Source organism: Eucalyptus grandis, chromosome 10 (assembly GCF_016545825.1).
Source record: "Eucalyptus grandis isolate ANBG69807.140 chromosome 10, ASM1654582v1, whole genome shotgun sequence".
Taxonomy (NCBI): Eukaryota; Viridiplantae; Streptophyta; class Magnoliopsida; order Myrtales; family Myrtaceae; genus Eucalyptus; species Eucalyptus grandis.
This window is the reverse complement of record NC_052621.1, coordinates 7,950,081-8,064,657: the sequence shown is the minus strand read 5'-3', so window position 1 is coordinate 8,064,657 and position 114,577 is coordinate 7,950,081. Positions and strand designations below refer to the sequence as shown.

Here is a 114,577-nt window from a genome sequence, read left to right as displayed (position 1 = left end):
AGATGGCGGGAAAAGTTCCCTCGCAAAGCGAGGACCTTTTAAACGTCATTTGACCGTTGCCCAAATCGTGACGTTTTGTGCTTTTTGACTACTCGTGAGTTTATTATGCTTGCTGCTGCTGCTGCTGTTGTGGCTTCTGCATTGAAATTTAAAAAATGATTATCGAATTTACGAACAAAAACAAATTGATTGATGAAGGACACAATTGCGCACTCTGGCACATGCATGAATGCTAATTGGGAAATGATATAAATAGTTCTTGAACTTTAGTTAATTGTATAATGTTATTCATGAACTTTTAAATGGTTCAATACGATCTCTGAACGTTAACTCATTTTGCAATATCGTCCCTGAATTTTTGGATTATTTGATATAGTTCATGTGCTTTTGGTATATGCCAAATTTAGTTTTTGCATTACATGAAAATGCTCAATGTTGTTTATGAACTTTGATCATTTTCATAAAATTCATGAGCTAAATTGAATGCATCAAAAGTTCAGCAACCACATTGAATAAATTAAAAGTTTGAGACTGCAACGCATATTGGACTAAAGTTCATGAACTATTAATATCATTATCCTAAATTAATTTAAAAGACAAATTCTACATCGTCCTTTTCTTCTCTTGGTTTTTCATTTATTTAATATGAAACGATTACCAACATTCTCTTCTAGTAAAGAGTGAGCAAAAAGGAACTACTTGAATCGAGAACTTCCTGGTCAAATCAAACGAATCGGTTTTGGGCAATTTCCGGGGGCACCGATCCAATTCCCAATTCCAAATAATTAGAAGTGATGATTTTCAATCTGGTTTATGATTCTATATGTAGAACCACCCACTATAACTGTCCAAATCAAATTGACTATTTTTTTAATATATATTTTGAAAATCTAACAAAGTTTAAAAAAAAAAAAAACTAAAAACCATCAAGACTCTGAGACGGTAGCTATATCTTTGAATGTTTACTAGTTAGTTATATTTTTAACCTTTTACTCTATCTTGCTAATATGCATACATGCATGAACTCCTTTTCAAAATATTTATTAAATGAATATTAGTTTAGTAATTTAGCATTGGATCAGTCAACAGAAACAAGGCTCCTTTGGACTTTATATTAAGAGGATAAATTGAAAACTACATGGTTTGCCCAATTGCAATGACCACCAAACCAAAACACGGGACCTCTTGTGCAGAGAAAATTACTCAATTGAATCCCATACGGTCCAGTAAAAAAAACACACGGGATCGGTTTCATTGGCCCATCAGGGAATCGATCCTAGTGATCCAATTCCCTATTTTTGGGTGAAAACCAAACTGTTCAGGAACCGATTACCTCTATTCTTGGTCCTACTATTAGCAAATTTCTCGATTTCCTTCATGTCTTGAACGCCATTTGCTAGCGTTCCCGACATAGGACCAGTTTAAAGACTAACCAAGAATATGATTGGCTATTTGATCAACCAGCCAATATTTTTTTAGGCCGAAACCCGATTCGATCCACGAGTTGCGGTAGCTGCTGTACTATCAATCGGATTTTTGTACTTAATATAATCTTGTTAACCCGACACTGCTCCTTGAGTGAACGGCGTTCGTGCCAAATTGCCTCCACCGCTCCCCCGGCTCTCGAGTTTTGATCTATCGGGGAAGCCTTAGTTTCGAGTTTCCTTTTCTTTTCTCCTTCACTGTTTTCGTTATAGTCACCTTATGAGATATCTATAAGATATTTCAGCAGTTTTGAAATATTATAAACTATTACTTTTATAATGATTTTTTATTGTTATCAATTTATAACGGTTTTTGTCTGCTATTAATATAAAACGGTTTTGTAATATTTTATAACAATTATGTAACGATTGCATAACGATTTTCTAATGGTCATATAACGGCTTTATAACGTTTCATTTATTTTTACATAAACTCGTTATTATCTTATAACGGCTATAAAATGGTTATTTTCTTCTTCAATTACCAATTTATTTATAACCATTTCTTAACGGCTCTTTTTTTTCACTTACTTATATATTTTTATTTATTTATTGGGTTATACACATAACGTTGTTCTGTTCCTTCTATTATTTAATGTGGAGTATAGAAAAAAGGTCTGTTGCATCTTAGGAGGAAAGTCGCCGAAGCTATGCACCAAGTTTCATACTTTAATGAGGTGAAATTATCTCTAAGAACAGTACTTATATGCCTTAGACATTTGTTTTGTCTTCTAATATTTTTTAATGTATTTTCATCAAATATTATTTTTGTCATGTCGTCTATTAATTTTCCAACAATCTTAAGAATAATTACCTTATAGATTCCAAAATTGGAATTGCGGCTGCCATCATTGATGTTGGGATTGAACAAGAACTTGAAAATGGTTTTGAACAAGTATCACATATTCGTAGACGATTTGTCGTGGGACATGGTTGAGCATCAGTACAAAGGATTTTTGGTTGTTTCAGTAAGGTTATTGACTGTCACAGTAAGGTTATTGACCGTCAGGAAAATCCTAATTATTTTATTCTATTGAGGTGGCCCCAACTGTTGTATACCTTGGGAAGAGGCCACTAGCCACTAGGAAGAGGCTCTACGAGGTGGCTAGCCTATTGAAATCGATCATGAGGGGCTAGGCTTACTTGCTGGTCACCGTGTGGATTGACATCATATCTACGATCAATGCCAACGGTGTTCTGCCATCTGATCAAGGTTAGTGATGACTGTTGAGGCCATTTTGATTGTTGCTGAAGAGGATGTGAATTCGGGGGAAAAAGATTTGTGCATTTGAGTTTGATTTGGCCTGACCGTTGGTCTTGTTAGAAGTGGTCATCATGGCTTCGATGTTTGAAATTTGTAGTCCTAGAGTGTGGTTTAGGTCTTGGATAGTGAATTTTGCGAAAGAACACCATGGAAGTACTATCACTTGGAGATCCTCACGAAGCGTATTTTTTTATTAAGTGGCAATGTTATGAGATATATTTAATCTGTGGGTTAGGACAATTGGCTAGTTGCAGTGGTCTTGTCCTGCTCTGTGGTCAGTTATAAAGGCCTCCTTATGCTTTCTTCATGTGTGCTTTTCCAAGAGAATTTAAGGCCAAAAAACTTGACGTTGTACTATACTTAGGTTATTCGAAGCATGCTCGGGCAACCTGTTTTTTATGTAATTTAACCTGGATAATTTGATTTCTGTATATCTAGTGCCTTGGTGTTAGCGTCCATGATATACCGATGTTTTTGGTCATGGTGGGTAAATTGACTGCCCTCCTTGGTTACTAGAAAAGTAAGCATTCTTACAAGCCTATTATGCACGATGATATTTACTGCAGAGATCATTAAGTGCTTTTTATCAGATATTTATCAAGGACAAAAATATTCAGCCTATTATTTATTTTATTGGCATTGTTTCATTTTTTAACATGAACATATTTTATGTTTGATAGTCAATACATTTAATATCACTTGTTATGACATGATGAATGTTTGTATATGATGCAGGCTCTAGCCATGAGCTATTCTGCATTTCGGATAGATATTCCCATTGTTAGGGATGACTCATTCATTGAGATTAATTTGTAATATGACGATAAGGCATGGAAGCCTGGTTAAAGCCTATATGTTTCCCACTCTTTGGGATGCCTCGCTATAAAATAATTATGGCATTTTACATGGTGGATTTTCCATTGTATTAGAAGAATACGGCGATGTTTAGTGGATCTCGAATTAATATGAGACAAAATCCACAAATGAATAGATGTCCTCCTTGTGGAGGTGTTGTAACATAAAAAGCAGTTGAATGAAATTGTGGGGGAAATGACAGTCCTGCTAGACCAAAAATTGACTTGGTCGAAGCAGATGATTTTGATGATATAATTATTGTATCCATTTCCCAAGCCAAAAGAAGTGAAAGTAGACTCAAGTGTTACAAAGCATTTATGTTAAAAACACAATGCTTTATCCTCCTACTCTCTAGTAAGGAAGGAGAAGAAAATATTTATCTTGGTAATTGAAGAACTACTCAAGTTCTTGAGAAGAATAAAATTTTCTCTAACTTATATTAAAATGGAGGTTGAGTAGTTGAGAAATTCCTTGGGGTATGTTCCTATGGAAATAAAATGACACGTGTGTCGATATTGTGATTGCCAAAAGGCAATAGCCATTGCAAAGAATAAGATTTTCAATGGTAAAAAGAGACACGTTCGGTTGAGACGTGATGTGATAAAATAATTCCTTAAAAAAAGGAATTATATCGATCGATTATGTTAAGTAAGAAGTGATTTTGACCGATTCTCTAACTATGCATCGAGAGGAATTGGACAAGCCAATTGAAGAAAATCAACAGTGATGGCAACCCAACTTATGTGATTGGTAATCCCATAAATTAGGTTCATATGGATAATAACAAAATATTTGTTGATCTAGTGCACCATTAAAAGAAAAAAAAAAGGTTGTGTCCCTACTAAGGTGACAATAGTGCAAAATTGCAAGGAAAAAGCGGTTAAGCTAGGCTCTTAATGAAATTCTAGAGCCATTATTAGTGATGTATTAAATTGTAGGATACACTTGATGGAATCACCAATATAAGTGTGGAGCCTATGAGAATTATTGACGATAGTCTCTAGAGCATAAACCAAGCACGCGCATGGCCTATTAGCGCAAAACCGCATTGAATAGCAAAGTTTGTGGGAGTGTAATGTAATTTGTTAAAATTATAATTCACAAAAATAAATTATTGAAATTATTAGTTCGTAGAAGTTTCAAAGTTCACCAATAATTTCATGAATTATATTTCATTCTTTTTAAGGTTGCTTCATAACCTAACAAGCACCAATTCCGATGCATTACTCTCCAATAACCCACCATTATTCTATTTTTGTTTTTCAAAATTTTTTGAAATATGTGGGGGATTGTTGAATATTTTGGTATTTTAAAAAAATTGTAAGCTACTAATTTTTGTAATAATTTTTTACCGTTATCAAATTACAACAATTTTTGTCTGCCGTCTCAAGGCTCTCAACAAAGAATCCTATTCCAATATATCCGTCAGGACTTCTGAAGCAAGGGCTGCGTTGTGGACTACTCAACTTGGCCTTCAGCAAGACCCGAATTATGTTTCCCTTGCAGATTTGGAGAGGTGTTAGCAGCAAACCTTCTTGGACCTGCGCTCTAAAGAAGAATCATTTTTCAAGCAAAAGTCCAGAATTAAGTGGCTTAAGGAGGGCGACAGCAACTCTAGATTCTTCCACCATTATGTCAATAAGAGACAACTAACAAATAGAATCCTCTCTGTCATGGATACTTCGGGCATCCAAATCATTGAGCGTGAGCTTGTTCACCAACATTTTGTAAGGCACTTCCAACATCTCCTCCCCGCAAGTAGTGCACCGACGACCCTTGGTTCGGGCGATCCAGGAGATTATCCGGTTTCCCCTCAGTGCTAACCAGGTTAGCTTTTTTGATCATTTTGTTTCTGACTTAAAGATTCGGGACACCCTCTTTTCCTTGCCTAGAGGCAAAGCGCCTGGACCTGATGGTTTCACAGTGGAATTCTTTAAGCATAACTGGGAGACAGTTGGTCGGTTGGTTACAACGGCAGTGAAAGACTTCTTCGTCTCGTGTAGGCTCTTAAGGGAGATTAACAACACTATTTTGGTCATAGTACCAAAAAGCCCGAATGCGACTTCTGTGGATGACTACAGGCCAATCATCTATTGCAATACCATCTACAAGTACATCACCAAAGCTATGGCCAATCGGATTACATCAGTTCTTCAGGATATCATTGGGCATTTCCAAAGTGCTTTTGTTAAAGGCCGACGAATGAGGGATAATATCCTTCTAGCACAGGAACTCTTCTCAGGCTTTCACCTCCACCCCTACTCTCCTAAGTGCGCAATCAAAGTAGACTTCAAGAAAGCTTATGATACAGTCGACTGGAATTTCCTTAAGACCGCCCTTCTCGCCTTTGGATTTCCTTATCATTTGACTCGGCTCATCATGACTTGTGTGAGAATTCCTAAATTTTCCATTGCCTTGAATGGGGAATTACATGACTTCTTTGCTATTGGGCATGGACTCCGTCAGGGGGACCCCTTATCCCCATATTTGTTTACTCTGGTCATGGAGGTTTTATCCGATATTCTCACTACTCGCTCTTCCAAGCCAGAGTTCAGATATTTTTGGAGATGCAGAGCAACAAGAGTCTCACACTTATTCTTTGCGAATGATGTCTTCCTTTTCTGTGAAGCCGATTTGCCTTCGATAAAGCTCTTTAAGGATGGCCTCCAAACTTTCTCAGAGTGGACTGTCCTATGCCCAAACACAAACAAAAGTTAGATTTACCTTGCAAGAGGATCTTCTTCCTTGAGCAACCAAATTCTCATTGCCCTTTGTTTTTATGAAGGGAGCCTACCGGTTCGCTACCTCAAGGTCCCCATCATCACTTCCAAGATCACCAAGGCGGATTGCTGCATTCTAGTCAACTGCATCATAGCGAGAATACAATCTTGGACTCATCAATTCCTATCCTTTGCCGGCCGACTGTAATTGATCAGGTCAGTCCTTCATGCCATCCAAGCATACTGGGCTAGTGTGTTCATGTTACCTATGGTTGTTTTGGATCAAATTGAACAAATCCTCAGGTAATTTATCTAGAAAGGCCTAGAGTTGGGAAGAGAGGGTGCAAAGGTGTCTTGGGAGGATGTCTGTTGCCCAAAAGAGGAGGGGGGCCTTGGTATCCGTAGACTTCATGAATACAACAAGGCCGCCATGCTAAAACATATTAGGCTTCTGTTTTCAAACAAGAAATTATTATGGTGCAAGTGGGTTCACTCGACTTTTTTAAAAGGGTCGAATTTCTGGGTGGCCAAAAAGCCGACATTGTGTTCATGGGCTTGGAAGAAGATCCTCCAACTCAGGACTGACTTTCAAAGCTCCTTCTACTGGAGGATTGGGGATGGTCGATCAGTGTCTCTATGGTTCAATAATTGGCACCCCAGGGGTCCCTTGAACTTCTATTTTTTGGATGTAGCCATTTATGCATTTGGTCTTACTAGGCAGGTGACAGTGGCAGACCTGTCCACCATCCATGGCGACAAAATCAAGATGATCTTGGATTCTTGGGAGGATCCCCTATCGATCCTTACCCAAAACTCAAATCATTTTAGCTGGAAGGGGAACTCATCTCACCTCTTCACGGTAGCTTCAGCTTGGGAGATTACTAGAAGGAAGAAGAGTCGGGTCTTCTGGCATGTATTCATCTGGAGCAACTCGATTGTTCCAAGGTACCAACTAAACCTTTGGCTTATCGCCAAACGCAGGCTTCCTACCCAAGCTCTATTATTATCTTATGGTAGGATAGATAGTGCCTTATGTAAGAATTATTGTGGCCCATATTATGTGATTTATTATATGGTTTAATAATGATTGAAATGCTATAAATAATATTGGTTATGAAAAGGTACGACTCTAATAAAACGAAAGGGTATATCGCTTTGATGGAAGGCACCTTTTCAACGAACGTATAAAAGAGTCCGGTCCTCTCTCCACCCACATATGAACAACAACAACAGAAAGAACTATTCTCTCCTCCATCAATTGAATACATTAAGGTTTAGTGGGTTAAGGGAGAGAAATCGGATTTCTTCATTTGGTTCAAGATCATTGGGTTTTCTACAACGATCATCATCAAGCATAGCGCTATGGATAAAGGTTTGTCTAAATCTATTTGTGAAAATCATGAAGATCAAAGATCATTGATTTGTTATGAATTTCCACATCAAGTTTTATATGATTTGTGTCTAACACCTTATGCCCCTTTTGCAATGAGGTACCCGATTCTATAAACCACTTATTTTTTTAATGTCGCATCACTACTGGCATCGCCTTCTTTTGGGCCGTGAGATGCAACCTCCCATGGCGGAATAGATCATGGGCCGAGAATCTCAATTGGGTCTTCTCCTTTCTTACCGACAAAGACTTCTATAAGTGCATTGCCCGGTTCTCTTTCGGTGCACTTTGCTATTTTATTGGAAAGCATAGGAACAATATCCTCTTTAGAGGAGAGACCTTGGCCATTCCAGCAGTGAAGAATCAGCTCTTCAAAATTGTCAGAGACAATGCCATCACTTTCAGGTGTGTGGACGATACATTTAGAAATAGGAGGCTGCAACGTAGCTGGGGCATTGATCTGATTATCTTCTCTACTGGGGACTTTTCTGATCCTGTAGGGCCCTAGCTTGTTTGGGTGTTACTTTGATGCTATCCCTGCACCCGGCTTGCTCCTTGGAGTTTTCTTCACTTTTGTCATTGGTGGATTCGGTCTGAGGTTTGGGGGTCTTTCCGGCCCTACGTGGCCTTCTCCTGCCTCTTGTTAGTTCTCCTTTTGCCTATTGGTTTAGGCTGTTCTCTGCTTGTTGCTCCGCTCTTTGCAAACTTCTTTTGCATCCGGCTCCCTTCCACTCACTCTGACTTATTGTCTTGTTTAGTGTAAGTTTTGTGGCACCGAATCTTGTGTATTCATTGGTTAAAGTTCAATATATTCTTACCCTTAACAAAAAAAAAAACAAAAAAAACAATTTTTGTCTACCATTAATATAAAACGATTTTGTAACGTTTTATATTGTTATTTAGCGGTCATGTAATGACTATATAATAGTCATATAATTGCTTTCTAATGTTTTATTTATTTCTACATAAACTCTTCATTATTTTATAATGGCTATACAATGGTTATTTTCTTCTTCAATTACCAATTTATTCATAATTGTTTCTTAACGGCTCTTTTTTTTTTTTTACCTATATTTTGTTACTACAAACATAATTGAAAAGTGATATTAATATATCAAAACCAAAATATTCATATTTCTCTTTTCCTATCCCGTTACGTATTTATCATTTCTTTGTTTGGTTACACATATAACATTATTCTATTGCTTCTAATATATATTATGATATACAGAAGATTGTCTCTTGTATCTTGAAAGGATAACTGCTAAAGCCTTATGCATCGAGTTTCATACTCCGAGGCGCGAATTTATCTTAAGAACAATGCTTGCACACTTGTATTTATTTTTATCTTCTAATCTTTTTAAATGTATTTTCAATAAATATTATTATTTTCTTGTCATCTAATATTTTCCACAACATTACTGGTTCCTGATTTTCCTGATGACGGTTCCTAGGCTCAGGTTCAAAAGAATGCCTCCGTTTCCGACTGAGACTTACTAGGTAGAGTAAGATCGAAGTCCGAGCGCAAGGAATGACATGGAGACTTACGATTCCTGCATTGAACCAGATCAGAGGTGGCGATCTATTGCTAAACTCGATGAACACGTGCTTTCGCAATGTGGAATAGTACATGAACTCGGAACTAGAGGATCTGGTTCGTGATCTTTGAGACAGCAGGAGTTTGGTACGTGAAACGATCTTCTAAACAAAGCTCGAATCTATGACAAAGCAACCCTCTTCCTCGCGCATGTATAAAGCAATCTCTTCATAATTCTCAAGTGGTAGAAGGTCGCACCATACATATTCAGTGAAAGATACGGGACGCCGGAAGCCTTGCAAACGCAGCCAGTTGATGCCATATATGGAATTATCTTCTTTAGATTAACGAGGATGCTTCATTGGACATGGCAGGCATGCTCGGTTAGACGTCTAGATGCCTTTCGAGGCTCTGTTCGTCCTCTTCAGGCCCAGCACGGTCAAAACGATCCCGAGGTAGTCATAGTGATATGACGACCGGAAGAGCTGCAGCTTGTGATCGTTCCAAGGCGGGAATCTGAACCAGAAGTCGACGAGGAAGCTTCTTCTCACCACTGCTTTTTGGTGGCTGAAGGTGTCGAAGGAGAACTTCCCGTGATATCTGCCCATCCCGCTCTCACCAATTCCACCGAATGGGAGAGTATCGGCTAGATACTGACATATACGCAAATTGAACGAAAAAGTCTCTTCGTTAACATTTCTAAGACCTTACTGAGAAACATTAACGTAGACAACTACAAGCCCCAGCAAAAGATGCTTGATTTTCTCTTTAAAGACCGACAAAAATGCACCAGTAGCTTAGCTATTTGTAGACGTCATATAGGATTTGGAGGTAAACCTGAATGATTGCATCGTTGAATACGATGCTCCCAGACGATGTCTTCGATACCATGCTCCTCCTCAGCGGCTCGTCTTTAGTGAAGACATAGATGGCTAACGGCTTAGGCCTTGAGTTTATGAACTCGATGCTGTCTTCTATCTTGTTCAGCTGTCAAAACAAAAATAACGTCATACCAGATTGCACCAGCGTTGGTATTCAGCTGGCCACTGATTGCTCGACGACCACTTGATTTTTGAAGAAATGGCATAAAACAAATTGATGAATTTCTTTTTGGGTTTTACGCATCTTACGGTTACAATGGGAAGTAATGGGCCGAAGATTTCATCCATCATGATTGCCGCTTGAAGTGGAGGATCCATCAAGATCGTTGGCTCAATGAACCTGCATATGTACTTAGATAATCACTGCACTTGAAATTGATCATCTGTAGGCAAATTTTTCCCCTTTTTTTTTTTTTTGGGGGGTCGAATTTTCCCTGTACTTATATAGCATCATTAATACACAGTTTCTTCATTCAAAGCCTAACTGAGAGTTCGAGTTGGAGCAGAAAAGGCGATGTGGAAGAGACGGCTTACAGGCTCTCTTCATCCATTGATCCCCCGTAGACGATAGAAGATTTGACCAGAGGATCGAGTAAAAGGCTCCGCAATCTTAAGAAATGATGCTTATTCACGATTCTCGCAACACTTTGCGACTCCCTTGGACTTTCCCCAAACATCTTCTTCATCACCACCTTCATCAATTCAACCTGAATAGAACAGGAAAGAATGCAAGGGAGATAACATCAGTATCGCCAAGCAAATAAAACATCGAACACCTAAGAAGGAAATAACAGATCATCATCAGCATCATACCAAAGCGGAACTGAATTTCTTCTCCACTAGGACATAGTCCACTCCAATGCATGCTTGTCCCGCTGAGAAACTAAATTTCGCCCCAAGAACTCTTTGCACAGCCACCTGATAATTAATAGGACAAAAGGAACTGAAAGAGATAACTTGCAAGGTCATTCTGGAATCAAGAAAAAGCAAAGTCACCTTTCTGTCGAAAGAGCTGGAGAGAGTGTCTATCACGGCAGGGCATTTTCCACCAAGCTCCAGAGTAACGGGCGTTAGATGCTCCGCTGCTGCCGCTATGACTTTCCGTCCTATCCGGGCACTCCCTACGAATTTCAGAAGCCAGAAAATGCTAAACCATCCATAGGAAGGCTTTGAGTCAAACATGAATATTGGAGGAGAGATTCTTCAAACAAGGGTGTTTTGAACCTGTGAAGAATATTTTGTCCCATTTTTTATGCAGAAGTCGTTCTCCGATGCCAGGACCACCTTGAATGACTTTCACAGCTTTGTCGTCTAAATAATAAGGAATAGCATTGGCTAGAAGAGAAGAGCATTCCGGAGCCAACTCTGAAGGTTTCAAAACCACGGCATTGCCTGCAGCTAGCGCTCCTATCAGCGGTTCCAAGGATAGTCCTACAAGCATTAACATATGGCCAAATATCATCAGGAACCGAGACTGATTGATAACCGCGACATATCACCCAGCCGAAAATTAATCAGCCTTCATAAGTTAACCTTCCAAAAACTACAATCCTCACCGATTGGAAAGTTCCAGGATGAGATTACCAGCACTAGACCAAGAGGCTCGGGAAGAATCTTCGCAGTAGTGAGTAATGCGATTCTTGGCAGTTTAGCCTATCAATAATATACAAAATCTTAAGAGAATGTTATCATGTTGTATGATCTGCAGTATAATAATAAGCATATTGGTTTGATTATGTCGATGTAATTCAAGAGGAACCTCAGAGCCCGTCGGAATGCTAGGATTAGCTGTTCGAGACTATCATTTATCACCATATATAACTAGCGACATGTTCCGTTCTGTGAATGTTACAAGGAACGCTCTCCAAGTGCACACTCAGCATTCCTCGTGAGCAAAAAGTGCAAGCCCTCACCTTATTGCCGGACATCCATCTTTTCAAGCCGTCCAATGCATAGTTCACAGACTTTATCAAGCTTCCTATCTGCAGATATAACCGTAAATGGATGGTCATTCCTCAAAATGTCGGTGAACATAACGACGCCTCTAAGGACGAACTCCACAAATGCAAAGCCACGAAGAGAAACCCTAACAAATGTCGAGGGGGCGTAAGCAATTGTTTGCAAACGATACACATAATCTCCACCAAAAAACTCAAGCTGTTAGATGCAGCGACACTACATTAGGCCCGCTAAGGGTCCCGTTTCCAAGTTTTGTTCCATAAACCCAGATGATACACTAAAAGAACCTGTCACCGTTCTCGTTCGGTAATTTGTCTTGATTATAGTTGAGAATATTTCAGTTTAGGCTACTTTAAGTATCCACTTTGTCACGTATTTAAGTGAACACCATGTGATTACCGACAAATTTATCCCAAATTTTTACGTTGATCGAATGCTAACGTGTTCGTCGTCTTCACTCAAATCTTGGGTGCAAATTATCTACTGAATTTGCACTTCTCTCAGTGCCTAAGCTTCGATGATTATCCTATATGTTTGGGACAAGGAGACCGTCCCATTCAACTGGCCAACTAGCACCGAACACACGCAGCGACATACGAAAAAGAGATGATCGTATTCATGCGGGTTATTTCAGGTTTATATCACCTCAGGCACTACATATTTTTCGGAGATTCAGTGCATAAATGAATCCCTCATTAAGAAGGAAGTGCCGCCAATGTAATCCGGGTTCACCTCATCCCTGTAGGCCTCCGCAGGATGCTTGCCCAGGTCCTGATGGAGGGCCCTGAAGATCTCCTCCTCTCTTTCCCTGAGGAGTCGAAGCAACCCTTTGAGCTGTGACTTCCTCCAAGAGGCCTCCATCGTCCTCCCGCTCCTGTAACACTCCCTCATCTCCTCGAGCTCTCTCTCCATCTCCTCCAGGGCCTCAGTTTCCTCTTCCATGTCTCTCTCGATGAACTGAGGCCTGTGTGCTGTTCTTCTTGGCTTCTTGGAGGGTCTGTTTATAAATGGAAATGCTACTTACCCCTACTGACCGTCTTCAATTTCTCCATCCCAAAAGGGCACGGAAAGGACGAGACGAGAAAAGAAAAAGAAAGCAAGAAAATCCGGGTCGCATCCTGCACCATCTCCGTTCTTCACATGCATGATGTACGTCTGGGCGAAAGAAACGCGAGGAAGGGCGCTGAAGGCGGTCAGAGTAAATTCATGACAAGGACGGCTCGACCCGGTGTGGCACTGTACTTTGCCCGGCCTTGGTGTTCGTGTAGCTTCGTCCATTTCGCGTTGGCCTGTCCGTCCGTCGCTGTCGTCTGATCTTGATGATGGTAGATGTAGGTGCGTATTTAAGGTGGCTCGACTTCCAATCAGATCTTAGTTCGAGAGAGACGAGACCGAGACGTGAAAGCGAGCTGCGCTGTGAAGAACCAGTGATTTGCACTAAGTAAAAAGGTTACCAGGCATCATTCGGTCATCCTCGGAGCTTCTAACTCGGCCAAACGGGAGGGGTGGCAATCAGAGAAAATGTTAACGAAGCAATTCGACAATGCCACATCAAAGATGTTTAAACAAAAGGAACCTATACACGAGGTGATTGGAACAATCGGGATAGATTCTTTGTATACACAAGTAATCTTAACCTCGATATGTCAATTCATAATTCTGATCTTCAAAATAATGTTTTCTTACCGGTGTTTTAAACAGGGACTGTTGTCCTAATCTTAATAGTAAAAGTAGTGTTTTCCTACTGTCATTTTGAACAGGAACCATCGTACTAACATTGAATGAGGGACTCCATCCAATTCAAGTTTTCCCAAAGGGTCCTAGACAAGCTCTTCACTCTACCGATGCAGCACGCCAACAACTCATAATTCCCATCAGGTGTAAACGAAGACAGGATAGAATTGGACCCCCCCCTTCTCTCTTCCCTAAACAAGCATGGATGGCTGTCCATTGTCCACTGGGATTAAATGGCCGTTGTTGCCCGTACTATGTATTCGCTAACTATGAGGTCCACATCAGAGTTACGAATTACCTAATTTTTTTTGGACCATATCATGTATTTAATGCGGCCGGGTACGAAAATTAAATCCCAAGGGACCGATGTGAATTCGACCCATGAAGTATTTTACGTAACGGTAATACACTCTGAGTGAAGATGCGTTGTCGTTGATTAATGCTTAAGTCGGAAGTACAAGGCGAGAGGTATAAATGAACTCAGGATTGAGTCATGGTTTCAATTGGACAATTGCCTGAAGATCAGATCATCGCATACATGGGAAGAAGTTGTCTTCTTCTTCTTCTTCTTCTTCTTCTCTCTCTTTATTGGAGATAATCTCTGCGGCTGCTCCTGTGCACACGCACCCTGCACTATTTCCACACTCGATATGGCCAATAATAACTTACCAAGAAAATTTCGATTTTCAAAACACCGATTATGGAACTTACAAGACGCATTAATATGATGTACTGAAAACTATGATTTTTCTTTGATTACAGGCTCTCACAATGTTTTTGGACATACATTAACTATAATTACTAGTGATCTTATGTGAACGTAGTCAAAATGTTTTGAAAAGCAAAGCTAGTTCATGAGATGTGATTGTTAGAATTGGTGGCGCAGCGGAAGCGGATCGAAATTTTGCAATTATATCGGGAGCTATAGAAATCGAAATAAATAAAACGATGAACAATAAAAAGACACCAGAAATTTACGTGATTCGGTTTGAATATTGGAATCTACGTCCATAGGGAGAGTCAGCAAAATAACTTACTATAAATTAGAGAATTGTAAAATTACAATAACTCATGCACTCATATGTTTCTCAGCTCTATTTTATACCCAATACCCACCGTATATAACAACTCAATCAAATGGACTCAACTCCACACAAACCTCTATGAGCTCACGCCTCTCACTCTCTCTCGAGCTCTTTCCTCTCATTGCTGCCTCGTCCTCAGAAGCTCTCTCCTTTTATCGGTGGAAGGGAAGGAAACAAATCAAAATTGTACTCCAGAAATGTCAACACCGTGCTGATCTTCAAAGCATATGCCTCCATGCAGTTAATGTTGGCCTGTGAGCGTATGACCATCATGCACTGGCACGAGGAGAATAGCTTCTGCTTCCCTCTTCTTTCTTTGTCTATCCACAAAAAGACAAAAGAAGTCCACAAAAGTTGACCAAGAAGAGAGAGAGAGGATTCGGCGCCTACAAGATAGGCTTCTGAAGCAGCAAATGCTCGCCAGTTTCTATGGGAATGCACGCACATGGCCATGTGCGTGCATTTAATGACGTAGAAAAATTCGGACGGTCAACTCTTCAGAATGTTTGTTAAAAAAAAAACTCTTCAGAATGATTTCATGCTGTCAAATGAGAAGGGTCACAAAAGTCAACCCATGGATCGTGGCCATCATTTCCAACGTGAAGCTGATATCTAGGGCTGGATTCTTTCGGCTCCTATCACGCGCCACTTCTCATTAAATGCTCCGCGGACATGCTTTCTTGTTACAATATGTAAATGTTTTGTGTGTATAAATCCAAACTCGAAACATAATTTAACAATAATGATTACATAAATAGTAAAGACATATGACATAACGAATTAATAAGGAAATGTAACACGCTTGATTGATTAATCATGTCAATCATAATGCAATTGATATTTTTTATCATCGCCATCCTTACTCTACCAAGAGAGAGTGTATGAGACAACTCTATTTTTCCATGGGCAAAACATTGGAACATTAGTCCGTGTTGATGAAACATGAAGAGTGCCGGTAACTATCAAAATCCATTGGTAACAAATTTTCAATTGATAACTTATTTAGCCTGTAATGCACTAGTAAATTACCACCATTCTATGCAAGTATCAGCAGTTGTTTGGTTGTTTTAAATTGTCGTCTATTTTAATAATTTACCAATATTTATTTGTGCAACTCATCAACTTGTTTAAGTCACTGATTCTCACAAAAAAAATTACAGACTCTTATTTGAGTATACTTACCAATGTTAATTTGATTGTTTGAAAGACTCAACGCGCCCAATTATTTACTAACTTTTATCTATTAAATTTAACAAAGTGTTATAGTTATTAACTTTTATTAAAAAAAAATTACTAACTTTTATATGAGTCCACTTACAAATAATTATTTAATTGTTTGAAATTACCAACCATTGCAATAATCTATCAACAATTTTTATTTGTTAAATATACCAACTTGTTAAAGTTATAACAAACTCTTACGGGAAATTTGCAACTCTTATTTGAGTCATTACCCTATTTGTTTGATTTTTGAAATAATCGATGTTCGTAGTTTACTAATAAATTATCAGTACAACTTATCAACGTGTTAAAGTTAAGGATTTGTCAATATAGCTCTTTTGTCCAATTTTGGTATGAATCGCTGACATGGACGCTAGTTGTATTACATAAAAAAGTCGACACTTACATGAATATTTTTTGTAATTTTTAGAAGAATTTTTCATTCTTTTCTTTTCTTTTTCTTCTTTCCTTAGTTGGATTTGTGGTTAGCAGGGCCCTAATAATGCCCTTGCCAACCACGAGCGAAGGTTGAAGAGGTCGGTTGGCAACCTCATTGGCCTAGAGTTTAAAAAAAAAAAAAAAAAAACAATAAAACAACAAAATATATTAAAAAATTGCTCATGTTAGTGCCAATCATGCCACACAAAATCACCAGCGTCCATGTCAATGATTCTCAGTCAAAAATGATTGACATAACATCATTTGAATATTGTCAAACGATTTAGAATTAAATTGACTAAATTAAAATATTTAGGTCTGAATTGGCTGTCGTATAATAGATTTAAAACTTTTCCGGTAATTTTTTCTCTTATTTGAGTCCACATATTGACATTTGTTTCAATTATGTTGAAAATTACCAAAGCTCGTAGAATTTACAAATTTGTGTTCGTTGAAATTACCATTGTGTTAAAGTACTATTATACAAAATTACCAACCGCCTTCAAAATCATCAACAACTTCAACCGTTTACCAACATTTAATTTCGAAACTTAATTTACTAACTTTTACACAAAATCACGAACTATTGTTTAAGTTAGTTACCAACTTTCACATCAATTTTCTTTTTTGTCTGAAATTACATCAACGTTTCAAAAGTGCCAATTGTTTCAATTATCTACTAACATTTATTTGGGAATTTACCATTGTATTAAAGTCACTAACTCTCATGTGAAATTACCAACTTTCTTTGTATTACCAACTACTCCAATGTACCAAGATTTATTTGCAAGCTTAAGATGCCAACATTTATTTTAAATTATCAACTCTTATTTAAATTGGTTACTAACATTTATTTGATAGCTTTGAAATTACCACCTGCTCGATAATTTACTAATTTATATTGACACAACTTAACCGATAGTCATTGATTGTCAAACGATAAAATCTGCATTGGGTTAATGACTCAGATAGTAGTTAATAATCTATAAAAAGAGTTAGTAACTTAAGTTTAGCAAATAAATGTAAGAAATTATTGGAACGGTTGGTAATTTCAAGCAATCAATTAAACGAGGGTAAGTGAACTCAAAAGTTGGTAGTTCCATCAGTAATTTTAATATATTGGTAAGCTTCGCAGACGAATGTTGGTAAATTATTGAAAATTGGTATCTTCAAAACAATCTTTGCAACTCACTATTTGGTAACAACCAAAAAAAAAAAAAACTCACTATTTGGTAACTTAGTCTATGAAAAGTTGCTACACCCTCAATTTAACGTCGGTAATTTTCCCATGAGAACTAACAACACATTGATAAGTCTAACAAGTAAATGTCCATAAATTATTGAAAGAGTTTATAATTTCAAAACAAGGAGGCAAATATTGGTAAGTGAAATGATCAATTCAATCATACACATTTCAACTATTTAATATAATTTGAAAAATTTTAACTTCAATTTAGTTCTAAATATTTTAACAATTTATCAATATAGTCTAGAATATTTTAATGAGTTGCCAATTCAGTCCTCCCGACCAATTTTGGTCGAAAATTACTGACATGGCTGTTTAGTTAGTGGTATCTTAGGGGGCACAACTAGTGTTGACTTGAATAATTTTTTTTCTTTTCTTTTTTTTGAACTCTGACCTAGTTTTGATGAGGGTGTCATCGCCCTTGCCAACCACAGACAATGGCATTGGTCCCTCGCCTAGATTGGGGTGAGGGCAAGGGTCAATTGACAACTTTGCGAGCCTAGAGTTAGCCAAAAAAGAAGAAGAAAAGAACAAAATTTAAACAAAAAAATTACAAAAATTGTTTACATTAATACTAACTCGTCACATGTCGGTGTTGACTAGACCTCAAGGTAGTGATTTCCTAATAAAATTGGTTGAAATGACTAAATTGGTAAGTCTAAACAAATTTATGACTAAATTAGCAAATTGTCAAAAAATTTATCGCTAAATCAATACAATTAAAGGTTTATATTAAATTGATAAATCATCAAAAGATTTATGATAAAATTGATACAATTTGAAGGTTTGTGACCTAATTGACCATCACGCAATAGATTTAACACTTTTGGACAATTTTCTCATTTCTAAAGAAAAGTTCAGTAACCTTAACATGAGCTACGTCGGCAATTATTTGGTAATTTAAAAATGAAATAAAATAAATATTAGTGCTTTTATAAAGAGTATCAATAATTTATCAACAAATTATAGACTAAGGCTCCGTTTGTTTCTTAGAAAATGAATGAATTGAAAAACTTTATCCTAAAAGTGACGGTCTATATTAGTCACGGAAATGAATGAATGAGAAATATTTTCATCGTCCATGAAAATTATTAGGTTAATGAAAATATTTTTCATGGGCTCATTTTTTCAAACAATACAAAAGATCATATTTAGAATAATATTTTCCGAATCAATTATTTTCGTGAAATAAACACATCCTAAATAAATTGCCGGTTAATACTTAACTATCAAAATTTACCAATGCTTTTCTTATTTTACTTGCACCAAGCAAGATTTTATGATTTTGACACCAGAATTTTTGTAATAGTTTGAGGACGTGACATAGAATGGAAAACTTAGAATTTCCCATCTCTCTCTCTCTCTCTCTCTCTCTCTCTCTCTCTCTTTGAAACGGACATGAGCAACGAACTTGTCGCCTAACGAACTCGCTCTGGCATCTCTGCATCGAAAGATGGTATGCATCGTTGCTCCCTTCGTCTTCCTGCATTCCACTTGCAGTTTTGCAGCTCGGATCAGAGCTGTCCATGTCTTGCTTCTGCGACTTTCTAGCTTTTCCATTCGCGGGGAAGCTTCGTAAATCTCGCATTGCATTCTGCTCTTGATGGACTTTTAAGTTTTGGGTTGAATTCCGTTGGCTGTCGCAAGAAATTGAGCCGAGTGACTGCGGAAATGTGAGATCTCGAGCGAACCTGGACGGAGGAATGAATGTTGATTCGATAATAACAAAATATTTGTTGATCTAGTGCACCATTAAAAAAAAAAAATCGTGTCCCTATTAAGGTGATAATAGTGCAAAATTGCAAGAAAAAAACGGTTAAGCTAGGCTCTTAATGAAATTCCATAACCATTATTAGTGGTGTATTAAATTGTAGGATATATACACTTGATGGAATCACCAATATAAGTGTGGAGCCTATGAGAATTATTGGCAATAGTCTCTAGAGCATAAACCAAGCACGCGCATGGCCTATTAGCGCAAAATTGGATTGAATAGTAAAATTTGTGGGAGTGTAATGTAATTAGTGAAAATTATAATTCACAAAAAGAAATTATTAAAATTATTAGTTCATAGAAGTTTCAAACTTCACCAATAATTTCATGAATTATATTTCATTCATTTTAGGGTTGCTTCATAAGCTAACAAGCACAAATTTTGATACATTACTCTCCAATAACCCACAATTATTATATTTTTTATTTTCAAAACTTTTTCAAATATGTGGGGATTGTTGGATATTTTGGTATTTTTGAAAAATTGTAAGCTACTAATTTTTGTAACAATTTTTTACCATTATCAAATTACAACAATTTTTGTGCCATTTAATATAAAACAATTTTGTTACATTTTATAACTGTTATTTAGCGGTCATGTAACAACCGTGTAACAACTATATAACAGTGATATGATGGCTTTCTAACGTTTCATTTATTTCTACATAAACTCTTCATTATTTTATAATAGCTATAGAAGGGTTATTTTCTTATTCAATTACCAATTTATTCATAACTGTTTCTTAACGGCTCTCTTTTTCTTTTACCTATATTTTATTACTATGAACATAATTGAAAAGTGATATCAATAATTTAAAACCAGAATATTCTTATTTCTCTTTTCCTGTCCGGTTACGTATCTATCATTTCCTTGTTTGGTTATACACATAACATCATTTTGTTGCTTCTAATATTCAGCACAAAATAATATAGAAGAAGGTTTGAGAGGATATACAAATCGAGTTTCATACTCCAAAGGGCAAATTTATCTTAAGAACATTGCTTGCACGCCTCTTAACATTTATTTTTATCTTCTAATCTTTTTCAATAAATATATCATTATTTTCATGTCATCTAATATTTTTCAACATCACTGGTTACTGATTTTCCTGATGAGGGTTCCTAGGCTCAGGTTCAAACGGATGTCTCCGTTTCCGACTGAGACTTACTAGGTACAGTAAGATCGAAGTCCGAGCGCAAGGAACGACATGGAGACTTACGATTCCTGCATTGAACCAGATCAGAGGTGTCAATCTATTGCTAAACTCGATGAACACGTGCTTTCGCAATGTGGAATAGTACATGAACTCGGAACTAGAGGATCTGGTTTGTGATCTTTGAGACAGCAGGAGTTTGGTACGTGAAATGATCTTCTAAAGAAAGCTGAATCTATCGCAAAGCAACCCTCTTCCTCGCGCATGTATAAAGCAATCTCTTCATAATTCTCAAGTGGTAGAAGGTTGCACCATACATATTCAGTGAAAGATACGGGAGTGACGGACGCTGGAAGCTTTGCAAACGCAGCCAGTTGATGCCATATATGGAATTATCTTCTTTAGATTAACGAGGATGCTTCATAGGACATGGCAGGCATGCTCGGTTAGATGTCTAGATGCCTTTCGAGGCTCTGTTCGTCCTCTTCAGGCCCAGCACGGTCAAAACGATCCCGAGGTAGTCATAGTGATATGACGACCGGAAGAGCTGCAGCTTGTGATCGTTCCAAGGCGGGAATCTGAACCAGACGTCGACGAGGAAGCTTCTTCTCATTACTGCTTTTTGGTGGCTGAAGGTGTCGAAGGAGAACTTCCCGTGATATCTGCCCATCCCGCTCTCACCAATTCCACCGAATGGGAGAGTATCGACTAGACACTGACATATACGCAAATCGAACGAAAAAGTCTCTTCGTTAACATTTCTAAGACCTTACTGAGAAACATTAACGTAGACAACTACAAGCCCCAGCAAAAGATGCTTAATTTGCTCTTTAAAGACCGACAAAAATGCACCGGTAGCTTAGGTATTTGTAGATGTTATATAGGATTGAGGTAAACCTGAACGATTGCATCGTTGAATACGATGCTCCCAGACGATGTCTTCGATACCATGCTCCTCCTCAGCGGCTCGTCTTTAGTGAAGACATAGATGGCTAACGGCTTAGGCCTCGAGTTTATGAACTCGATGCTGTCTTCTATCTTGTTCAGCTGTCAAAACAAAATAACGTCATACCAGATTGCACCAGCATTGGTATTCAGCTGGCCACTGATTGCTCGACGACCACTTGATTTTTGAAGAAATGGCATAAAACAAATTGATGAATTGCTTTTTCGGGTTTAACGCATCTTACGGTTACAATGGGAAGTAATGGGCCGAAGATTTCATCCATCATGATTGCCGCTTGAAGTGGAGGATCCATCAAGATCGTCGGCTCAATGAACCTGCATATGTACTTAGATAATCACTGCACTTGAAATTGATCATCTGTAGGCAAATTTTTCCCCTCTTTTTTTTTTGGGGTCGAATTTTCCCTGTACTTAGATAGCATCATTAATCACAAAGTTTCTTCATTCAAGAGTTCGAGTTGGAGCAGAAAAGACGACGTGGAAGAGACGGCTTACAGGCTCTCTTCATCCATTGATCCCCCGTAGACGATAGAAGATTTGACCAGAGGATCGAGTAAAAGGCTCCGCAATCTTAAGAAATGATGCTTATTCACGATTCTCGCAACACTTTGTGACTCCCTTGGATTTTCTCCAAACATCTTCTTCATCATCATCTTCATCAATTCGACCTGAATAGAATAGGAAAGAATGCAAGGAAGATAACATCAGTATCGCCAAGCAAATAAAACATCGAACACCTAAGAAGGAAATAACAGATCATCATCATTATCATACCAAAGAGGAACTGAATTTCTTCTCCACTAGGACATAGTCCACTCCAATGCATATTTGTCCTGCTGAGGAACTAAATTTCGCCCCAAGAACTCGTTGCACAGCCACCTGATAATTAATAGGACAAAAGGAACTGAAAGAGATAACTTGCAAGGTCATTCTGGAATCAAGAAAAGCAAAATCACCTTTCTGTCGAAAGAGCTGGAGAGAGTGTCTATCACGGCAGGGCATTTTCCACCAAGCTCCAGAGTAACGGGCGTTAGATGCTCCGCTGCTGCCGCTATGACTTTCCGTCCTATCCGGGCACTCCCTACGAATTTCAGAAACCGAAAATGCTAAACCATCCATGGGACGGGTTTGAGTCAAACATGAATATTGGAGGAGAGATTCTTCAAACAAGGGTGTTTTGAACCTGTGAAGAATATTTTGTCCCATTTTTGAAGCAGAAGTCGTTCTCCGGTGCCAGGACCACCTTGAATGACTTTCACAGCTTTGTCGTCTAAATAATGAGGAATAGCATTGGCTAGAAGAGAAGAGCATTCCGGAGCCAACTCTGAAGGTTTCAAAACCACGGCATTGCCTGCAGCTAGCGCTCCTATCAGCGGTTCCAAGGACAGTCCTATAAACATAAACATATGGCCAAATATTATCAGGCACAGAGACTGATTGATAACCAAGACATATCACCCAGCCAAAAATTAATCAGCCTTCATAAGTTAACCTTCCAAAAACTACTATCCTCACCGATTGGAAAGTTCCAGGATGAGATTACCAGCACTAGACCAAGAGGCTCGGGAAGAATCTTCGCAGTAGTGAGTAATGCGAGTCTTGGCAGTTTAGCCTATCAATCATATACAAAATCTTAAGAGAATGTTATCATGTTGTATGATCTGCAGTATAATAATAGGCATATTGGTTTGATTTTGTGGATGTAATTCAGGAGGAACCCCAGAGCCTGTCGGAATGCTAGGATTAGCTGTTCGAACTATCATTTATCACCATATATAACTAGCGACATGTTCCGTTCTGTGAATGTTACAAGGAACGCTCTCCAAGTGCACACTCAGCATTCATCTTGAGCAAAAAAGTGCAAGCCCTCACCTTATTGCCGGACATCCATCGTTTCAAGCCGTCCAATGCATAGTTCACAGACTTTATCAAGCTTCCTATCTGCAGATGTAACCGTAAATGAATGGTCATTCCTCAAAATGTCGGTGAACATAACGACGCCTCTAAGGACGAACTCCACAAATGCAAAGCCACGAAGAGAAACCCTAAAAAATGTCGAGGGGACGTAAACAATTGTTGGCAAACGATACACATAATCTCCACCAAAAAACTCAAGCTGTTAGATGCAGTGACACTACATTAGTCCCGTTAAGGGTCCCGTTTCCAAGTTTTGTTCCATAAACCCAGATGATATACTAAAAGAACCTGTCACCGTTCTCGTTCGGTAATTTGTCTTGATTATAGTTGAGAATATTTCAGTTTAGGCTACTTTAAGTATCCACTTTGTCACATCTTTAAGTGAACACTATGTGATTACTGATAAATTTATCCCAAATTTTTACGTTGATCGAATGCTAGCGTGTTCGTCATCTTCACTCAAATCTTGGGTGCAAATTATCTGCTGAATTTGCACTTCTCTCAGTATCTAAGGACCCATTTGGTTCAGCTTTGGGCAAATGACATTGGGAAAATGCAAATACCTTCAAGCTAAAGAGGTTTGTGAAAATGCAAATAGTGTTTGGTAAATTGTAGTTTTGAAGTGCATTGTGAAATGACTTTGGGCAAAATATATTGTTTGGTAAAAATTGCGTTCGGAATTGACTTTTTTTTTTGGATTCCCAGGGAACCCGTACAACCAGTAGCTAGTGGGTAAACCTTGGGGCGACGCTAGCAGAGGACCTTGACGCTAGAGGACCTTGACGCTAGCAGATGACCCACCACCCTAACGTCACGCTTAAGATCCCGTGCATCCTGCGGGATTTGAACCCCTCCGTCCTGGGTAGACATCATGAGAGCTCTTATCCAGCTAGGCCACCGCAGGCGGTAGTTCGGAATTGACTTTTGTTAAATTAAAAAAACAAAACCGGATGGCCAAATCGCCCCCAGTTGCTATTGCCTGAGGTTGCCCACCTCAAGCGCATGACCCAAGCATCGGTCGTGCAACCTCAGGCGGCTGACAACTGGGGCCGATAGTCTGTGGTTGCACGACCTCAGGCAGCCACTTGGGTCGCGCAATTCAAGCCATCAGTCGCTTGGGTCGCGCGATCCGTACATCACCTAAGGTTCGGCGACGGTCGCTGGGGTCAGGCAACCCTCAAGCGACGATCGCCGGCACGCACCACCCCTTGGCTGGTGGTCGTCGACCTCCAATCAGCAGCGGTCCATTGGAGAAGTCGAAGAAGATGAATAATAGCTGAGCTATTTGCATTCTCAAAATACAACTTCCCAAGGTACCTCAAACCTTACATTGAGCTAAAGGCCCTTAGAGCTATTTGGAGATGCAATTGCAATTTGCCAAAGTCGCCCAAAAAACCGAACCAAACACGTTTGCATTTGGCCAAGAGACTTTAGAGTCCCAAAGTCTCTTCTGAAAGCCAAACCAAACAAGGCCTAAGCTTCGATGATTATCTTATATGTTTGGGACAAGGAGACCGTCCCACTCAACCGGCCAACTAGCACCAAACACACGTAGCAACATACGAAAAAAAGATGATCGTATTCATGTAGGTTATTTCAAGTTTAAGTCACCTCAGGCCCTACATATTTCGGAGATTCATTGCATAAAGGAATCCCTCATTAAGAAGGAAGTGCTGCCAATGTAATCCAGGTTCACCTCATCTAGACCCGTTAAATGGGTGGGTCAAGTCGGGTTTGGGTCGGGTCATAAATGGTCCGATCCAAATCAACCCATTTAATCCGTTTATGACCCATTTATTGCAATGCAAAAATTTTTACCCATACCCGACATATTTAACTAAACTTAAGAAAGCTTATTTTTTATATATATTTAAAAAAATTGTATGGCTAAAATATTTTTATACAACACAAATTTAATGGACAATTTTTATAATTTTTAAATTAATTATTTAAAAATTTGAATTTAAATATTTTTATTTTTAAATCAATTTTTAATTATTTTTTTATTTTTTAAATATAATTTTCTTTTTTCTTCTTCTTCTTCTTTGGCCGGCCATCGGCCATGACGACAGCCGACAGTCGCCAAGGCGAGCCTCAAGCTCACCCGACACCGGTGAGCTCGAGTCTCGCTAGATCGGCGAGGCTCGAGCCTCGCCAAACGTCGGCAAGGCATCCGCCTCTCTAGATATGGTAAGCTCGAGACTCGCCGGTGTCGGGCAAGCTCGAGCTCGCCCCTCGCCCTCGCCCGACACCGGCGAGTTCGAGTCTTGCCAGATTCGACGAGTTCGAGGCTCACCTGTGCCGGCGAATGGAGAAAGAAAAAAAAAAAAAAATATAAAAAAAATTATAATTTCAGTTTTTATAAAAAAAAAAAAAGTATTTTTATAAAGCTAAAGAGAGAAGTGAGAGATTGTGAGGTTTTGAGTGAAAATGGATTCTAAATCCAACTCATTTAAAACCCATTTAAGACCCACCTACTTATCAAAAATTTTAATTGTTAAACCCATTTAACTACTTTTTGTCAAAAAATAAGTGACCCGTATATAATCCATTTATGATTTAAATGGGTCATATATTGGTTTAAGACCCATTTTGCCACCTCTAACCTCATCCCTGTAGGCCTCCGCAGGATGTTTGCCCAGGTCCTGATGGAGGGCCCTGAAGATCTCCTCCTCTCTTTCCCTGAGGAGTCGAAGCAAACCTTTGAGCTGGGACTTCCTCCAAGAGGCCTCCATCGTCCTTCCGCTCCTGTAACACTCCCTCATCTCCTCGAGCTCTCTCTCCATCTCCTCCGGGGCCTTAGTTTCGTCTTCCATGTCTCTCTCGATGAACTGAGGCATGTGTGCTGTTCTTCTTGGCTTCTTGGAGGGTCCGTTCATATATGGAAATGCTACTTACCCCTACTGACCGTCTTCAATTTATCCATCCCAAAAAGGCACGGAAAGGACAAGACGATAAAAGTAAAAGAAAGCAAGAAAATCCGGGTCGCATCCTGCACCATCTTCGTTCTTCACATGTATGATGTACGTATGGGCGAAAGCAACGCGAGGAAGGGCGCCGAATGCATTCAAGAGTAAATTCGTGAAAAGGACGGCTCGCCCCGGTGTGGCACTGTACCCTCCCCGGCCTTGGCATTCGTGTAGCTTCGTCCATCGCGCGTTGGCCCTTCCGCCCGTCGCTGTCGTTTGATCTTGATGATGGTAGATGTAGGCGCGAATTTAAGCTGGCTCGACTTTTAATCAGATCATAGTTCGAGAGAGAGAGGAGACCGAGACGTGAAAGCGAGCTGCGCTGTGAAGAACCGGTGATTTGCACCAGGTAGAAAGGTTACCAGGCATCATTTGGTCATCCTCGGAGCTTCTAACTCGGCCCACGGGAGGGGTGGTGATCAGAGAAAATGTTAACTAAGCAATTCGACAATGCTACATCAAGATGTTTAAACGAACGGAACATGTACACATGGTGATTGGAACAATCAGAATGGATTCTTTGTATACACAAGCAAATCTTAACATCGATATGTCAGTCCATAATTCTAAAATAAAAATTAATATTTTCCTACTAGTGTTTGGAACAGGAATTGTGGTCCTAATCCTAATAGTAGAAGTAGTCTTTTCCTACTGTCATTTTGAACAGGAACTATCGTACTAACATTGAATGAGGACTCCGTCTAATTCAAGTTTTCCAAAGAATCCTAGACAAGCTCTTCACTCTACCGATGCAACACGCCAACGACTCATAATTATCATCAGGTGTGAACGAAGACGATATGGAATTGGAACACCCCGCCCCCCTCCCTCTTCTCTCTTCCCTAAACAAGCATGTATGGCTGTCCATTGTCCACTGGAATTAAATGGTAGTCGTTGCCCGTCCTATGCATTCGCTAACTATGAGGCCCACATCATGAGTCATGAATTACCTAATTTTTTGGGACCATATCATGTATTTAATGCGGCCGGGTTCAAAAATTGGATCCCAAGGGATCAATGTGAATTCGACCCATGAAGTATTTTACGTAACAGCAATACACTCTAACTGAAGATGTAGGATCATCGTCATTGATTAATGCTTAAGTCCGAAGCACAAGGGCAGAGGTAAATATGAACTCAGGATTGAGTCTGTTGAGAAAACTCCTATCGGGTTTTGAAGTTAACAAAATTTCCATTCTCTTATTCTTACTCTTACTCTGAAGGATACTAGAGTTATATCGTGAAATGTTGTTAAAGTTTATTTTACTTCAAAAGTCTTTTCTACTATGACGAAGATCTAAACTGAACCCAATTCAAGAACGGACATATAATCAAACTCGGGATTATTGATCTTTCAATAAGGATTCAATACGTGCAAGATTTATCCTTAATATCAGGCTTTATGGTAGAGATTCTCACTTACATTTTCTAAATATATTGATGAAATCAATCACGGATTGATAAAATCAATTTCGAGGATAAGTTTATTTTTGGAAAGTATCTACTTATGAAAACTTAGATTCTGATACCACCCATTCGGGTGGCGCTGCTGGCGGCGAACTTCTCCCCCTAACGCAAGGGGAGGAGTTCGATTCTCGGGCGTTGCAGGGTGACTTACCCAGTGGCACGTGTGTGGTGGTTAGCACGTGTTGCCCCCAGGGTTTACCCCCTGTTACCCCCGCCCTTTCGGGCTGTCCGTGTTGGTACAGTAGGCGGATTCCCTAGGTCAAAAAAAAAAAAAAAAAAAAAAACTTTGATTCTGATTGTAAGGGCAACCAGAATCATTGGATTTTCACCTCAATTTTCAAACGGCTATAAGATTTCCTTAATCAATTATGTCTGATGGGTTGATTGGAAGAAATTTCTCTGGAAAATGCCAACGGATAGAAATGCGTAGAGGAGTATTTAAGGAGGTCATTTGGTCCATTTAAAAGAGTGCGTGAAAATTAAAATTCCAAAGTTTGAAGGCTTTCCAATCGCTTGTTCTTCATCAATAGTGAGAGAAAAACACAAAATGAATGACTTAGTGAAAGAAAGAGAAACTCTTCACTAAGTGATTTTTACCCAAAAAAAAAAAAGTGATCGTACTCAAATCGTTGTAAGTCTCTTTTGATTCCTTAGTGAAATTCAGCCAGAAGGCTGTCAGTATGGAAGAGTGGATATAGGCTTAACTTAAGCCGAACCACTATAATTTTTGTGTCCAATTTTCTCTTCCCTTAGTTTCCTTGATTTAATTGTTGCAATATTTTTTCTGAGTTCTGCTAATTTTCAAAACATCTTATTTGAGTCTAAATTTATATCAGAAGTCTGGTGTCAGTTAGACTTTGTTTGAAAAAAATAACTTTTACTGCTTTTATTAGCTTAATTTATTTTTACACCTATTCACCCCCTCTAGGTGGTAATACTAGCGCTTTCAGAGTCATGGTTTCAATGGGACAATGGCTTGAAGATCTAATCATCACATACATGGGAAGAAGTTAAGTTGTCTTCTTCTTGTTCTCTCTTTTTATTGGAGATACTCCCTGCAGCCGCTCGCAGAGGCGCACCCTGCACTATTTCCACGCTCTATATGGCCAATAATAACTTATCAAGAAAATTTCAACTATCAAAACACCGATTATGGAACTTACAAGACACATTAATATGATGTACTGAAAACTATGATTTTTCTTTGAGTACAGGCTCTCGCAATGTTTTTGGACATATATTAACTATAATTACTAGTGATCGTTATGTGAACATAATCAAAATGTTTTGAAAAGCAAAGTTAGTTCATCTGATATGATGATTGCATAAATAGTAACGTAAAAAATCGATTAGCAAATGCAACACGCTTGATTGATTAATCATGTCAATCATAATGCACGTGATATATTTTATCCTCGCCATTCATACTCTATCAAGAGAGAGTGTATGAGACAATTCTATTTTTCCCTAGGCAAAGCATTGGAACATTAGTCCATGTTGATAAAATATGAAGAGTGCTGGTAACTATCAAAACCCATCGGTAACAAATTTTTGACTGGTAACTTAGGCCCTGTTTGTTAACGTTCTTTTTTTCTGTTTATGAACAAAAAAATTCCTTTTTTTGTTCCAGGGAAAAAAAAAAGAACAGAAACGCATTTGTTTGCGTTTTTGTTCCAAATCTATTTTTTTGTTCCTAGGAACACATTTGAAACAGAAATGAGAAATCTGGAACAATTTTTAAGAATAAATTTTCTCTCTCCTCTCTTTTTCTTCTCTTTTTTTTTTCTTTTTTTCTTTTTCTTCTTTTCTTTTTCTTTTTTCTTTGGCCGGTCGCCGGCCATGGCCGAGGCTGGCGACCGACCATCGAGGTCCGGCGACCTCGCCTTGGCTGGGCGAGCTCGAGCTCTCCGAGTGAGCCCAAGCTCGCCTAGCCAAGGCGAGGCCGAGTCTCGCCAACGCAAGGCAAGGTTGGGCGAGCCCAAGCCTCGCCGGCGCGGGGCAAGGTTGGGCGAGCCCAAGCCTCGCCGTGGCTAGGCGAGGTCGCCAGCCCTCGTCGGCCGGCCCAAGGCCGGCGACTAGCCAAAAGAAGAAAAATAGAAAAAAAGAAAAAGAAAGAAAATTAAGAAAAATAAAATTAAAAGAAACAAAAAAGTACACAAATTTAGGAAACGTGTTTCTGTTCATTTTTTATTTCCGGAACAAGTTTACAAAATGCCTTCTTCTGTTCAAAAATTGTTCCCCGGAGCAGAAATAGTTTTTTCTATTTATGTCCCTTAGAACAATTTTTGAACAAAAACGTTACCAAACGCGCCCTTATTTAGCCTGTAATGCACTTGTAAATTACCACCATTCTATGAAAGTATCAGCAGTTGTTTGGTTGTTTTAAATTGTCATCTATTTTAATAATTTACCAATATTTATTTGTGTAGCTTATCAACTTGTTTAAGTTACTGATTCTTACGAAAAAAATTACAAACTCTCATTTGAGTATACTTACTAATGTTAATTTGATTGTTTGAAAGACTTAACGCGTCCAATTATTTACTAACTTTTATTTGTTGAATTTAACAAAGTGTTATAGTTGTTAACTTTTATTTATTTTTTTAAAATACTAACTTTTATATGAGTCCACTTACGAATAATTATTTAATTGTTTGAAATTACCAACCGTTTTGTTAAATAAACCAACTTGTTAAAGTTATAGCAAACTCTTACAGGAAATTTGCAACTCTTATTTGAGTCATTACCCTATTTGTTTGATTTTTGAAATAACCAAATGTTCAATAGTTTACTAATAAATTGTCAGTACAACTTGAAGTTAAGGATTTGTCAATACAACTCTTCTGACCAATTTTGGCATGAAATCACTAATGTGGACGGCTAGTTGTACAACATTAGAAAGTTGACGCTATTGTAGATAATTTTTGTAATTTTTAAAAGAATTTTTAATTTATTTTCTTTTCTTTTTCTTTTTTCCTTAGTTGGATTTCTAGCCGACAAGGCCCCAGGAATGCCCTTGGGGCCACGGGTGAAGGCCGAAGAGGTCGGTTGGCAACCTCATTGGCCTAGAGTTTAAAATAATAATAATAAAATAATAATAAAACAAAACAAAAAATTGTCCATGCTAGTGTCGGTCATGCCACACAAGACCGTCGGCATCTACGTTAGTGAGCTAAAAATGGTTGACATGATGTCATTGAAAAATCATCAAACAATTTAGAATTAAATTAACTAAATTAAACGGTTTGGATTTGAATTGGTCGCATACAATAGATTGAAAATTTTTCTGGTAATTTTCTCCTTATATGAGTCCACCTATTGACATTTGTTTCAATGTTGAAAATTACCAAAAGCTCGTAGAATTTACTAACTTTTGTTCGTTGAAGTTACCATCATGTTAAAGTGATATTATACGAAATTACCAACCGCCTTCAAAATCATCAACAACTTCAACCATTTACCAATATTTAATTTGAAAACTTAATTTACTGACTCTTATATGAAATTACCAATTATCTTCGTATTACCAACTACTCCAATATACCAAGATTTATTTGCAAAGCTTAAGACGCCAACATTTATTTTAAATTATCAACTCTTATTTAAATTGATTACTAACGTTTATTTGATAGTTTTGGAATTACCACCTACTCGATAATTTACTAATTTATATTGGTGCAGCTCAACAAATAGCCATTGATTGTCAAAAGATAAAATCTGCATGGGGAATGACTTAGATAGTAGTTGATAATTTATAATAAGAGTTAGTAACTTAAGTTTAGCAAATAAATGTAAGAAATTATTGGAACGGTTGGTAATTTTAAGCAATCAATTAAACGAGGTTAAGTGAACTTAAAAGTTGGTAGTTTCGTTAGTAATTTCAATACACTGGTAAGCTTCGCAAACAAATGTTGGTAAATTATTGAAAACAGTTGGTATCGTTAAAACAATCTTAGCAACTCATTATTTGGTAACTTAATCTATGAAAAGTTGCTACACCCTCAATTTAAGGTCGGTAATTTTCCTATGAGAACTAACAACACATTGATAAGTTTAACAAGTAAATGTCGATAAATTATTGAAAGAGTTTATTATTTCAAAACAATGAGGCAAATATTGGTAAGTGAAACAATCAACTCAATCCTAAATATTTCAACTGTTTAATATAATTTGAAACCTTTTGACTTCAATTTAGTTCTAAACATTTGGAAAATTTGTCAATATAGTCTAGAATATTTTAATATTTGTTAATTCAATCCTCTTAATCAATTTTGGTCGAAAATTACTGACATAGCTATTTAATTAGTGTTATCTTGAGGGTACAATCGATGTTGACTTATACAATTCTTTTCTTAGGGGCCCTCGCCTAGATTTGGGTGAGGGCAAGGGTCGACTAACAACCTCGTGAGCCTAGAGTTAGGAAAAAAACAGAAAGAATAGAACAAAATCTAAAAAAAAAAAAATTACAAAAATTGTTTACATTAACACTAGCTTTCGGTGTTCACTATTGAAATAACTAAATTGGCAAATCTCAAAAAAATTGGGACTAAATTAGCAAATTTTCAAAAAAATTATCACTAAATCTGTACAATTAAAAGGTTTATATTAAATTAACAAATCATCAAAAGATTTATGATAAAAGTGACACAATTAGAAGGTTTGTGACTTAATTGACTATCATGCAATAAGTTTAGTACTTTTTGGACAATTTTCTCATTTCTAACGAAAAAGGTCAGTAACCTTAACACAAGCTATTATTCATAAATTATTAAAATGATTGGTAATTTAAAAATGAAATAAAATAAGTATTAGCACTTTTGTAAAGAGTATCGGTAATTTATCAACAATTTATAGACTAAGACTCCATTTGTTTTTTAGAAAATGAATGAATTGGAAATTTTTTTCCTAAAAACAATAGATCGCAGAAATAAATAAATGAGAAATATTTTCATCATCCATGAAAATGATTAAGATAATGAAAACATTTTTCATTGGCTCATTATTTCAAATAATACGAAAGATCATATTTAGAATAATATTTTCCGAATCAATATTTTTTGTGAAATAAGTACACCCTAAATAAATTCCCAGTTAAATTTAATTATCAAAATTTACCAATGCTTTTCTTAATTTGGTTGCTCTAAGCAAGATTTTATGATTCTAACAACAGAATTTTTGTAATACTTTGAGGACGTCACTTAGGGTGCGCATGGATTTGTTTCTGTTCTTTTTTTTTCAGGAGCTAGAAACAAAAAAAAAAAGTGTTTGTTCCTGGTAACGTTTTGAACAAAAGAACACGTTTGGTAACGTTTGATCGGGAATAAAAAATGAACGAAACACGTTTGGTAAATTTTATTATTTTTTTGTTTCTTTTAATTTTTTAAACATTTTTTTTATTTTTAATTTTTCCTTTCTTTTTATTTTTCTTTTCTTGGTGGTCACCGCCTCCGGCGACGCCGACATTGTGGTCGGGGCAGCCTCGCCCGGCCACGACGAGGCTCGCCGGCCTGGCGAGGCCGAGCCCGGCCGTGGTTGGGCGAGGCTCGCCCAGATCCGGCGAGCTCCGGCGAGCCCGAGCTCGCTGACCATGGCGAGGCTCGGCCTCGCCCCGTGCGGCGACGCCGAGCCTCGACAATGGGTCGCCGGCCATGGCCGAGGCCGGCGACCAGGCCAAAATGAAAAGAAGAAAAAAAAAGAAAAAAAAGAAGAGAGAGAAGAGTGATTTTTGTTCTTTTGTTCCTTCCGGAAGTGTTTTAACTTTAAGGAGAAACAACTTTTTTTTTTTTTTTTTTTTTTTATTTCGTTTGAAACAAAAAAAAAAAAAAAGAACAGAAACGCAACCAAACGCGTTTCTGTTCCTTTTTTGTTAGGGAACACTTTCTGTACAGAAGTGTGCCGGAAACACTTTTTTTTGGAGTGTTTCCATGCACGCCCTTAGAATTTTCCCTCTCTCTGTTTCTGAAACGGACATGAGCAACGAACGCGTCGCCTAACGAACTCGCTTTGGCATCTCTGCATTGAAAGATGGTATGCATCGTTGCTCCCTTCGTCTTCCTGCATTCTACTTGCAGTTTTGCAGCTCGGATCTGAGCTGTCCATGTCTTGCTTCTGCGACTTTCTAGCTTTTCCATTCGCGGGGAAGCTTCGTAAATCTCGCATTGCATTCTGCTCTTAATGGACTTTTAAGTTTTGAGTTGAATTCCGTTGGCTGTCGCAAGAGATTGAGCCGAGTGACCGCGGAAATGTGAGATCTCGAGCGAGCCTGGAAGGAGGAATGAATGTTGCTTCGATTGTCGTTGTGTGATCTTGTGGAACTATTGATTCTTTTGGTGAGATCTTGTCATCCTCCGGCGAGCCCCGATAGCTTAAGTCCAATTCCTTGTCGAATTGCATTAGATCTGGTGCAGATTGGGGCATTTGTGTTAATGGGTTGGTCGTGATTTTGCGTAGGACCCTTAAAAATCGCATCTTTGAGGACGTTGCTCGTTGATATCTGTTTTCATGTGGAATGGATTTGTTGTTGAATGATTATGGGAGATATAAGCATTTGTATTGCACGTCGTGCTTTGAGTGTAATTGCTTTGCTTCGTCCTCGATTTTCAGATTCACTTCGTGCTTCTCATAAGTAGGCAGGGTAAAGTGAGGCTGACAAAGTGGTATTCAGCTTATCCTCAGAAGGAAAGGACTAAGGTATTTTCATTTCTTACGGTCCTGAGAAAATTGTGATCTGTGCGGATGGCTTTAAATGTAGATCATGTTCCCTGTTGACTTTAATCTGGACAATATGACCTCAAAAGAAATACTCAAACTACGTTAAGAACAGTATGTGGAAAATAATCTGTGCGAGGGAGGTGGTCCAGTAAAACCCTTTGCTTGTACCAGCTTCTGAGTATGTGGCGTGCATTCTCTCATCACCTCATGCGTTTGCTTTTCCTTTTCACATGAAGTGCTGGACTCAAACAAGAATTACAACAGTTGCATCACGGATATGGATAGTAAAAGTTATTCTCTTGAAGGAGCGCATGAATTTTCTTAACTGGCTGATGTATGGAGAGATGGAAAGAAAGAACACTCATAGTAGCACCAGTGATAAGTTTATCAATCTTGCATTTTAGCAATGTCTAAAATGCCTATAAAACTAGCAATTTTGTCCCATGAGATATTTGTTTTCAGTTTTTCTTCCCTCTTAGAAGCGTTTGAGGTAATACTGGTCAAGTTTCATCCTGTCAAAGGGGTTTTTAAGAAAGCTCGCGAAAGTTTAAGCGTGCGATTGTTTGTTTTTTTTAGCTTAGGGTGTTATGTAGTAGAAACAGGACTAGGATTTCGCTTAAAAGGAGGCTAAGCAACCATGTCCAGAGGGATACTTCCGCAGCTGAGCGAAAAAGGCACCATAAGAACTCGGAAATTTTATGTCTACGGCCTTAAATACAGAATTAAGAAAACTTGCTCTCTTGATGCTTCTTGGTGCGATAATTGAAAATGAGAGTCTGCTTCACTATCTTACTCTATTTTCTCTTCTAGTGCTTCCTCTAAGATTGGTCATTCATGTTGATCTAGTTATTTGAGAGTTATCAGTAGGGACTCTAGACTTGTCGATTAAAAAAAAAAGTAAGGAAACCACCAAGCTTGTCTCCCTCATTGGATAATTTGTGGACAGTCCCTTTAGTGAATAGTCATAGATATTTCCTTCACTGGATGACCTTTGACAGTTGCACCATCGATTACTAGTGGAACCTTGAGCCATGCTATATCAATGCCACTTCCATTAGCTTTTTATTTGCTGTTCAGTGAGGATTTCTAGTTGCTAATGTTAGTCTCCACCGGGAGAGAATTTGTTGATATGTAATATGGGCTATTTCTCGTGCATATGGTAATTCAAATCCTCAATAGACCTATAAAATGTTACTGGAACTTCTGAACTGTGCTTAGTTTGTAACAAATCCTGCTTCATCTGATTATTGAATGTCTCCATCATGCTGTGAGTAACATATTCCCATTCTAATATACTATTATTTCATGTACGCTTATGCTGTTAGGTTATTCGAGAGATTAGTGGTGAAGTACTTGCAAGAGGACCCAAACTTTGCAACTTTGTCGAGTGGAGAGGATTGAAAGTTGTTTATAGAAGGTATGCCTACAGTTTTTGCAAAGTCTTTTAGCTGTCTGTACATTCTGTAATTCAGTAGTTGGCAATGAGTCATGCAATGGAGTTTGCTTAAGAACTGAAATATGCAGTTTGTTATGTCATTTGTTGATGTGGTCAGGTATGCCAGCCTTTACTTCTGTATGTGCATCAACCAGGGCGACAATGAACTGGAGGTGCTTGAAATAATCCACCACTATGTGGAAACTTTAGATCGCTACTTTGGAAGTGTAAGCTTTTTCATCTTGAAGAATGAAGAGCAAGATTCCGAGTTTTATTATGAGTTGAAGTTGGTTTGACAGATTTTTACCTTTTTTGGTGCCTTCTTTCGTTTCCTTATTAGGTGTGCGAGCTGGACTTGATCTTCAACTTCCACAAGGTACGGACTCTAAACCTCCCTTGCTGGGATCCTCTTTTCGACCACACAAAAGACGGATAGATTCTTCTCTCACTGGCCTTGCTCTTAGTGCATGCTTTAACTCCCCTACAGCCAATTTAGCTACCTTGCCTTCTCTGTAATGTGAATGTGATTCTGACAATGAACCTCAAACTACTAGGCTTATTACATTCTGGATGAGCTACTGCTGGCTGGCGAACTTCAGGAGTCGAGCAAGAAAACTGTTGCTCGACTTATAGCTGGGCAGGTGCGTTCCTGTCCTTTTACTCGGAGTTGGAGGTTCTGTTCGCCCCTGACTGATTCTTAATCGCAGGATGCTTTGGTGGAGACTGCCAAAGAGGAGGCTAATTCCATCAGCAACATAATTGCTCAGGCCAGCAAATGAGGGTACTGCTTCCTCTCTCAATCGACTTCCGAATCTCCAACTGATCTGGCAACCGAGAGAATGAGCTGGAGGAAAATTGGTCACCCAGCATCAATTGCATATACGTCATTCGTCTTCCACATATTTTGTCACCATTCAGTGTTTTTAAATTTCATTTTTTCATGTAGTGCTGCTACATGTATTGAGACTCTTTTTACATAATTAGTTTACAGAATGATGCCACTCTTATTGTGTGTTCAACATGAAGCAAGAAATTCCCGCTGGCAGCTTGCCGTGGTGTCGTAAATTACTTTTGTAAACCTGCCTTAAGATAACGTAGCATTACTACTGATTTAACCCATTGCTGATTTAGCTCATTGTCTTTAACAAGCAGTAGTAACATATTGTGTATTGAGGAAGAGTGAGATTAATCACACTCGCAAAAAATCAAGGTCATGTCGTCGGACCTCTCTGGTCTTATCACATGAACAACACTCCTTCAAAGCTTAACTTCATCTACTTCCTCGAGCCTGATCTTGAGTTCAAATTCATCGACTCTGAGAACCCTGGGAATCAAAATCAGATGGACATCCTTCTTTTCCTCTCGAACCGCACAACACTCAAAACAATTCAATTTTTCTTTCAGAAAAAGGGGCTGTAAATTTCTTGCCCAAAATAAAACAACCTTTTTTCCGCCAACAATCATCTAGATTGTTGAAAAGAGTAATCGTCAATTCACACGATGTATCCTAAATTAGACAAGACCTTGCTGGGCGAAGAACACTTCCGGATCTCGTCTGCAATAGATATTCAACGACCATCAAAAGGTCCCATCCGCTCAGAGAACCAAAATGAACATAGAAGTTTTACAAAATTGACATTTGGAGATTAATAATCAAAGAAGTTTCCAAAAAGCAGCATTTCAAAATGCTTCTTCCTTTTGAATGAAAAAAAAAAATTGCTTCTTCCTAAAAGCGTTCCGTGTTTATAGATAGTATTGGTCCAGAACACACACAACCAATTTAAAACTTCTCAACCACCACATATTAACACTTCCAGTATGCGTGTGTACGCCCCATCTATATGGCTGCCTTGTTCTAATCATTTCTGGGCATAACCTTCACTGCCATAAAGAGAACAACCCCAACTACGAATCTGTCCGCGAGGCAGGATAAACAATGTCGTCAACAGCTGTGACTTAGTATGTAGCTTCTCTGGGTTCGACAATGCAGTTAGCTGTTGATTAAGCCTCTGAAGGAAAGCTTCCAAAGATGAATCTGTTCATGTAGCAATGACCAATTTTCTATCTGGAGCAATGCTGGCACCCTGTGCATTTGTTGAAGCCCTCCCTAAAAAGTCAATCAGCACCCATCCAGATCAATTCATGCTTCAAGTTTTCCTTAGAAAGAGCACTTGGTCCTCAAGTATCATCAAATATTCCTCTACATATACTAACCTTTTTCCGTTTTCTTTCTGCTGCGCCATAGAAGCCGAATAGGGGTACCTGCAAACCCTGCATCTGATCGCAGTTGCTTCTCCATATACCTCCGATACGTCTCGGGGAAAAGTTTGGCATCATTTACAAAGAAAACAAATGTGGGCGGCCTGATAGCAGCCTGCCAACACAAAAATTCATCCCATCAAGATGTATTGAAAGTGAAACAACCTTGGTTCTAAGATGATACTAAAATTCTGTTAATGAGCTTCAGCATTTATTACTATGTACCCCATGATTTGCTTAAGTAGCAGCATCAGTTTGATGACCATTAGCTAAAACATTAGAAGAGGCATGAAAAATTGCTAGTTGTTACAGTAATGAACACGCTGACGGCACTAAAAAGTATATCGAGGTTGTCTAGATGATAAACACAAGATAATTCAGCTTGGCTGCCATAGCACAAACCTGAGTGCAGTAATAAACCCGCCCCCTCTTTCCTCCACGTGTCCGTGGAGGTGCTTTAAAAGCCGCTGCCTCGTGCACCACTTGATTTAGTATAGCAGTGCTAAGCCTTCTTGACCTCTCCTTTTCCACCGTGCCTGCAGCAACAATGATCCTACAACAGAAATTTGGTTTTTAATCATTCAATGAGCAGGATTAATTTTTTGCCAGCAAAATTGAGCAGGATAAACTCCAAATTTTGCTTTATTACCAATTGTTTGTTTTGCCTAACGATGACACTTTCTAATTCTACAAAGCTTCATATCGCATACTTAAGAATAAAATTGCAAACAGACAAAGAACATCTGATTAGATCAAAATGACATGGGATCGAACCTACTTTTCAACACTGTGACCAGCTATTGCAGTTGAATAAACAATCGGTGCCCAATCAAGACTGCGGAGCTTCTCCCTGACATCTTGTTCATAGTATGTTGCACTTTGCTGGTTTTTATTGGGTATCGTATCCCACTTATTTACAACAATAAGGCAACCTTTTCCTTCCTTTTCTATCCTCTCAGCAATCCGGTAATCCTACAATAGTCAACAAAAAAACCACAAAATGGTCATTCTGATGAATTCAACTGACTGTTAAAACAACAACTAAAAACTGATGCAGATTAACAAACCAAAGTCAATGCACATACTGAAATTAATCAGCCAAACAATTCATAATCACAACAGAACTTCCCAAAAACCGCACACTGCAATAGAAACTACACTGATGTTAAGAACTCAACCTTTCCTATACCTATTGCAAGTCAAGTTTAGCAGATTATTTGGTGAGGACATGCCCATGTTGGTCCACATTATGCTATGTATCCATGAAGTGCTTTCTGGACACAGCAAAGCCTAGTCATAGGCAGACATGTCGAATAAAGATTAGACTGAAAAATTTCTCAGCTAGCCAGGTGGACAGTTGATGAACCAATTAACTTATCAACCAAACTAATTCTTACAATTATCCTCATCAAGAAATCTCATCATTCTCGACAGTCACGTTATAGAAGATTTCAGCTCCTTTATTCCATGAATTTAAATATGAAATTAAGATAATAGAATGAACAAATTTTAAATCATTAAGATTCTGGATTCCAAAAAGAAGCCACAGAAGACTAGTGAGTTTTGATTAGCCAAGAATCTGTTGCACCACATTGCCTTACATAAATCAAGCTAGAAATTTGCAGATCATGAACAAATTAACGAAGTTAATAGTTCATATAGATCTTAATGTAAGTACCTGCTCTGTGATGCAAGCCATTGCCTCAATGACAAGTGCGACTACATCAGAACGTCGGATGGCGCGAATTGCTCGGTTGACAGATAATGCCTCTGTTGTACTGCCTGATGAAGCAACAGCTGCTCTTCTTCTGATTCCAGCTGTATCAATAAGCCGGAACTTCTGAAAATGATAGTAAATTGTTGGGAGGCTGCAAATGCTGTTACATCAACCAATTTTCTCAATTGGTATACTAAAGTAGGGAGAGTTTCATGATTTCACCCCTGTATTTATTAACGTTGCCATTGCCTAGCAACTCTTTGGCTCTAGTAATGAATGGAGGGGTAAAAATTCTTTCCTGTAACTCTCTATTCTTAACTTAAAAATGGATAAGAATTTGGGATTCGTTCAGCTCTGGGAAGGGCCTTGGCAGCTGGCATGTGGACTAATGTGATCTATAGATAATACAGATGATCTGAAAGGAAGGCCTCTCTTGATTATCTCATGGAGGCTTGCATCAAAGACCTAAATACAGCAGTCATCTATGAAAGGCACAAAACAGAAAATTCATGACCCATGTTTCTTCATCAAGACAGTATAAAGCTGTGACAAGTAACATCATATGTCCTCCAAGTTATATGAGTGAGAGCTAGTGACTATAAGCATTGTGTAATTAGATTATTAGATTGCTTTGTTAGGAAAATGTTGTAGTAGTAGCAGGAATTAGTCACTTGGAATTTCAATCGATGAATTGCTCGGCTATCTTGAAAAGGTAGAGGAAAATAAATGAACAATTTGAAAGCATGTGAAGCCGTGGAAGTAGCTAAACTCTTTTGAGTCAAATAGTTGGGGAATAGAAATATCTCAATGTGATTCTCAGGGAAAAATCCGACATTCAAAATGAGCAGATGCAAAGAACCAAGAAACAAACTCACACTCTGGTTGGAAAGAAAAACCTTAATAAATTATAACCAGACTTCTACTCAAGGTAAACTTCCCCATCATATATGTTTGCGAGGAGGGGAGGAGAAAATTAGGGTAGAATATACAATAATTTGAAACGTCCCCTCTTCTCCTCAAAAAAATTTCCAAATCTTCCCCATTTTCCACCTAAACTTTCATTCCACCCCTTTCCCCCCATGAATGCTCTGTCGGACATCCATTCAAATGATCAAGGAACTAAATGTTTGGTAATTGCTGAAGCAACTTATTTAATTTTATTGCCCATGAGGATGCACAAAGTTACTCAACCAATAGACTAAAATTATCAAGCAATCACAATGCTTGACATACAGATGTGCAATATACAGAGATCATACCTGGCCATCTGCTCCCACAAATTCAGTATCAATAGCATCGCGGGTGGTTCCACTGATTGGACTAACAATTGTTCTGTCCTCTCCAACCAATGCATTCAAAATGCTACTTTTACCCACATTAGGGCGGCCAACAATAGCAATTGCCGGAACATAACTTTCTTCTTCTTCAAAATTCACGTGGGCCTATTTATTTAGACATAAATTCCATAATGATGTCAGAACAAATTATATCTGACTGCACAGATCTTTAGTCTCTGTAGAACTGCAGACATTGATCACCTGATGAACTCATAAGTCAATTAGGAATATGAAACGGCACAGTTTTGAAAGCCTATAGTAGCATGAGCATAGCATTCCATAAACTCCTTTCATCCAAGTGTAAGATATTGATGAAGACCTAAGGTATCGCTCTCAATTTTTCAATCATTGACAAAGTATATAGATTTACAAGAAATAAATCTGGCCTCAGCAAAGCTCCATCGATTGTTCTAAAGAAAGGAGTTCATTATCAAAGTTTGACAGATCTGAAATGCCGATCACAAGACTTTATGGAACAAAACAGCACGAATGGACCACCTATAGGATACAAACCTCAATCTTTTTCAGTCCTGAGCAAACAAGATCAAGAAGATCCCCTGTTCCACTCCCAGATATAGCAGAAATAGGAAGCGGCGAAAACCTGAGAGAGGAAACAAAAGTTCATTGTTAAACTGCCCAGAGAAAATGAGGACATTATTATCATACCAATAATAGGATTCAACGTCGTAGAGAAAGACAAATGGAAGATAGTGGAAAAGCTTCTAGTTTTGGCAGGAATATATGCAGAGCACCCTCTAGTGCACAACTCATATCACCAATCACCAACCTAAATGTAATGTGTTGATCTTGTTGCTGTCTAGAAGAAAGGACTTCTTATAACATGCACATACAACTTCAGGAGAAAGAGACAATGATAATGATAAAGAGAGATAATTATACAAACTTAAGCAAAAGGAATTTTGGTACTCGCTGATCCGTCCAACATCTATTTGTTGACTTAATTCCAGACAATTCACCTGCTACTTAAATGAAGAAGCTTTGCTACAAACTGAAGACTACAGCTGACAGTGACAACAGTCTATTGCAAATGGCATTTGTTTGGTTTCCTCAACGACTAGGTTGTTGCCTCCACCAGGATGCATCTACTAGAGCTTTGCATCATTTGCATGCTTTTCAAGCATTACACCTAGCAATTCAGTGATTATCAGTGAACAAAGATTCTGGTGCAACTTCATGGGTGCTCTTACAGTTATTAGCTTTTCGGCAGCTTGAATTTTTATCTGTGGTCTCCAATTAAAGTTTAATTTCTCTAAAAATGAAACTCCTGCACCCCCTCCTACCCTCTGCAGGAGTTTGTACACAACCACAATTATATCTACTCTTGATATATTGTGAGTCAACATCTTAAATAGAGTCAACGTATGAGGCATCAAGAAAGTTCTTCCCCTGAACAAAAACATTTTCATGAAAAACGACAGAGTTAACCAAACCTAGCAAGGACCTTGAAACTGAACATTGGTTTCTGTGCAACCAAACTCAATACCTTAACCACTTTATTCTGGTAAGATGTTTGTATTGTGCAGGAACAGGAAAAGACGTCAGTGAATGAAAATTGAGAAAGATGATAAGATAGACAGGATTGGCCAAAATATAACATTTTTCTTTACTGAACAATGCAAAATCCATATACTAAATACAAACATTTGCTACATGGCCGAGAATTTTAGTTTGAGTAAAAATGAACTTACCCCAATGACCAAAATTCAGATGCCTGCAATATTCCTCTACGAGGCGATTCACATTTGTTTACTGCAAGTATGATGTACTTATCAGAGTAGTTCTTTCTCAGCCAGTCAGCTATCTCCACATCGGCTGCTGTTAGACCTGCCTGTCCAGCTTTTAAGATATCAGAATTGCATCCACAGCATTTTACCTCACATGTGGAACAAGGTGGGTAAAATATCAAAAATTAGGAATTCTCTTGCTAATTATTTGTAGAGAAGAAACTTACTAAATTTGATGAAAATAACTGAGTTTATGAGCTAGGACATTGAACCTCATGTTGATGATATAGTCATTAGTCGGATCTTGAGAAATCACAAGCCAACTGATTGGACATCAAAGGACACTTCTGCATCTATTCTTACTACACTGTGATCTCCCTAATAGGAATGCCAAAAGGCTAAATTAACTCTTCATTTATTACTTTTTTCACCGCATAGCTTCTTACTGATCTCAATTAAAAAAGTTTCTCTGGTTTTTATAACGATGGGTGTATACATTTGCTTTGACTGGCTTCAGACCAAGGACTGCATGATCAAGTAAGGTGCTGTAATATCACAACAACCAACAGAGCTGCATGCATTTATTAAAAAACTTGAATGGATGTAAGGGCACCAAGTAATCTTACAATATTATGTTTCACACAAGTATCACATTTAATCTTGAGAGCAAAGAGGTTCTGCATGAAACAAAGCTAGAAAAGTGACTTTGAATTTTGAACTTTTTATTTCTATTTGTCATTTGCTGAAGATGAGGATATAGCGGATCTTGGGTATGTTTGGAACACCAATAGTCATAAAACGAAAGAAAAAAAAAACTTGAAGTACCATATTACACTTTGATGTGGAAGTGTAACAATGCCTATCATCTTAGTAATATTGTCTTTTCCCCTATTTATAATTATGGCAAAAAAAAATTAAGAATAGGTCAGTTGACTGCTTAGACTATGTATTCATATGATATATAATGAGATTAAGGAATCTGTTAGTATATTTTAGATAGAGTTCGTTGGAGAATTAACAAAAGGAAGAAAGAGAAGAAAGTAGCGTAATAAAGAGCATACCATAAGCAGTTCAAATAAAGCAAGTTCATGTCCAATATTTAAAGGAAAATTTCCTTGATTATCTCCTCTTACAATACTACAACCCTATTCAGATTGGGTTCTCAAATTTTCTGAACAAATCAGCCTGTGTTGGAAATTCAGTTTGGAATTTGAATTATGATTATATTGGAGTGAACTAAGTCTACTTTTACTTATTCACGGTTGGCTGCATGTATTGGCTTTCATTCTAAAATACACTGCCCTTGACCAGACCAACAAAGTCATAATATACATAGAGTTCTATTCTCATGATCGGTTCAAACTTCAACAAATGATAATATATTCATGAACACAGGAACTAGCTAGCTTCCACTGGGGCACAAGTTTAGAGAAAGACAACTTGGTGACTGGAAGAAGGTTGTCAAATTTGCAAATTTTAGAGCAAATTTAATAAAATTTGTTCCAGATGGCCCTCTCAGGTAATAAAATTCCCCCCAAATAAGCTATCCACATATGATATTTTGCATGGAGAGGGCAAAAATAGGTTTTTTAGCTGAAAGAACATAAGCTGAAAAGATCAGCATGATAGGTGATAGATTATATTAGAAAAGGGCCTTCCAAAAAGTGCCCTCAAATTAGAGGAGACAAGAAACAAATAGCATCTAAAGCAGCTGAAAAACTCAAGCAGCACCTGGCCATCAACAAGGAATATGATGACATTTGACTCCTCCACAGCGGCAATAGCTTGTTTCTCAATCATGGTAGGCATCCTGGCAACAGCAGCCTCCCTTGAGGCAAGTGGTATCCCATCCATGCCTATGGTGGTGGTAATTGCTAAGTCTTCCATAACATCAGCCTGTGATTTTGATATTGTGAGAACTCCGCCAGTATCCACAACCATAAATTCAAAGTGTCCCCAAAAGGATCTTCCATACAATCGATCTCTAGTGACCCCAGGTTCATCCACGACAATTGCCTTATTCCCCTGTCACATAAATAATCAACAACTATACTAGTCAAAGCACAAAAAATAAAGAAATGTAATCAGAAAGTCAAAAGCTTAAAGCAATCCTAACTTACCCCAACAAGGCGATTGAAGAGTGCTGATTTACCCACATTAGGCCTTCCAACAATTGCCACCCTTGGAAGAAGATGATCAGGGATCTGCAGTTTGAACTTGCAAATTATAATTTCAACTGCATGTAAACTCACAAATGAACATACTAAAACAGGTCTGTAAAAGGTCTGTAAAACTGAATAAGAATCGACCTCAAGCCTAACGATATGGGCATGGCTGATTGATATATGAAAACATGTCTCACGAGCCTCAAACAATAGAACCAGCACAGACATATTACAATTGATTGTTATTCTTCCTACAATGACCAACATTTCCTCCTCTTATAAAGAACACACGAGAAAGAGTTTAATGCTTATCAGCACTATGCAGCATTTTCTCATCATAAATTATATTTCTTTGTTCGACCACAAGATCATATGATCGGCACATTAATAAAGGAATAAAGCATATTTCAGGCAATTCAGAAAAGGGATTCATTACGTAGTATGAAATTTTAACCCGCTGCTTTGTCACTTGGAGGACACAATTAGAAGGGGAATTGCAACATATATTAAGTCGGAAAATGCTAGATTTATTTAAGATTGGTTTAGAAAATTGGTTTACCAAGTATTGTGTCAAGCAATTGCTGGTTCTTCAATATACCCTATTTGTTTAAAGGGCCACTCACAGTCTCCCACATCACATAGTAAACCAATTTTGTAAGACAATCATAGGAAGTCTATCATTGCTCAATGAAGTTTTATCACTCTTAACTCCAGGATCGTTCTTCACAAATAAAAAGGTTTGCACTAAATGTTCTTATCTATTTCTGCAATGCACAAATGTCGGTATCTCCGAACTCCTGCTTCATCATCCACAATTAGCATAAGTAACTTTGCTGATATATTACCAAAAAAAAATAAAAAAAATAAATCACGTTTCATACCAATGTGACAACTTATCAACTACAGAGGAAATAACTCCCACCAATTTTCAAAGGTATGTGCTCAGTGTTGGGATTCGATTGAATAGTAGATTACTCGGAGACAGAGAGAGAGACAGAGAGAGTCTTACAACATTTTTTATAGCCCGTTTACCCCTTTTCTGCTTTCCAGTAGCTTCCTTTTGCTCATTCCCCTCGTCTTCTGCTAATGAGAAATAATTTTTCAAAATCAGACGACGTCGCAAGGCACTCGTTAAGCACAATAAACAACTTCATCTCAAGTTGCAGAGAACTCCAGCCATCCTCCCCTCGTCCGTCGGAGTTCTCAATGCCACCCCGACACAGGCATTGAGCAAGTCATAGTCTCGACATTTCCAAGCTCAGCACAAACTCAAAGGAAACCAGAGCCTCACCACAAGACCTCTCGCACGGAGCCTGAAGACATCTACGAACGAACTAGAGCCAAAAAAAAACGAAGGAAATAACCGAAACGAAAAGCAAGCAAAGACGCACCGCTTCGCAGCTCGCGCGACAGAGAACGCGAGTACTCCACGACCGCCTCCCTGGCTTCCCGCTCGAGAGCCTCGACGTCGATCGAACCAGCCTCTTCGCCGCCGTCGTCGTCCTCCTCCTCCTCTTCGTCTCCTCCGCCTCCAATCTCGACGCCGGAGAACTCGTCGCCGACGCAGCGGCGGCGCGAGCTCGGCGGAGCGGAGCGGATCAAAGCGCTTCCCCGCCGATTGGCGACGGCGGCGGCGGCGAGACGCGAGGGAGAAGCAGCGTGGAGGAGGGGAGAGCGAGGAGGCCGGGAGATGGAGGCCTTGGGGAGAGAGCAGGCGCTGAAGAGGAAGAGCTCGAGAGGTGCTGACATCGCTGAACGAGCGCGGGGAGGAGGGGGAAGGGGGTTTTGGCCGTTGCTTCGCGAGACGAGATGAGACCCGGGGGTTTATCCGCTTTTTTTTTCTTCTTCTTTTTTTTTTCCTTTTTGTTGGTCGCTCTTTTTGGTTTTTCTGATAAACTTGTGTTTTTTCACCTTTTTTTTTTTCTCTTCCAGTTTGCTCCTTATTGTTTTGAGAAGGAAAATTGAGGTGTTTCTGAAGTTGGTTTTACTTTTTATTTTTTATAATTTTAATAGAATTCCTTTAAAGTTTAATAAAAAGTCATCAAAAACAATAAATTATATTCACTATAATACAATTATACGAACTTTTTTTCTAACATGAAAAATTCCAAATCATTCATATTGCAACGCATTTATTTTAAACTTTTTTTATGACATAAAAAATTTCAAATTTTGTGTCTATCACACATTCATTATTCATTAATGTTTCATTTGATGATTTTTCAGCCAAATTGACTTGTTTTTATTTAACTTAAGTCACGTGGACACCATATCAATTATCAACATCGATTGCCATCTATCGTCCATCTTGTTAGAGTTTTAACAAATCGTCCATCTTGTTAGAGTTTTAACAATGCTCATTGACGAAATATTAACAAAGGGAAAATGTGTTATACAAGTATAAATTTAAAAAATTTGGCATCACAAAGAAATGTGTTTACGTTTCGGCTACCGACTGAAGCGGTTTCTCCAACACAAAAAAAAAAAATGTATAGGATAAATGTGTCATGATGGCTATATTTTGAAAATTTTAGTGATTTTTTTCTCTCTAAATTTTGATGTTTTAAATTTTTACGAAAAAATAAAACATACCATTTACTTTTGGAAAATCTGGGACCAACATTTCCACTCTTATTTAAATTATAAAAATGGGGGAAAATTGTCTACTCCAAACCCTTTTTTAAAAGTACGTAGATTATTCCTACTCTACACTCACTCTAAGACTTTTGTCCTGTCTCTGAGCGTGGGAGTCAAAACCCACTCTTGAAACTTACGCGTCCCCATCCCATCCCCGATAAAGTGGGGATTTGAATCCTTCACCTCCCCCTTCAATGTTGAAAATGTGGCCACTGGGATGTGGTTGATTTGGTCTAACTTAAGGAGTGAACGTGATGGGCAAAAAATTACAGAAAAGGGAGTGACTCGTGGAGTATAGCGGACACGACGCTGACAAAGGCTTTATTCGCATTCCGGCCTCAACCCGCCCCTCGATGCGCAACATAACGCCAGATTCCTCAAATCAGCACATGCCCGGGGAGGGCCGAGCCCGAGCCCACGACGGAAGTCCATGAAACGGCGTCGGGTCAAGAAATCACCTCGAAGGCCCGCCTGGCCTTCCTGGGCCACATCGCCCGCGGACGAGGGAGAGACGGAGGAGCAGAGTCTTGCACGAAGATGTCCGAGACCAGGCCTTGAGGGGCGTCGCTGGGAAGAGGTGCAGTGATCGCGAGAAGATGCGCGGTGGCGGAGCATCATCCGGTTGCCGAAGTGCGTTCAGGAGGTGGGGTTGGATGAAGCGGGCGTGGGTTTGGTTTTGGTCGAGTCGACTCCGAGTTAAGCCCGTCGGAGGAGGCAAGGACGAAGTGATGAGTTAGAAGGTACATAGAAGCAGCAGCAAAAAGGTAATTAAAAAAGAAGGAGAGCGTCGCCTGAGAGATTCGAACTCTCGCGGGGAAACCCCATGTACTTAGCAGGCACACGCCTTAACCACTCGGCCAAAGCGACACTTTTGATAGCGAGATCATTTTTTTTATCTAATTCTAAAATTCCTTTCATTACGTGCCAACATAGGTACAGGAAATTCTGAATGTAATTGTTCATGACTTCTCGAAACCTGAATGATATTTTTAGATTTTTTTAAAAAAATCGAAAACATTAGCTTTTGCAAGTGAGAAGGTACGCTAATGCAGTTGTTTTGACCCCAGAGGTAAAGCAAGGTTGGTATGCAATTAATAAAGGTTTGGGTCCCTATTCCTATTCAATTAAAAAACACATGAGAACCATCTAGTCAATTTGATCCCTGTGGGCATGCTCTATTCCTAACAACCAATGAGTAGCCTTTAGTTCCCATCCAATTTTACTTAAAAAAAAAATCAAACCAACCGAATCGATTCAATGCGAAACTAGCTTTTAGAACAAGTTTAAGTAAGGGCCCTTTGAGAACCTTTTTTTCTTTTCCCACGTAACATGACCTTTAATCAATGCATGAAGTAAATTGACCAAAAAAATACATAAAGAAATCCTAAATTACTAGTCAAATGGATTTCAAAATACCGTGCCATGTCATATTTCGATTTCTACACAGAGTTCTTCTACCCTCATTCATTGCTAGACTTTAGTCAACTCTACCGAGCGGGCTTTGCAAGGTGTGCGCATCATGATCTATTACTGTACTAGAATATCAATTTGCTTGCTTTTCAATTAATGGTTCGTGGCAAATGACTTGGTTCCAATTCATTCCCTTTCACTCAATTTACATGTAACCCCACTTTTTATTTGGGAAAAAAGTCACAAAAAACTCCTAATCATACCCATTATTACACGTTTATCTTGAACTTCTAAAATTATGCTCATTATAGCATATTTACTGTAAACTTACTCCAAACTTATATATATGATTAGTTGACTTTTAAACCAAACACAATGTTGTTTTTATTTTACATAAGTCACGTGAGCGTGATGTCTATGACATTTGTTTTTTGACATTTACGAAAGTAGATTTTTAATGGTGCTCATTAATAAAATATTGACGAGGGTAAATATATTGTACACTGGGATTTTTCGAATTATTAGATAGAAGTTCAATGTAAATAGAGTATGGCAAGTACAATTTGGTTTTTTTTTTTTTTTATTGTCACTTTTGCCCTCGAAATTAGTGCACCTCTGGCTGCTTACAAAGGTTGTTGGGACCTATGAGACACGTCGCTCCACACAACTAACCAATCCGACTCTTCATCTTAAACCCCCAGCCAGGAAGAGTCGCAGTTCTGCACGGAATCTCCGTGGGCCCACGCCGGCCCAACGATATTTCAACTTCCAGCGGCTCACACCAACCCCATGCCCATTCTCGTCATTTCCCCTCCAGCCCCAGGCAACATTTGGTCCTGAAACTCCCGGCGCTCTGACGCTCGATGCCACGTCAGCACTCACGGGGAGCCCCACGTCGGCAAGTCGCAGCTCTCTGATTGGTCCTCCCAATCGCCCTCTTTTTTATCCGACGTCAGCCGCTCTCTGATTGGCCCTCCAGTCCAGTCCCGCGCCTCTCCCCACTAGGAAATCGCCACGTGGACCGGCCGGTCTTCTTTTCCCCGCGGGCGCATGAAACAAAAAATATTTTGAACGTCCGCCTTGGGTCTGCTGGACATGGTGTGCTCCGGTCTGAAATTTTGTCCGAATAATTAATTTCGCGTTTGAATTTGAAACCTCTTGCATGAAATCGCTTTATTTCTCCCTATTTCTTAAAAAGAAAAATTGAGAATATTTTCTAAATGCATCGTTTATGAAAAAGAGTTAACAAGAAAATATTATAAAATGAAAAATACATAAGTTGCATGTGTCAATAATGAAATTACTTTTGTTTGTTCACTTTTGCCAAAGGTAAAAGTGGTTACAAATTATGGTTATATCGAAAAGAACCTTTAATTGAATTTTGTGTCAAGATACGCATGTATCGCATTTAACTTTTGTTAGCTTCAGTCGAATTTTAGCATCAAATTACCAAGTTATAATAACGTGTGAGAATAAGTTGGATGACGTGAGAAGTCCACGTGAAAATTGATATTCCTCTCTTTTTTTAGTATTTTATTTTTATTATTTATTTTTTCATCCTTTTTAACATCACAATTCTTTTGTTCTTCTTTTACATTTAATTGGAACTCTCGAGTCTTAATACTCATTGGTCTTTTTCTTGTCCTCATCCAAACCAATCTTTGTTGTGTATTTGGTTATCTTGCTCAATTCCATTCATTCTTTCATTGAGTCACTCATGTGGACTCGTTACAACAATCATTTATATTCTTTGTTTAATTTCCGTATACATGCTGAGCACTCCCTTTTCCTTTTTGTTCATGGACTTCCCACCAAGAATTAACTTCTCGTTTCAGTTAGCCCTCATTTAAAAAATTAATGAAAAACAAAAATGTTCAATCAATGAACAAACTACTTGGGATTTTTTTGAATTTGACAAACGAGACAAAATAATGAACTCTCACGGAAAAACTGCTCGAGATCTTTTGAAACAAGTTGAATGAGTTCAACAGACAAACCAAGGAAAAAAAACCAAAGACGAGAAAATTACCATAGATAAACATGCATGCTCGACAAAAAAAAGTGTGCTTGAATGAGTCGCGAAGACTTAAGATAAAACAAAGTGCTCTAAGAAGAGCGAATGAGCCTCATTGTTTTTGAACGAGGGCTAGTCGAAGCAATAAAGAAGAAGGAGAGGAAATTGAGTATTGAGGCTGGAGTTTTTTTGAGTTAAAAAAATAAAAAGTAATTAAAAGAAACAGTAAAAAAAAGATGAAGAATTATGACTTGTCATCTAAACTAATCATATAATTTGAGTTATTGTCGCGTCCCATTCTAATTCGGTAACTTAATGGTAAAATTTGAAAAAAGCTAACAAAGAGTAAAAGTAACATGTAAGTATCAATTTTAGATTTTCGTGACATAAAAATTAGTATGGAATAAACGGGGAGTTTTCTTGTTATTACCCCTAAAATTTAAAATCGAAAGTCGTCGGGTCGTCACATGGCGCACGCGTCGCGCAAAAGACCTTTGTACCCCCGCGGAGTTTCCCTCCCCCCTTTTTTTTTTGGGTTCGGATTCCCCGCACAGAGTGTTCGAATAACGCCAATTCTGATCCCGTTCGCGGCTGCGGACATTTCAACGCCCCACCAGACGGCATTCCCGAAGCCACAATCCCCCTCCCACGCAACGCCAACGGATAAAAAAAAAAAAATCGAAAACCGGAAAAAGGTATCTTCGTCGCGCCACCTCCGCCGTCGGATCGAGAACGCAGGACCCGCGAATCGATCCTGCCCGTCCACCTCGCGCGATAAATTCAACTCCCCCAGCTCACCGGCCAACTCCTCGACAGCTTTCCATTTCTCCTCCGATGCTGTGAGCCACATAAAACGGTGCGCAGCGACTCCGCCACTGTTCTGCGACTGCGCGCGCTAGAGAGAAAGAAAGAGAGAGAGAGAGAGGCGGAGGAGGAGGAATGGCGTCCATGGCACTCGCGTCCTCCTGCTCGCTCGGGTTCGGCGCCCACCGCCCGTCGCTGAGATCGGGCGCCCTCAAGCCCGCCGCGCCGCCGCGCTCCTCCCTCCTCTCCAGATCCGTCGGCGACCACGCGCGCCGGCTCAATTCCGCCGCCGCCGTCGCCGGCGCCGGCGCCGCCCGCCTCCTTCCTCCTCTCCGGAGCTTGGCTCCCGAATCTGGAGCTCGCCGGAGCTCGGCCGTCAAGGCGACCGCGGCCACGCCGGCCCCCGGGGCGGCCGTCTCCCCGCCGGCGAAGCCGTGGCAGGGCGCGGCCATGGGGCCCCTCCTCGCTTCCATCGCCACCGGGGTCATCCTCTGGTTCGTCCCCGTCCCGGCCGGCGTCTCGAGGAACGCCTGGCAGCTGCTCGCGATATTCCTGGCGACGATCGTGGGAATCATCACCCAGCCGCTGCCGCTGGGGGCCGTGGCGCTGATGGGGCTCGGCGCGGCCGTCCTCACCAAGACCCTGACGTTCGCCGCTGCCTTCTCCGCCTTCGGCGATCCAATCCCGTGGCTGATCGCTCTCGCCTTCTTCTTCGCTCGTGGATTCATCAAGACCGGCCTGGGAAACAGAATCGCGTACCAGTTCGTTAAGCTCTTCGGTAGCTCTTCTCTCGGTTTGGGCTACAGCTTAGTCTTCAGTGAAGCGCTTCTGGCGCCCGCCATTCCCTCGGTCTCAGCCAGAGCGGGAGGGATATTCCTCCCTCTGGTCAAATCGCTTTGCGTCGCATGTGGCTCGAACGTCGGGGACGGGACTGAACACAAGCTCGGGTCGTGGTTGATGTTGACGTGCTTCCAGACTTCGGTGATTTCCTCGGCGATGTTTTTGACGGCAATGGCGGCGAATCCCCTGAGTGCAAACTTGACCTTCAACACCATTAAGCAGACACTTGGGTGGACTGACTGGGCGAAAGCTGCAATCGTTCCTGGTCTGCTGTCGTTGATTGTAGTGCCTCTGCTTCTATACGTGATTTACCCGCCCACAGTGAAGAGCAGTCCAGATGCGCCGAAACTTGCGAAGGAGAGGTTGGAGAAGATGGGGCCAATGAGTAATAATGAGAAGATCATGGCAGGGACTCTTCTTCTGACGGTATGATTGTGGGACTTTTACTGCGTATTCATTTATTTTTTCAGTTGGTCAGTTCGTTAGTTAATTATTGCTAAAGCAACCAAAAGTTTGATGAGCTCTCATGGGCTAGCTTTGAGGAATGGTTGCCTTTTTTGGCCAATAAATACTAGCCAATTGTTTGAATTTGATAACAATCGAGGACAAAAATTAGCATCACCTTTTTCCATATTGGATAAGCTGACAATAGCAAAAAATCTGATCAGACAATGGATTTTCTCTTTTACCGGAGATTGAGAATAATTTTTGAACATTTCATATTGCAGCTTTCAACAACCAATGAAATTCTTATTTATGCTCACACCATAGTAAGGTTAATCATTTGCGAACTATTACTGTTTGGAACTTTCATCAGGTCAAGTGTAGTTAAGTTTATCCGTTTGCTAAAATCAAACGGATGGAAAATGGCATTTTGCAGTCTTCCACAAATTGCGATTGTAGACATTCAGAGTATCTTTATCACCCAGTACTATAAAAGTTTTGCTTTAGCTTCAAAATTTGCTCTTTGGTATTGGATGCAAGAATTACAGTAATTACGGGTAAGCTGAATTAGTATATTTCTGTCAACTGCATTTATTTGAGAAGATTGACACCTCTAAACTATGATTTTGTGATTATCGTGATATCCACATTCGATGCTGCTGCTCACTGTTAAAGACTCGTATGAACTTGAGGAAGGGACTCTTTTATCATTGCAATAGTTATTCTCCAGATGAAGTACAATTTACCATTGTCTTGGCCCGCATAAGCTTCACAAATATTGCGGATTTCCTAATGCATGAAGGTTCAAATTCTCAGTTGTCTTTTGGCTGTGAATTTTCAAATTTTCACTTCCACCTAGTATTGCTAGAAGTGAAATTGTTGTCTTTATTGTTTCACAAGAAAAATATGAGATTCAAAGTTAATTGGGCCAATTATCCATCTGTCTAATCATAGTTTGAGCCCGTTTGTTACGTTGTACTATTGAGGTGCCGGATGGAAGCCTCACAGCAGACTCTGGCTATCACTTCAAACATGTTTTTTTTTTTTTGTCTCATCCTGTGGTGCTTCGCACTCGTGTGCTTTAAAGCTTGAAAAATCACAATTTTTCTGTGTGGCACGTAGGAGGTTTTTAACATGCCTGCTCTGGAGATTAATATGTGTGCATATTAATATTATTTTGGATTGTCAATCATAATACAACTGGGATCATCTATGTAATGATATGTTGAGCTTTTTCGTAATAGCATATGTCAAATGGTCATTTATATTCTTTCAGCAACAAGTCTACCCTAGGATACCTTTTCCATAATACAAGTTTTCTGGACGTGTACTTTCAGTGACTCATGTAATTGCTGCTACAGAATGCACCAGGGTCACTATTCAGTCTTTGACACTTTCGCTTTCCTGTCTACTTGTCTATTTGTCATAGGTTGGGCTTTGGATCTTTGGAGGGAAGCTGAATGTTGATGCGGTCACTGCTGCCATTCTTGGATTATCTGTTCTCCTGATTACTGGAGTTGTCACTTGGAAGGAATGTTTAGGTGAAGCAGTTGCCTGGGATACCCTCACGTGGTTTGCTGCACTAATAGCTATGGCTGGGTATCTCAACAAATATGGCCTCATTTCTTGGTTCAGCCAAACAGTAGTTAAGGTCTGTTCTTCCTTTCCCTTCAGAGCATCATAATTTTCCAATTGACCTTCAATATATCTATGTTATGCATATTGGTAATTTTAAGAAATCACTTTTCTTATTGTGTTATCATCAATGTAAAAAAGAAGAGATTAAAAAGAGTCAAATGTAGCACACCACAAATCCTATATTATTCTTGGAGTTCATTCCTGGCTGTTCTTATGGGCGTGAATGCGCATATGCATTTGCTAATCCATATGAATTCTTCTCTGGTCTCATCCTTATAGTTTTCTGTTTTACTTGTGTGGGATGCTTACTTACTACAATGGGTTTACATGTGATTTTGTCTGGCTGTGTAATAATCTGCATGCATCACTTTATTTGAGAGGTTAATGGTGCATTATTAATGACCCTAGCTATAGTGCTGACTTGCAAGTTATGTAAGGGATGTTGCCTAGAACTGACATTGTAAGCATTTTGTTCGAGTTGGTACCTCCTTGACTAGTTGCGCCAATATATTAATAGTTTTATTACGAGAGCATGCCCTTGGTAAATATCTGAGATGTTTTATTTAGTAGTGCATCATGGTGCACAAGCACTTGGTGAAAGAAAATGAAAAATTTAGCAAAAAGGATAATTCAAGATAAGGCTCAGAGCATTGCAATAAGTTTAGATTCTCTCTGGTTGGCGTCATCCTGGTTAATCATAGCTTTGGTAATAAACTCCAAGTTTTTTCTTTGGAGAGAACTTATTGGCCTGAGAAGAAGGCCCAAGTAAAGTGGCCCAAGGCAGCATGAGCCAGTATTTTTCCTGTAATCATAATGGATGTCTTGACGAGTGTAGCCTATCCTCTGATTCTGAATGCGAGATGATAATATCTTTGAGCATATGGGGAGTAAGCTTTGCTAAGGGAGAGTTTCTGTGCTTTTGCAGTTTGTTGGTGGGCTGGGTCTTTCATGGCAGGCATCGTTTGGCATCTTGGTTCTTCTCTATTTCTACTCGCACTACTTCTTTGCCAGTGGAGCCGCTCACATTGGTGCCATGTTCACCGCCTTCTTGTCTGTTGCAAGCGCTCTGGGGACTCCACCCTACTTCGGAGCCATGGTGCTGGCCTTCCTCTCTAACCTCATGGGTGGCCTTACCCACTATGGCATTGGGTCGGCGCCCGTCTTCTATGGTGCTAACTACGTGCCCTTGGCCCAATGGTGGGGCTATGGATTCATTGTTTCAGTTGTCAACATTATTATTTGGCTCGGAGTTGGAGGCATTTGGTGGAAGGCCATTGGGTTGTGGTGAGGAAATAGCGATGAGAAGACACTCTGCTTCAAAAACGGTTAGAGATTCCTGATTCTGTTTCACCTCAAGCTGCGATTTTTCCTTTGCTGCCTCGGAGACAGGCTTGTTGAGTTTGCTTCACTTTTTCCATAAATTCTTATTAATCCCATCTTTTGATGGTCTTGGTAGACCCTTTGGCGGGTTAGGTCCTACTCGAAGGCAGAAACTAGAGTTTGTAAGTGAGAATTTTTGACATATTGAAAGGAGAAATTTTTTTCCCCATGGCATGATAACTGCCCATGATAATACTTGAATGACTCTCTTTGATTTCACTTTCTATTTATTTACACAATTCTCTCTTCCGCATCATTCTCGTGTCTCGCTTGATTGGATCTCCATATTTTATGGAAGTTTTTTAGTGTCGGATCCTCCTGATTCGAGACTTTAAGAGTGGACTGACATGAATTTGCCTCCTTGTTCCAGTGAAAAGGGTTGAGTCCCAGTTAGAAGCAGGGGCAACGGATTTCTTTAGATCCTTGTGTGGATGGGGTGGCGGATTGCGACTTGTTTGAATACGAACCGTAGTGACAAAGAGTTATGAATTGGACTTACATTAAAATAATTTGTCCTTGGCCAAAAAGTTGAGAAAAAAACAAACTGGGAGTGCGATTTGGGACCCTTTCCCATGTCCAGCGAGATTGGCTCGCGGGACAGTGGGACTCGAGCACTACTAGCCACACGTCACGAATCTGACATGGACCCAATGATCCCAAAGGAAAGAAATAAAAATACATGGACCCATGATGGCATGATCACTTTCCTTTTAATCCTAGCCTCAGCCATCGAGATAGAACCGCAGCACACTCTTATATGTGTGATGCGATGATGAGATGGTATAAGACGTGGAGTAATTGCGAAAGGGTTGGTGTAGCTTTTGATAGCCTGATCCGATATAGCCGTGGCCGAATGGTAATTGTGCCGTGTTGTATTTGTGTTGCGAAGTGCTGTAAGTTTTGTGGTTAGTGATACGTGTGTTTTGAGTTTTATAGTGGTAGCGCTCGTGCACTTGAGTATCCATAATGCTGGACAAGACCCTTTCTAAAAACCGCTGGAAGCTACTAAAAAGTTTTGAAGGTATTGCAGTTGTGACGTGATTGTTAAACACCTTTAATTTGTTTATCGAGTCATAGTATAACTACTACTAGGACAACCTTTTTTCTTCGGCCACCGCCACTACCATTTGTTTGATTGTTTATGGTTGAGAGAAATGACTCTTTAGCACGATTTCTCTTTTTTCTTGTGATTATGGGCGTTCGGGGCCTTTTAGCACCTGACTAATCTTATCGACTGTGCCAATCCCCTCATCTCACATGCATTGATAATGATTGGAGACACACAGTTTACGCTTCAAGATTATGCGCAAGTTCGATAATTTAAACCCAAGATCAAAAAAAAAAAGAGCAAACATGCTTACTAGTTAAGAAATTTTTTGAGGATCATTACAATATTTTCATCAAAATGGTGACAGGCCATGACAAAATATGGAATGGTCTATCAATCGTGACAATAAAACTCGTCTCAATCATTGATCATATGACGCTAAAGATAGAACCGATATAATTAATGGTCGAGATGGTATTGATCCACTGTTTTATTTATTTAATTATCCATTCCTTGCATTTATTATTTAATATATATATACTCACTTAGATATACTCAATATAATTATATACAAATTATAATTATTCTATAGACCATGCAGCACTTCTCTGGAGACTTGGGATCAAAGCGTGGGATAGATGAGTACCCAACCAAGAAAAGGCTTCCAATATAATATTGTGAACCGGCTAATAACACGGGTTGAGCTTTAGCAACTTTCTACCGGAATTTAACTTTCTATCGGAATGAAATTTTGGTAGGTAAGGACATTGACTTACGTGTAAGCATATTGGTATCTTTCTAAACGTATGGTCATGTCATCGATCACGATGGTTCATGGTACCGGTTTCCAATTCGATGCTTTAGCCACCACCACTTCGTTCGGGTTCTTCATTAGTCTTTGTCGTGGCCCTCGTCTTTCGGAAAAAAAGGAAGAGACAAAGCAGAAAAGCACATTCGTCCAACAACAACAATCCACCGAACGATTTGCTGATCGCACGGCGGAGCACCGGTCCTTATTCCTCAATTCGTCAAAGGCGAAATCGACCCACAATCTTGCACTGTCCAATGCCCTGCTTTGCTTTCTTTGATTGGCGAATAACTGGAAACATTGGCTTGTGGAAGCTCATTTGCGTGGCATCTCTTTTCGCCTCTCGCTTGAGTTTCCGTTTTCGACTAATTTTCGTGGTCACGGAGGCACGCGTAAGTATCCACCACAGGACCTTGGATGCATATCGTGACTCGATCCACGAGGGAAATCAAGTCGAGCTACCCTCGCAATTCACCGGGATGAAAGGATGGTCTCAACCTCGGTTTTGGTCAATTCTAGCTCAATTATTGTACCCATTCCTTCCTTTGTCCCAACGGAACCTGTAACCAATTGTACTTAGGGTGCGAATGGTAACGCGTTTCATTCTTCTTTTTTGTTAGGGGAATGAGAAACAAAAAAAGTGTTTTATTCCTAACGATTTTCAACAAAAGAATGCGTTTGGTAACGTTTGGTCAGGGAATAAAAAATGAACGAGAAACACGTTTGGTAAATTTTATTCTTTTTTTGTTTCTTTTAATTTTTTAAACATTTTTATTTTATTTTTCTTTTTTTTTTTTTTTCGGCCGGTAGCCTCGCCCAGCCATGGCGAGGCTTGCCGGCCCTCGGCGAGGCCGAGCCTCGCCGTGGTTGGGCGACGCTCGGCCTCACCATGGCCGGGTGAGCTCGAGCTCGCCCAGATCCGGCGAGGCCGAGCCTCGACAATGGCCTGGTCGCCGCCATGGCCGAGGCCGGCGGCCGCGAAAGAAAAAAGAAGAAAAAAAGAAGAAGAAAGAAGAAAAGAAGAAGAAAGAGAGAAGAAACGTTTCCTTCGTTTTTGTTTGGAGCAAGAAACAACAAATTGTTGTTTCTTTTTTTGTTTTTTTTTGTTAGGAACAAAATCCGTACAGAAGTAGGGACTTGGTAGGATACTCGTGTGCATGCTAATCTCTTGTCCCATTGTTTTAGTAGGGACTTGGTAGGATACTCGTGTTACCGAGCGATTAATGAGAGCTTAACTTGATGGCTATTCGAGATTGACTGTCTAAATATAAGTCAAGCTCCAGTTTGCACTAATTCGAGTACCCTATCAAGTTAAGTTTGAGTTTGTCAGTAGGCAGCTTAGTAGGCTTCAAAGCCTCGTCTAATCCAATCAAGCTTTTATTATTTTTCTTAAATATTTAATAATTATAAAAAATAGACTTAAAAAACTCAAAATTACAAATGTTCAAGTTTATAAATCTCGAGATCTAAGTTTTCTTGATAAATGGATTGTAATCAAGTCAAGTTCGAACATCTCGATTCTCGAATTGAGTTGAGCTCAAGCAACAAATTCATACTTAATTGAGTGTCGACTAATGAGTATGTGAGTGTAGTGGAACTTAGACTTTATAGTGCATCGGCTCGATTATACTCCTAATATGAACTATTGTTCCTCAGAAACTTGCTGGTTCGAACCCAACCATCACTCATGTTTTTCGTCATTGTCCTCTCTCTCTTTTCCTAGGAGATGTTGATCCATGCCTCACCAGGTCAATCACGAGGCAGAGCTCTTTCCTAGGAAAGGTTGACCGACACTCTTGTCTGTCCAATGCCCCGCTTTGCTTTCTTTGATTGGCGAGTAACCGGAAACATTGGCTTGAGGAAGCTCATTTGCAGATCCATGCCTCACCAGGTCAATCACGAGGCAGAGCTCTTTTCCTAGGAAAGGTTGACCGACACTCTTGTCTGTCCAATGTCCCGCTTTGCTTTCTTTGATTGTCGAGTAACCGGAAACATTGGCTTGAGGAACTGAATCTCTTTTCTCCTCTCGCTTGAGTTTTCGTTTTTGACTAATCTTCATGATCACGGATCAACACGTAAGTATCCACCACAGGACACTGGATAGACATCGTGACATGATTATCGAGTGAAATCGAGTCGAGCTTCTCTCACAATTGCATCTAGTTCATGACCTGACCATAACATTGCTCACCGGGATGAAAGGCCAGTCTTAATCCGTCTAGTGTTTGGCTTTAGTTAATTCTAGCCCAATTATTGTACCTGATCCTTCCTTTGTCCCAACAGAGCCCCATAGCCAAGTATATTTAGCCACCTTTGTCGCTATGCAAGCTTATCTCATGTCCCACAGCAGGGTTATGAAAATCCACGAGAAGCGACCGGACGTATTGTATGTGCCAATTGCCATTTAGCTAATAAGCCCGTGGATATTGAGGTTCTGCAAGCGGTACTTCCTGATACTGTATTTGAAGCAGTTGTTCGAATTCCTTATGATATGCAAGTTAAACAAGTTCTTGCTAATGGTAAAAGGGGAGGTTTGAATGTGGGGGCTGTTCTTATTTTACCTGAGAGATTTGAATTAGCTATTTTCGGTGGGGACTTGGTACGGTAGCAACTACCAGAGTTACCGAGCGACCAATGCGAGCTCAACTCAATAATTATTCGAGATTGACCGTCTAATTTCAAGTCAAGCTCAAGTTTGAATTGTTCAAATACCTCATCAAATTGAGCTTGAGTTTAAACTGTTCAAGTATCTTATCAAGTATGTCAATACTTAGCTTAATAGGCTCGAGAGATTAGTCAAGTCTAATAGAACTTTATTAAATAAATGTAAAAAACTTGAAATTACAAAAGTTCAGGGTTATAAAACTCGAGCTCGAGTTTTATTTATAAATTGATTATAATAGAGTAGAATTCAAGTATCTCAATTCTCTGACCGATTTGAGTTCAATCAAGAAAATTCATTCTTGGTCGAGTTTTGAACAAGTATGCAAGCCCAGTCGAAGTTAAACTTGACGGTTTATTGAGTCGTTTGTACTCCTAGTTTGAACTTATATCGGTCCTTAGGAATTTGCCGGTTTCAACCCAGCCCTTACGCTATGTTCTTTCGTCATTGTCCTCTTGCTCCCTTTTCCTAGGAGAGGTTGACCCATACCTCACCAGGTCAATCACGGAGCAGAGCTCTTTTCCAGGGACTGAATGTTCCCACCACCCAGGAACTCACACGTGTATGGCCCCGCAAGCACGCTGTTGACTGCCTCTTAGACCCGTGAGGTTGGTGGTGCATTCGCCATTACAGCTTCCTTTTTACCTGCTGCAAGCGACGTAGGCGAGCGACAGAGATTGTCCTGACACAGGCGTCTCTCCTTGGTTTACCGGAATTCTAATCTGCCCCATCTCTCGTTATGCTCGTGCGGATGCTCCAACGCCTCGAAAAACAAAACATTCTGCCGTAACCGAAAAGTGGGGTGCCCCAACTTCCTCTGGTTTTCTTGAAAAGATGTCAGATAGATGCTTTCTCCTTGATTCATCTTGTTCTTTCTTTTTTGATTACGTTGCTGGGTTTGTTCATCGAGTAGTTTCAGAGGAGATCACGTACAAAGCAGTAATCTTCAAGGAAACTTCCTCCCTGGGGCTTCCTGTAGCAGTGACAGAGGTGGTTTATATGTTTCCCATTTCCGTTTGATTCTCAAGCTTGTTTCTTTGCATTATCTTGTTGGAAGGCTGATGCATAACTTGGGAAATGTCAAGATGTTGAGCTGGCTCCTGTGATCATGTATATGTCCTTCTTTTGACGGTCGTGTTGGACCCTCTTGATTTGGCATCCTGTGCACTTGTTACTGCCCAAGGCAGATTGTTTGATAGTGGGGTTTGCTTTATTTGCCTATTTTTCCGGAGCCTGATTTTCTCCAGCTCTGGACGATTGACGTGAAGCGTGCGATCTTCTGCAGCTACAGTAATGGAGCCTCTGGAGGGTTCTTTCGTGGGAACTACCTCCTCTGAGGAAGATGATCCTTTTCCATCAGTAAAAGAGAGGAGAATCCCGATCTGCATTTTCTTTCGTAACGCGAGGTGATCGCTTAAGTCATTTGGATTCCATATTCTTTTTCGTTGCCCGGAAGAAAATGTTTGGTACTGGTTTAGTGTTCTTGTCTTAGTTCTTTGCATGAGCCTGCCGCTCATGAGTTCCTTCAATTATCAATTGTAGGGGAAACTGGTCATGATGTTTGTGCCCAATTTCTTGATTGTTTTTGTCTCGCACCATTACCATTCTCTCTCTCTCTCTCTCTCTCTGTGCCGGTTTCTTGATGACGAGCCTTACTAAGCCTATTTCCCTTTTCTACCCGAGCAGGCTCATTTTGAAATTTGATGAACTTGGTCGAGAGATAGCTCAAATAGCATTGCCTGCTGCCCTTGCTTTGACTGCCGACCCTATTGCGTCTCTTGTTGACACGGCTTTCATCGGTCGAATTGGTATGTTCTGCTTGCTTTGCGCATTTTAAGTTTGCTTATGGTACTCTCCTTAGTCTGACTTGGAAGGGCCATATTCTGAACTTGATTGTGTGTAAATTAGTATCTATATTTTAAAGCACATACGCACAGATATCAGACAATGTCGAAGTGAATTTCGAAGAGGCGGAAATGAAATTCCTGACACCCTTCCATTTTATATCCTAGTCTTTGAAGTGCTATTCTTTCTTAATTCAAATGCGGGTTAGTACAGATTGGTCTATTCTGTAAAATCTGGTGCTGCTCACGTTTCCTTGTCTCTACAGGTCCTGCGGAACTAGCAGCTGTGGGTGTATCAATTGCGCTGTTCAATCAAGTGTCGCGGATCGCTATATTCCCGCTCGTCAGTGTCACCACATCCTTTGTTGCCGAGGAAGATACTATTAGAAGTGTGAGCTCTGAAGCGCAGGAGAGCGAATGCTTGGAGGCGTGCTCTATTGAAAATGCCGAAAATATGGAGTTGATACCCCAAAATGGTATTGTATCAGTTGTCCCCATTTGTCAAAATTCACACTTTAAATCTGATCAATAGTAAATTCACAACTGTTAGATTCTGAACAAATGGTTTGCTATCTATATCCTACGGTAATATCATATACAGAATCCAGTGATCATCTGTCCGAGTTGATACAGATCAGTAGCTTCAAAGTATCGAAGTTTGACCAGATGCCCAGAAGAAGACACATCCCATCGGCTTCATCTGCGTTGGTAATTGGCAGTGTTCTCGGTCTTCTTCAAGCCATTTTTCTCATTTCCGCCGCAAAACCATTGCTGAATTTCATGGGAGTGGGATCAGTAAGTAATGTCCTAGCATTGTAAAAATCTTCGTCATCTCTTAATATTAATTTCTTGTTTCTTCGCCGCCTCTCTAAACAGCTGCTTGACACTTTCTTTTCGCCCCTCAACAGGATTCCCCTATGCTAACTCCTGCCCAACAGTACTTGACATTGAGGTCACTTGGTGCACCAGCAGTTCTTCTCTCGCTCGCCATGCAGGGGGTCTTCCGTGGATTTAAAGATACGACAACGCCTTTGATTGCAACTGGTAGTTCCCTCTTTAGCTTCCTCTGGTGGTATCATGCTTTCAAATTAACAAACATACTAAAATCCATTATCTCAATAATATCAGTACGAGCTAATTATCGTTTTCTCCTTTTACTTTTTCATCGTATCAGTGGCGGGAGATGTAACGAACATAATCTTAGACCCCCTATTCATATTTGTTTTCCATCTGGGCGTCAGTGGTGCGGCTATTGCCCATGTTATATCTCAGTAAGTTGTGGAGAGCCTATCGAGACTCTTCTGAAATTTGTTAGAAGTCTTACTAAGTCACTCTCGTATTGTAATATCCCGACAATGTCCTTGCAGGTACGTGATTTCACTTATTCTCCTGTGGAAACTGATGCAGCAAATTGATCTCTTACCTCCAAGTTTTAAACATTTGCAGTTTGGCCGTTTTCTAAAGAATGGTAAGCCTTTAATTCTGCTTCAGCAAATTTTCCACTCATATATTAATCTTCTTATTGAAATTTCACTGCTAACGGCCTCTATTTCTCGACAAGTCCTTACGTGCATATGTTATGTGTGACCTGTTGACAGTTGCCAGTTCACTCTTTGGCACTGAACACTTTGGTCTTCGAACTGTTCTATCTTGTCTGATAATTGGTACCTTATATTATATGGAGGATTACTCAATCTGGTAGAAGCATATTGCAGGAACACTGGGTAAATGTTGTTAAAAACTTGACCATATCAGATCCTTAGCTTGCTGAGTTGATGAACACAAACCGTTTGGATAGGGTGCTGTTTTCAGGTTATCAGTTTGAACGCTTAGCAATTGACCTCACTTCGTTCAGTCTTTTGTGGCTGCACCAGGTTTTCTGCTACTAATGAGAGTTGTCGCCGTGACGTTCTGTGTGACTCTTGCCGCATCCATGGCGGCTCGCTTGGGGCCGACATCGATGGCCGCATTTCAAGTCTGCTTGCAAGTGTGGTTGGCGACATCGCTCCTTGCAGATGGGCTTGCTGTCGCTGGACAGGTGAGAGATTTTCTGTTCCTCTTTTGAGTGCAAAAGCTACTGCCGCACTCAACTGTTCAACTTCTCTGGCTTAACCATGTAAGCATTCAATAGTCAATTTAGTTAATCTTTGTGGACGACATAGGCAATCCTGGCAAGCGCGTTTGCGAAGAAGGATTACAACAAGGCCAGAGAGACCACATCCCGAGTACTCCAGGTTCCTGATTTCTTCTAGAGCAATCGAGCATTCTATTACGGTTGTCGCATTGCGATAGTCTCACAGATTCATCCTGCAGTTGGGACTGCTTCTGGGACTGGCGCTAGCAGTCCTTCTCGGAGTAGGAATGCATTTTGGAGCAAGATTATTCACAACGGATGTTGGTGTCCTCCGTGTAATCAGTATCGGAATACCGGTATGTTGCTTGTTTTAAGAACTTGAATTGACCTTATAAATCTGAAGCTGTTTAACTGTTAGCTATCGCCAATGCTAATAGAAATATAGCCTCTGATCAACATCAGTTTATTGCTGCTACTCAACCCATAAATGCCTTGGCCTTCGTTTTTGACGGCGTCAACTTTGGAGCGTCTGATTTTGCATACTCTGCCTACTCCATGGTGAGATTATTTTTTCCCCTTAATTATCGAAGGAAGTATCATCCATTTGCTTAACCAGACATTGTCTCTAACTTTCTATATGATGAACAATTGCAAATGCAAAAGCAACCAAATTTACGTAGAAGCATATCATTAGTAACACTCGGGGCAGAATCTCATTTATCATTTTGAAGATTGCATTCATTTTGGAAAAGATTAGGAGTACAACAGTCCAGTTGAATGTTCACACCCGCTAGATGTACAAGTGAAATCGATGCTTGAATAGACTCGATTTATGTGAGTCAACCGAAGCAGTTCGCTAGAATGTGTATTTGCAGAAAGGGTTTCTCTTATTTGTATCATAAGTTACCTTTTCAACTGTAAAAATGAACCAATAACTTCACTCTTTCTAGATGAAACATGAACTTTGTTAAGTGCTGAGTTGTTCCGTTTTTCAGGTCGCTGTCGCCGTGGTCAGCATTCTCTGCTTGTTTATACTTTCGTCTAGTCATGGCTTCATTGGAATTTGGATTGCTCTAACCATTTATATGAGCCTCCGGGCATTTGCTGGATTTTGGAGGTAAGTCACCACAAGCCAACCCGAATGCTTCTTTTTATTCGAGTCCTGATGTTATAGTCCTCGACCAGTAATCGTTTCCAAGTTGGGGAATCGAGGCATAATTTCACTAGACAATGCTCTAAAGGCGCTTTCGTTTTGCTTATGCCTTCTCCAGGATCGGGACTGGGACGGGTCCTTGGAATTTTCTCTGGGGCTGAACAAGTAATCCACAGGCGGCTTTGCTGCAAATTCATATCGCCGCTATGTGATGGTCCCTATCTGTACACTATATAGGAATAGAAAGGAAACTGACGAAAAGGGCCGGCTTTATCTCACATTGGCTAGCAAGGAAGATGGAGAGCCTGTCGAAAACAATAATCTGGAAGCGTAGTTATGTATATAGATTATTATGCGCACAGCGCCAATAGTTTTCAGCCTTCTTTCTCGGTGGAGCATTATGTGTGTGTTAGATTTGCTAAAACCAAATGACTGCCCGTTCGATCTCTGCATCGGGCGTGAAAATAGCTCCAGCTTCGAAGGCTATGTTAGATTTTGCCCATGAATCTTCTGCTCAACCACCTTCTGTCAAATCTGTACATAACTTTCACAGGAAAAGAGAATCTTTAGAGAGATGATGTAAGTCTTGGTTTCTCTGTTGGGATGGTTGCTTCTTCCTCCCATGACTGTCTTCCACGTCAAGTTAAGACCCTGTTTCACTTCGCTTGCAAACCAGGAGTTTCAACCGCGGCAGCAGCAGGAGCAAGAACAGATACATAAATACTGCAAGTACAGCATTAGGTATGTGCAGTTCATATATGCATGTCTCGGGGCGATTTGGTATTGAGAGATGTCGGCTAACGGGTCCGATCACGAGCTTAAGGAACCTTGTGCTGTTCGATGAGAATAACGATTGCTTGGCAGTCTCTTGATCATCGATGAGAATAATGAGGCCACATTATTGTGTGATTATAGTGTTTTCAATCTTGTGTTAACAAATTTTTGCTGGTAGTTTTTTGTTATTGAGTTAGTAATAAAGTAGTATTTGTCACTTGATACGCTCGCGTAAAAGTTGAATTTATAGATACCGAGAGAGAGTATTGGATCGGGAAGTATGTCCATAAAGAAAGCAGGTGGTTGTTTAGGGAATGGAAATAATTTAGGGCATGTTATTTTCATGAAAAATTTCATAATAAAAGGAAAATGTTTTCCTCTACTTTGATTAGGGAATTCTTTTTTCCTAACTTTAACCATGTATATTTTCTTTCATCAGAAATGAATTTATGTTGATTGATCATTTTGAGTTAAGCAAACATGTGAAAGTTCAGAAAACTAATTTGTAGAAAATTTGTCCGCTCAAATAAACACACCCATAATGGTGGTGAGAACCATCGTCCTCTTCTTCAAGTATTGTAATTTAGTTAGGAAGGGGCAATGATAAGTTCACAAGTTCAAGCCAATTCTCATACAAAAGGGCATTCTAAAAATCAGAACTTCATCACATCCATCGTGAATTAACTGAATGTTCGAGGTATGTTATAACTAGGTAATAGATTGCGAAGCTTTAAGTCCTTTGCTAGAATTGTTACTTTTATTGCAAAGATCACCGATAAAGAGTCCAAATTTGAATCCATTAATATTTCTAATTGGGTCCTCTTTCATTCAAAACTTAAATTAACGAGTTAAGTACCTACTAAATATATCAATTGCTCAATGTCATATCAATGCTTCAAGTGCCATCTCTCAAACACATCTCAATGAGCCAGGTTCGGTCCCCCCACTTTACTTTTGCATCAACTTGTCTAGTATTTCATTTTTTTTTTTTTGGGGTCAAAAACTTGTCTAGTATCGATCGCGGTCGGATGTCGTACCGGTGTTCATACGGTGGGCCCGGCGCTGCGGGAATTTTCCCTTGCATTACCGTGGACGCATGGTCCAAGAAAACGCCGCCGTTCCCATGGGCCTCCCGTATATAATAATAATAAAGCTCTCTCTACTCGGCGGCCCCCTCCCCCGAAACCCCCTGGGCAATCAATCAATCATAAAAACGCCCAATCTCTCTCTCTCCTCTTCAGCTTTCAAATTTCACCGAGGCACGAATTTCCCCGCAAATCCCTCCCTCCCTCCCCCCTGGGGTCGCATGACATCTCGCCGGCGCCGGCAATGCCCTCCGCCTCCCCGTCCACCTCCTCCGGCCGCCCCGCCGACCTCGTCTCCCGCCTCGCCTCCCCCGACCGCGGCGCCCGCCTCCGCGCCCTGAGGGAGCTCAAGAACCAGATCATCGGCAACCGCACCAAGAAGCTCGCCTACCTCAAGCTCGGCGCCGTCCCCGCCGTCGCCGCCGTCCTCGCCGACGCCTCCGACGACGGCGACGGCGACGGCGACGGCGACGGCTCCTGCTGCTGCCGCCGCCACGACCTCCTCGTCCAGTCCGCCGCCGCCCTCGGCAGCTTCGCGTGCGGCGTCGACGTGGGGGTCCGAGCCGTGGTGGACGCCGGCGCATTGCCGTGGCTCCGCCGGCTCCTCGTCAGTCCGGATGAGAAGGTAGCTGCGGATCTCGCCTTCGTCTGATTCTAGTTGTTGGAATGAAACTTCGTTTTTTTGTTCATTGGAAATAGCTCGATTTAAATAATCCGTACTAACGATGTCTGCCTGAATGAGTTCTTGTTTGCTTTTTTTTTTTCTTTTTTTTGTGTGTGTGAATCTGTTCATTCATTCGATTGGAATTGGGAAATGTATGCTGGGGTCGCTTGATGTTCACATAGCTTCGAGTCTTTAGTAAATATTTTGTCATGTGTTTATTTGAAAAGTCGTCCTTTGTGGAAAATTGTTCATTTTCTAGAAGGTAAACGCGACCTTGTTGGATAATGATATGTCACTTTGGATTCCAAATGAAACGTTGTGCACTTCTACTTTAAGCGTTGTCTTATCAGAGGTCATTGCTGACTTCAGAAGCCTCAGTTCTTATACATTCTTGAGGTGGAAGTTGGTACCAACCTCTTGATTTTGATGTCACAAATTTTGTCCTTTCCACCAGTTAGCTTATATTCACTTGTTTCTTGGGGATACTGTATTACATCGATTGGTATGGATGTTAGATGGTCTGGTATAAGTTAGTTAGAGCTGCGTGTTATATATCTGACCTGATTTTCCAGCAAAACTTTTACCCAGGGATCAGGTAAATGCCCATTTGCAATACACTTAAATTCTCTTTCGTGTACCAGACATTTCTACCCTGAGGCTTCATATTCCATGTTTCACAGGGGGGGTCATGGCCATAGTTAAAATGATCTTTTTGGGTAATCGTATTTCTGTGTAGAAAATTGGAAATTTGTAATGTGTGAGAATTCTACATACAATGTGCAAGGCCAAGATTTTCTATTTCTGCATACATAGTAAAGGACAAACCACTAGTGTGTTCTATTGTCGGATAAGATATTGCCACCAGGCCTTTACCTTCCTTCGCCCCTGTATCTTGTTTGCTTGTATTGCTTCGGAAGGTCAATTGTTATTTGGGTGTATCAGAACTTATAGGATCTCCTCCAGACTTTAGATGTAGTTTCAAACTTTTGACCGGTTTTCATCCTTTTTGTGTGCTTAATTTAAGCAGTTCCTGGATCTTCTTTCCTCCATATATCAAAATATTTATCCAGTTGTTCTGAAGTACGTCATGTTTTTGGTTAGTGTGTATCTAACTGTTCTATGGTGCTCTAGGTTGTGGATTCTGGTGCTCGATCACTGAAAATGATTTACCAGTCAAAATTGGCTCCCAAATATGATTTCCTTGACCATCAAAATTTGGAATTTCTTCTTTCACTGCTGAATAGCAAGAATGACAACGTTACTGGACTTGGAGCCAGTATCATCACACATTCCTGTCAGACGAGCGCAGAACAGTGGGCACTTTATGAAGCCGGAGTTTTTCAGAAGCTTGTAGACTTAATAGGAGGTTCAGTAAGTCAAAGAGATGCTAGCTTGGAGTCTTTGACGGCAATAATCAAGAATAACCATGAAGTTACTCCTAAAATCTTGGAATTTGAAAATGGGAGAGCACTGAATCTCATAATTAAATTCACTATTGATAAGTCTCCACGCACAAGGTTACTTGCCTGTGCATGTTTGATTGCTGTAAGTAAGACCTCTTCTCGCTATGTGGAAGGCATAGAGCTTGAAAGTAAATTGATTTATCGTTTACTTGAGCTTCTGGAAGATCCTGGGCAAGTTGGAGATGAAGCTTCTTTTGCCTTGTCGAGTTTGATTGAGGAAAAGGAAGATCTGCAGAAGCTAGCATTCGAGGCTAATGCTATCAATAAACTTTGCTTCCATTTGCAAAATGGACTGTCATGTCCAAAGCGTCTCCAAGGAATATTGCAAGCATTGGCTAATATATGCTCGAAATTGGAGATCTGCCGGTCAAAATTACTGGATCTGCAGGTATATTATTTGGTGTTGGTGCACAACTTGCTCATCTGTCGATAAGTTGATGTTACATCTTGATTTCTTTCTTCCATTCATTTGGGTAGCTCGTGTGACCATTTTATTGATGAATCGTTTTTTTCCTAGACACTAGTTGCATGTCCTCCTTGAACTATTTGATCTGATGTAAGGGCATACTTTTAAACCATCATGGAAATTTACTGGCAAAGAAAAGCTGAAGACTTGATATCCACAAGGCTGGACTCAATGGGCACATGTGCAGTTTAGGCCATTTTTTGCATGCGCGGTATCGAGCAATCTTCGCCGCAGGGTAATGCAAGTAAAGAGATCTTGGGCATCATTATGATATTTGAGTTTAGAATTTAATTTGCTGGTGATATTTTGACATTCTATTGATTATTAATCAGGGAACAGGAAGTGATAAAGGCATAGCCTTGCAATAACGTGATAAAAATATGCCCATGCACTATTTTTGTACTTTGCATATCTTGTTGTTTCTACTTTATGATGGTGCCTAATGTAATGGATGGCCAGCATTTGCCGAAGGTTGAGTAAGTGTGGATGCGGCAACCAAACCCCATCTAATTTGTTTGTTACTAGAAGATGCTTTATTATTGAGTCGAATGCGACACTATTTGTCTATTGATTAGGGGCCAAGTGAGATCTGTTGCATAGATGTTACCTTTTCACTTTGAAGGTTATTGTGATATGTTAGTATATTACTATTTTTTAAGATTTACCGTTTCTCAATAGTGCAGGCATTTGACTTGGTAAGTGATGCGCTAAGACATGACTGCACTGATATAAGAGTTGCGGCTTGCATTTGTTTGAGAAGTCTCTCTCGGTCAGTCAAGGTTTGCATTTTGAGTACTAAACTTTGAATTTATACATTAGTTAGTAATGGTTATTATATTCTCATAAACATCTTTCAGAATCTGAGTGCAGGTTATTTTATGAACGAGACAGTTATAATTCCATTACTGCAGCTTTTGCACGATCCTTCCATTTCTGTTCAGGTATGAATTATCTAGCATTTCCAGATATTTTGTCACCTTACTGATTGTTTACTGGGGCTAATGTGCACTTTCAATTGGCTTTAAATGCTCCTCCATGTTCATGAACTGGTAGTCAACACCATGTTATAACACTACAAGGAAGGGGTTTGGTTTTAGTTTTGCTTGATTAGAAATTCAGCAGTCAGTTACAGGAAAATGCACTATCGACTCCCTTGACATCTGAAATCTCTTTAGATCTTAAGATTGCCAGCTTAAAGAATTGGCCTCAGAAGTTCATATTCTTGTCATCTTGATTAGTTTGTGGTTTAAGATCTTCATATTAATTTTCTGGAGTTAACAGTGTATTTGGGTGGAGGGTGTCGTATACCACAGAGGCTTGGGAAGTCAAAGTTCCCCCCTCTAGTTTATGTATTATTCTAGGATATCATTCACTTTTATTCTAACGGATAATGGCAAGACTTATCAGATTGTGTTTCCTAAAGGTTTTTTTTTTTTTTTTCATTTCTTTGTCTTGAAGAAATTTGGTGGCATTGTTTTTTGGACCTCGAACGATGCCTTTTCTCTATGCCCCTAAGCCTCTAAGCCAACATGCAGCAGTTTAATAATTTCCATTGTTGTTTTTCAATCAGTGTCCCGTTTTATTTCATTTGCCCGTTCTTGTCTATGTCCAATTAATTTGGTGTGGCTTGAATATTGAATATGCAATGGAATGTTGCCTTCTTCTTCGTCCTTTATTTTTTTTTTTCCTTTTAAATTGTGACTTTGCTGTGGTTACATTTTTGCATCGAAGTCTCTGGTATACTGGTACTTATCACGTTACCTTTTGGGTTTCAGCTGGCAGCACTTGGTGCAATTAGCAATATTGTCATTGACTTCACAAGACGTAAGTCCAATTTTATACATTGTGGAGGAGTTAAGCTGCTTGCTGAGTTGTCAATGGCAATGGATCCAGTTGTAAGGTCACACTCTTTAAGGGCTTTGAAGAACTTGACATTCCTTGCTGACAGAAAATGTAAGGAAGTAGTTCTGTCAGAAATCACAGCATCCGCATTAGCAAGCCTTATCCGTGGTATGGTGTGGAACCTGATTTAATAAATTCTAGCTCTAGCATGACAATATGTCATTGGCACAAGTGAAATTTTGCCTGCACTTATTTTGCAGATCCAGAATCAGCTGTCCAGGAGCAAGCTCTGGCTCTTGTTCGCAATCTTGTTGACGGATGTGTACAGTCTGTTGATTATGCATTTACTGAGAATGGTATTATATTGGATGCTATAGGAAGGCAGCTGCAATATGCTTCAAAAGCTGAAATAGGTATCCAGGTCAGAACTTTTTCTTTTTTTTTGGCATAATTCTTCATATTGTAGTAGCAAAATGATTCAAAAGTGTCAAAAGAATGTACTTGTCAAGCTACTGGTGGAGCCAACCACCTAAAGAGACCAGTGGAGAAGTATGTTGAGGCTGATGACCCTAGTTCCAGACAAGTTGACATACATTTTGTCTTAGACTTGAGACCAAGCGGATATACTGAAATCAAGTTCAGATTATTTGATATGTGTGTCTCGGGCATTTTTAGCCTTCTAGGTGAATGTTACTAGCATTTGAATGGTTGGCTTCAAAACTTATATTTTGGATTCGTCAAAAGACCGTGTTTTGAAGATAGACTGAAATATTTCCGTTGTCTTTTGGGAAGTAGAACGTTCTATTGGTTCTTTTGTTATCAGCATCCAAAGACAGTGTTTGGTAGGTTGGAACAACGTGCCTGGCATGGCACTAGCCAGCCCCTTCATTGTTGTCGGGCTGTGCACTGCAGTCCGTAGCTGTCATGTTGCACTGGTACGGCAACCACCTATGTAGTTGCTATCCTAAGCATAGCATTTATTTTCACTTTCATCAAGGAAACACTTGTCTGCCAAAAAAATATGCTTTAAGTGAGAGAACCATCGAAGTTCTTTTTCTTTCTTTGTTCTTTTATTTGAATCTCATTTCTGAGGGCTTCTTTCCTGTATTACTAGTCTTCTATATGAAAATAGTAGCTCGGTAGATTTTACATTGCATATTGGAACTGCTCTCCAATATGGGTTGTCTCAATGCCATGTTTATTTTCTTTCACCAAAATTGAAGATTCGGTATGAGAATTTCTAGGTGTACAAGTGACCATGAGGAGTTATATTGACACTACTTCTGCATGTGGTTGAATCCTAACATGCATCTTTTACAGGGAATGTATGCACTAAGCAACATTGCAAGTGGCAGCAAAGTTCAAAAGGATGCAGTCATGGATCAACTGTTTCAACATGGAGGAATGAACACACAACCATTTATCATGAGATTTTTGCACAGCAATGACAACCAGTTACGAACAGCATCTATCTGGGTCCTAATTAATCTCACTACATCATACTGTCCTGGTGCGGCTGGTCGGGTTCTAAAATTACGGAATGCTGGGATAATTTTGCAATTGAAAAGCATGGTCAACGACCCCTGCCTGGATGTAAAGGTCATACAAAAGATCTATCACCTTAATGTGCATTAAATGGGCACTTGCATTCGGTAGTTTGCTGACCATTCCTGTGTCCTCTACTTGGTGCAGCTTCGAGTAAGAGCAACACTAAGTCAATGCATGAAATATGGTGACAGCACAATGTAATTTCCATTGTTGGCCCATAAATTACTGAGAAAAAAGGTATTCTTTCATGTCCTTTTCATCTAGATCTTGCTTTAGATGTTCTGTTTGTTTCCCTTCTGGTTTTTTACCAGTCTAACATTGGTAAATTGAGCTGGAATATCACTTAGTTTTCATGTCCAAGAGTGGTCCTACACTTACGTTTGCATTTAAATCCAATGACACAACCTTATTTTCTCTTTGAACTAAATCCTGTGGTTTTGCTTTTGCTTGATGCTGTTGCTCTATTACAATTGTAAATCATGGTATGAATTGGCATTTCTCTGAAAAAAGTCTTAACAGAGCCATCATTAGTCGTCTGCTTAAAGCTATAGAGGGTACGCAGATGATCATGCTTCTGCCTGTTATCATGTTGATCATGCACAAACTTTCAACCTTTTTGCAGGTTTAGCAGATTGCAATTATAGTTTTACTTTGAAGCAGCACGGGGAGCTTTTATGGTACCCTGCCAATTACCTGGGATGCCTCTGGAAATTCACTGCTCCAAATCCAGTATTTGGAATCTTGATTTTCTACTGACCACGGTTGTAAACTGACGCTGTGGAGTGCGTCATGTCGTCCCTAGAGTGTCCGCAGGTGCTGCATTACATATATATATATGCGGATAACTTCTGTAAATTCAAAAATTTTGAGATGCAAAAGACCGTGCTTGGATATTGCTTTGCGCTGCTATTGTATTGCTAAGTTAGAAATGATCTTCTGGAGCTCAATGAGGGCAACAATCACTCGAGAATTGATTGAGGCCTTTTTCTCCTTTTTTCTGGAACCTTAAAATTCCACAGAAGCAGGAGTTCGCGAACGCATGGTGACTACTGAGCATCAAATGGACATGCCTGCTCAATTTCCAAGATCTGTCAAGACGCCTAATTTATTTTTCAAAAAACCAGAGTCTCCGATGTTTACCGGATCAGGGCGAAAATAGCCAGCGCCCTTTGTTGGTAATTGCCGGTATTGCTTCAGGATTGATTCAGAGTAAAAGAGAGTTTGTGAAGACAAGAAAACAATGAGGTTGCAAGGTATCCATCGCGTTATGTTAACTGATTAGGTTTAACAACACCCACAGCGCAGCTGAGGTATATAAAATGACTTCCAAAGTGAATGCCAACTGCCGGAAAAAGTCTGATTCTCCTAAATAACAATTTCTACAGGGCATAACATCATCGGGTAGCTAGCAATCCACCCCTTTAACAATTTAGGAGACCGTGCGCAGCAGCATAACTCATACACCTGAGCAGGCCTCGATATCCACCGGTCTATGTGAATACAGGAAAGAACAATTTAATTCTAGGCCGGCCACTGCACTGTCATTGTCAATTCTAACGAAAAAAAAATGATCGATGGACTGGATTCATTCGGCAAAACTAATAAAGAAGCCACGGTTCTTCACTAAGCTAGATCGTTGCTGGTGTTCCAATATATACAACTTTACAGGCAACAAATTGGATGTTCATAGATGGAGAACGAAATCAGGTTTGCCTGGTCTTGTGGGCATGGAGAAACTTGAATCGGGAAAGGTAGCGTTGAAACAGGGATCAAAAGGTTGCGGATTTATTAGCCAAATGGGGCAACTGATCATCCGATCTTCTCGGTATTGGTATCATCTCCAGGCCATATCACGGTCTCGATGAGCCGTTCGCGCATCAGCTCCAAGTTCTCGTCGGAGATTTCTTTGTATATTTTGGCATGATCACATTTCTGCGCAGACAAGTAACTGTGAACGTGAGCACTAATTTCAACCCTAATTGGATCCTTATGAACTAGTCGATGCAAATCTTCGGTACCTTGATCCATTTTGCGTATAGGTGAAGACGCGTTACCATCACTCTTTCAGCAAGGTCCTGTCTCTCCTGCAAATCGAAGAAGGAAGCCCCATGTCATACATTCTCCACATGCTCTCTCTCTCTCTCTCTCTCTATATATATATATCAAGTTAATTCTTTGTGTGACATCATTGTCATTTGATAGACTTTCTAAGTTTGGAAGACTACCTTAGCAAGGCTTCGTATGAAACGCTTTCCCTCTCCAGGCTTGTTGTCCGCGACGAAACTTGCCATTGGAAAGTTGAAGCAACATCAGATAAAAGAATACATGTCACAAATGGAACATAATAATTTCAACAATAAGCATAACTTCAGAGCATTAGATGAAACTGAGGAAACCACGTCATTTAGTAAGCGGCTTGTAGTGTCGACATCTAGGATCACTATTATGATTGTCATGAAATAGGGCATCAGTTGGCTGTCGTCTCTCCTAATCTTGTTTGTTAAAAACTTTCCAGTCATTTTTAGCAAACGATAAGTACAAAAAAGTTCGTTGAATTTGCAGTATTTATTCTCACATCTTGCCAAAAAGAGAACACAGCAATTTCCTTTTTTGTCATCCTTCCATTAGAACACAGCAATTTGTTTGCCAAAAAGATACTGTCATCCTTCCATTAGAACACAGCAATTTACTTGCTAGGTATTGATGCTGATAGATTGATAAAACAGGATGGAGAGCAAACTTACTCATAAAACCACCTATAGTGTGTTGGGTTCATCTCGTAAAGCTGGGTAAGAACCGTCCTCACCGCTTTGTATGTGAAATAGTTGAGCACTTGCTGCAGATAAGAAACACAAAGTTCCAGCTAACTCACCTCTAAAACCCAAGGCACACATAACTGGAAAACAGCAGTAATTATGGTTGTTGGACTATGGATATTCACTTAACGGGGCTTATCGATTACGCAAATATTCACGCTAAAAGAACATTCAGAAAAAGTCTTTTTTTTTTTTTTTAAATGAACTCCGGTTGACTGATTTTGAACGTAGACACTGTCGTTTTAGTTTGAAAAAATGCCCACACAAAGTCCAAGATAGTGCATGTACATTGCATTTTGCTGCTTCTACCGTAGCAAGAACAGAACCAATCACCTGATAAATTCTTGTGGAAATTGTCGAATTTCCATAGTCCTAGGATTCAACAGTGCTGCACACATAATTTGAAATAGCTGCCGAATAAAAGGTATATAATCTTTCTCACACATCAAATCTAGGGACAAGACATTTGGATACAATCAAAGAAACCAATAGATAACCACAATTCTAGTTTTTTTCGCTCTCCCTAGGATTAAATCCTCGGATATATACCAAACACGCCGAAACCCTGACTCACCAGGCCAAAGGCCTGATGGCATAACTGCGACATTATAAAGTGTATAGTTCAAGTGAAAATTCTCAGCATTTAATATTTCTCACCCAGAAATAGATTCTCTGTTCCAGGCCAAAAAGGAAAAAACATGATCTAAGACCAGATACCAAAAATGCAAGGAATTAAGAAACATGTCCTGAATGTTCTGAAATCTCCATGGATAACGCGATCTAATGAATTCACTACGACAACAGGTCTCATCTAGAAGTGTTCTCAAGCTCTCACACATCATGCAGCGCGCTGATATCTGAAGAACGAAAAGGATGAAATTCTGAAATGCTTACGGTTTTAACATCCTCAAAACTGTCTTCATACTGACCACCCAGCTCACTGACAACAACAAGCCCTCCTCCTTCCTTGTGCTGTCGCTTCCTCGAGGAACTCCGTCTCAGAGCCCTCGTCGAGAGCGCTCTGGCCTCCGCTCGCCGGTCGTGCCACGAATCAAGAAACGAACTCCCCAACGAACTCACCCGAGAAAATTGCTTTCTCGCCATCGAATTCGAATCCACCAAACAGAGGCATGGAGATGTGTGGGACTCAACCACGGACGAACCCACCCCAGACAAAGCCATGCCCGACGTTAACCAAAGAAAAAAATCAAGACTTTCGGTTTCTTTGGTTCTTTTGCAGCAACGAAACGAAGAACGCGCGAACCTTTTGGAGAAAACGAGAGGTACCCACTGCAGGATTCCGAGAATCTGCTAGTGGGTACGCGAGAAAAAGACTGGAAATTCGACGAACCAGTTAAAAGATTTCAATGGAGCTGAGAGGATGAATCTGTCGCGTGCAGAACGAGAGCTGGAAATCTGTCCTGGTACAACACGTCACTCCTTTCCTTTTGGTTTTCTGCTTTTTCCTCGTTTTCGGCTGTAACAACACCGACCAGACAATATTATGAGGTCCAAATCTCTCTGCAAAAAGAGGGCGGGGTCCGGCTTGGATCGAGGTTGCTTCCTCATGGTTCCATGGACCGTTTCTTGGATCGGACGGCTCTTTCCAAATCCAAGGGTGGCTCCGTATGGAGACGAACAGACAGGTTGAGAGCGTGAGAAAAAATTTGCATGAATTCACATAGGGATTCATACCAATCGGGTCGGGGAGGGCGGCGACTTAGACCAACCACGTTCAATTTGTCGGCACTTTAGGATGAAAAATATGTTGTATATTTGAACATAAGGGGGTCCTACGTCATATTGATTGAGCCCTGTATTTGGCTTTGCCTTTTAATCGTTTAACATTCGAGGGATGTCGAGATTTGCACAAAACTTCAGACGAAACCTTTCTAAGACATGCTCAGATTCATTATTCCATCTATGTGGGATGTCACTAGTTCATTTAGTCAATAGTGTATGGAATGCTAACAATGTGAATCATGTCGGAAACTTAGGGTATAATTTAATAAAAAAAGTGATACTCTGCATTTTTTGGACTTGCTATAGTAATTTAATATGCTGCCTTTGAATCTATTCTTTTAAAAGGTATCGGTAGTGTTACGTTCAGAAGTGTAATGGCGTTCATGTCAAGCCGAAATTTTTTATTGAGAGTTTTTGGCTGCATAAGAGAGATTGAAGACAACTTGTGAAATTGAAGGAGAGAACACATTTTGTCCATGGAATTTTATAGAGTTATTAACGATTCGCCCCAGTGGCCACCCTTCCAACATGGAATGGGGAGATGAGGGGTTCAAATCCCCATATTCTTAGGGGGGATGGGGTGGGGACGAGTAAGTTTCAAGAATGGGTTTCGACTCCCACGCCCTGCAAGAGGCAGGGCAAAAGTCTGAATGTGAGTGTAGAGTAGGCATACAGTAGGACTGACCAAAAAAAAATTTATAGAGTTATTACCACTAGCCTCGAAGCATGTAGATGTTATTTCTTCAATTTATTAGGTGTAATTTTCTAAAAGATAATAGACCTGCAAATTTTTTTTTTCAATCATTCAATGTTAAACCTGTTCACACAAAAAAAAAAAAATGCCACGTTTGACATTCTGAATGACTATTGAAAACCTGAAATATTTTTAGAAACAAAATAAAAGATGGTTTGAACCGAAAAAAAAAAAAAAAACGTCTGGCTCGGCTACAAATTAGTAAAAGCAGAAGACGGGGAAGGTAAGGTTGAGAATGGGCCGAGCGGGCTGGGCCCGAAGTGGATCTTCGGCCCGGACCGAAATTTATAAAAGAGAAAAAAGGCCCGTGCGGAAGCTAATCAGTTCGGTCCGGACCGGTTCGGGCTAAAGCCTCAGCGCGTTTTGAACTTTATTATTATTATTATTATTTTTTTTTGAATTGATGGTATTAACTATCCAATATATAAAGAAAGAAATGGCCACTCCTCAACTAGACGGAGTCTAATTTTTAATCCATGGAGAGCTAGAGGGCTCGTAGGTACAATTCAGACAATTCATTCAAACCTGTTGCCATAAGACACGCCTCAATAATATACCTTTTCGACATACTTTTTGGCTACTTTTTGGCTACTTTTTAGATTCACACTGAATTAATGAATTAGTTCAATTGAAGAGTTAAATATTTTTCTACCTTGGAATTTAACATATTTCATATTTATTATAATAATCAAACATGTTTCATATTTATTATATTACAAATATTAGAAATTCAGAGGAATTTAACAAATTTAGTGTCATCATGCTGTGGAAATGTGTTTCATTTGTGTAATTTTGACTAATCACCTCTCGTGCATTCCAATGACGGTGTTATGCATATGATACAATACGATACGATACGATATGATACTAGAGGATATGAGAATTTATCTTTGACACAACTTCGATTAGTCAAGAAATGTTGGAACCACTGGAATAATTTTGGCTGTATTATTGGAAAAAAGTCGCCCGTGATACTTACGTACTAGTATTTCTCTCTTTTATCTCTTTCCTAAAAAAAAAAAAGTGTCTTTGACAATCTCTCTGGTTGAGGAAACTCAATCAACTCTTTGAAAACCGTGTTAGGGCTTCCCTGTTCAGCGATGGAGACCAGTACCAACAATCTCATCAATTCAATTCCAAGAAAACATTAGATTCCATGACCAGTCTCTATCGTAGAAGAACTCAATCAACTCTCCTGTACTTGCCTATTTTCCTCTTTCTCCAAACTCGGTCACTGAGGGAAAGATAAGTCCTCATCAACTGATTAATGAACGCACACAGCTATCTATGATAAGTTTAGTTTGTCCTAAACAAAATGAATTTAGTGCAATGCTAAGATAAATTGCTCTTTTTACGAGTCGAAATATGTTAGGTCGTATCAGTTTCATACCGATTGTGCTCGTGTTGTTAGTTTTGAATTTTATTTGATAAATTTGAGTGATGATTTCTCTAACGTGTGAAAATTCTGCACACCCTATAATCTTTCTATTGAAAGGGGTGCTTCGATTGCTTGCAAATCAGTGTGATTAGCCAACATAGCATATGAATGACCCAATCACAAGATTGCTTGAGATGGGGGATATTGATAAGATCAGTCCCGTACTTTAACACCGAATGACCTTGACTAAGGGAAGAATCTTACAAATGAGTGCTTTGGGAGCCCTTGTTTAACAAGCAACTACATACAATTGCTATCTCGAAAATCGATTTGTTTCTGCTTAAGAAATGTCTTATCTTCTTGCATGGATCCCTTCCCCTTCTTCCGAGATGCTGATGTAGTCATGCTTGACGGACAATAACATCTTTTACTTACAAAGAAACAACAATAATAGAAGCCGAGCCATGAAAACAAGATTGGTTTATAAGCTGGTGAACATCTGCCGTTGATCCCAAAGCGACCCATGTGTGGCATTCAAACACCATTCCCTTGTCCCTCCTTCGTGTTAGGGTTTTTTCAGAAACCGACACTCATCTGGGCCACGCAGGTTCATGTTCTTGGGGGTGGCCTAAGGTGCAACTGGTGTAATCCTAGCTTATTCTCCATTTAGATTTTCTTGAAGCAGGTCGGTCCACATGCTCGGCAAAAGATTGAGTTAGGCAATTATTAAAAACTTAAGACGACGACGACGATGACGAGGATCAAGAAAAGCTTATAAAAAAAAATGGTATTAATCAGGTTGAGCAATGATGACAAAAATAGTGCAATTCCCGACCCTTTTGTCGTGTCGCGGCACAGGTTTCATGGTATCTCACATGGACTAATGTTGTCGATTTAACTGCGTGGGGGTAAAATGGAGGAAGCTCCTGAAACATAAGTGAAAATCATTGATGGTACACGAATGAATTCTTTTTAAGCTGTCGATGCGTCCCCCATGTTGGCACTCAGCAGACACTCCATAGGAGATTGTGATCCTTTTTCTAAGCATGCACAGAAAGTCATAAAATTCTTATCTGGAGATTATTGTTTTGTGAACCCCTAAAACTTTGATCTATCCGATGATGTTTTGTGGACTCGATTTCGATATGTCGATGAATCCTCGAGATGAGCTGACGGATTGTTCGGCAGGCGGGCGGAAAGAATCCTCACGGGCGCTTATGCTTCGCTTGGCGATGAGCTCTCTCTGACCTGATCGATTGCAACTTGTTTTCTCTCATTAGTTTGTTTATTGTCTTTGTCGTTTGTATAGGCTAATTAGGACTTGGTAATGCGTGGGAAATTACTTTACCTCCACGAACAAGAGATTTTGAATGTAGTACTTAGTTATCCTAAATTAAACTAAACTCCTATGGATTAGTACTACTCTTTACTCTTCATAGCAAAGTTTATCATGTCATCTTATTCGTTTCATTTTATAATATGCAATAATGTTTTAATATCATAAATAGTGAGTTCAGAGACAGAACGGTTACAATAGAGGGTTCAAAACTTGGAGGGAAAGCAAAGAAAAGAGATGAGATCGAATTTCATTTCTATGATGGCATTTTTACTTATTGAATTTGAAAGATCACGTAATCCATTCGGAACCTAGAACTCATGAAGATCGAATTAATATATCTCAAATGATGTGTATCTTACTAAAAAAAGATACACCAAATTTGTATACATCTGCCAAATTTCGTAAATCAAATCAGTATATATGGAACCAACGTAATCTAAAGGCCAAAAATATTCACTGGTTTTGGCTGGGATATTTCTAAGATTGCCACCCTATCTTACCCTAGATATCTCCTTCCTGCCTAATATAATTTGGATAGTACGCACAAAATTTGAATTTTCTCTCTCCTCTTCTCTCTGTCTCTCTCTCTCTCTCTCTCTCTCTCTCTCTCTCTCTCTAGCATATTGAAGATCCAATTTTTTTTTTTTTTTTTTTGCAGATTCATCCATTATGCTTTTATCTGTTGGGGGGGAAGGGATTTCTTAAATCTCTGCTGGACTTCCTTTTCATTCAAAAGGGTGCACCATGTCTCTACTTTGTCTCCCAGAGAAAGTTCCCACTTTTGCTCCACATTTCCCAGTCAAAACACACCATCTTTTCTCTGTACGTAGAATCCATTAGGGTTTTTTGTTGCACTAGCAGTTACTCCCCTCTTCTCTCTCTCTCTCTCTCTCTCTCAGAGATCTGTACACTTCTTCCCTTCCCTTTGCAGTACATATTTTGATCAACCAATGAACGCTTTTTGGGTTTTCTTCTTTCTTCTGTTTTAGTTCGAAACTGTTCTTCCACCGCTCATACCAGAGAGTTTCGCTATTGGGTTTTGGCTTCTCTTGTTTGGCCATGGCGCCTAAGAGCAGGAGGATAGTGAAGAGGAGGAGCACGATGAGGAAACCGAGGAAAGCCCATCACAACCAGAAGAAGGCCGCGCAAGCGCAAGCGAGCAGCCAAGAAACGCCGAGCCACGCGCCCCTCGGTTTGGCGCCCTCCGCTGCGGGCTCGGATCAAAAGCTCGCCAAAACCGGCGGCGATCACGACCCGACCATCGAGAGCGCCGTCAACATCGACTTCTCCTGCTCGACGCCGAAGGGCAAGAGGTTCCGCATACCGAAGATCCGGACGTGCCCGCCGGCGCCGATGAAGAAGAGGGTCCGCGATTCGAATCGCTCGAGCAGCTTGCAGAGAAGTCCCATCTCGTTCTTTGCTTCCCCAGATATCGAGCTCTTCTTCTTCGCTCATCACGGCTTGTCTGTTTAAAAAGCCGGCATCTTTCTTCTAATCAATCTGGATGATCATGCCCCCTTATCGGTGTTCCATGTTTATAGGATATGGTTTTTAGTCTGCACAATCAAAAAGGTCTAGGTTTTCTTGTGCCTTTGTCGCCATAGGAATTTGGTTTTAGTTTTTCGCGTTTGCTGTTTCTGCAGTACTTTGATATGATGCTGAAGTTTATCACAGCAGAAAGTGGGCAATAGTAATACATATATTCGTCTCTTTATGATCGAGATGGTGTCGGCATGATATTTTTCATTTCAAGATAGCGTTTCACCTGCAATGGTCGAATGCTTCGTGTTCAAATCAGAAGTTTGACGACGACTTAGGGAGATCTTCGGAACAAGTGGAGGGAAAGGGACTTAAGATATTCAATTCGACTGGAAAGAAAAATACAAAAGAGGATGAAAACAAAAGGAGGAGGGAACAGTCGATTGTCTATCGTCCTTTCCGATGCAGAGGTGAGATCGGGTAATAATATTCGTCGTCAGACAGGATGAGGAAGGTGCGTGACTGTCTGAGCTTGTGCCAACATGAACGAAGAGAATCCAATGAAGGTCGCCTCGTGCGGGTTCACAGTCTCGACGCTATTACATTAATCGCTCCCCTCGTGACCTCTCCTTTTGTTTAGAGCACTCTGCTCGAGTACCGCGCCAGCGGCACACGGGGTTTGGAACCGCTGATCTCATCCCGGCCCGGCCCGGCCCGGCCCGACCAGACCCGAGTGAAAACACGGAATTCTTGAGCCCCATCCTGATTTAGCAAGCAAATCGGAACAAGTCAAAATAGTCTAAAGTCTTGTCATGACATCACGTTGAAATCTTGGGTAATTGCGAATGAACACTGTTATTCATTCGTGCTTTGCTGTATCTGATTGTGCTTTGATTGTTTTCCGATGATGAGCATGTCCTTGAATGATCTCTTCCACGGCAATTCAAGATTGAGTGAGATAAACTCCACGATATATCAATCTTTTAGCCATAATCTTTGGATGTCTTGCAATGGATTTATCCAAATTAATCTTAGCAACATAGCTTTTTTCTCGGTATATTTGATTAAAATCTAAGGTGAACGGGTCACATGATTCATGCCGAAAAATCTCGATGATTTTTTAGAGCGACCCTTGTAGAAGGACGAATTGGAGAGACGAGTTTGGTAATTTAGGGTGCAGTGTTCGAACTAGTAAAATGCGAAACGGCAAGAATCTTCTTAACACGTGTCGAATATTTCACCGGTAGTTCATGTGGCCAGTTCCAAACTTGATGTCCAAACCCGTTTCCTAAAAAGTTCAATCGAGTCGATAAGCTTGATTTGGGACACATTTGATTCTCTTGCCTTGCACTTGAAGAGAGCAGAATGCAGATGCGAGGAGCTTATAATCATATTATTTTCGTAGCTATGATTGCGGCTAAAGTGTCAATACCAAACGGGCTGTCGATACCCAATTCATTTTCCAAGATGTTCTCATAAAATATACCTGCAGTGCTTAGATTTGTGTAACCGCACGGGAATAGAATTCTACCTCCTGATCCTAAAGGCTAAACGTGGCCATAAAATAACTCCGGCATCCCGAGAAAACGGAGAACAACTCAAAAGGCAACTATTCTCACTGATTGCGTCCGCCACCCAAATGTACATATCACAAGAAACAGAGACTTAAAACCTCTAATGTGAAACCCTTTGCAAAAATCTCTTGCTCCAGAATTAAGAGGCATGACCGCACTCTGGAAGACGGCAAAACTTGTTCGAAATGCTCGAGACTCAGCTTCAGCATCACCTAAAATAAACATCTGCAGAACATTCTATCTGCAAACGCACCATATTCAGGTCCTGGCAAGAGCATGCTGTCATTGCTAGTGCCAAGATAGATAACACAGGCAGAGTCTCACGAGCACCATGCTAAAAAGAAAGGCAAATCTGGTCCAAATAGAAAAATCAGTTCATCAAATTGTCGTTATTCTTTCTGAGCTATGATGACCTAAGATTCAAGCATTAAGAAGGATGTTCTGTCTGACTGGAAGCTAAAATTTTGGTCTAAAGTTCACAACAGAGAGACCTACTCCTGTACACGACTAAAAGAACAAGGTAGGTTGGGGGAAAATGAAAAAGTGGACATCCAGAAACTCACATGCCCATGTTCTTCATCTCCTCCTCGGCACCTCCTTTTATCCAACAAGCCACCATAAACACAAAGAACAAAAGCCAAGAATGAATTGCCGCCCCGCAAACAGATTGCCAAGAATTGCGGGATCGAAACCATGCCACCAGCCTTCTTACGTAATTAGTGGTGGGCCCAATACCTGCACCACGGGGCCCACGCAGGCTTTCGTGAACCCCGCTAGAGAAGACGCTCTCTGGGTTGCTGGCCAAAGCGATCTCTCTCCCTTTCATTTGAATATGCTGAGGCCTGGAAGTGGCCGTGATTTTTGTACTGGCTGTTCCCATTCACGTAGTCATGACCTCTGTGAGTTCCATGCACTTGCGACCTTCCTGCCACGTGATTACTAGATGAATTCCAGGTTTCAGAGGAGTCAGGTGCCAAAGGCTCAGAGCCCGATGAACTGGCAGATTGGGAGGACAGAGCCGGACCAGAGTTTGTGCCCTTCTCTTCAGCTGCATCATTCGAAGCATCGGTTTCACTTTTCTTAGCAAAGCGCCCTCCAGTTCCCCTGGCTCTTCTCATGGCATGCTGGTGCCGTGACTCATGAAGATACGGCTATAAATCCATTAAACCAAGACAATAGAAAGAAATGACACTATATTAGAGAATAAGCAATGAAAAGATTTCAATTAAGTTTATACCCAGAGGATTAAATGCTCAGATAGCTGCAAAAGTTGTGACGAAGATGAAGTGTCCAGTCAAACTATTTCCCGCAAAATAGAACTTCCTAAAAATAGCATTTAATGACAGTATAGCATGTGGCCAAGGAAGCAAACAAGAGCAGAATACCTTAAAATTAAAAAACCTTCACAATCAATTTTTATAACTGGCCAAGGCCAGAAGGAACTTTCAAAATCAACAAGCATAAAAAATGCAATTCACCTTTCTAACTTTGATCAGCTTCTTTTCAAGCTCAGCTTTAGCACGAGCTTGTCTTCGTCTCAAAATCCCCTGAAACTGTTTAGCATTTACATAAACAGGCTCTTGTGCCAGGTCAAGGGGCAGAGGCATCCTAGCATGAGGAATACCGACAAAAGGATAAGCCTGCCCAATCCAAGATCTCTCAGATGGCATATTCCAGAATTCAGATATGTATCTATTGTGTAACAGAGCACCTCATACAACATAAACAAGAGGTGCACAAGAGAGCTCTAAGGCACAAAAATAGCAATTTCCAGTGAACATTATTAAAGATGAACATAAAAAAATTGTTAGAAGTGTAACAAAGATTACCTCTCATATGTTTTCTCTTCATCTCACCCTCTAGTAGCACCAACTACCAGATATAACTTGACAAATAGAAGAAACAAGCACCATAGAGATCCAAAAAGACCTAAAGTCTAGATAAATGATTTAAAGCATCACAATGCCCAATGCGTGAGAAGCAAAGCTGAGCGTCAATTTTTGATTTCTTTTCAAAATTGACATTTCTAGCTTACCTGCACAATTACCCATATACCCTAGTCCTAGGAAGTATATACTGGTGACATATGCATATTGCGTTACTGAGATTCATGAAAAGCTATTACTACTTCAGCAGTAGATAATATACCTACCCAACAAGCTACATAATCTCAACAGCACCAGCATCACCGATGGAGCAGCTACCTAGTTAGTTCACCAGCACCCCTATCACCAAGGACCTATGTTTCTTGTCATCTAGTCCTAGCATCTATGAACTTGAATGTCACCTCTATAAATATTATACGATTGATGAAGCAATCTGCAATTTAGGACTGCTCCAATGGAAATGAAGGAAGCATTCAAAAGCTAAAAGAAAAACTATATTAAAAGAGGTAGCATAAAGGCCAGACTTACTACTTCCTCACATATTTCTTCTTCCAATCTACCAGAAGAAACGGACTTTTCGGATTCTTTTTCTAAATACAATTTGTGATAACTGTGCATGCACCGGAATGAAAGCTAGCGCATAATAGGTCGGTGTTGTATTGAATGAGATCTGAGGGGTACGAACCATTGACTGATGCCCATATTGTGCCATCAACCCCCCATAATATGGATCTTGATAAGGATTAGATGCACATGCCTGCAAAACAGTTGCAAGAATGCTAGGAATCTCTTAAGTACGCGATAAGCAAGTAACATTCAAATTCTTCAAAACAACGCAGAATTTGACCCTAAAGAATCCAAACTAGTCAGAACCAAACTCAGAGAGAATGATAAAAAGAAAGGGACTCACGATTGTGTGACCAACAAGCTCTAGCTGGGGAGGTTGTGCAAGGCCATCATCACGCATTGTAATAATAGTGGGAGCACCATGCCCGTTTTGAGGCCCTTGTCCTTGATTTCCAACTGAAACAATGAACACTAAGCATAAATCTATGATAACGGGAAGATCATTTATGCTTTTACTTCAAACAGAACAAGCAAGAGCCGACGACCAAAAGAATCGAAGAGTGCACATCTGTATCTCTATAAACAATAAATCTTAAAATAAAGCTTCAGCCTCAGTCTTCTGAGATAGAATAATAGCTGATTGATAACAAGGTACTTTCAGTATTGCAAAGAAAGGGAAAAAGGGAGAATCTGTTGCATCGTTTAGAAGCCTTGCAGCAATTCTAACAGAGCTTTGAAAGAACTTTTAAATGTGAACATAATACATTTACAGTGTATGGAGACACAAATCAAACATGAGAAATGTTCACCCAAAACCTAGAGAAAAACTGATGCCATCATTCCCCAATCCAACAGGCACCATCAACAGATCCCCAGTAGTTTTCTAAATCAGTTAAAACAACAAATTCTGCTTCTAGAAAAGCTCCCCACACTGTATATAAACACATAGATATGTAAAAAATTAGGAAAGAGTCCACAGAAAATTACAAAGACTAGCAAAAGAAACAATATCTTTTACCTATCAAAAGAAAAGGGCAAAAAAAAAAAAATTGAGGAAAGAGAATTGAGACAAAAATAAATCTGTTGGATAAACAGAATGAAAAACTACATCACTGTACTTACCAGATTGTTTAAGATAATCAACATTTGAGCACAAGTAAACAACCTTATGGATGATACTAAAATCTACTCTGAATTAATTGCTACTTTTCAAGTAGACTTTCTATAGTTCTACAGATACCTTAATCACATGATGAAACCAAGTCAACATGAGATGGTTTCACGCATGATATACATTAGACCAAGATTTCCCCTCTCCCCCCAAGGACCTAAATGCAGGGCCCATAATAAAAAGAGTGTAAACAGATGAAAATCCAACTACAGTAGGACAATATCCAATCTTACAGAGGAACATGCATATGTGGACCAATGCAACCTCTCCATAGAAAGTCTAGTAGTCCTCAATAGGCCAACTGTTTATGCATGCAAAAACGGCTACGGAGGTATTGGTCGCATTATTCCATGCAGACGTAATTAATCACGCAGTCCTAGTTCTACGGATACCTCAATCATATGATTAAACCTTGTCGACATGAGCTGGTTTCACATTTGATACACATTAGACCAAAATTTTTCCCTCCCCACTAGGACTTAAACGCAGGTCCCATAAAACAAAGATTACCAGATGAAAATCCGACTATAGTAGGAGACAAAATCCATTCTTTAAGTGGAACATGCATATGGGAAGGGACAAATGCAACCTCTCCATGGAAAGTAGCCTTCAACTAGTCCCCAAAGGGCCAACTGTTTTAGCAGGAGCAATAAACGTCTATGGATGTATTGGTTGCGTTATTACTACAGTCCTAATGAATCATACAGCAAATGGCTGCTGGTCCCTGATTAAGCAAAAATCTATGGGTGGATATGAAAAGTATTAACTTATTGAAGGCCTCACCAAATTAAGGTTGAGATAATTGGGACATGAGACATGCAAATAACTTAAGAGGGAAGAGTTAATGCCGCAATAATGACATAGAGCAATGACCCAACCGATCTCCACAGCATCTTGCATATAAAATGAGTATTCGGTCTAAGGAATGCAATTATGCGACTCTACCTGCTCCTGAACATGCAGGGTTCCCTGATCCTTTGACATTATCGTCATCATCATCTTCCTCAACCCTTTCCTCATTTGACTGTGATTGACCACCATTGGACTCTGAACCACCATTTATGCATCCTAAAGGCGCATGGGTTTCGTTTCTTCCTGGGTCAGCTGGGGAAATAGTATTATAGCCACGCCACCAGGGTTCAGTGAATACTGCACTAGTCTGGATGCTATGTGGATGAGCATCTACCCCGTTTGAAATTTTAGATTTTGGCTGCATAACGCCAGATTCTATTGCTCTCCGACAATATGTTGGATCAAAAATATAACAGCATTTGAAACCGAGATGGACCTGCTGAGAATATGACAACAAGAATGGGGAAAGCCAATGAACAGATAGACAATTCACCTGGACATATTTGGGGCGGAGGTAACATGAAAGACAAATAAAATGGGAGAAATGCTAGCACATATGTATCACAGGTGACTTTCCATTAATAGAACCATAATTATTCCAGCTTCCTGTGGTTCCGACATTTCTTGACTAATTCAAGTCGCATCGAAGATGAATTCTCATAACCTCTAGCATTGTATCATATCATATGCATAACACAGTCACTGGAACACATGAGAGGTGATTAGCCAAAATTGCACAAATGAAAAACATTTCCACAACACAATCACACTAAATTTGTTAAGTTCCTCCAAATTTCAAAAGCTGTGTTGCCCAGTTACTTTGCAAAGTGTATACAAAAAATATGTGTCAGCAGAAGATGTAATCGTGATTTCTCAAAAATAATTTTGGAAAGAAACATTTCCCTTTATATCAGCTGCAGGAAAAAGAAAAAGGAAAGAAAAAGTAAACGATTCCCTTTCATCAGCCGCAGGAAAATTGAAATTCACTATCCGATAAAATCCTCACTTCTCAACCGTGTTATCTCTGGAAGACAGTTCACACAATGCCGCGCTACTCCAACTTCACACTTTCCAAGTCCTACAACTTCCTCCCACTCGCACCAACATTATCCGGCTCGAAAATCGACAACCACAACACTGCCAGTCTCCAGGAAACCCTAGCATCACTTAACCCTAACTCCCCCCACTTCCGAAGTCAAACAAACAGTGTTCTCCAACTCGATTCGTCGAGTTCCTCGAAGATTCGCTCGACCCGACACGTCACCAACCAAAAATCAAACATCAAACAAATTCAACCGACCCTCTCTCCACAAAGCGCGATTCCACCCTCTCCCCAGGAACAAAACCCAGCTCAACCTCGCGCACGACCTTTCCACACCCACCCCCGCTCCCCAGCGCAATCAGCAAGACTCGCCTCCAAATCACACCCCCGCACGAGCTTGGAGAAGCTAAAGACCACACGGGAGACGCGCAATTCAACGCCGGGAACCCGCATGCACGAAACCCTAAAGAACCCGCATGCAAACCCCAACCCTACCCCCAACCCCCAAACCCAAACGCAAAACTCCAATCAAGAAAAAGCAGCAAAAATTCCCCTCTGAATTCCGCTCCAAACCGAGCCCGAACTTACCGGACGACGGAGGAGGACGGCGGAGCGGAGCCCTAGATTTCCGGCGGCCCCCCAAAGCGGAAGTTCGGTGTGGAATTTTCCCCGGAGGAGGAGGAATTCAAAGGCAAGTCAATCCGATTTCTCCAGCGATTCTCCGAGGGAAAAAATAGAGAGAGGTTTTTAAAGTGGTCACTGTGTGGGGCTGTGTACTATAAAATAAAAAGAGCCCCTTCCTCCTCCTCCTCCTTTTTTAATTTATTTATTTTTATTTGTTCCCCCTTTTTTTTTAATTTCCACAGAGAGAGAAAGAAAGAGAGTAGGGTGATGATTGCATCACCCGACGTGGACCCCCTTCGTGCTCAACAAGCCGTCGTATCCGGACACGTGGGTGACAGGCCAACCTTCTAGTCATCTTCGCCACCCTTCCTTATTTTTTCATTTTCCGGTTTCTTTTTCTTTTTCTTTTCTCTTTTTTGTTTCCTTCGAATGACCGTTTTGGTGTGTTTTTTTCTCGGAGCGTGGTTTTCCTCGGTAGGGCCCAGGCGGCCGGCCCGCCCGGCCCGGGAGATTGAGCGGGCGGGTTTTGGTGAAGGGCTGGACCGGGCCGAGGCTCTCCGGCTCCACCTGCCCGAGAAGAACCGTGCGTAGCGTTTAGTCTAATTTAAACTGATAAAAGACGAAAGTAACTTGCGTTGGATTATCTGAAGTTTAATTTAAATTTAGGAAAATTCTAAATAAAGGCTTAAAATGCCCATTATTTTTTTCCAATAAGAGCCTGAAATAGAGATTATTTTGAATAAGAGCTTGAAGTACCAATATTTTCTTAAATAAAGGCATAGAGTGAACATTATTTTAAATAAAGGCTTGAAATGCATATATCAATTTTAAAGAAAGGCCTAAATTCATCAAATGTGAACAGAAATTTTGTCTATTCATTTTTTTTCTTTAAAAAACGAAAAAAATAAAGAAAAAAAGAAAAACACAAGCAAGAGAGTGCTCACCCCACTTGTGGGCTGCGCCCCATCGCCAATCGAGCGGTGGCGAAGGCCGATGGAGGTGCCAACGCTTGGGGGATGGTCGGTGACTTGGTTGACCAGAGGTGAGGGCCTATCGACCCTCGCCAGAGGTAGGAGAGGGCAGCGACTCTCACCAAGATCTAGGTGAGGATTGCTTGCCCTTGCCCGATTTGACTGAGGGTCATCGGCTGTCATGCAAGCCTAGCGGCCCTCGTCCAATGCCATCGACCTCTAGGGACTTCAGGTGGAGGCAACCCTCACTGCGTTGGGTGAGAGCAGCCCTCGTTAGATCCGATGAGGGCAACCTTCATGTGGGCGGGCAAGGGTGACCTTCACCAACTATCCTCGGTTATGTCCAAAGAAGGGAAGAGGAAAAAAGAGGAAAAAATGAGAAAATAAAAAATATAGTTACAATTTTTTAACCAAAATAACCCTTCTTCGATGGTCGGAAAAGTCACTATTAGCTAAAAGCCCTTATTTGAGACGATTTAGTTACTTAGGACCTTATTTAAAATAATTTGGTTACTTCATGCTCTTATTTAAAACAATGTTTACTATAAACCTTTATTTGAGAAAACTATCACACTTTAGGTCTCTTTTTGAAATTTTCCCCTTACCCTTTGGACAATCAATAAGTTGTACCCATTCAAAGGAAAGAAAGAGAGCTTGGATTTCTTCGGTTGGCGAGCATTTTCTCAAATGATGAAAGTAGGTATATTCTTGAACCCCCCTTCACACACACACAAAAAAAGAAATAGACATTATTTCTAATTATAATTTCCTCCATTAGTTGTGTTGTGCTCCTCAACTTAGGATTTAGACCAAGGCTCTAATTATGTCATGGAAAATGTATGATTGGAAAAATGTTTTCATAAAAACGATTACTTGGGTCACTCCAAAAAATGAATAAATGCAAAATATTTTCATTATTCACGAAAAAGTCTAACTGAGAGGAGGGTCACATTTTTTCCACTCTCTCAAGTTAATACACTCCACATTATGGTGTTTTCGCCTTATGGTCCCATGGGTGCCACTTTCGGGTGGTGATTCCAGTTAAATGTGGAGCCCATTTTGTGTCCCACTTTTTAAATGGTTCTTTCTTTTTCTTCTCATCTCTCTATTCTCTCTTTTGCTTGTTCCATCGATAGTTTCTAGGCGTCCTTAAAATTTCAACGTTGGATAAGGCGATTGATGGTGAAGAGGTAGCGTTGAGTTGAAACTAAGCTCAATCTACTTGGTGAGGATGGTTCGTAATGAGAAGAGCGATGAGAAATATGAATTGTCCAGTGAGCACCGACAATTCCTACACAAGCTACTCATATTCAACCCAATCCAATTCTTCTGATCATACACCTTCTCATTTTAGCTGTGCATCATAATATTGGAGTCCTTATACCTCTCCCATAGTACCTCACACGCCAAGGCAGCAAACATAGCATCACCATCCATCCACCACAAGAACTCCATCTTGGGATGTGACCACAACAGTTTTCTAATCAAACGCAATTTAGTAAAAAACCTTGGAATCTCCGTGTTTAAGAATGCCCTATCATGAAAGATCTCAATATCGTGCAACCCTCAATAATCCATTTTATTCTTAATCGAATTTAACGAGTAATGATCACCGATGGGTTTCTCGCACGGCTTCAGAGATGAACTTGTTACGAACAACGCTATGCTTGTTAGGCCCGATGATATTGGAATGATATGAGTGTTCCACAGCCACTCAACTCTTTTCTTGTCCAGTCGAATATCCTCGGGCCGAGGTTTCTTGTCTTCGCTTTCCTCAATGAGGATCTTCCACATGTCGAACGTCTTGTAGCCGTTTGACGACGACGACTGAGCGGACCTGGACTGAGCCCCCGGTAGGGCCATAAGGACCTCCTCAAGGACGCGATGGGGCTCCACGTGCTTTCGCAAGTTAGAAGTGGTCGCAGAGGTCATTAAAGTTTCGCTCCAACATGCCGACCTTGCTGGCATTGATGGTGCTGCGAAGAACGATGATGGTCATAGGATGGTCCCTTTACCGTGTCGCACCTCCCGCCAGATTTGGTAGCTCCGGCAAGCTCCCAAGCACTCGTCAAGCATTCTCACCAGTCCCGAAATTCAGAATCGATGTCACTAGAGCTAACGTGTAACATCCGGTCAGATTGAGGACGAGACTTCAGGATCTAGAAGCGAATGATGTTGCCGACAGAGTGCTCGACAACTGTGGGTCGAGGTCGCGAGAGGCAGTGAAGTGAGCGAATGGTGTGGTCGATGGGACCTTTGGGGCGGGGTGCGTAGAGGAGGACATAGGTGGAGAATACAACAAGAATTGAAAGAAGATGACGAACAAGCAAGAGAGAGAATAAGGTCAAAATGGAGCCCTCGTTTAACTTGAATGATGATTTGAGCATAATTTGCTTAAAAGAAAAGGTTCGCAAGAGATGATATAGTCAAAATATTGTGATGGGGAGTGAAGTAGGAAAAAAAGTGGGCGGAAAAAACGTGGTTCTAAAAATATCTTTAATTAACTAAATATCTTAAGTGATTATTTTTAAGAAAATATTTTTAATATCATTTATTTTTTATAAAACAAATGGGACGTGATACAAATTAGGTTTTCATTATTACAAGGGTGCATCAATTCATAAGATAGTGCAAAAAAGCCAACTTCACCAAGTTTTGCGCAATAGTACCTATAAAATCAATATCGCAACGATTTGAGTATCTCAAATAACACAACTCAAAATTTTATATTGAATAGGGAAACTTTATAACTCTATCTATAAGTGTGGAGACTCGAGTCTTCCATAAATTCACCGCCAGAACATCTCTTCTCGGGAATCGGCCCCTCGCATGAATCTAGTTGGATCGTCACGGATGTAGCCAAGATCGACGCATCCCGGGCTCCAATATGAACTGGAACGGCATTCGTTCTGCTTGAAGAAAGAATGAGTGCGGCTAATTTCGACAATTCGTCTCGATTTCGGTCGCTCTAAACACAATCGTGCAACAGAAAAACGGGCCGCCGCATGTCGATTTCGAAACGACCGCGACCCGTCACCGCACTCTTCTTAATTCGAAATGGCATTTCTCGCGACATCATAAAAACCCGGCCGTGGAGAAAATGCACGAACCGGCGGAACCAAGGCGGGTGAGTTTATCAAAAGCCCGCCATAAAATAATAATAAAAAAAGACCGGAGGATCCATGTGACACGCACTTGACGGCGAGTTATGGGGGACACGTGTAGCGGCGGCGGGGACCACACAGGGCAGGCGCGATGTCGCGAGGACGAGACACGTGGAACTATAGTGATCACCCATCTCATTGTTTGTCTTTTTTTATTTGGCCTTTTGGGAGGAATTTTATAAAATATGTCGCCTTATGGGGACGCATGTTCGCGAATAGAGCGGCAACCGTGCGATTCGTGACAATGAGGTATCGCCTAAACCACGCTTGGGCCCTGTTCATTGACCTAACACTAACGGTCCGCAACAGAACCGGCTCGGGTCGTGGAGAAAGACGTGTCGTGAGAAAACCTGGTCCAGCACAGTCGGGTTGGAGCCGAGCCCGGCCCGATCCCATTATGGTGGCGGGGTTGAGCAAAAGTTTAGACCTTTCCCGAGTTAGGACCTTTCCCGGCCTTTAAATGTCGTTTTGTTTTTGTTAAGTTTGCTGGAAAGCGAAAATCGTGAAATTGCTATAGAAAGGCAATAGTCTAGCGATTGGATATTGAAATAATGGGTTGATAGCAATCTATAAAATGATTTCAGTAGGCAAGCGAGTGATCCAAGATACTTGTTAAACAGCAACTAAATAAAAAGATATTCCCCAAATCTCCAACTCTCAACGATCCCTCCACTTAGCACCAATTGAGAAATCCCTTCATTTGTTACCATCCTACAGCCTCTAAGGGACAAACGCTGAATAGGCGCACTCCCTTGACCAAGAGTCGACATGCCACTATCTGTTATATATGCTCCGGCTAGATCCAACGTGTTCAGGGTTTTAAGAGACGATAGGGAATAAAAGCTCGAATTTGCTATGTTCCGGCAGCCAGAGAGGTCAAGAACCTCCAAGTTACTAAAGAATGCCAACTTCTTAATTGTCTCGCTGGTTATGAGATTGGACGATAGAATTCTCAGTTCAGTCAAAGAACACGGGCCCTCAGCCAGATCATGGAAAGCCAAACCGGACAAAGACTGGGAGCTGCGCACCTCAAACTTCTTCAAGTTCTTGCAAGAACGAAGAAGTGATGCGAAACTAGCATTACTGACTTTTGAAAAGCCAAAGAGCTGTATAGATTCTAGGCCCTTGCAGCCCTCAGAGAGTAGGAAAATGCCCATGTCATCGACTCTTTTAAAAGATGTAAGGCAATGTTGTCTATTCCGTGAAAGAGAAAGGCTTTTCAATTGATCGCAAGAGCCCAAAGACTAAATCCCAGCATTGGTCAAATCACCATGCAGTAGTGGGTCTTTCCATGGACTATCTTGGAGCTCCAGCTCCAACTCCAACAAACAAGGCATGGACTCAGCAATGGTGGTGACAAGCTTGTTTGATATGGTTTTTGTTGGATGCATGCCCTAATGCTACTATGTAATAATTACATGTTAGGAATTTCAGTTGTACTATCATTATTATTATTATTATTTAATTAATGGCATGACGTATTCATTTATTTGTTCAATTATTTTATATTTATGAATGATTCCATAAGATCAGTTGCAACTAGACCTATTCTTAAGACGTTAAGAATATACGTGATAGGTTCATAATTAAGCTGAATCTTTAAACCGTTCATGGTCAATGGATTATTAAGTGGATATTTATAATCCTGTTGAGACCGGTGTGTTCTTAACTTCACCATTAAGTATTGGATACTTAAGGGAATTATGAATAACATGTCATTGGGTATTATGATGCCTGAGTTAGAACGTATTAGACAAGTTCACTAAACGTGACACATATAGAATGATTATTGACATTGAAGCTTTTAGTGTGGTCAATGTCTAATTGTCCATGCTTTGGTCTTGTGTAAATAATCCTTAGACCTAAGGCATGATGTTAACTTGTGTGTCGAACAACTATGGTTCACAGGTGCACGTAATACTAGGTCGTTGATCCGTCTTTATACTTGATGGTCATAGTTTGTTTATATACGAAGTTGCACGTGTATGCAATATGGAATCTATCTTTTTGTTACATGCAAGGTATAACAATGATATCTTATGCAATCTAATTATGACACCGCATTGAAAGCCTTGACCGGGGTTGTAATCGAGAATAAATTGCTTATGTCTCAAATAAAATGCATGTAAATTAGATTTGTACATATGATCAAATTGATGACTTGACAAATATTCCATGGTCTTATTTGATCGGGACATAGTAAGACAGATAAATTCAATTACACTGTAGCCAAAATTGAGAGGTTCATTATGTTTTTAAAGTATTCACACTATCTGGGTAGCCATGACATATTGCTAAATGTCAATCATGGCTTGTAGGATTCAAAGATTAATCAGGACAATTAATTTTTTTGGGAGTACTAATGTGTTAGTACAAGTTTTACTACCAGCTTAGTGATGAACCTAGAGATGTCACACACCATAAACAATTAGGATAACGTGGAATAAGAAAGAAATATTGTCAATTACTTCAATCGGTTGATTTGAAATTAAATTAAATGAGATTTAATTTAATTTGTATTATAATCACGGGGTTACTTGCATATGATGCACATGCATGCCCAAAGTGGATATATGTTAATGTACCATAATTGCACACACAAAGATTATGTTCCTTTTATTTTTGTTTTAGGAATTGATTAATTAATTATTTAATCAAATAAATTATGCACACGGTCAGAAATTGTTGCTGACCGTGTGCAACGCACATCATGTGCATTTCTTTTAATTAAAAATATATATACCTTCATGCATCATGCATGAATGGTCGGCAATTGCTAACCAACTGCTCATGCATGATAATTTGCTCATGCACGATCGTGCATGAGCAAACAATTAGCAACGGTTGTTGATCGTCCCTCAATCAGCAACCGTTGCCGATTCAAGTATATATATATTTTCTTTTATGTAAAATGTTGTATTTGAGGACATAAGAACTGTTGCTGAACAAGAGAGAAAGGTGTGCGTGTTCTTGTGTTTTTCGAGACGCGAGAAAGAAGATGGATTCTCTCTCATTCGGGCCGTGACTAAAAACATCGAGGATATGGCGGATTGTCTCCATGAGATTGCTAGCACGATCATAGTGGTGATTATCCGAAAGTTCTCTTTTTCCATTCGATGTCCATTGTTGGTATGTCTGAACTAGAGGTTCGACGTTTGTGGGACTTGAACTAAAGAACAACATTCAGAGAATCATGTATAAAATATATTATCTTTGTTTCCACTACGTTCTTTTTGTTAATTTTACCTATACATGATTCATGAAACCCCAACAGTTCTCACATGAAGCAACATGATTTGAAACGAACAAAGAGATGGCTGAGAAGGAAACATAATGACCTCAGGCATTGGTTGTAGCTTCAGGACCTTGATACTTTTGGGCAAGATTCTAGAGGGAAAAGCATACCCAGGGCCTTTTACACCCCGAATCTTTAGATAAAGAGACTTAGTTTTAGCACGCAACATGACTAAAGAGAGCATACAAAGAAGCATCAGTCCCTCTAGACTTCACGAAAAACATTGCACCACAGCTCTTGGTCCTTCTAGAGAATCTTGTTCAAAAGTAAGTTTTCAATGACCGAGAAATGAAATTTAAGATAACAACCTGTCCTACTGCATTACCTCTAAGTGTACACAACTCCAATGAATTCTTTATATGAGTCACGCTCTACCCACTCCAATATCAGCATCCTATCAGAAGGGACGGTTGGAAATAAGAGAATTGAGAGATTTTAGTATATTTTGATATATTGAAAAGAATACAAGGATAACCTATTTATAGGCTTGGACGGAGGAAATCAAAGAAAATCACATCAAAAGTTAATAATCAAAACAAATATAGAAAATCAAAGAAAAAATCTTAAATATCTCTAAAAATATTTTAACATTGCTAACATCCTCGCTAACATCCTCTCAAACTCTAGAGTTTGAATTAATGTTAAACAATGCTTGTTTCTCTAACGATGCTGTAAGGTTAGGCTGCATTTTCCAAATTTGGATCGTTTGAAGGTGGTGAGTTGTTTGGTGGTTCCTTCTTGAAATAACACGCGAAATGTTGAGGATTGGAGTGGAGCTAGCAAGCAGCCGATGCGGCTAGCTTGCGAAAAAATAACTGAGTGGTGTCGTAGCAACGGCTTATGCGGCTTGACTAAGTGATATAGTCGGTGCGAACGGCATCAAAACACCGACACTCAGTGTGCACTGGTGCACTTAGGTTTTTGTAGGAATGAAGGCTATAAAGTTGGAAATAGGAATGCATAAGAGAGAATTGAGAGATTTTATTATATTTCGAAATATAGAAAAGAGTATAAGGACAATCTAATTATAGGCTTAGACAGAGGAAATCACAGAAAATTAAATGAGATGTGCATAATCAAAATAAATATAGAAAATTAGAAAAAAAAAATATCCTAAATAACTCTAAAAGATATTTTAATATTCCTAACATCCCTAATACGGCCGACATGGACAAAGAGAATTTCACACTGTACCCTATTGTTCTAGACCAACATGACTTACGTGCCTGCTGAAGTCATCACAACGATTTACTACAAATCTTGGGGGCTGATATCATATTATGAGCATCTAATATTCACCCGAAAAGGTGTTGAACTCTGAATTGAGGTCATTATGGACGTGGAAGATTTCATTATCAATTTTGAGCATTTGTTCCCCTAAGCAAAACTTTAAAGCAAACACGAATCCCAAAAACCCTGCCACAGTAGTAACAATAGAGGGGAAGTGAACTGTCAAATTTGATTGGCAGAGAGTGCAATTCAAGCACATACACGAGCAGCATGAAGCCTCTGTCTTATCCACTGTCTTATCCACCACGGCAATGCACTAAGGTAAAATCTTGGAAATCCAACGATCGAGCAAGAATAACGGAGACGAAACAATGCTTTTTCAAATAAATATTTCATGAGGTTGAAGATACCTCAAATTAGGGCATCTCCGGCCAATCGAGTCAGGAGCGCTCGGCGATGTAGCACAACAAGTTTAGCTCACGAATATGCGGGCCGAGGAAGCCTTCGAGCGTGCGAAAATTCACTTGGAGGCAGTTGGCCGTGAGGCTCGGGACGCCTCCGCACGCAGAGAAGATGCGATCGAAAGTTCAATCGTCGGGAGAAAATTCTTGCCAAAATCACAACCAGAAGCCGCGCAATGGACTTAGATTACGAGCTTTACACATCGACGCGACTGTGCCTATATGAATGTTGTGCGAATGCGGAGATAACGGAGATTACAAACTCACCACGAGGTGGAGAGAAGGGAGAGAGGAGAGGGCGAGAGCGGCGGCGGAGCGTAGGGTTTTGGAGACGGGCGCGGCAAAGGAGAGGGACTCCAAGTCCAGCTTGAGAATGATGTCCTGAACAAGGAGGGAGATGGAAGGGCCTCAAGCCTGCCGCGGTCGCTGTCGTGTAACCAAAACTGACATGTTCATTATGTTCTTAAATCATTCACACTATTTGGGTAGCTATAACATATTGCTAGCATGGCTTGTAGGACCCAAATATTAATCGAGATAATTAATTCTTTTGGGAGTATTAATATGTTAGTACAAGTTTTACTACCAGCTTAGTGATGAACCTATCGCATACCATAAACAATTAGGATAATGTGGAATAAGAGAGAAATATTGTTGCAAATGTGTTTGCAATTACTTCAATCGAATTGAGTCGATTTGAAATTAAATTAAATGAGATTTAATTTAATTTGTATTATAGTCACGAGGCTACTTGCATATGATGCACACGCATGCCCAAAGTGGATACATGTTAATGCACCTTATGTTCCTTTTTTTTTTTTTTAGGAATTGATTAATTAATTATTTAATTGAATAAATTATGCACATGGTCAGAAATTGTTGCTGATCGTATGCAATGCACATCATGTGCATTTCTTTTAATTAAAAAATATATATACCTTCCTGCATTGTGCATGAATGGTCAGCAATTGCTGACCAACCGCTCATGCATGATGATCGTTCATGATCGGTTTGCTCATGCACAATCGTGCATGAGTAAATGATCAGCAACCGTTGCTAATTCAAGTATATATATATATTTTTTTATTCAAAATGTTGTATTTGAGGACATAAATAATTGTTATTGAACAAGAGAGAAACGTGTGTGTTCTTGTGTTTTTCGAGACGCGAGAAAGAAGAGGGATTCTCTCTCGTTCGGGCCGTGACTAAAAATATCAAGGATGCGGCAGATTGTCTCCACGAGATTGCTAGCACGATCATAGTGGTGATTATTCAAAAGTTCTCTCTTCTATTCGACGTCCATTGTTAGTGTGTCTGAACTAGAGGTTCGAGTTTGTGAGACTCGAACTGAAGAACAACACCTTCGGAGAATCATGTATAAAACATATCATCTTTGTTTTCGCTATGTTCTTTTTGTTAATTTTACCTATACATGATTTATGAAACCCAATAGTTCTCACATGAATGAGCAAGGAGATGGCAGAGAAGGAAACATAATGACTCAGACACTAGCTGCAGCTTCAGGACCTTGATACTTTTGGGCAAGATTCCAGAGGGAAAAGCATACCTAGGGCCTTTTACACCCCGAATCTTTAGACAAAGAGACTGTATAATAAGAAACGAAATCAGTTCTAGCACGCAACATGTCAACTAAAGAGAGCATACAAGGAAGCATCAATCCCTCTAAACTTCACGAAAAACATTGCACCACAGCTCTTGGTCCTTCTAGAGAATCTTGTTCAAAAGTAAGTTTTCAATGACCGAGAAATGAAATTTAAGATAACAACCTGTCCTACTGCACACAATAGCTTAACATTTGATAAAAATTTCCATTGAATTCTTTATATGAGCCACACTCTGCCCACTCCAACATCAACATCCTATCAGAAGGGACAGTTGGAAATAAGAGAATCGAGAGATTTTAGTATATTTTGATATATAGAAAAGAATACAAGGATAACCTATTTATAGGCTTGGACGGAGGAAAAAAAAATCACATCAAAAGTTAATAATCAAAACAAATATAGAAAATCAAAGAAAAAATCTTAAATATCTCTAAAAGATATTTTAACATTGCTAACGTTTGTATATCGCTAACATCCTCTCAAACTCAAGAGTTTGAATTAATGTTAAACAATGCTTGTTCCTCTAACGATTCTGTAAACTCAAGAGTTTGAATTAATGTTAAACAATGCTTGTTCCTCTAATGACGCTGTAAGGTTAGGCAGTATTTTCCAAATTTGGATCATTTGAAGGTGGTGAGTTGTCTGGTGGTCTCTTCTTGAAATTACACGCAAAATGTTGAGGATTGGAGTGGAGCTAGCAAGTAGCCGATGCAGCTGGCTTGTGAAAAATAACTGAGTGGTGTCGTAGCAACGGCTTATGCGGTTGGCTTGTGAAAAAATAACTGAGCCAGTAAAACACCGACGCTTAGTGTGCACCGGTGCACTTAGGTTTTTGTAGGAATGAAGGCTATAAAGTTGGAAATAGGAATGCATAAGAGAGAATTGAGAGATTTTATTATATTTCGAAATATAGAAAAGAGTATAAGGACAATCTAATTATAGGCTTAGACAGAGGAAATCACAGGAAATTAAATCAGATGTGCATAATCAAAATAAATATAGAAAATCAGAAGAAATATCCTAAATAACTCTAAAAGATATTTTAATATTCCTGACATCCCTAATACGGCCGACATGGACAAAGAGAATTTCACACCGCACCCTATTGTTCCAGACCAACACGACTTACGTGCCTGCTAAAGTCATCACAGCGATTTACTACAAATCTTGGAGGTTGATATCATATTATGGGCATTTAATATTCACCGAAAAGATGTTGGACTCTGAATTGAGGTCATTATGGACATGGAAGATTTCATTATCAATTTTGAGCATTTGTTCTCCTAAGCAAAGCAAACATGAATCCCAAAAACCTTGCCACAGTAGTAACAATGGAGGGGAAGCGAACTGTCAAATTTGATTGGCAAAGAGCGCAATTCAAGCACATACACGACTAAGGTAAAATCTTGGAAACCCAACGAGTGCAAGAATAACGGAGACGAAACAATGCTTTTCCAGAGAAATTTTTTCATGAATTTGAAGATACCTCAAATTAGGGCATCTCCGGCCAATCGAGCCAAGAGCGCTCAGCGGCATGGTGGTGCAGCACAACAAGTTCGGCTCACGAATATGCAGGCCGAGGAAGCCTTCGAGTGTGCGAAAATTCACCAGGAGGCAGTTGCCTGTGAAGCTCGGGACGCCTCTGCACGCGGAGAGGATGCGATCGAGAGTTCGATCGTCCGGCGAAAAGTCCTGCCAAAATCACAACCAGAAGCCGTGCCATGGACTTAGATTACAAGCTCTCCACATCGACGTGACTGTGCCTATATGAATGTCGTGCGAATGCGGAGATGGCGGAGATGACGAACTCACTGTGAGGTGGAGAGAAGGGAGAGAGGAGAGGGCGAGAGCGGCGGCGGAGGAGAGGGACTCCAACTTGAGAAGGATGTCCTAGACGAGGAGGGAGACGGGAAGGGCCTCAAGCCCGCCGTCGCCACCACCGCTTCCGCCGTCGGTCGCCCTCGCCGTCTCATCTTCATCTTCTTCGAGGTCGTGCCTCTAGGATCACTGGAATTCGAAGCTTCCATTGGGGGCGGGAGCATTGATTGCGTATTCTTCTCGAGAGTGAGCGAGCGACGTGCCAAAGTGCTCTGGAAATTATTTTTTTCTGCTTCTATTTCAGGATGAATGCTGCATTAACCCCTGATTTTTTAATAAATATTCAAGGAAAAATGATATACATTATCTATAAATTTTGATCCAATTTGCAACACAGTTTGTAAATTTCTAATTTTTTCAGCGTGATTTTTGAACTTTTAGCGTGATCACATAAAATCTTAGCAAATTATACGAAATCTTAACATGATCACATACCTTATCCCTAATTGCTTTATTCAATCTTTTAGTTGTACTTATCATATCTTTAGGAGTGAATTTAGGAAATTAGTTGCGAATTGTGTATAGATATGTATATTTAGGGCCTATTTGGTAACCATCCAAACATGCCCTGATTCTGATTTTTTGTTCCCGGAAATAGTTTTGGAACAAAATCGTGTTTGGTGAAATTTTTGTTCCGGGAACAAATCTAAAAATCAAGCCATTTTCTTCTTCTTCCTTCCTTCCTTTTCTTCTTCTTCTTCTTTCCTTCCTTTTCTTCTTCTTCTTCTTTATCTACCACCATCGATGTGGTTGCCGTCTGCTGCCGTTTGCCATCCGCTGCCGATCGTCGGCAACTGGTCCAGCAAGCTCGCCGGAGGCTCGCCAGGCTAGGGCGAGGTTCAACGAGCTCACCGGGAGGCAAGCCCAGCCACCGGCAAGGCTCACCCAGCCCCACCGGTGGCCGGGCGAGCCTCGATGGGGCTGGGCGCGCCTTGCAATTTTGTGAGGTAGAGCCTCGCTAATGGCCGGGTGGGCCTCGCCCAGCCCCACCGATGGCCGGGCGGGCCTCGCAGCCCTGGCGAGGTCGCCTGGCCACCGGCGAGGCTCGGCCGATGAGGGCCAACGACGCTCCAGTGAGGTCGCTAGCCTCATCTGGCCGATTGCCGGTCGTCCCAAGGCTGGCGACCAGCCACCTTGAAGAAGAAGAAGAAGAATGGGAGAAAGAGAGGAAAAGATTAATAAAATTATTTAAAAATTAAAAAAATGATTTGAAGTATGAATTGAAATTTTGCTATTTATAGAATACATATTTAATTTTGTATTTTAATTTATTATTTATTATTTATAGTTGATAGTTTATTATTATTTATTATTTACTATTTAATAAAAAAACTGATTAGTTAATATGTTCATTACTTAGTATAAATATAATTAATCAATAGAATTTCTATAATTTGATAAAATTTTAGAATCAGAATAGAAATTTTATGTAATTATCAAATGCATTTTTGTTATTTTTCTATTTCAGAATCATAAAATTTTGTACAGTTACCACGTGTTCTTTTATTCAGAAATTGTTCCGGGAAAGAATAAAAAGAATGATCAAAATCTGTTCCGGGAACAGAATCGTTACTAAACGTGCCATTAGAATACAAGAAAATTTGAATCAGTTTACATTGGGATCTCCATTTTGTTTCTTTTCTCATGCCTTCAAAGCAAATATCGATTCCGATGTAGTTTTTTATTCATGGCCAATCAAATCCCTTCCACCGTTTCTTCCAAGATGGATGTCAATTCTCAATATTTTTTTTTTCACTCAAGTGACCATCCAAATGCCCTCTAGTCTCTCTTCCTTTAGATGGAGACAATTATCCAGCATGGCATCGTGCCATGCTCATAGCCCTTGAGGCGAAAAATAAGTTGTGTTTTGTTGATGGGTCCTTGCGGCGTCCTAATTCAACCTCTTTGGATTATCCCTTATGGATATGTTGCAATAGCATGGTGAGGTCCTAATTGATTCATTCTACTATACCAATGATTTCACATAGCATTCTTTGGCATGACTCAACAAATAATGTCTGGAATACTCTTTGGGAGTGCTTCTCCCCTCATAATGCTCCTCAAATTTTTGAGATCCCTGGGGTTTTTTACACATCAACAAGGTCCAGCTTCGATAGTTGCCTATTATGCTATGATTAAATCCTATCGGGATGAACTATTGTCGTATTGAGTCTTGCCGACTTGTAGTTGTAGAGCAATGTTGACTCTTCTATAGTTTCTTGAAACAGATTCACTATAAGATTTTCTCAATGCCTCAATAAATCTTATGCCGTGATTTGGAGTCAAATTTTCCTTATGAATCCATTTCCTACTATCAATAGAGCATATGCCTCACTATTACAAGAGGAACCACGGTGCATTGTTATGACAATCGCACTGTTATTCGCGATCCTGCTACCATGGCCACGTTCTGTCTTAATGATACTCACATTTCTCTGCCTATTAGTTTTTCAAACCTGTTTTACATTGTACTCACTGTAGAAGGGTTGGACATCTTAAAAGCACGTCTTTTAAGAAGCACGGATATTTGGAATGGTGGAATGATTGTAACAAGCGCCCCACCAATGACTCTGGTCGCCAATGACATTCATGCATAATTGGTTCTCCAATCGTTGGTGTAGTTGCCACCTGTGATTCCTCCTCTTCACCGACCCTTACTGCTATACAAATAGAACAACTCCTTCATTTACTTTCAATTGGTAATACCACACCTTCTTTCCCCTTAGTGAATTTAGCAGGCACTTCCATTTTTTATTTTTTTTAATTCTACTTCATCCTGGATTCTAGAACTTGGTGCAATGAATCATATATCTTGTGATGTAGCATTGCTTTTTGAATTTTATGATAACATAACTTCCAACCCTGTTTCCCTTCTTGATGGGATTATGGTTTATGTTCAACGAATTGACAGATTTCTCTACTACCAGATTTAACTCTTGATCATGTTTTATTCATTCCCCAATATCGATTTAATCTTATTTTAATTAGTAAACTGACTATTGCTACTTCTTCTCTCAATATTGCATTTACTTCTGATACTTGCCTTTTTAGGACCCAATCTTGATGAGACTTTAGTGATGGGTAAGCAACACAATTTTTATACTAACTTTACATACCCCAACCCACTTCTTTGACATCCACCACCACACCAGGCGCACACTTTGACCTCTAGAATTGGCGGTTGGGACATTTGGGTTCATCTTGCCTTCGTCATCTGCGAGCTTTAGATAATAACATTTCATTTTCTAATACTTTTCCTTACACTATGTACCCACTTGCGAAATAATCTCACTTGCCATTTTCTTCTATTACAATTTTTACTATTTCATGCTCTGATTTAATTCATTTGGATGTTTGGGGCCTATTTCATACCACCTCTTTATCCGGGGCACCTTTTTTTTCCTAATTGTAGTCGATGATTATCCTCGTAGCATGTGGCTTTATTTAATGTCTTATAAATCTATTGTAAATCAATTTATCAATAATTTCTTTTCCATGATAAAAACCCAATTCGATAAACAAATTCATTGCATCCATTTTGACAACGGAAAAGAATTTTTCAATCATCTTACCAATTTTTTTAGACCCCATGAGTGTTGTTCATCAATTGAATTGCGTGTCCACCCCTCAACAAAATAGAGTTGTGGAGCGCAAGCATTGGCACCTTCTAAATATTGCCTATGCCTTATGCTTCCAATATGACATTTCCATTGAGTTTGGGGTGAATGCATTCTCATTGCCGCTTGCATTATAAACAGACTTTCCACTGTTGTCTTGAAAGAAAAAAAAAACTCCATATGAGATTTTACATGGTCAATCACCGTGTGACACCCCAGAACATCATACGCGACACATGTACTTTCTAATTTTATTTTTTTTAATAGCAAGCAGAAGCACTACAAATAAATTACCATACAACATACAAGAAGATCATCACATTAGATAAATATTACAAATAATATTCATTATGTTAACTTTATATTTTTAACTCCAACAAACAGTATTACAAACAACACACAAATTACCAAAAGACCTGGGAAGGGTTAGGATCGCCTAACTTCAACACTATCCTTCTATACCCAAAAGCCTGCTTGTACAACACCAAAGCTAAAATCTAAGGATTGATGACCTCTCCCATCACTAGCCCATTGGAAATGTAATTAGAGGGACCATCAAATCCTCTAAGTGGTCCTAACCAATTGTCATCAAAGATTGCATACCAAGCTATATACCAGTGCGGAACTCACTTAGTAAATCCCACATCAACCCAAACCATGATTGTACACTTAATTTACGTAAAGAATCGTATAAGGCAATACCACTTCTTCATAACTATACTCAATGTGAGCTGGAGCTCCACAAAGCTATGGTGGCGGAAGAGCCATCCTACAAGTATGAAAAATAAAGGAATGAGCCGAGACCTAGTAAATGACATTCTTAAGTCTAAGATAAGAGATCCGCCTATCACTCCACCTGATATAAATAAAAATCATGAATTCAATGTAGTACAAAATAACTATGCATTACAAGTGCAAAGATAAATGTGCAACATGACATATCAATGAGGCAACCATAACATTGCGTAAGATAGATCACACAAATACAAATCACTCCACCTGATATAAATAAAAATCGTGAATTCAATGTAGTACAAAATAACTATGCATTACAAGTGCAAAGATAAATGTGCAACATGACATATCAATGAGGCAACCATAACATTGCGTAAGATCGATCACACAAGTACAAACAAATATCATATATATATATATATATACAAGTACCACAACATCTCATCAATTTACACATATGAACTCATATTCATCACTGGCCAGAGACCATTTTGAATCCCAAGGCATCTCGACTAATGAGGCATCATCACCACCGACTCATGGGAGATGGAATTACACATACCCATTTGCCATGCCTCACCCTATCAATCACAGGTATCATCTACATTAGCAAAGATTAATACACCACTATATATCCGTATAACGATAGCTGTTTATTAACATCATACCATAGCTTCACAAGCTATGTCATACCGTCTCTACACAAGTCATGTCATCATAAAATTTCATGTCATCTCAACTTTGTAGAGAATAATCTCATGTGGTAAAACATCTAGTTAACTCCTAAGTTTCATACATACTCATACAAAGAAATTCGCTCAATGGGGAGTAGGCCGTGGTAAAGGTCTTGTTCACGTATTATCAAAGAAATCCATAATTAATCACAACACAATAAGTGTCACAAATTTTTCTGTGTCTATAATTACAAAAAATAACACGTTAATCTCTTGACATTTTCATATAACCACGAGAATCAATCTATATTACGTACACTTTAACGAATAATTTTTTTTTCACCAAGCCAAAATCATTTGGTAGAGAACTTTCACTAGTTTATTAATTCTTGATATCCATTTAGCAATAGACACTACTACTTCAATAATTAAAGGTAACTCATTAATTTACATTTTTTTAAATAATAAAGCCACCCTTGGTTAAGCTCACTTTTTCCACAAAATTAAGGAATATTTTCCCATAATTTCCGATTTTCAATCAACCAAGTCATATTAATCAAATTAAAAACTAAAAGCCATACTTTGTTATCTAAGATATACTAACATTTTATTTACACAATAGACGCCCCACATATTTTACAAAACCATTAAAACAACCCACTTTTGATTTATTAGCACAATTAGTTCCAATTTTTGCATAATTGACACATTATCCAAATTAAGAAATTAAATTTAAAAATTATTTTACCACCTATTAAAATAAGGTTTCACAAGTTGTGAACAGTCCCCAGAAGTTTCAGTTTTTTACAGATTCGTCCCTCAGCTTGGTGAAATTACAAATTAGCCCCTAATGCTTCTAAACTCATTCTTTTTGAACCGCTTTGATTTCTTTTAATTAATATTACTTAAAAACCCACTTATTAACACTAAAAATCATAAAGTAAACCTGTTAATATCCTTATCTCCATTCTGGAAATTTTGAAATTACCCCATATTTTGTCAAAAAATTACCAAAACACCACTTCTTGTATGCCTAGTATTACCATTTTCCCACTTTTCCCACTTAAGGTGCTACAAAACTATATAGGTTTTCTTCAAACACCTTCTAGGCATGAGGAAAACCTTTTAATACAAACCCAACAATCACCGTAGCTCGACAATAAATCCATGGCAACTTACACACATATAAAGTAAAATTTATAGTAAATAAAAAAACAATTAACCAACCAAGCTTAAAAGTACTAAGTAGATATTCTAGCTTAGTCCTTAAGTTTTTCACTTACCTTGAGTGAAATCTTCAACAAATAAAGCTTTTACTCACCTTGAAATCAAAATAATTATAAAAATTAACAAGTGTCATTATTTAGAAAATAAAAGGAAATCCGTGAAGATACCTTGTAAGACACTAAATTGAAAGTAAGGGTGTGGACCTTTTCTTGAAAGAGAGTAAAATAAAACTTAAACTTGAAGAAGTGAAAAAAGATGGAGGTGCACGTTCAAGGAGGTAGGGGAAATGATGCATTTATCTCATCTTCCATAATTATTCACTACATTTAGGAGTGTCTTGAAATAACATTTATTAGCCTTGGTTAAAAGTAATAATGCCAATTAATTAGAGTTAAATGTTGATAGAAAAAATAACTAGGGTTAAGATTATGTCATGCATGAGATCATATGTATTAGTTCAAATGATTTAATTTTGATATGTGGATAAAAATGTGGTGGAGATGAAGACATTTGTGACAAATGGCATGGTTTAATAAAAAGATGGAGATATTATGTTAATTTGGACAGATACTTCACCTGGCAGTAAATAATCAAGGAAATTGGTATTCGTTTGAAACGTTGGTAAATCAGAAAATTATTTTGATACCACTAAATTATTAATATATCTATATATAGATAAAGAGATAGGGAAACCTTAACTCAGTAAAAATTTAATATTTGAAATTTATTCATTACATATTCAGGAGCGATCAGTCCCCGCTAACAATTACTATTCTAATTATGTATCCTAAATATCATAAACTACAAATAAAATTTTGGATGTCACACACCGAATCTCACACACTTTCGAGTTTTCGGTTGCTTGTGTTTTGGGCATAGCACCTTCATTCAAAATAAATTTGATGCTCATGCTACTCTGGTTTCTTTTTCTTTTCTTTTTTTGGGATATCCCAATGGTCAAAAAGGGTATCTCATTTTTTATCCTATCACAAAAAAGATACATGTGGGTCGAGATGTTGTGTTTCATGAAATAATTTTTCCATACTCGATGCTTCCCAACCCTATCTTGTTGGGGCTGTGTTTCCATTATTCGTCACACAATGTGATGAGATAAACTAACCATCAGCTACAAATCCCTCGCAACACACCCCATTCCCACACCACCATAAACACCCTTACTTCCAATGCTTGAACAATCCATCAGACCCCGACGAATACATCAACCTCCCTGTTTCCTCAAAGCCTACTATTGTTCACTTACTCAAATGCTAAGTTCTGCAGAAGATAATGGTCTAGGTATTTCTTACTCTATGTCTAATTTCCTCCAATGTACTCACTTTAAGCAACCCCATTTAACATTTCTTACTTTTTTGTCAACTACTACCGAGACATCCCCTTTCACTAAGACAATACGGCATTAGGAATGGAGAGACGCCATGCAGGCTAAGATCAAAGCTCTTTCTTAGAATCATAGATGGTCTCTCATACCACTTCCACCTCGCAAGAAAGCCATAGGCTCCAAAAGGGTCTATAAAATTAAACGAAAATTTGGTGGTAGTATTGAACTATACAAGGCTCGCCTAGTCGCCAAAGGCTATACTCAGGTTAAAGAGAAAGATTATCATGATACATTTGTACTTCTTGCCAAAGTGGTTATAATTCGTGTACTATTGGCCATTGCCACAACTAAAAGATGGCCTCCCGGACAAATAGATGTTAACAACGCCTTCTACATGGCAACTTGGACGAGAAAATCTATATGAAACCTCCCTTTGGTTTTCAGCGTAATGGGGAGAATCTTGTGTGCCGACTTCACAAATCTCTATATGGTTTAAAACAAGCATTTCATCAATGGTATTTCAAGTTTTTTACTGCATTATATAACTTTGGTTTTACACATTGTCAAGCTGATCATCCTCTCTGTCTTGCACAACGGCAGTGATTATGTTTTTGTGGTACTATATGTCAATGATCTAGTCGTTACTGTTACTAATGCTTCTTTGATCAATTTGGTGAAGATTGTTGCATAATCAATTACAGATTAAGGACCTTGAGCCTCTAAAATATTTTCTGGGCATTGAGGTTGCTCGATCCTGTTCTGGTCTCTATTTATGCTAGCAAGAATATGTCTTGGATATTCTAGAAGACTGTAGTTTTAGTGGAACCTGACCAGTTGATACTCTTATGGAGTAGAATATAAAATTGAGCATAGATATAGGCTAGAGGACCGTCTCTCTATAGACCACTTGATTGGCCGCTTCATTTATTTAACTATTACTAGGCCAAATATTGCTCATAGTGTCAACATAAGTCAATTTAAGTCAATTTATGTATGCACCACGCCAACCACATTTGGATGCAGCTTGCCATCTCCAATGGTATCTGAGGGCTACTATAGGCTAAGGGCTCTTCTACCCAGCTAAAATGAACTTCAACTCATAGCTTATTGTAACTCAAATTGGGTTAGTTGCCCATGACTCACCGCTCAACAATTGAGTATTGCATTTTATTGGGTGATAGCCCTATCTCATGAAAAACCAAAAAACAAAGCACGGTCTCACACTCTTATGCTGAAATGGAATATCGTGCAATGACAGTAATCACATGCAGGATTACCTGGTTATCATATCTTTTACAAGACATTGGCATGCTTCTTCAAGCCCAGGTTTCCTTACACTATGATCACGAGCGAATGAAACACGTTGAATTTGATTACCATCTCGTTCGTGAAAAAATACAAGTCGGCCTCATTGCTCCATTAAAGATTGTTACAAAGTCACAACTAGCGAACGTGTTAACCACTAGGCCAAAATCAGTACATGCGACTACTTTCCAAGTTGGGCGTCAGTAACCCACATGCACCAACTTGCGAGGAACTTTTAGCATGATCATATGAAATCTTAGCAAATCATACGAAATCTTAGCATGATCATATATTTTATCCCTAGTAGTTTTATTCAATTTTTCGGTTGTACTTATTGTATCTGCAGGAGTTGATTTAGGACATTAGTTGCAAATTGTGTATAAATATGTACATTTAGAATACAAGAAAAATTGAATCGGTTCACATTGGGATCTTCCATTTTGTTTCCGGTCTCAAGAACTATCAGCAAATGTTCCATATAGTCCTCTCGCTTGCTCAAATAACTAATCGGGAGCATTTTATTTTACTAGCAATCATGGATCTGAAACTTTGTCTGGTGTTTTCAAAATCCAGCCTTTAAGGGCGTGCATGTTTATGTTCTTTTTTCTTGTTTATGAACAAAAATTTTGTTTTTTTGTTCCCGAGAACAAAAAAGGAACATAAACGTGTTTGTTTGCGTTTTTGTTCAAAATCTATTTTTTTGTTCCCAGAACAAAATTGGAACGGAAATAAGAAACAAAAAAAAGTTGTTTTTTTTGTTCCGGAAACACTTTTGAAAAACAAATTTTCTCTCTCTTTCTTTTCTTCTCTTTTTTTTCTTCTTATTTTCTTCTTTTTTCTTTGGCTGGCCTCGGCCATGGCCAGCGACCGGCCGTCGAGGGCCGACTACAACGTCAAGGGCTGGCGACCTCGCCGGAGCGTCGCCGGCCCCGGGCGAGGCTCGACCTCGCCGGATCTGGGCGAGGTTGAGCATCGCCGGCGAGGGTGAGGCTCAAGGTGAGCTCGGGCGTGGGCGAGGCTCAGGGCGAGCTCGGGCTTGCCTAGATCCAGCGAGGCCGAGCCTCGACCAAGGTCTAGTGACACACGGTGAGCCTCGTCGGGGCTAGGCGAGGCTCGCCGGCCCCGTTGGCCGTCGCCGGCCTCGGCATGGCCGGCGACCGGCCAAAAGAAGAAAAAAAGAATATAAAAATAAAAATAAAAAATTAAAAGAAACATATATATATATATATATATATATAAATTTACCAAACATGTTTCTATTCATTTTTTATTCTCGGAACAAGTTCACCAAATGCGTCACCAAATGCGTCTTTCTGGTCAAAAATTGTTCTCCAGAACAGAAATAGTTTTTTCTATTTCGTTCTCCGAAACAATTTTTGAACAGAAACATAAACAAAAGTACCCTAAATGTTGTTATGTTTTTACCAAATTTACTACAAAGTGAAAATTGTGAGATCACTAAGGCGATGTTCTTGTGATCCAATATTGAAATAGCATGGTGATGGCAATCTGTAAAATGATTTCAAGAATTGAGCAAGTGCCCCGAGACACTTAGGGCCTGCATGTTTGTATTTCTTTTTGTTGTTCATGAATAGATTTTTGTTTTTTTGTTCCGGGAACAAAAAAAAGAACAAACGCGTTTGTTTGCGTTTTGTTCAAAATCTATTTTTTTGTTCCGAGAACAAAATTAGAACAAAAATAAGAAACTCCAAAAACACTTTTGAAGAATTGAAAGAATAAAAAGTTGTTTTTTTTCTTCCTCTTTTCTTCTTCTTTCTTCTTCTTTTTTTTTTTTTTTTGGCCG

At 39.7% G+C, this 114,577-nt stretch overlaps 10 protein-coding genes, 1 non-coding gene and 1 pseudogene across 18 annotated transcripts; 5 read left to right on the top strand and 7 right to left on the bottom strand.

Annotated features, from left to right (window-relative positions):
- Nucleotides 1-9,299: 9,299 nt before the first annotated feature.
- On the bottom strand, nucleotides 9,300-13,209 carry LOC104421521 (aldehyde dehydrogenase family 3 member F1). The gene is made up of 10 exons (XM_010033494.3): nucleotides 12,823-13,209; nucleotides 12,045-12,113; nucleotides 11,688-11,784; nucleotides 11,356-11,562; nucleotides 11,128-11,252; nucleotides 10,945-11,049; nucleotides 10,666-10,838; nucleotides 10,381-10,471; nucleotides 10,088-10,237; nucleotides 9,300-9,903 (listed from the first exon to the last, which is right to left on the bottom strand). Exons 1-10 carry the CDS (start codon nucleotides 13,030-13,032, stop codon nucleotides 9,643-9,645), a joined length of 1,488 nt encoding a protein of 495 aa, XP_010031796.1. The 5' UTR covers nucleotides 13,033-13,209; the 3' UTR covers nucleotides 9,300-9,642.
- Nucleotides 13,210-19,182: 5,973 nt separating this feature from the next.
- LOC104421523 (AP-1 complex subunit sigma-1) lies at nucleotides 19,183-37,290 on the top strand. Of its 3 annotated transcripts, none has more exons than XM_010033497.3 (7): nucleotides 19,183-19,270; nucleotides 34,664-34,750; nucleotides 36,097-36,188; nucleotides 36,325-36,433; nucleotides 36,547-36,582; nucleotides 36,761-36,847; nucleotides 36,914-37,290. In XM_010033497.3, exons 1-7 carry the CDS (start codon nucleotides 19,268-19,270, stop codon nucleotides 36,983-36,985), a joined length of 486 nt encoding a protein of 161 aa, XP_010031799.1. In that variant the 5' UTR covers nucleotides 19,183-19,267; the 3' UTR covers nucleotides 36,986-37,290. The 3 variants fall into 3 exon arrangements, with proteins under 3 accessions (XP_010031799.1, XP_010031798.1, XP_010031797.1); XM_010033496.3 differs by lacking the exon at nucleotides 19,183-19,270 and adding an exon at nucleotides 33,957-34,087; XM_010033495.3 differs by lacking the exon at nucleotides 19,183-19,270 and adding an exon at nucleotides 34,114-34,389.
- On the bottom strand, nucleotides 20,840-26,536 carry LOC104423292 (aldehyde dehydrogenase family 3 member F1). The gene is made up of 10 exons (XM_010035804.3): nucleotides 26,231-26,536; nucleotides 23,580-23,648; nucleotides 23,223-23,319; nucleotides 22,891-23,097; nucleotides 22,664-22,788; nucleotides 22,482-22,586; nucleotides 22,203-22,375; nucleotides 21,932-22,022; nucleotides 21,639-21,788; nucleotides 20,840-21,456 (listed from the first exon to the last, which is right to left on the bottom strand). Exons 1-10 carry the CDS (start codon nucleotides 26,501-26,503, stop codon nucleotides 21,196-21,198), a joined length of 1,551 nt encoding a protein of 516 aa, XP_010034106.3. The 5' UTR covers nucleotides 26,504-26,536; the 3' UTR covers nucleotides 20,840-21,195.
- A 538-nt stretch (nucleotides 37,291-37,828) lies between the features above and the next one.
- LOC104421519 (GTPase Der) lies at nucleotides 37,829-47,243 on the bottom strand. Its single transcript, XM_010033492.3, has 12 exons — nucleotides 46,821-47,243; nucleotides 46,439-46,509; nucleotides 45,385-45,468; nucleotides 44,996-45,289; nucleotides 43,229-43,368; nucleotides 42,033-42,120; nucleotides 41,442-41,624; nucleotides 40,144-40,305; nucleotides 39,244-39,437; nucleotides 38,868-39,018; nucleotides 38,421-38,580; nucleotides 37,829-38,313 (listed from the first exon to the last, which is right to left on the bottom strand). Exons 1-12 carry the CDS (start codon nucleotides 47,176-47,178, stop codon nucleotides 38,246-38,248), a joined length of 1,953 nt encoding a protein of 650 aa, XP_010031794.2. The 5' UTR covers nucleotides 47,179-47,243; the 3' UTR covers nucleotides 37,829-38,245.
- A 1,608-nt stretch (nucleotides 47,244-48,851) lies between these two features.
- TRNAS-GCU lies at nucleotides 48,852-48,933 on the bottom strand. The gene has a single exon. It is a non-coding gene; the product is annotated as a tRNA-Ser (tRNA).
- A 3,353-nt stretch (nucleotides 48,934-52,286) lies between these two features.
- On the top strand, nucleotides 52,287-56,815 carry LOC104421518 (dicarboxylate transporter 1, chloroplastic). The gene is made up of 3 exons (XM_039303759.1): nucleotides 52,287-53,560; nucleotides 55,008-55,229; nucleotides 56,142-56,815. The coding sequence occupies exons 1-3, from the start codon at nucleotides 52,430-52,432 to the stop codon at nucleotides 56,502-56,504; spliced, it is 1,716 nt and encodes a 571-aa protein (XP_039159693.1). The 5' UTR covers nucleotides 52,287-52,429; the 3' UTR covers nucleotides 56,505-56,815.
- Nucleotides 56,816-61,734: 4,919 nt separating this feature from the next.
- Nucleotides 61,735-67,097, top strand: LOC104421517 (protein DETOXIFICATION 42). Of its 5 annotated transcripts, XM_039303951.1 has the most exons (15): nucleotides 61,735-61,911; nucleotides 62,028-62,104; nucleotides 62,400-62,520; nucleotides 62,801-62,922; nucleotides 63,225-63,434; nucleotides 63,560-63,753; nucleotides 63,867-64,002; nucleotides 64,133-64,229; nucleotides 64,326-64,426; nucleotides 64,814-64,996; nucleotides 65,121-65,192; nucleotides 65,272-65,388; nucleotides 65,478-65,590; nucleotides 66,028-66,149; nucleotides 66,304-67,097. In XM_039303951.1, exons 3-15 carry the CDS (start codon nucleotides 62,408-62,410, stop codon nucleotides 66,344-66,346), a joined length of 1,623 nt encoding a protein of 540 aa, XP_039159885.1. In that variant the 5' UTR covers nucleotides 61,735-61,911; nucleotides 62,028-62,104; nucleotides 62,400-62,407; the 3' UTR covers nucleotides 66,347-67,097. The 5 variants fall into 5 exon arrangements, 4 of the variants coding, with proteins under 4 accessions (XP_039159885.1, XP_039159887.1, XP_039159886.1 ...); XR_005547134.1 differs by having other exon boundaries at nucleotides 61,736-62,104; nucleotides 64,833-64,996; XM_039303952.1 differs by lacking the exon at nucleotides 66,304-67,097 and having other exon boundaries at nucleotides 61,736-61,911; nucleotides 65,495-65,590.
- Nucleotides 67,098-68,163: 1,066 nt separating this feature from the next.
- On the top strand, nucleotides 68,164-75,005 carry LOC104421516 (armadillo repeat-containing protein 8). The gene is made up of 9 exons (XM_010033489.3): nucleotides 68,164-68,669; nucleotides 69,840-70,559; nucleotides 71,321-71,416; nucleotides 71,495-71,578; nucleotides 72,413-72,647; nucleotides 72,740-72,900; nucleotides 73,800-74,078; nucleotides 74,172-74,264; nucleotides 74,650-75,005. The coding sequence occupies exons 1-8, from the start codon at nucleotides 68,289-68,291 to the stop codon at nucleotides 74,226-74,228; spliced, it is 2,013 nt and encodes a 670-aa protein (XP_010031791.1). The 5' UTR covers nucleotides 68,164-68,288; the 3' UTR covers nucleotides 74,229-74,264; nucleotides 74,650-75,005.
- A 424-nt stretch (nucleotides 75,006-75,429) lies between these two features.
- LOC104421515 (chaperonin-like RbcX protein 2, chloroplastic) lies at nucleotides 75,430-78,315 on the bottom strand. The gene is made up of 5 exons (XM_039303483.1): nucleotides 77,738-78,315; nucleotides 76,772-76,863; nucleotides 76,253-76,310; nucleotides 76,046-76,111; nucleotides 75,430-75,959 (listed from the first exon to the last, which is right to left on the bottom strand). The coding sequence occupies exons 1-5, from the start codon at nucleotides 78,023-78,025 to the stop codon at nucleotides 75,837-75,839; spliced, it is 627 nt and encodes a 208-aa protein (XP_039159417.1). The 5' UTR covers nucleotides 78,026-78,315; the 3' UTR covers nucleotides 75,430-75,836.
- A 4,801-nt stretch (nucleotides 78,316-83,116) lies between these two features.
- Nucleotides 83,117-83,530, top strand: LOC104423485 (cyclin-dependent protein kinase inhibitor SMR9). Its single transcript, XM_010035971.1, has one exon. It carries the CDS (start codon nucleotides 83,117-83,119, stop codon nucleotides 83,528-83,530), a length of 414 nt encoding a protein of 137 aa, XP_010034273.1.
- A 1,837-nt stretch (nucleotides 83,531-85,367) lies between these two features.
- LOC104421514 (nuclear transcription factor Y subunit A-1) lies at nucleotides 85,368-91,402 on the bottom strand. 2 transcript variants are annotated; one of them, XM_010033483.3, is made up of 6 exons: nucleotides 91,217-91,402; nucleotides 89,680-90,025; nucleotides 87,907-88,019; nucleotides 87,682-87,753; nucleotides 86,589-86,750; nucleotides 85,368-86,261 (listed from the first exon to the last, which is right to left on the bottom strand). In XM_010033483.3, the coding sequence occupies exons 2-6, from the start codon at nucleotides 89,948-89,950 to the stop codon at nucleotides 85,884-85,886; spliced, it is 996 nt and encodes a 331-aa protein (XP_010031785.2). In that variant the 5' UTR covers nucleotides 89,951-90,025; nucleotides 91,217-91,402; the 3' UTR covers nucleotides 85,368-85,883. The 2 variants fall into 2 exon arrangements, with proteins under 2 accessions (XP_010031785.2, XP_010031786.2); XM_010033484.3 differs by having other exon boundaries at nucleotides 89,680-90,022.
- A 4,608-nt stretch (nucleotides 91,403-96,010) lies between these two features.
- LOC120288694 lies at nucleotides 96,011-96,778 on the bottom strand (annotated as a pseudogene).
- Nucleotides 96,779-114,577: the final 17,799 nt, after the last annotated feature.

What these genes read in the sequence shown, in the direction of transcription:
- LOC104423292 (XM_010035804.3), bottom strand. Translation starts at nt 26,503, where the DNA reads ATGAACGGACCCTCCAAGAAGCCAAGAAGAACAGCACACATGCCTCAG. An exon ending in GATGGATGTCCGGCAATAAG is followed by an intron (nt 23,320 to 23,579) that starts GTGAGGGCTTGC and finishes TATGATTGATAG; the next exon opens with GCTAAACTGCCAAGACTCGC. An exon ending in ATCCTGGAACTTTCCAATCG is followed by an intron (nt 23,098 to 23,222) that starts GTGAGGATAGTA and finishes TTATGTTTATAG; the next exon opens with GACTGTCCTTGGAACCGCTG.
- LOC104421521 (XM_010033494.3), bottom strand. Translation starts at nt 13,032, where the DNA reads ATGGAAGAGGAAACTGAGGCCCTGGAGGAGATGGAGAGAGAGCTCGAG. An exon ending in TCAATGGATGAAGAGAGCCT is followed by an intron (nt 10,472 to 10,665) that starts GTAAGCCGTCTC and finishes GTACATATGCAG; the next exon opens with GTTCATTGAGCCAACGATCT. An exon ending in TCAACGATGCAATCATTCAG is followed by an intron (nt 9,904 to 10,087) that starts GTTTACCTCCAA and finishes CGTATATGTCAG; the next exon opens with TATCTAGCCGATACTCTCCC.
- LOC104421523 (XM_010033495.3), top strand. Translation starts at nt 34,339, where the DNA reads ATGTTGCTTCGATTGTCGTTGTGTGATCTTGTGGAACTATTGATTCTT. An exon ending in TGGAACTATTGATTCTTTTG is followed by an intron (nt 34,390 to 34,663) that starts GTGAGATCTTGT and finishes CTCGATTTTCAG; the next exon opens with ATTCACTTCGTGCTTCTCAT. An exon ending in TAGATCGCTACTTTGGAAGT is followed by an intron (nt 36,434 to 36,546) that starts GTAAGCTTTTTC and finishes TTTCCTTATTAG; the next exon opens with GTGTGCGAGCTGGACTTGAT.
- LOC104423485 (XM_010035971.1), top strand. Translation starts at nt 83,117, where the DNA reads ATGGCGCCTAAGAGCAGGAGGATAGTGAAGAGGAGGAGCACGATGAGG.
- LOC104421514 (XM_010033483.3), bottom strand. Translation starts at nt 89,950, where the DNA reads ATGCAGCCAAAATCTAAAATTTCAAACGGGGTAGATGCTCATCCACAT. An exon ending in AGCTTGTTGGTCACACAATC is followed by an intron (nt 87,754 to 87,906) that starts GTGAGTCCCTTT and finishes ACTGTTTTGCAG; the next exon opens with GCATGTGCATCTAATCCTTA. An exon ending in AGCTGATCAAAGTTAGAAAG is followed by an intron (nt 86,262 to 86,588) that starts GTGAATTGCATT and finishes ATGGATTTATAG; the next exon opens with CCGTATCTTCATGAGTCACG.
- LOC104421515 (XM_039303483.1), bottom strand. Translation starts at nt 78,025, where the DNA reads ATGGCTTTGTCTGGGGTGGGTTCGTCCGTGGTTGAGTCCCACACATCT. An exon ending in CACTATAGGTGGTTTTATGA is followed by an intron (nt 76,311 to 76,771) that starts GTAAGTTTGCTC and finishes TCCAATGGCAAG; the next exon opens with TTTCGTCGCGGACAACAAGC. An exon ending in TATACGCAAAATGGATCAAG is followed by an intron (nt 75,960 to 76,045) that starts GTACCGAAGATT and finishes TTGTCTGCGCAG; the next exon opens with AAATGTGATCATGCCAAAAT.
- LOC104421518 (XM_039303759.1), top strand. Translation starts at nt 52,430, where the DNA reads ATGGCGTCCATGGCACTCGCGTCCTCCTGCTCGCTCGGGTTCGGCGCC. An exon ending in CAGGGACTCTTCTTCTGACG is followed by an intron (nt 53,561 to 55,007) that starts GTATGATTGTGG and finishes TATTTGTCATAG; the next exon opens with GTTGGGCTTTGGATCTTTGG. An exon ending in TCAGCCAAACAGTAGTTAAG is followed by an intron (nt 55,230 to 56,141) that starts GTCTGTTCTTCC and finishes GTGCTTTTGCAG; the next exon opens with TTTGTTGGTGGGCTGGGTCT.
- LOC104421517 (XM_039303951.1), top strand. Translation starts at nt 62,408, where the DNA reads ATGGAGCCTCTGGAGGGTTCTTTCGTGGGAACTACCTCCTCTGAGGAA. An exon ending in ATTTCATGGGAGTGGGATCA is followed by an intron (nt 63,754 to 63,866) that starts GTAAGTAATGTC and finishes GCCCCTCAACAG; the next exon opens with GATTCCCCTATGCTAACTCC. An exon ending in TGGCCGTTTTCTAAAGAATG is followed by an intron (nt 64,427 to 64,813) that starts GTAAGCCTTTAA and finishes CACTTCGTTCAG; the next exon opens with TCTTTTGTGGCTGCACCAGG.
- LOC104421519 (XM_010033492.3), bottom strand. Translation starts at nt 47,178, where the DNA reads ATGTCAGCACCTCTCGAGCTCTTCCTCTTCAGCGCCTGCTCTCTCCCC. An exon ending in TCTTCAATCGCCTTGTTGGG is followed by an intron (nt 45,290 to 45,384) that starts GTAAGTTAGGAT and finishes TTTATGTGACAG; the next exon opens with GGGAATAAGGCAATTGTCGT. An exon ending in CAGAAAGAAAACGGAAAAAG is followed by an intron (nt 38,314 to 38,420) that starts GTTAGTATATGT and finishes TTGACTTTTTAG; the next exon opens with GGAGGGCTTCAACAAATGCA.
- LOC104421516 (XM_010033489.3), top strand. Translation starts at nt 68,289, where the DNA reads ATGCCCTCCGCCTCCCCGTCCACCTCCTCCGGCCGCCCCGCCGACCTC. An exon ending in TCGTCAGTCCGGATGAGAAG is followed by an intron (nt 68,670 to 69,839) that starts GTAGCTGCGGAT and finishes ATGGTGCTCTAG; the next exon opens with GTTGTGGATTCTGGTGCTCG. An exon ending in ACCCCTGCCTGGATGTAAAG is followed by an intron (nt 74,079 to 74,171) that starts GTCATACAAAAG and finishes TACTTGGTGCAG; the next exon opens with CTTCGAGTAAGAGCAACACT.